The 144,179-nt window shown below is 40.6% G+C and overlaps 6 protein-coding genes across 11 annotated transcripts in view; 2 read left to right on the forward strand and 4 right to left on the reverse strand.

Moving 5' to 3' along the window:
- The first annotated feature begins 30,551 nt into the window (after positions 1-30,551).
- On the forward strand, positions 30,552-33,449 carry LOC116322035 (transmembrane and death domain protein 1-like). Of its 2 annotated transcripts, XM_031742011.2 has the most exons (5): positions 30,554-30,699; positions 31,068-31,259; positions 31,565-31,684; positions 32,534-32,677; positions 33,141-33,449. In XM_031742011.2, the coding sequence occupies exons 1-5, from the start codon at positions 30,630-30,632 to the stop codon at positions 33,374-33,376; spliced, it is 762 nt and encodes a 253-aa protein (XP_031597871.2). In that variant the 5' UTR covers positions 30,554-30,629; the 3' UTR covers positions 33,377-33,449. The 2 variants fall into 2 exon arrangements, with proteins under 2 accessions (XP_039460818.1, XP_031597871.2); XM_039604884.1 differs by lacking the exon at positions 31,068-31,259 and having other exon boundaries at positions 30,552-30,699.
- A 1,354-nt stretch (positions 33,450-34,803) lies between these two features.
- Positions 34,804-47,708, reverse strand: LOC116321960 (solute carrier family 26 member 9). 3 transcript variants are annotated; one of them, XM_039604783.1, is made up of 20 exons: positions 47,584-47,708; positions 47,236-47,375; positions 47,000-47,110; positions 46,678-46,853; positions 46,411-46,575; positions 46,171-46,323; positions 45,959-46,041; positions 45,696-45,843; positions 45,497-45,610; positions 45,299-45,376; positions 45,098-45,193; positions 44,900-45,006; positions 44,743-44,812; positions 44,564-44,656; positions 44,336-44,473; positions 43,936-44,187; positions 43,350-43,404; positions 42,847-42,983; positions 42,055-42,114; positions 34,804-34,870 (listed from the first exon to the last, which is right to left on the reverse strand). In XM_039604783.1, exons 1-20 carry the CDS (start codon positions 47,706-47,708, stop codon positions 34,859-34,861), a joined length of 2,313 nt encoding a protein of 770 aa, XP_039460717.1. In that variant the 3' UTR covers positions 34,804-34,858. The 3 variants fall into 3 exon arrangements, with proteins under 3 accessions (XP_039460717.1, XP_039460718.1, XP_031597768.1); XM_039604784.1 differs by lacking the exon at positions 34,804-34,870 and adding an exon at positions 41,004-41,946 and having other exon boundaries at positions 42,847-42,879; XM_031741908.2 differs by lacking the exon at positions 34,804-34,870 and adding an exon at positions 41,004-41,946.
- Positions 47,709-50,093: 2,385 nt separating this feature from the next.
- slc48a1a (solute carrier family 48 member 1a) lies at positions 50,094-53,567 on the reverse strand. The gene is made up of 3 exons (XM_031741984.2): positions 52,842-53,567; positions 52,150-52,317; positions 50,094-51,990 (listed from the first exon to the last, which is right to left on the reverse strand). Exons 1-3 carry the CDS (start codon positions 52,969-52,971, stop codon positions 51,854-51,856), a joined length of 435 nt encoding a protein of 144 aa, XP_031597844.1. The 5' UTR covers positions 52,972-53,567; the 3' UTR covers positions 50,094-51,853.
- A 1,302-nt stretch (positions 53,568-54,869) lies between these two features.
- On the forward strand, positions 54,870-78,026 carry rapgef3 (Rap guanine nucleotide exchange factor (GEF) 3). 2 transcript variants are annotated; one of them, XM_031741975.2, is made up of 28 exons: positions 54,870-54,986; positions 57,185-57,270; positions 61,740-61,784; positions 65,488-65,594; positions 65,674-65,795; positions 66,356-66,533; positions 66,681-66,765; positions 67,035-67,095; positions 67,436-67,512; positions 67,607-67,753; positions 68,344-68,450; positions 69,557-69,645; positions 69,759-69,837; positions 70,064-70,214; positions 70,330-70,409; positions 70,513-70,543; positions 71,973-72,048; positions 72,623-72,760; positions 72,976-73,073; positions 73,815-73,940; positions 74,695-74,876; positions 75,795-75,885; positions 75,997-76,047; positions 76,160-76,247; positions 76,343-76,407; positions 76,514-76,568; positions 76,738-76,809; positions 76,947-78,026. In XM_031741975.2, the coding sequence occupies exons 2-28, from the start codon at positions 57,208-57,210 to the stop codon at positions 77,063-77,065; spliced, it is 2,583 nt and encodes an 860-aa protein (XP_031597835.1). In that variant the 5' UTR covers positions 54,870-54,986; positions 57,185-57,207; the 3' UTR covers positions 77,066-78,026. The 2 variants fall into 2 exon arrangements, with proteins under 2 accessions (XP_031597835.1, XP_031597834.1); XM_031741974.2 differs by lacking the exons at positions 54,870-54,986; positions 57,185-57,270 and adding an exon at positions 58,045-58,460.
- itga5 (integrin, alpha 5 (fibronectin receptor, alpha polypeptide)) lies at positions 78,008-110,665 on the reverse strand. Its single transcript, XM_031741973.2, has 30 exons — positions 110,231-110,665; positions 101,627-101,757; positions 97,571-97,671; positions 96,906-97,029; positions 96,682-96,743; positions 96,544-96,589; positions 96,240-96,365; positions 96,109-96,153; positions 95,827-95,870; positions 95,551-95,607; positions 94,882-94,934; positions 94,586-94,791; positions 93,529-93,720; positions 93,397-93,442; positions 93,013-93,126; positions 91,621-91,676; positions 91,065-91,216; positions 90,737-90,874; positions 88,314-88,381; positions 86,755-86,905; positions 86,551-86,643; positions 85,910-85,989; positions 85,689-85,769; positions 85,492-85,597; positions 85,031-85,189; positions 84,331-84,438; positions 81,498-81,611; positions 80,794-80,895; positions 80,542-80,664; positions 78,008-80,413 (listed from the first exon to the last, which is right to left on the reverse strand). The coding sequence occupies exons 1-30, from the start codon at positions 110,437-110,439 to the stop codon at positions 80,330-80,332; spliced, it is 3,171 nt and encodes a 1,056-aa protein (XP_031597833.1). The 5' UTR covers positions 110,440-110,665; the 3' UTR covers positions 78,008-80,329.
- Positions 110,666-137,202: 26,537 nt separating this feature from the next.
- Positions 137,203-144,179, reverse strand: part of csrnp2 (cysteine-serine-rich nuclear protein 2) — an 8,902-nt gene continuing 1,925 nt past the window's right edge. Inside the window, exons 1-5 of one of the 2 annotated variants that reach the window (XM_031741991.2) lie at positions 144,017-144,179; positions 143,754-143,927; positions 143,376-143,638; positions 142,188-142,484; positions 137,203-140,308 (exon numbers count right to left, since the gene is read on the reverse strand). The exon at positions 144,017-144,179 is cut by the window's right edge and continues 1,240 nt beyond it. In XM_031741991.2, coding sequence (XP_031597851.1) covers positions 139,367-140,308; positions 142,188-142,484; positions 143,376-143,638; positions 143,754-143,913 — 1,662 coding nt within the window. In that variant the 5' untranslated portion in view covers positions 143,914-143,927; positions 144,017-144,179 and the 3' untranslated portion in view covers positions 137,203-139,366. The remainder of the gene's footprint in view (positions 140,309-142,187; positions 142,485-143,375; positions 143,639-143,753; positions 143,928-144,016) is intronic. The other variant, XM_031741990.2, reaches the window with a different exon arrangement.

Here is a 144,179-nt window from a genome sequence, read left to right on the forward strand (position 1 = left end):
CTTAAATGTATGTAAGTACAACTCCTCAATTTTCATATGCCAAAAAAATATATATATATATTGCTGGTTGCAATTCTATTTAAAAATAGTTACACAAATGGGATCGTGGGTGCTCCTTTGGGCTTAGAAAGGTTGTATTTAAGTGTTTGGTTATTATTGAACATATTTGTTGCATGTGTAATTCTAATTGTTCTTTGTTTCTTTGTTGATTATTATCCACTAGAGTTTTAAACTGTTTCTGTTTTTCTTTTTTTGTTGTTGTTTTGTTTTCTGTGTCATTTAGACATTGTGTCAGTGACATTTTAACCTTGGTCCTGCTGTCCCTTGTAGAGTTTCCTGGTAGCAGCTGGTGTGTTCACTGGGAGTAGTCAGGTTTGTGGTGGCACCAGGTGAGGTACCTGAATTGTTTGCAGTGGATTTTGGAGTGTGATCACAGAATTAGTGAATAGTAACTGAATAGTGCACCACACTGTGCTGCGACCTATGTCTGTCTCACAATTTCTTAACTGAAAGATTTAGTTAAACAACATATCTATTTTTAATTAATTGATATTTTTTGCATAGTTAATAAAGCTGCTTGTAACAGTGCTTAAACTGGAGATTGCTGACTTTAGTGTTTGTCTTATTTTAAATAAGGGGTCATTTCTTGGCAGGCCCTAGTTGGTTAACTGATCAGCAGCAAACACGCATACCTGTTATAGTCCTTCAGTCCTCCTGGTACCCCTCCCAGCTCTTCTCGCTCTCCAACTTGGCTCTCTCTCTCCTCTGTGTGTGTGTGTGTGTGTGTGTGTGTGTGTGTGTGTGTGTGTGTGTGTGTGTGTGTGTGTGTGTGTGTGTGTGTGTGCCTCTTACCATTCTCTCTTCTGTCCAGGAGCCTGCCCTGTTTTCCTCGAGGGGGATTTGTGCGTGCAAGTTGGAGACAGAAGTCTATTTCGCTATCGAGTGGAATCTATCGGACCATCGGTTTGAATATTGTACATAGAGTCTGTGGATGTTTTCCCTTTTTTGAAAGACACTGCAAATAGTTTTTTTCCCATCACTGTTAATAAACTCACTGAACTGCATTCTAAGTCTCCATTTAAGTCCTGCCTGCCCTCAGGGTATGACAGAACCTCTGTTTTGGTAGATAGTTTTGGTAGTTTGCTGGTTTGAAGTAGTCAGGTGTGTGTAAACACAATTCCAAGCAGGATAGATGCCAGCAATAATCTTAAATATGCAATTGTTCCTCGCCATCAATCTGGTAAAGGTTAAAAGTCTAATTCCAAACAAGCTGACATCCATCATTCTACAGTGAGAAAGATTATTCACAAATGAAAACAATCAAGACAGTTACCAGTCTTTTCCAGGAGTAAATAGACTGTGTAATGTTCAGAGGAACTGCAAAAAACAAGTATGGCTTGTTTAGGACTGCCAGGAGAAAGTCTTTCTCTCAGGACATCTCAGTACGGCTTGGGTTTTCAATGTTACATGCAAACAAGCCACAAGACCTCTGGATCAATGTCCAGTGAACAGAAGAGATCAAAGTGGAGATGCTTGTGTCATGTGAAGCTGTGGCCAGCAGAGGTGGATCCAAATGCAGAACATAAACACAAAAGATGAACTTAAGGCTTTATTACTGGAAAAATTGTCCACAAACATAGGCTTAGAAAACAACCTACATTTAGAAAAAATGGAAACTAGAAACAAAACACTGGGAACTGAAAACTCAAACATCAGGAAACTAGAAACGCAGGGAGACTTACACACATAAGAAGGCACAACGCAACAAAGAGCAAAGGAAAACACAGGGTTTAAATATACAGAGGAGTAATGAGGGAATGGGAAACAGGGGGGAGACACAGCTGGGATTAATCAGACATAACGAGACAAGGAGAAGCAAAACTAGACACGCTGACGTAGGACATCGGACTGTCCAAATAAAACAGGAAATGAGACAAACACACAACACAACACAAGGAACACAAGATAGGCACAGAGACAAAACCTAAAGGCTAGAAAATCCCTGAGGTGCAAAAGAATAACTAAAAAATATGAAATACAAAAGCCAAAACCGTGACAAAGAATCAAAACAAAGAATAAACAAAACCTAACCACGGAGTCACCTGTCTCCGGACCTTGACAGTTTGTCTATAATTCACAGCACCAAATTTGATGAAAAACAATTACAGCATATCAGCAAACACCTCATACCAACTGTCAGTTGTGGTGGTGGGGATAATTTGTCAAATATGAGGCTCTGTCTGACAGCTCAAGATGGGCTAAAACTGAGTCATGAAAGAGGACAATGATCCCGAACACAGCAGCAAATGTAGAAGAGAATGGCTGAAAAAGAAAAGAAGCAATGTATTCCAATGGCCCAGTCAACGTCCCGAACTCAAGCTGATTGAAATCCTGTGGCAACACCTCAAGGAGGCTGTGCATGTGTCTGTCCACCAGCAGCATTTTGAACCAGTTGCAATCATTAAATTACTGTTGTGCTCAGTTCTATTGCAATAATCCACTAAGATTAAGAAAAACATTATATCAAAAACATGCTTGATCACTGAAATCACTATTCCCTATAAAGTTAAGATTTGTAACCTCCTATTTAAACTTAATTTTTAACACATTTTGTGAAGGGGTACTACTGTCCCTATGCAGAAACAACAGGGTTACTTGGCCACTTTTGACAATTACAAAGTGGATACAAATTGTTATATTACATGCACCTGCACATGCTGTTGAAGATGGTGGTAATCAGTCTTAGCCAAGGCGGTTGCGATAGGACACACAGCAGGCCTAACAAAGACAGATTAGAACCTGCAGGGCACATCGTTATAACCAGTGGATCTTTTCACACAGTCCTGCTTAAAGCTCTGAAATGTGAGTGCACATGGATCACTGCTGACAGTACAGAGATACCACACATATAGCACAGTGGACACACACGAGGTAATGTATATTTCTAAAAATCAAATGTGGAAGTGGATAAAGCCGACAACAGCGTGTGCATTATGTGAGCTCTTCTGGTATTCACACTATATGAAAACAAAATAATGGCCTACGGACACTTTATTAAATATGTTACACATCCACCTGATATATTTTTGACAACAGTCAAACAGTGAGACTGAATACATTACAGAATTGAATAAAGGCTTATTCACAAAACATTACGTCAATACCTCCTTCAATACCCTTCATCTGAGGTGAGCTCCAGTTTAAGATTCAGGTCATGAGCACTTGAACCAGCCTTTGGACAAGTCCACACATCCCTTGCATGAGCTTCTCTTTACCTTATTGACTGAGGATGAGTCTGTCACTGGATCCGGATTAAAGTCTTAAGACTATCTATAAAAGGGGGCCGGGCAATGAGGGGGACTTGTCAAAGATTTGTTTGCTGTCAGGGCCTTGTTAGAGCCAGGAAAAGGTACAGCTGCAGAATAGCAAAAGCTTCCATTTCTGTTTGTGCTCCAAAGTCACTTCAAGATCAAACCACTCTCTTGCCACAGTAATAATGAAAATCAGGCTCTTAATTAATCATTAGCATCCTGTCATCATAATAATAAGTCAAAAAGCTAGTGCCACCAGGGGCTTTCTATCAAATCTTTAAAACCAATAAGTTCCAATTTAGGCGCCCCATGCCAGATGTTCCATGTGCCAGTCTTACGCAATTCCCAATTCCCAACACTGAGGTCTGAGAACATTTGAAAATTAAAACCAAATAAGATGGCTATGTTGTCTGGTGAACAGAGTGTTACTGCATAAACTTCCTGTGTATATGCATCCTACTGATAAGACACACTCACTGTTTGTCTGCTATTTAAACTCAGATAGGCCTAAAACTTGTGTGGGTGCAATTCGCTAAGGGGTATGTGTGGTAGCTAGCATAAATGTCTAGTGAAAAATCAAGGATGCCCAGAAGTCATGAAATCTATTTGCTATCCATTTCCCTCTTTATATAACGCCTAATCTCTTTTAAAAGCAATTAGAAATTACATCTACTCTGTTTGCCTTGATAAGAGATCAAACGTTACCTGCATCTCTGTGCAAACAAAATGCTAATGAAAGGCCACCCAGCTGGTTGCATACTGGGCAAGTACACCTCTGGAACTCACATGCAGATTACCTGCCCGTCGACCTGTTCCTAATTATTATTCATGTTTACAAACTTTCATCTCTTGGGATGGGCTGCAGAATCAGCTGCATACGAGATGAGCAAACAGAGGCTGCAGCAGCACACGGGAGTGGACATGAATTTATTCATGGCGAAAAGAGTCCATCCGTGCAAGGGCCCCTGCATCTCCTCTCTACCTCCCCAGAGAGCAGACATTTATGAAGACATTCCCTCAAAATCATAATAACAGCATTACCATTCCAAGCAGCCACTACCTACGTCATGACTGCATTTGTTGCTCTGCCAAGCCTGCAACACAACAGCCCAAACTTACCAACCTACCACTACCCCCGTTTCCTGCATCGGTGAGGGAGAGTTCAGTGTCTCCATTTCCCTTGGGATGTGTGGTAAGACGCTTAGCAGCACATTTTACACCCACTCTTCACCCAGAGTGCCTCCATCCACCACCCGCGATGAGGGGAATAGCCACCTGACGTGCAGCTATGGCACAGCAATCTTGTGGGAGAAAAAGGTTGAATCGTTAAAACACACACACACACAATCCGCAGTCCCAGTGGACCTCTCACTCTCTCAGACACACATTGGGCACACATGGAAAGGTGTAAAAACAAATAATGGATGGATTTACACTAACAGGGAGAAATACGTGGAATTGGAACCAAGTTTTGTGGGGCTTTTTATGTTTTTTATATCAAAAGATAAATTTCATGTAATGCATAAAATTTCCACTTTTCACATACTAAACTATTTGTGTTTGTGGCTTCCAATCTGACTCACATGTCAGCAGTTAAAGATGCGTACGTGGGTTTTTTTGGTTTTGTTTTTTGCTACATTTCAGGTGTCTTTGAATTCAGCTCAGTTTAATAAGCACATAGACAATGTCAGTGGCTTCATAACTGATGGCAGCTGTATGTGCTGTCAGCGTTGTGTCAGTTAGTTCTATCAAAACATAAGCTCGGTCCACAATTACTGCCTGCTGTCAATGCTTGATGAAGCATTAAGACAAGAGAACAAGTTGTCAGCCTGAAGCTTACACAGCTCAGATATTGTCTACATGACATGAAATACATGACGCCTGCCTTTGCCTCCTCCATAAATTGCCATACAGACCACACATTCTGATATAAAAAAAAAACAATAAAAGAAAAGAACATTTTGTTTGACAAATTAATTAACAATTGTGTTGTTCTATGTTAAATATATGCTGCTTCTGTACTATGTGATCCAGTCAAACTCTGAGGGCTTGACTCATCGCTGTGTTATCCTACAAAGACTGAAAAAGTCTTACACACCAAGGGCAAATGATTTTTGTTTGTACCAGCTATTAGCTAAATGGGTGATTAATGTACTAATGAATCATTAGAAGAGATCATTCTGGGTTAGTGTATGCCATCTCATGAAGTAATTGAGCTAAATTAAGCCAATCACCGTAGGGCTTGCCTTTTCTTGTTCCCCGTGTCTGACCACTGTCTGTCTGACTTCCAGCCAGCAGCTGAAGCTGTCCAGTAAGGCACCACCACAGGGTCAGGAAGAGCGGATGAAAACCCCAAGAGATAAGTGGGAAATGAAGGGAGCAATGAGAGTCTCCAAAATAATCCTATGCTCCCAAAACAAATTGGCTTTCGTCTCCAGTCTAAGTGCTGCAAGAAAGTACCGCTGGGAAAAGAATCAATTCCACCTGACCTTCTAACTTAATCACCAATCTCTCCACTGGTACTCTGTTGAGACCTCCAGGACTGTGAGATGTTACTGAGGGCAAGGCCTCTGGTGGGCCAAATGTCACTGGAGAAAGCTCCAGTAAGCATTTTTGATTCATTTAAACGCATGATGTTTACTGTTTTCCAGTCAGAATTTTATCCACTACTCATATTAAGGTCTCGAATGTCATCCACATGTACACATGGACAGTGGAAAACTCTTAGGCTTGCTGTTGTTGCATTCCACATGGTTGACCACAATATATTGCTGGATGCACTGGAAACATGAGCGAGACTTTCTGGAACCCAGCTGGACTATGCTGAACTCTAAGTGATCGATAAGAAAATTATGTGGATTTACATTGTCTTTGAATTAAGCTCTTTGTCAAGGATATGTTGCTATTAAGATATTTTAATTTGTTGAAAGGTGTTATTGAACAAAACATATCTTGATTATTTCCCAAAGAAAATCATAATAACCTTAAAGGCAGTATATTTACCATTAATATCTCTTCATGTTAATAAACTGTGAAGGTGTAAAAGCATAAATTTTAATGGCAATTATTCATATAAACATATAGTGCTTACCTGGCAAAAAGTGCTGACTATTTACATTTAAATTTTTAATTATGAGAAGATTTACTAATAAATGCTAATGAAATGAAATGAAGTGATTTATAAGATACGACATTAAATGTTCTTTTAAAATTTACACATAAGCCTATTTTATATTTCTATATCTTACTATGATACACAAAATATCTGTTTGTTTTCAAACAGCCCCTCTGTGATCAGGAGCTGAATAACCAAACTGATACACTGTTACATCTTAACTCCTGAAGTGCTTACCCACCACCTACCAACCAAATAAAGTGACCCATTTGTCATATTTATACACCTATAACACTAAATATAAACACTGTATCATTTCAATTTAATTATAACAACATCTAATTTTTATCCTCAAAACTTCTATTTTATATGATATCTTACAACATATCATATATGTGTTGCCTAGCAACCATGTTACAATAGACTAAAATTACAGACCAAGCAATATTTCAGCATAAGCATGTACTGGTTAAATTAAGCTTCTGCAGATTCTTCAACAAAATATATTCTTTGATGCCAATGCAGATGAAACATCGTCTTGGCTAAATTTCAGTGTTCTGTTAATCGTTTTAAAAACAATTCCGTAAAAAATTATATGTTATGCCTCAAGGAAATGTTACGCTTGAGAGCAATATTGCCTGGATTGACATGTCTGATCTGGAGACTGACAGGGACAACACAAGCTATGAGAGTCACTAATGGGTGAATATGTGTCACACACAGTTTGTTTTCATTCACTTTCGATAAAATAACTTGTTTTAATTTTAATCAGGAGTTTTCAGTGGAGAAGGCAATTCATACACCTCAGACAGTGTTGCTGTCCATTAACTTTTTTAATCCGTTTTGAATCCACTGTAATTGCTTTTCTTTCTCATAATTGTACTAAGAAACCTTACAGGTATTCAAATATACATTAAGAGAGCAAATGTGTTTATTACTTAGTTTTTTTTGTTGTAAAGCAATATGTATGTAATTTTCCTAAATGTATTACTTTTGAAATTCCCAAAAGCTAACATGGGCTGTAAGCTTATGTATCAACTTTATGCCTAAAACCCCTTTGCTAACTACTAGACTACTACTGTATATAAGTTCATTTATATAAGTTATTAAAATCATCTACTCTAACTTTTATCTAGTATATATAGTGTGATCTATAGCAGAGAATAGTCCGTCTGCTCCACTCAACTTTTCATAGCTGTAAGGCCGTGGTTCTAGGCTAAGTGGGAAAGACCCTAACACAGTTCTCTAGGCTTTAGTTAACCTCTAATGCAAATACACAGTCTGTGATCTCTGCAGTCTGTGATCTCTTCCTTCATATCTTCCTGGATACATTCCCAGCCTCTCTGCCAGTTTCATTTTCCCACACTGCTCCCTTCACATCACCATATTTGAACTGAAAATGCAGTTTTAATTGTAATTACATTCATAAATGCTTTAACCCCTCTTGGACTGGGCTAGCCGCTAATCTTCTATACTTACATCTCCAATCAAACAGTTATATATTTGTTTTATCAAAAACATTTTTGTACCCATTTTTGTACCCTGTTTAAATTTTTAGTTTGCATATCTGCATGTTTACTGTACAATTACTGTTTACTATTCAAATGTCTAATACAGTTGTTAATTTAGATGGCATAAGGGCATAGTGTGGAGGTAAACACAGACGACACGAGAGCTCTCGATTGTCACTCATCGTTTATTCTCATCACCACAGAACTGAACTCTTTTCCCTCCAAAACATAACAACAACACTTCCTGAGGACTGGGTGTGAGTGGAGCCCTCCAGTGGTCCACCACACATGCCCCCCCAGAACACCCAGTAGGGTCATCCCCTAGTCCAGAACCCTTGCCTTAATCAAACGTCCAGAACGGCTGAACCGGGGAGGTGGAGAGCTGGCTGAGGGGAAACGTGCCTGAGGACCAGGCTGGCATGGGCGGCCAGGAGAAGCTGAAGATAGCTCGGGCCCTGCCAGGTGGGGGGTGCTCCCAGAGGAAGAAGCAGGGTTGTCCAGTCCAGTGGAAGGCGGGCGGCCACAGCGGGGGGCCTGAGCCGGCACCAACTGATCATCCTGCAGCACATGTGCCGGCTTAAGTCTGTCAATAGAAACAGTCTCCTGACGACCCCAAAGTCCAAAAGGAAATGCTTCCGGCCCGGTTGAATAACCCTTTTTTTTTTTTTTTTTTTTTTTTTTTTTTTAATTTCTTTTAAACCTGTCCCGTTTGGTTCTTTTGCCATCAGAATTATTGTCTAAAGGCGAAGAAAGATGCCCAACGGATTTATTTTACTAAATGGACCATCCCAGCCTTGCCGTAATGGTCCATTTGATTCACCTTTTATTGTTTATTTTATTTTGACTTGCTGAATACGGGACAGACTTGACTGGTGGAAAGAAAGGGAGAAAGAAAGAGGGAAAGAAAAACAGCTGAGAAGAGGGACGGGGAGAAGGGCAAAACCAAAACCAACAGAATAAGCAGACAAAAATACATATATCGATCACCTGGATCACCTGTTGAGAAAGAAAAAAGAAAGCAAGCAGAAGAAAACGAGAGTAATAAACAACATCACAATGATATATGGGAATATGACAGTAAATACTAAATATTAAACATTATTGTGCAGCACGTAGGATCGACAGCGCACAGTGTGCTTTGAGGTAGGAGCCAAAAAGGGTGTAGTTTGTGTGTGTGATCACCCGTGTGTGCACCTGTGAGCATGAACGCGCTTGTTTTTAAAAAGGTTCCTTCATGTAATGATCTGCTAGAGGGTGTGGGGGCCACTGCCCCGTCCTCCAGGGCATGAAGCAGGTATGGAGGAGATCAAAACTCCAGACATCCAGAGGCCCCCAGAACACAAGAGACCAAGGAAGACCAACAGAGGGCAGCCGCCCACTATCCCAGAAAGAGCTGAGGAGAGTCCCAGATGAGGGGTCACTCAGCAGCCGCGGAGCAGAAGCCGGGGGTTGCAGTGACGTGCCCGTGAGCTCCGCCGGCAGCCAGCTGTGCCTGAGTGACCGAGCCCGGGCTGAGAGGCCGAGGCACCCCATCCCAGTGGCCCGAGCGAGCCCCAGGCTCCAGGCCCCGATAAGCAGCCGCCAAGGAGTGAGCGGTGGGTACCTGGGCGCCCACCCCGGACACAAAGAACCACCAACGCACCGATGTCTGAGGGCGTCTGCCACCGGCAGGGGAAGTGGTGGGGAGATGGGCCTCAAACCTTGGAGGGCCTGAGATGTCCCCAGAGAGGTGGCGTCTGATACCCAACCTGACATAAAGACACAGACAAACAGGCAAACACAGATACAAACATCTATTCCCACCCTCATGCTCTCATATACAATTACTCAACACTCACCCAACGTGGAGACGGACATAAAGAGACGCTGTACACACAATCACACTCCCCAGCGTACTCTAAGCCCCGGGTCTAGGTACCCTTGCCCCTGGAGGGGAAACTGCGCCCAGACCCAGGTGATGTTACCCTTTCCCTGCGGTGGGGAGAAGCAGACTGCCCCGACTCCGCAGCAGCAGGAGGCCCCACATTCCAGACCCCAGTCGGACGGCCAACTCCTCCTCCTAGCCCCCTGCTCCAGCAGGCCGCAGAGAGAACGGGGTGTAGGAAGACTCCAAACCTCCCTCCACCCGCTCTTATGTAGTGTTGATGTATGTGTGTTCTAAGGTGCATTTAAAACCCAGGAGGGTTGAATAACCCTAAAGGGGCCGTCATACAGTGGACGCAGCGGAGGCCTATGAGCGTCATGCCTGACGAAAACAAACTGCGAAGAGTCCAACGACCTCGGAACAAAGGTGTCAGGCAGACAATGGTGCACTGGGCCAGGAAGAGAAAACGAGTCTCTTGGGGGACGGAGAGACAGCACAGAGGGAGCGAAGCACGGGGGTGGGCTCTCGCGCAAGAATTCCCCGGGGACCCGGAGGGGCTGACCGAGGACAAGTTCAGCCGGGGAAACCCCGAGGTCTTCTTTAACCGCGCAGCGCAACCCCAGTAAAACCCATGGGAGGCGGTCAACCCAGTTGCCATCCGTGAGAGAAGCACGGAACGCGGCCTTAAGCGACCGGTGGAAACGCTCGCACATCCCGTTGGCCTGCGGGTGGTACGCAGTGGTTCGGTGGACCTTGACACCCAGGCCGTCAGCCATGGCAGACCAAAGCTCGGAAACAAACTGGGGGCCCCTGTCTGAGGTGATGTCGGCGGGGGGACCGAAACGCGAAACCCACGTTGACAAAAATGCCCTGGCCACTGCTGCAGCTGTAGTGGACGCCAGAGGCACTGCCTCAGGCCAACGGGTTGTGCGGTCCACCACAGTCAAAAGGTGCGTGAAACCTTGTGACTGCGGCAGGGGACCAACCAGATCCACATGTACATGATCAAAACGCCTCCCTGGAACGCGGAAGGATTCGAGGGGCGCCTGTGTGTGCCTATGGATCTTAGCGTTGGCATGAGATGCACGCTGCTGCCCATTCTTTCACCGACGACGAAGGCCCGGCCAAACGAACCTAGAGCTGACCAGCTTGACCGAGGCCGGACGCCTGGATGAGAGAGGGCGTGTACGGAGTCGAAAACGCGACAACGCCACGAAAGTGGAACTACAGGGCGTGGTCGGCCGGTGGAAACGTCACAAAGCAGGCTAGGCCCGCCGTTCCACACGGGTCTGTCCTCCAGCACAAGGCCCGTTTGCTCAGACCGAAGGGCAAGGACGTCCGGGTCCACCCGTTGATCAGCGGCCATAGCGTCAAAGTCTATGCCAACATAAACGGGAGAAACCAGCGCGGGATAGACAGTCGGCCACGCAGTTGGACTTACCAGCCACGTGCTGAATGTCAGTTGTGAACTCGGAAATGGCTGCCAGCTGGCGCTGCTGGCGCCTGCTCCACGGGTCAGAGACCCTTGGACATCGCGAATGTCAAGGGTTTATGATCAACGTACGCGGTGAAACTCCGACCCTCGAGAAAAAAACGAAAATGCCGGGTCGCAAGGTGCAGGGCCAGCAACTCCCTGTCAAAAACGCTATATTTGCGCTCACTGTCCCTAAGCGTGCGACTGAAAAAGGCAGCGGTTGCCAGACACCGGAGACCCGCTGCTCCAAAACTGCGCCCACCGCCACGTCCGACGATCGGTGGTCAACGCGATCTCCGCCGATGGAAACGGGTGGGCAAGCAGGGCGGCGTTGCCAGCGCGCCTTGGCATCAGAAAACGCCTGGATGCGTTCAGGGAGCCAATCAATCGGGTCCTTAGCAGTTTTACCCTTCAAGGCAGCATAGAGAGGCTGCAGCAGGTGCGCGGCTCTGGGAGAAAGCGGTTGTAGAAATTGATCATCCCCAAGAACTCCTGCAGTGCTTTAACGGACGCTGGACGCGGAAAGCCGAACGGCCCGGACCTTGTCCGCAACGGAACCACACCGTCAGCGGAAATGCGGTGGCCCAAGAAATCCAGAACCGGCAAGCCGAACTGGCACTTGGAGGGTTGACGATCAGGCCGTGTGCCGCCAAGCGCTGGAAAACCTGACGCAAATGTGACGCGCGTGCTGACTCTCAGAACAGCTGGCCACCAATATATCGTCAAGGTACACGAAGACGAAAGGCAGCCCGCGCAAGACAGAGTCCATCAACCGCTGAAAAGTCTGGGCGGCGCCTTTCAGGCCGAACGGCATGCGCAAAAATTCAAACGGGCCGAAAGGGGTAATAACGGCAGTCTTCGGGACGTCTTCAGCGCGCACGGGAACCTGGTGATACCCTCGCACTAAGTCAATTTTAGAAAAAATCAAGGTGCCGGCGAGGTGGGCGGAAAAATCCTGTATGTGGGGAATGGGGTAACGGTCATTCTCCGTGACATTATTCAAACGGCGAAAATCCCCACACGGCCGCCACCGACCGTCGGACTTGGGCACCATGTGTAGCGGAGAGGCCCAGGCACTATTCGAACGCTGCACAATGCCGAGGCGCTCCATGGCGGCAAACTCTTCCCGAGCGACGGAGAGTTTCGCGGGGTCGAGGCGCGCGTGCGGCGAACACCGGGGGACCGACCGTCAGAATATAATGTTCAACCCCGTGCTTCGTTGCCGTGTTTGAGAAATTAGGAACAGTCAGTGAAGGGAACTCAGAGAGCAAACGCTGAAAAACATTCCCAGAAGTCACCAAATTAGCCCGATTCAGGGGCTCGATGGCGCGAGTGAAACAGGGTACTGAAGAAAAGACTGGGCGTCGATTAAGCGTCTGTTAGCGACATCGACCAGCAGTCCGTGAGCACAAAGAAAATCAGCGCCCAAAATAGGAACAGAGCTAGCGGCAACAACAAAGGTCCATTGGAAATCCCGACCATGAAAACAAACAGTCACGAACCTTTCCCCGAACGTTGCGATGGGAGAGCCATTAGCCGCAATGAGCTGCGGTCCGCAGCCCGCTGCTAAACTGTCGGCGCCGGACGGGGGAAGGAGGCTCTTCTGTGAGCCGGAGTCGACCAGGAAACGTCTCCCGGAGCGCGAGTCTTCTATGAAGAGCAGCTTTTCCTTGTCGCCAGCGGTCGCGGCCGCTACAGCATGCTGTCGGGTCCCGTGTCCCAGGGTAGGAAAAACACAAGGCAGCAAACAGCGGCGCGCTCTGGGGCCAAAACGCTGATGGTAGAAACAGAGGTCCCGTCCGCGGTGTGGCTGCGCCGCGACCTTTGCCGCCAGCGAAGGAGCGGACACGTCGGGGCAGGTCAGCGGGGAAGTAGGAGGCGAGGCTGGAACTAGGTCGTGATCGTGGAAAGCACGGGTAGCCAAGAGAATACGATCCGCGTCCTCCGCCAGGGAGCGATAATCCTTCGTGCCCAGAAGTGGAGAGTTGGCGAGGCCGGCTCTCACGGCCGCCGGCAGCTGTCGGAGGAAGATGTGGGCGAACAGGAATCCCCCGTCGTCCGGACCGAGAAAGGACAGCATGCGCTCCATCAGTTCGAGAGCCGTACCGCCACCCAGGCCTGAGAGGGAGAGGAGCTTCTCGGCTCGCTCTGCGTCGGAGAGGGCATAGCGCTGAAGAAGCAGCTCCTTAAGGGCGGCGTACTTCCCTCGGGCAGGTGGGTCCCGGAGGAGAGGCAACACACGACGGGTGGCTAGCGGGTCGAGAGAGGCCACCACCTGGTGATATTTCGTGTCGTCAGCCGAGATGCCACGAAGGGCGAACTGAGCATCCACGTGCACGAACCACGACGGGGGATCGTGAAGCCAAAAGTCCGGCAGCTCGAGCGGCACAGCAAACGCAGCCGCAGCCGGAGGCAGAGGGCTGGCGGCTGCTGATGCATCCAGAGCGGAGTCGGTGCCACCATCGGACTGCAGCATGTTCGAGTCAGGGGTCACCAATGTGGAGGTAAACACAGACGACACGAGAGCTCTCGATTATCACTCGTCGTTTATTCTCATCACCACAGAACTGAACTCTTTTCCCTCCAAAACATAACAACAACACTTCCTGAGGAGTGGGTGTGAGTGGAGCCCTCCAGTGGTCCACCACAATAGGATGTTTAACTTGTTTCTATTATTGTGAAGCACTTTGGTGTACCTTTGGTTCTTAAATGTGCTATACAAGTAAAACTGTATTGCATTGTATTGTATTGTATTTTTGTAAATCACCTTCAATCAAGACTTTCTTTTACATGTGTTTAGGGATGGGTATCAAAAACCGGTTCTTGTTGAGAACCGGTTCCCACTGTTTCAATTCCTTGGAATCGTTTGCCATTTTTGCAAACGATTCCCTTATCGATTCTAGTCGCCCCTAATCACGTCACCACGTTGCGGAGCGTACCTGGCAGGAAACACGGCGCCTAAGCGGCTCAAACGCTCAAAAATTTGGTTATACTTTACCAGAACGGATGACAACAGGACAACTTGCAATACTTGCAAAGTAGATATTTCATTTAAAGGAGGAAACACTACGAATATGCAAAAGCATTTGCTCACAAAACACGCGATAACCTTAAATGAATGTCGTGTTTTTAATTCCGCTCCGGACTCGTGAATCTCAACCCAGCAGCAGCGGTTTGCACGTCCTCTCCCGTTAATGCGGCAGGTCAACTAACAGTGCATATTATGTTAGCGCGATCTGCTTTATTACAAAACCTGCCATTACTGCGCATTTAGGTGACCATGATGAGACAGACAGTCTGGCTGGCTGGTGCTCGCTGGCAGTTGTCGCTGCAGTCCACCGGTAGCGTCTCTTTTCAGGCCCGAATGTCACCGAGCAGTGACTAAGTTTGTGGTCAAAACCTTGCAGCCATTTGCCACAGCAGATGGTAAGTGAATGTGTTTAATTGTAGGCAGGGACATTACTGGATATTCTTGTGTAATTGCTACAGAATAATTTATGTTATACTTTGTTATTGCTACAGAAGAATATTTATTTTATTATTTTACATTTACAATTTTCCCCGGGGACCCTGTGACACCCCATTGAAGAGCCATAGGCTGGATCTCTTAAGATCTCACTGTTGGGTTTATAAGGCCATGTTACTCCTAAATTTCTATCTTGTTCAAAGAGAAGATATAAAACAAAATTCTAAGCTAATCGACCTTAGTGTTCTCCTTTTTAAAAACAAGAATCGATAAGAGAATCGATAAAGAATCGAATCGTTAAACAGAATCGAAAATGGAATCGGAATCATTAAAATCTTATCAATGTTCTGCTCAGCAAAACCCAGTCATGCCAGAGAATTATGCACCAGTAAACGGCATCTGCTCATGTACAATCAGTCAAAGCTACATAAAGGTCAATGCAGGAAGCAAAGTAGGCACTGATTTGACAGCATAACTGTAATGTGCGTCACAATTTTTCATGCATTTTACACTAACCTCCAGTTAAAGCCCTTTTATACCCCCAGTATATAGCTAAGTGTAGGATGGTCTGGCTTTCTAACTGGGATGTCAAGCTAACAATTAAAACCAAGAAATCATTGATTTTGTGTCATTTTGGGGCTTGTTGGTTATACTACTAATTTCATTATTCAGCATGTAAAAATATGATAAATTATTCTGTCTCTTGATCATTTCTGCATATTAAGACATTTTAATGCATTTTAATATATTCCTTCTCTGTTCTGTCTGGTAATCCAATATACTTCATAGTTAGCCCTACCTACTTGTGCAGAAGCTTCTCCAGGTGCCCTTCATTGAAGGATATGGGAAAATAGCCTGTCTTCTGCTTGCTGATAAGCACACCCAGGCACAGGTTGGCCTCTTGAGACCATACTGCCTTTCTCCACAACACACGAGCAATAGTTTGCCCTGCAGAAGGTCAGTGAGAGAGAAAGCTGTTTCTGCCTGCCTGGGGATCTAGATGTAGGAGACTCAATGACCTGACACCACAGACCACTGGGCTGCAGAAGTTAAAGAAGTAAATGATGTATGATCTAGTTTGCAGACAGCAAATTTATCCTTGATACACTTGAGAACATGGGATGTATAATGAAAGGACGCCGGACTTTTTAAGTCAAACATATGGTCAAAGAAGTGAAGGAATGCTGTCGATGGCTTCCCACTACATTTCACAAGTCAATATTTGCTGGATGTATTGGTTTCAGTAAATACCGCAGTCCACACATGGTGCTCATTCCAGCAGAGACTGGGAATAGAGTTCTCAACCAGCTGCACAGTATGAAATTTGTTGTGTCCCAGTAATGACACAACACAAAGCTAGGCGGGTGGTAATAAAGATTCTCTTTCTGCAGAGATGCCTCATATCCTCACTCTCCCTCACCCTTAATTTATTCCCCGTGGTGCTATGAGTGATTTTGTCTGCTCTTTCTCTTATATTAAACATCACACACTATTAGCTCTCAATAATCATTTGCTGCCACCCAGGACACAATGATTTCCCATGACACATAAAACTGCAATAACGTCAACTCGGTTTCAGAAATAATATTGCCAACATTCTTTTTTATGTGTCTCCCCCGGCTGGAGAAAATACCTCCGTACGACTCGCCCACTCTCATACAGAGAAAAGACAAACCATTTGTAACTTTCAAAAGTTACAAAAATCTAGTTTCTGCACATTTCTCAAAAAATCCATATCTCAGTTCCAAAAGAAAAAGAAATATTTCAAGAGTGAAAATAGGCTACATGCTGAGAGAGACAGATGGCGTATATGCTGTGTGCAGCATTCGGCGTGCCCTCACCATAAATAACCACAAGAAAAGCCAAAATTGCATTACAAAATAAAATTTCTGAAAATCTATTGTGCAGCATTGCAGTGTCTATGCTTTAAAGTTTACAAATATACATCCTCTGAACGGAGAGACTCTGGAGCTGTAAAATCCTCTTTTTGGTGGCAATAATGAGTAACCTTTGTCAGACTTTGGTATGAAATCACAGGGGTGGCTCACTGTGTTCACATTCTGTGTCAAGTGCATGTTGGGTGAGTTAAAGAGCAAAATTAAATTAGATGTCAAAATAGGAAGAAATAGTTGGAACCTATTAAACAGGGGCTGGTCAGGGTGCTCATTTCACATTTCTCCAGGCTCACACTGTGGATCCACCATGAATCGTAATGAACTCAAAGTTCTCAGTCAGTCTGGGTAAGAAAGGTCCATAAGAGCTACTGACTGAGCAGAATGACAAATTCCATCAAATGTTAGGTTTCAGATAAGCTGTTAGTACAGTGACCTAGCAAACTGTGGAAAGTAAGAAACTTGATTACTTCCATTGTCTTTGAATGACTTTCAAAGGAAAGATTTTCAGAGAAATAATATGTTATAAAACTTTGTATATAATGCTTTGCCAAAAAAAATTTTCCTTCTTTACCCCTTGCCAAATAACAACACTCATCTGCCTATAAACTTCATCTGAGATTATTTTTATTTATTTATGGAAAAAGTATCCAACATGTCCCAACAAACAAAATAAATCTAAAAAAAAATGATGTTTTAGCTAATGAACCATCCGAGGGGACTTCCTAAATGTAAATTCCTGCTTCCAGTTTTACTTACTCAAAGCACATCTTGATGATAATATTGGCATCATGCTAAAAGATTTAAGCATTCACTTTTTCTTTAAAACAAACAAAAAACAACCCGTACGTGTACTGAGATTCTGTAATTTGCTTCAAAGCATAGTGGTCTCTGTAGTAATTAAACTTTTGCTCACTCAGACTTTTGTCTATGCTTCAGTAGATGGCGCACAAGGTCACTTTCAGTCTCATGGTTGGCCAGGCAAAGCACATACTTGATGATCTTCCTGCAGGTCGTCAGCTCTGCTCCCGAGGTTGTTATTGTTCTTTGGCAACTTACTTTGTTTCATTACCCAGTGGAATAAATTGGGTAACTCCGTGATGACTCTTCGCTCAAGTATTTTTCTTATTAAAGAACATTGTGCTTAAGTTTGCCTAATTTGAAAATCATTCGAATTGTCAACAGCATCAAGGCAGATAATGGTCAAGCATTTCTGGTGCTAATGCTTAACCATTCCACCAAAATGAGATTTCAAATTGTACACCATTATCAAGGAGTCAGATCCCATTACCTCCACAGAGATGTGTTGCACTCATGCATTTTGATGGTACTCCCACATAATGGAGAGAGTCAAGAAGCACTAAATTGTTATCTACACTTTCGGTAGGCAAACTGTATTACCTTTCCATTTCAAAGAAAATTTCACTACTGGATCAGGTTTCACTGGCAAGCGGGTCCAGTGACTTAACCAGACTTGATCACAGAGGACAAGAAGCTTTACAAAGCCGCAGCTCATGTTGCTCTGTGTCAGCATCGTTCAGTAAAAAATAAAGGCATCTTCCACTCTGTCAAATTCCTGCAGTAACTTAGTAGGAGACTTCAGCTTGTGAGGAATGAAAGTTGAGGAGGAGGTGAAAGCAAAACATTCATTTGTGAGTCAGCCTAAAGCACATGTAGAGCTGGGTCTGAGTCCTCGGTAAAACCTCACTCCAAACTTTTTTCCCTCCGGTATACCAGTACCATTGCATGAAGCATGTCTGTCACTTCCCTTAATAATTCTGATGTAAAAGACTGGAGAACACCAATTCACAAAGCAGCAAAAGACGTCATTGTGTTCTTTTAGTAGAAGAAATTGTATTTTTTTACTTCCCTTACACAATATTTTTGCACATGTATTACAGGTAATAAAGTTATAAAACCTAGTATCCAAATACTATAATTGACATTCAGTTCTTGACACTTTGATGGCCTGATACAGCTTCCTTTGTTTTTCTTAAAGTGGGCTAGTTTGCACAGACACCACATACTCTGACATATTCTTCAGTTAGTGCAAGAACTAGAAACATGCTCCATCCTGTCAGCATTCCACAGTTCTGCTGAAACTCTTCTGGAAAATTCCTGCCTGAAAAGAAAGCAGAAGAAAAACGCGGGAGGAGAATCGGAGTAGACAGCAAGAGAAACTATGGGCATTTTTAAAATCCTTGACTAACTGTAAAATAAATCTTTCATTGTTGGATAAATCCACATCAGCTTTATTCTGAGAAAATCTGTGTAGACTTGCTTCAGGTCATAACAGAATACAAAACCCTTCCCGAGGAAGTAGGGTTATCCCAGAAGAGACATCCAAGAGACATCCAAATGTCATGAATCTACACAGCATATAGGAGATTACCAGATAAATTCCCATTAATTTTGAGCTTCACAACAACTGAATAAAAAATGCCAAGAATGAATATTTATTGCAAAAAAAAATTGCTTTCAATCTGATCCCAAATCCAGAATACTTTTTTTTATCTACATGTAAAATAGGACATATTCTGGCTATGCATACTTTCAGTGGAATAAACAGGTCCGTGTAGAGTTATACATCTGACATCGCTGTTGCCCTCGTCTAAAGAGCTTGGCCTATGAAGAGAAATCAGCATTAGATGTTGATACATAATTTAGCTTCTCAGCTGTGTTATTCAACCTTTGCCACCAAATAAATATGTAAAGGCAGTGGCTGTGGATCTTATTTTCAAAAGTCAGAAATTCATTCTTCTCCTCATGTTCTATTCAGATAAGCAGTGGGTAAAAAATGAACAATAACCAGATTACAAACCCTCAGCTTACTTCCATCTGACTTCTGCAAACACAATAGTGGAATAATAGTCTGAAGGGTGAAATTAACCAACCTCTGTCTGTGTTTAGGGCAATGCTGATGTTAGAAAAATTAACTTGATGATATTTTGAGTATGTGTTCTTTTCAAGGTAGAACAATATTTACACCCATCATAATGACTTTGGTCAAAAAGCTGGTCATTTATTGAAATTTAGTATTCTAAATTATAAGTGTGAGCACTGTAAATAGACATATAAAAGGTGAAATCAACATATGCACACACTTAGATAGTACACAAAGATACACAACACACCTGCAATGTGCATCTCGCATATGCACTTGGCACATTTTGTTCAGCCTTGCAGCCTACATGGACTGTAATTTCCCAGAAAAACATTCAGAATGAAAACCTTGTGTCACACATTCACAACAATTCACGCCTCTTCTCGTGGGAACCAAATATTATACCTGTTCGTCATGCAACAAACACATTATTTTTGCCTGATCAGTTTTCATTGCTTTGATTTTTAAATACTGTACAGGTTTTTTCAAGTCATGTGTCATTCTGTGATGAAACAATAGACAACTGAAAAACAAATAATTTGGTAGCCCTGGAGAAATAGGAGTCAAGTTTCTTCCTTAGTAATAACAGCACCTTCAAACACAAACAAACCCTCTTCCAGCAACATCATCCACCACATACCATAAGAGGTTCTTAGGAGCAAGTTAAGAATAAAACATGTCGATACATGTAGCCATATGGTATAATAAAAACAGTCATACTCATAATTCTATTGGGTTGTTTTATAATTATATCAAAGTGCTAACTGAGCCTATAAATAGCCTATCATGACTTTTAAATTACCAGTAAATTGTAATCAATTAAAACAGATCCAAGAAGTATAAGTGAGTTTTTGTTCACCTTTCTGACAGTTATTATTGGTCCACAGTATCACTTTTTTATTTTCTGACTGTTACCAGTGATGTGCTCCTACTGGCTTGCCTTGGATTATCTGGTAACTCCTTGACTTTGAGGAAAACAAGTCTATGAAAGGTGATTTAAGCTTTGACAGCCTAAAAGCTGCCCAGGTCCACCAATCCTTTGAGAGATTAGGTGCTTCAGAAAAGCAGCGGGAGTGTTGTTGTTTTGTGAGGATTATAACTGCTCCTGAGCTTTACGAAAACATCTTACTCAGTTGTCAGCTTTGGTTAGATTTTTTTTCTAATACTCCTTTAAATTAATTTTACAGTAACTGATTGTTCTCAATACAGCTGTCATTGAACAGTCAGAGTTTAAAGACCAGATCTACACACTGTAACAGTGTCAAGTTCAAAAGATAGTAAAGACAGTATGTTTGACTAACCACCTCGTTTCCTAAAGTAGTCTAGTAACCAATCATTGTGATAGTCCAATGCTAAGTCTGTTAATTCTCAAAGCTATCACATATGTCCCTTTGCACATGCATAGTTCACAACAAGACATATAAGAAAATCAACCTAAAAGTAAAACAGGAAGTAACCAAAATACAGAGAAGACTGAATCATAAAGCCATACTATAACACTTCACATGAAGACAGAGCCAAGACACACAGAAGGCAGGAGGGAGGGAGAAACTAGAAAAATAAAGGACCATAATAAAACCAATAAATGTACAAGGCCATGGCTGGCAGTCGGTGGGGATAATGCATCTTGAGATTCTATGTAAAAGACTACAGAAGTTACTGTAATTTTGCCATTTTCCCATATGTGTCTTTATAATAATTCACAGGAACATTTTCTCACATATTATCCCGCTGTTTATGGGGAAGCTATAAATACCCTCAGCTGACAATACACAGTGAGTTTTGGGAACTGCCTGGCATCACTTGCTGTCTCACATTTTATTCAGGTCAGTTCTGCTGGAATTTTTTTGTATTGCTTTACAATCACACCTCCTCCAAATTTCACAGAAAGAGTGTGAAATATGCCATTGAGAAATTAGTAGCTACAATAGCATCACTTATGCTTTTTTTTTTTATCACAAACGAGTGTTGAAGTCTATACTAGCACTGTGCCAGTCAAAACCTGCCAACATAATCAAATGTTTGAAATTTTCATAATACTGTGCAAGTAGTTTTGATCACAGCAGGGTGACTAGTAGCTATTGTTGCAGAAAAAAAAATTCAGCATCTAAAATATATCAAATCCCACAGATCAGTCTGCACATTATACTTTTGGGAAATCTGAGCAATACGAGCAATACGACTTTTTTTAACTACTGAAATAAAAATCTTGTTATGTTTTTGTTAAGTTTTGGACCCTTTTGGGATCTTTGTTTTCCACTGTTTTTAGTCCCTCTGCTAATATTCATTTTGTTCTGTGGAATTGTTTTGTTTTTGTTTTTTTGTATATATGACATTACATTCTCCTTTTTTTCCACATGTCAAAGTGAAAAACTTGTTTACTGTTCTTTTGAGAAAATCACAAATATGTTGAAATCGGTGCACTGTACAGTCAGTCACACCTTTCTCACTTTTTCTACGGATTCTTTTGTCTCTGGATTAACTTCTGACTTTAGAGAATGAGAAATCTAAATTGGCTCTCAGTGACCTCTTTGAGTCCCCTTAGACAGTGTATTGACTTTTTACGCCAAGGTAACCAAACCCAGTGCTCTAAGGTTAGCAGGAAAAGACAAAATCAATTTAAGGGTGAATCTGTGCATCTGAAAACAAGGATTCAAGGAAATCCTTGTTTTCAAGGAAATACACCTTGAATAACCTTTACTTTATTTATCTGAGTTGGGAATTTAGGTCTCAAGTTACATTTAAAATGAAGAATGAAGCTTCACATGAATGTTATCTCCACATTAGTCAGACAGCAAAGTTAAGCTGTGGATACAGAGCACAATTATATACATGATACACAGACAGACTCACAAACAAACAATCACAGAGTCCCCCTTTTGGAAGACAAAGTTCTGGCAGTGCTATTTGACCCAAAAGCTCCATGTCTGTTGTGTGACCAGTTTAACTAATGGACTAGATAATCAAAGGGTGTTGGTCATGTCAGTCTCACCTTTTGTCAATAAATGAGTGTTGACCTCTCAACTATGCCTGTCCCCAATCTCCTCCCACAACACACGGAAGCTCTATACGCTCTCATTCAAAACAAAGCAGGAGTAATCGGCACCTTCAGCCTACTGGAATGTTCCCAATTTCTATAGAGAGGCTTAGTGAAAAAACAGACAGGTACGCTGACAAGAAAACAAGCCCAGACTCATTCGCTGGTGAGGCTGCAGTGCAGTGTAAAAACTGGGAGTGTTTGAGAAGCTTTTTTATTTGTGGCCTGAATGAAAGTAAGCACATTTGACAGAAAAATGCACTCATAGAAATAATGAAATAATGCCTTTATTACAAGAAGAGTTGAAACGATTTTCCACACTTAGGAATTGCTTAGCGTCTGTGGTGTCTTGGACTATACTGCGGTTATGGCAACGACTGGCCATTTATGCTCCAGTAATATTTGGATAAGTCACAATGTTGCAGCAAAAGAGAAGCATTTTAACGATTCCCGCTGCGATGCCATCCCTCCACAGTTATTAGAGCGCGTTCCATGTCAGTGAGAGAAGTGCATAAACACGGGGTGCTGACAGACCCCCTGTCTCACACATGAATGGAAGAATTATCCAGCTTCCACCTACCCCAAGAGAATCATTTTGGGACACAAGTTTTTGCATGTAGCACACAGTGCTCCAATTAAGAATTATTTTGAACCATTTACAAGCATATGCAGTCAGCTGGAAGGAGACACTCAGTGGCACTTTGCACTCCCCTAATAATATTATGAGTGTTGTAAAAACTACAATACCAGATATCCTTCTAAAATGTAGTGGAAGTGGAAGTAAAAGCGTATCAGTAACATAAAATTAAAAAAAACTCCGGGGGAGCACAAGTACTTGTTTCTTGCCTTTTACTTGTCTTCGGTAACACAGGTTTCATCGCTTAGCAAAAGCTTTGCTCAGCTGCTTGCTAATATTGTTCGCTCATTCACGTTATGTACTTGTTATAAAATGCCATGACCTGGGAAGCTACAGAACTACACATATCTAGATATAAAAAAGACTCACTAAGTAGAAATCTCACCTCTTGTAGGCAGCTGGCATCAGAGAGTACTGAATTTGCCTGAAACTGCTTCCATTTGGCCTCTCATCAATGTTATTTTTCAGCAATTTTTAAAAACTTAAAGTGTTGGACATTCAAGGTAATTGCATGTCTTGGCTGCCGGGGATAGCTTAAATTACAAATTTGATTATTATTCAGACTTTATTTATTTATTTAGTTTACAGTGACAGTGATTCTCAATAAGACCTAATCACATTGCACCATATTTGTCTAGCGCTCACACAAATCATATTCACTGAGAGCCTTTGTTATTTTCAGCCCATTCACACAGCCCATTTGTATTCTGGGTGTGACATTTCGAATCTGCATCCAAACGGGGAATGAAATATTTATGCTGCAAATGATGGCACTCTTCATTGTCAATTTGCTTGAACATAAAAGTGCATTAGAAGGTGGGTGCATTCTTGCCCAGGCAAATCAGAACAGAATCAGCCAATGAGGCATCGAAGAGAGAAAGACGGAGGGGAGAATCAAGGTAGAAGGAGACAACCTCTGGGCAGCCTCAGGCTATAGAGCCTGCAGACACAGCCAACACCCACGAATCTCACGCAAATACATTCAAACTGCAACATGTGCTAAAGGCCTCTAACGCGAGCATCAATACTTAAAAATTAATAGCGCTTTTATTTTATTATGCAAATATTATTTAGGTTTAAATTGGTGGGAGTAACAATTGTGGTACATGCAATAAAGCAGATTCATAATGCAATGTTTTTGATATTACATTCATTAATAAATATTAAACATCTGCACCAGATGTGATATGTCTACAATATGTAACATTTCCATATGTCATCAGTCACCACATTTCTAGATTATTATACATGTCATACATTGTTTCATTGCATTTTACTGTACATACAAATTAGATAGATAGATAGATAGATAGATAGATAGATAGATAGATAGATAGATAGATAGATAGATAGATAGATAGATAGATAGATAGATAGATAGATAGATAGATAGATAGATAGATAGATAGATAGATAGATAGATAGATAGATAGATGCCCATGTGGCATGCAGAGACTTTCTAAATACTGTGCTGATGCTCTCACATTCCTCACAGTGACGTGTTACAATGGAGCCATCGCTCTTTGTTGTGCCTCCAGGGACTGCAGTGCACTGAAATACAGCACCTTTTCATTCAACAAATCTCTGTCATAAGGGTCAATGCTCACCCAACAACATCTCTGAATGACTGTGTTTTGTTGCCAGTAACCTTGCTTGTTCGGTGGAGGTGCAACGTTTTTGAATCCTCTGGAGTGAATGCACCGTTGACCAACTTGTTAAGTTTGAAGTATGCCACACACTGGGACATAAAATACTAGTTTAAGGTTAAAAGAACAGCATTTCAATCATGTTCTTTGCAATGAAAAGAATTGGGATATTTTGGGATATCATAGCATCAATATGCTTAACAAACCATGAGACAATAAAACTTGGTAAACTAAAATTATGTAAGAGCAGATGTGATATGAAGCGCCACATTACTTAGGAGCAGTCAAATCAACTCAGCAGGCGGTACACGTCTTAGAATACTTCATAGGACAAATATGTGTTGTGAAAGTGGATTTTCGTGGAAAGGAGGTGTTGTTTAACATCAGGGCTTTTGATTTCTTCTGAGGCAGCTTGCCCAAAAACAGCACCCTCTTTTATCAGAGACTTCAAGGAGACATCAGTTGATGTGTTTGATGCATGCTGATACATGCTGCCAGTCTGGTAAAGTCTGACTGTGAAAACGGAAGAAAATTGTGTTTTTGTTTCTTTGTCTTTTTCTCTCTTTTGTTTATGCGCATCAACATTTTTAACTAAACAGCATTATCCCTTCTAACAATTGACCGTTTGCTCTGATATAACCAACAGAGCTAAGAAATCCTCCTGCAAAGTCTTTCTCTGTGTGTTTAGTAAGCCAGCCACAGGGCCTCTTTCAAACGGTATGTTTTTAGAGGCTCGTTTTTCAGCTGTCACCTTCCAGTGGTCCAAAAGATTACCCTGAACGAGTCACTCTGTCCAGAGCTATCTGGCCCACACCGAACACAAAGGTAAAGCACGGCCTGTCTCTGGAGAACAACAGCTCATAACTCAAAGATATTGGTGTCCTTGTCAATAAAATCACACATAAAGAAGATTGGGCTCAAATGAATGTACTCTCCAGAGGAATATCTTGTCAGGTGAAGCATGGTGCAGCTCTCTACCTCAGGAATGTCTCAGTGCTGTTCTTCCTCACCCATCCCCCACAACTCTGCCATTGTGAGTTGAGGGAAGGAATGCTTTTCAAAAAGTTCACAGTGACGGATGGCTGGTGTCGCCCCGTTTTCATCTAAGGCTAAACATAGGATACGTACACCAAGCTAGGAATCTCTTGCTAAGAAATACATGCATGCTATTCAAAAATTATTCTGTATCAAAACAAAGTACCACTGACTAAAGCATGCATAGCATACAGTTGTTTTATCATCTACTATTTGTGGTTCACAATGATCTTAGAAGGGACTGATCATCAGGAACGTGACTGTAAAGATATACACATTTAACTAATTCCAAAGGCTGTTTTTTCTTCTTGCCATAGTTGCATATTATAATTCAAATACTTTACTATAATGGCTCAGAGATGCTCTGGTTTAATGAAGAATTCAGTTTACTCTAGAGGGTGAGATGAAAATGAGCAAATTACAGCAGAGACTCATCAAATAATGAACACAAAGCCCTTAATATTACATGAAATCCAGTCTTTCATTTGTAAGTTTTTTGCCTCCTTTGGGGGGTTCCTTTAAAGCCTTTGAAGTGAATAAGATGTTATGTCTATTATGTTAATAAGAGATCTAAAATATGATGATTTTACTAATACTGTTGTAATGGTGTTCACATTTTGGATTTGGGAGCTTTACTTTTACTTCTGTGTTATTATTTTTATTTGGTTTCTTTTTTCAGTTCTGCTTCTTAACTCTTGGTAATAAAATTGTAGCACATGGCAGGGTGTGGCAGATTTTTTATGACTGAGGAATAGGTGGTCCTACTCAGGTGCTTGAATGTTATTGGTTGAGACAGTCCTCTAAAACACCAATACCTGGATCAGGTAGAGAAAAAAGTCAGAGGGAAGCCTAGTAGCTCTTTGTCAGCTGCACCTTCACTCCCTCCTGAAGACTTTGAGCATTTTTGTTTCATTTGCTTTCCATTCACTGAGTCACTAAGGAAATGAAGGAGCAAAAGGGTGAGTGATGCGTTTAACCCAAGGTACAGTATTATTTTATTCAATGAAAAAGCATTAGATATGAATTTAGCTTCCACTACTGCATATCATAGCTAGTCGCTTTTAAGTGTTTGTGGAATTAACCTGGAGACATCATTTGTGTTAAGGTGCAGCATAATCAGCAGAGATTTTTGAATATAAGAAGTAGTAATAAAAGTGTGCAAGGCTAAGTGCATAAAAGAGAAAAAAAGTACTATAGGAAAGCTTCAGGTGTGGAGAGTGAACACTCTGTTTCCCCAAGACCGGGACTCTGAGGTATACAGATAGCACGGCTGGCCACGGTGGGCTCGAGGAGACCTGTGCTGCAGTTGCATCACTGATGACTAAACCGTCATTCAGCTCAGGCCTGTGATAACGTGCCAGAGCTAAGGATTTTAACAGCAGCCTGAAACCCTCGAGCCACAAAGAAGGGCAGGCCTGGTCTCGCTCAGGCTCAGGCTCAAACTTAAACTAAGGGAGAGGCCAACATCCAATTCCTGCCGCACTCATTGCCACCCCCTCAACCTCGGAGGCTTCCTCATAAATCTCACAGTCCCAATTGCATGCTCTGCACCAACTTCCAGGTTCTGCCTCTATCTTGAAGCTTAACAGTGAAAGTAAAGCTCAAGGCATTCCTTAATGTAACTTAGGAATCAATGTTCCTGCAAAAACACACTGATTTTGGTATATTACTTTGGGGAAACGGATGAATCGGAGCCAGAAAGAAATTCAGAGAAGAAGGTTGAAGAAAACTGCGCCGTGTTTTGGCAATGTACATGTTTATCTTTAATTTCAGAAGCTGCCAGAATATTCCATGTGTTCTATCCTTCATTCCACCGGAGTCTGTATCTGTATTTGACCAGATTTCAGTGGTGTGAAGTGTAAGAGACATGGAAATACGACTTCAGTCACAACAGCAGAAGGCAACTGAGTCATAGGTTATAAACGTAGCAGTTTGAAGTTTCTCAGTTTGTACCTGCTGTTTTATGGTTTGCATTTTCAATGTTGGAAACTTCATTTCTTCACAAGGTGCTTCTGTTTATTCACTGTTGTGTAGTATAGTTTATGTACTTTTTGTGTGAAATATGCTATGCATACTTTTCCATCAATATATACTGCATTGAAAAACTGGTTAATATGAATAAATTTTCCTAACCTTGTGCCCAGTGTTTCTTTTTTTTCTAAAAGTGCAACATCTCAAATCATTACAGAGCTATTATACCACCCACACCCGAGTTTCCGTGGTTCTCAGCCCCAGAGCATGATTTTTTTTCATTAGCCAACATGGAGAATTTAAGACTCAGCCCACACAAACAACCTTTACTGTTTGGCAAATGAAGCTTATTAACAATTTAAAACATGCCCTCACTGTAGCCCACACAATAACGCCATTAAACATGTTTCTTGGTGCTAGAGAGATGCCTCTCCACTACTCCCATCACACTTCTCTCCAGTAGCGCACATTAAAGGAAAAAGCAAAGATAATAGTCTTTGCTGTTTTACTTTTCCATTCCTGAGTGTTACTCTGTGCAAGATTTCAGCATTTTGTGATGCAGATTCCATGTGTGGGCTATGCTTTGCAGCTTTTATAAAGTCTATAACTACAGGGTTTTCTTCTCTTTTTTTTAAGCCAGACTTGGAGATTTTAAGAACCGTGTCATTTAAAATAAAGCATTGCATCTCAAGGTTTGTGCTCATCTGTCTTTATGGCAGGGGTCTGTCTGAAACAATAATAGCAAAACAGAGCAAAGCAGCATGTTCTTGGCTCGTGGTTATGCATGTGGGTACATTCATGTCAATATAAACTCAACCTCTTTTTCACAGTGGCTTGAAAAATATTTCGATTTTTTCCAAGTGGCCTCTAAAAGGTTTTAGATATTTGCACTACCAGGCTTTTAAGTGCATTGCTACAAGCAATGTGGGGTTTTTTTTCAGACAGCAAACAAACACAATTGGGACAATAAAAAATGTGCAAGGCCTGACGAAATGCCCCCAGACACAGACGAATAACAAATCAAAGGAAAATCATGAACTCTTGACCTCTACAGTGAGGGGATCCGGTTCCCTGTGTTTTGGTTTGGGGGCGCATCTCACTGGGATTTTTTTTTGGTTTCAGCATTTTGCTTTAGAAGAAGCATTCACACCTAAATCAATACAAATTAGCTTTGAGTCAAATCCTATTATCCTTTGAATAATTATTTTCATACTAATGGAAGTGGTCTACTCCAGGATTACAATGTCCTTATAAACAGGACACAAGCAGTCTCTAAAATGTTTGATGAGTATGAAAATGCCAGTAATGCAGTGGCTGAATCGTTTGCCTATGCACGAAGGCACGAACAACATGTTACACCATGCTCTCCATACTGATGTTGCCCGAGTGAACAGGTAAGTAATGTGAAAACACACCCCTTGTGTGAAGCATGCAGAATTCATCTCACTATGGTAACAAACACAGCTCAAAACAATAAACCAAAGAACAAACTAACAATACTCACATGGCTCCTACATCAGACTTAAATCTTGTGAAATCTTGTGAGTCAATCCATCCACTATGTTGCTACAGGGAAGTGGCATCTCCTTATGCACGCTTATAAAAGAGAGTGGCCAACTGAAAGTTAAAATCATCATAATGTGCTAAATGTTTCAAATACATTTCAAGCAATTTGGGTTGTGACAAATGCAGGACATTTACTTATGAGATAGGATTGTTAAGTTAATTAAAAAATGTGTGATTACCAAGAACATATTTGGGGTTGGGGGAGGGGGCAGGCTTCATAGCCAGCTTGATAGGAGGTGTTAAAGTTGGAGCTATAATCAGTGACAACATCCATAGATACAGCTGTTACAGGACAATGTGAAGGGCCGGTGAAATGTCATCCTCTGTTGACCTTTTTTTACCAGTAAGCAAACAAGTATTGATGTAGAGAGGCAGGACACCTTTTCTGTTCAGTGCGAGAACCAACTCCTCAAATCACTTCATAACAACTGAGGTCAGAGCCGCTGGGTGGTAGTCATTTAGTCATTGTATCTTTTTTCAGCGCAGTGCTTGTGATAGGGCTGTCCACAGGCTTGGTTTAATAAATTGATGGCTGCTTGTGAGTGATTGCCTGTTGGAGTCAGACTGTGGCTGTTTGCAGAGAGGTTGCTTCCAACAAGCCAACTTGTGCGACTGTCTTCCAAACAAAAGTTGCAGCCCAGAGTTTGACGGTCTTGCATGATTAAGGTTGTCAGGTTGTCATTCTTTTGTAGCCATTGTAATAAGTTTTAAGGTTTTTTTTTTTATTCCTGTTGAAGTTTTGAAATAAACTAAGATGGTTTCTAAGAAGGTTTTTTTTTTTATGTTTATTGTCTGTCCTAAATGGGAAATAAAATAAATGACCTGTAGCTGCAAAACACCTGAAAATCATGCTTAATAAATCTTTTAATAAGTATTTTTTTAATACTCTTTTTTTTCTTGTTAGAATTTTCCATTTCCCAAAATGAAGTTAACTATTGTTATAGTTGCCAGGACATCCTTGTAAAAGAGATTTTCTAATCTCAATGGATATTTTTTTCTGTTTAAATAAAGATTTTTTTTTAAAAAGTTGTTAACTATAATCCTTGACATACAATAGATATATTACTAATTAAAAAATATTTATGAATGATTAACAAAAAATAGATTCCAGTCATGTTCAAAACAGTTACGTTGTTTACATTTGAATTCTAGATCACTTAGACATTTGGAAATAAACGTCCTTGATTGTTAGCAGCATTAAATCAGTCTACACAGCTGACATGGACATTTTGAAATTTTGTTTCTCTTTCTTCTTTCTGCTACACAGTTCAACAATCGGAGAGGACACAGGTGAGAGAAAATGTTCTTACGCTGGGTTCGTATCCATTAGCAGACAGCAATACTGGAGCTGACACAGGAAGTATGAAATTTGTGATTTTCCTGTTCTCTGTTATAAAGTATGAATTATTGAGTTTCTATGCACTGCACATGAGAAGGGTAAAATGACAGTTTCACGCCATAAAAGCGGCACTTGTTAATTGAAAGCACAGCCGTGCTGCAGAAATGTTCTGTTGTGTCTGCACCATGCTTCATTAAGCATGACATTTAATGTGACAGCTGATTTCAGTGTAGGGTCACGTTGCCATGTTGTTGGTTAGACTGGTGGTCTTCCTTGAGTTTATGCACCACTTTTAGTAGTTTGTGTCATGGCTGTTTAGTGGCGGAAGACATTGATGTCCAACAACTGGAACGTTTAGTGGAGATGCTGACACATAGGGAGTGTGAGGACCTCCTGTCTGCCCTCTCTCACCCAGAGGAAAACATATTTGAGCACCTTCAGCGCCTCTCACCAGAAAACAATCTGCTAGGTCTCCAGCCTCGAGCCAAGAGAGAGGCTCCTTCTGCTCCAGGTTAGCTAAACTTCTACATCTGAGGATGAGAGCAACACATAAGTCACAAGCTTCTTATTTATCCATTAAACATTAAGTGTCACTCTTCATTTCAATGCAAAAATAAGTTATAGAACAAATAATGCAAAGTTAACTTTTTAGAGAGAGATGAAAAGACACTATGAGCTGTAATAAGGTACAAAGACAAAGCGCACCTTGAGACCTGTCTGTTTCTCACACAGCCAGCTCAGCTTAGAGAGTTTCTGGCAGCAAACTGACAGTCAAAGAAAAGTCTTTCTGAGGGCCATATGTTTTGTGTTTACTAGATAGTGAAGCCCAGTGCCAAACGGCCCTGACAGACTGGCTGCTGAGGTACGGCGAGAAGACCTACTATGACAGGCTTTCACGTGCCTTGCATCACATCGGCAGAACAGACATCGCCACTGGTGAGAATAATGGTGACTCCTGCCTCCTGTAGCATGGAATCATTTATTTTTAAACAGAACAACTGTGTTGTGCTACTAATGTAATGGTTTTCAAATTAAAATGGCTGACTTTTTATACACAGTACAGTGTTGTTGATAGGAACAAATCCCTATGAGCAGACATCACAGCATGTCCCTTGACAAAAGGAAATTAGAACAAAGCCTCATTTGGGTACATGGCAGTGTATTTTCAAAATTGGTTTATTTCGGTCAAGAAGGCCTCCTCAAGATTTTAACAACAGTGTATAATTGCTTCATTACTCTGAGATTTATTTTAATTGGAACTTCAAAAGTGGCATATTTTGCGGAATGCCAGTCTTTGGCATGTGCTGCAGTCCAGTGTGCACACAACTCCACAGCCGAGTGGCGTTGGGTAGAGGGAGGTGTAAATGATCTGACAGAGGACTCAGTGGAGCTGACACCAGCCACAGAACAAACCATCTGCTCCTTTCATCAGCAGCTTTGGAGTGAAAAAAAAAGACAAGGAAAGGATAGGAAGAGATGAGCTGGAGTTTGGGGTGGGTTGGGGTGGGGTGGGGGCCTTGATGGAAAAGCCTGGATGCAAAATGTAGCAATTATCTTACACTTGATTGCATTTCTGAAGAGATCTACTCATACATCGAAACCTGAGAGATTCATTTTGTTTTATTCTGAAGGACATCAGGAGCTCTCCTGCTAGAAGTAATTATGGTTATTGCAAAAAAAACAACAATCAAATCCAATTTTACAATCTTTTATAGGATACGTAAACACATTCATACCTTGAGATGCAGAGAAATAATGATCGATTGTGTTATTTTGTCTTCACAGAAGTGGGGAAGAACATCAACCAGGACAAAGCCTTGAGCCTGAAGCGCTATGTTGAAGATTATCACAAATATGTCAACTCGTTAAACTTTGTTTCAGACACAAAACAGCAAAAGCGCGGACACCAGAGGGTCAGAAAAACAAAGGGTACTTATCTCAAAGCTTGAATTTTTCACTTTTGAGTTTGGTAGATCATAAAACAGGAAAACATGATAGACAACTAAGTCTTAGCATCTGTGTCCATGCTAAGCCCAGATACTGTGACTACAGATGTCCAAAGGAGATTTCTGGGTTATTCCTCTGGAGACTCCATGAATGACAAATGGTATAATGTTTCACTGAACCCTGAATCTATTAAGTGTTTAGATGAGATGACAGATTAGATTTGGTGGTCGTGGGCATGCTTCCAGCTCATTACTTCTTAGTATCAACACTCTCGCTATACAAGTCATATTTCCCAGGACAGTTAGGAAACCCAAAATGTAATTATCACCTGTCCATTTTGTCAGTCTCCTGGGTGCTTCATTCAAGTTAAAACTTGACAGAAATGCTCCCATAATCCTTTGAGATGGTAAGTGTGTCTGTCCTGTTTGTGCTGTGTGTGTGTTAGTTAGCGATCTGACATGGCGTGACCTGGATCTGATTGTGGAGCAGGTTCGCGTCCCTCCATACCAGAAGGGGCCTTTGGATGTGGCTCTGCCAGTATTGTACGGTCTTCTGTTGGGCTTCGGGGGCACCTTGCTCATAGGCACAGCTTTACTCCTCATCATTGTCCACATTTCTCATGGAAGGCCTCAGAACTGTCACTCCAGAGCCACCAGCAGTTCCAGCAGTAAAGTCATGTGATTTGGGGAGCTTCTGGGATGTCAGATGTAAACATTTCAAATATCAAAAATGAAATAAGTGCACAAAAATAAAAGCTGAACATATTTTGTCTTCTTTGGTTTTGCTGTTCTGGTAAGTCCTGCAGAGAAACATGCCCTAAACATTTAATCATCACCAGAACCAATGCAGGACCTAAATATCGATTTAAAATCACTACTGCTAATTATGATAAATGTGACAAGCATAATGTAGTTTGAGATAAAATAATTATCCTTGTGTGTATTGCTAGACTGGTAAGTGTTATTGTCTTGCCAGTGGGTAGATGACTGGTACTGTGACAGATGCGCTGGAACCCAGCCCTTACACCAAAGGTTGTTCCGGTGTTACTGTGATAGTGATGCCACTTTCCATTTCCCCTCCAAGTGACGGCAACATGCCCGTCTGGCATCGAAGAACAACTAATTATCCAGCCTGGCGCCTGCTTCCCCGGAGCCTGCCGATACCTCCACAGGCAATCCAAAAGACTAATAACAATGACAATGCTAGCAGACAATGGAGCACTCTTGGTTGTGATGGCAGCTTCTAGCGGGTGACAAAGCCAAACAGAAAACACAGGGCTATATTTTTTTGAAAGTGTAAAGTGGGAAGGACTCTTAGCAAGCTGAAATAACTTGATATTTGAGATGGAGTAAGTCAGTCCAGAATTGGTATCGGAAGACTAACAAAATAAAAGTGTCTAATTTCAAATTTACTTTGTTGACATGTGCAAGTTTTAATTAAGAAAAGCATTTTCTCCGAATATTTTTTTTTACTTACTCTGCTGAGACAAACAGTTTCATAATTGCAAGATAGAAAACAAGCTCACGGCGCTGGAGTACTTTCGAGCTTCTTGTTTCTTACTCTAACACTACTTTCTTCGTCATAATTGAACTAATTACTTCATTATACAAATCTGGCCTAATGTGCTTCAGGAGTCAGACAGCTTGGATTAACAGTGGCACTAAGCAGCAATTACCGACTATTAGTTCATAAATCAACATTTAAACAAATTATAGTGCCAAGCAAAGCTGTATGAGCAAAGCTCTAAGACCAAAAGTGTGTGCAGAGTTTTGTCTTATTACCAAAGCACTGGCATAAAATCCTAGAACATTCTAAGGGTTCCCTTTACAGTGATGCCATTTGAATTTGAATCTTCTTGTTTTGCCTTAATATTCAAATGCATAAGGCAATTCACACTTCTTTGACTTTGATTTTGAAAATAAAGATGCATTACATTGCCGGAATGTAGCCTTAAACCTGCAGCATGCAGTAATGACATTTTGTAACAGTTTGTCTTTCTCGCCATGTATCTTTAAACAACATTGTGTTTCACCTTCATCGCTTAGCTTCCCAGGTGGCACAGTAAAACTCTTCATGACAAAACTTCCTCTGTCCTTCAGTTTTCCCCTGCTGGCTGTTAGGATCTTGCAGGTGCTGACTATGACAGGTTCACCTGCTGTGGGCTCACCCGTATTTCTGTAACCAGTGGAGAGGAAAGCCAGAGTTCTGTATGCCTGAATGACTCACAGAAACAACATGCCACATGGGGCCTGCATCATAGCTGTGACACTCTTTAGCATAGAGAAGGTCCCACCAGAAAGCTTAGTTTCTAGTTACTTTGTCAACTAAGGTTGACAAAGAAAGCTATGAGCACACCATGATCTTGTTGAGGCATACTTCATAGCTATAAAAGTATACAATGTGGTGCACCATTTTATATTCTATAAAGTAAAGCCTGATCAGGTGATTGGATTCAACCCCATCCTTTAAGATTCATGTCCTTTCCAGAGATCTGAAGAATAGGCCAGCGTTCATTTCAAGCCATTCTCATGCAAAGGATGTAGCAATCACAGATAGCATGGATGAATAGAGAGAGAATGTGACATGAAATTGACATTTGCAGCCAAGACGATGCCAGCGTCTGAAGGTACAGTTTCCAGGCATATCCATTCTCATGTTAAACAGAAGCTTTATTTTTCTGTGGTTTCTTTTGGTTATTTAATAGTTTGTGGAGCAGCTTATCAAACTGGATTCTCTGAGGAGGACACATCTGTCTCTTGTCATTGGCTCAGCTTGGCATAAGGAGTCAAGTGTTTGTCTGGATGAAAATGTAGACGGACTGGATGTAATGCGTGCCAAGGGGACGCTCAGACAGAGGGCTGCGTCCTTGATGTGCTGAGGCTGAGCGTTCTGCACCAGGGCCTCTGGGGTGTGCTTAGTGTCACTAAAGGCTTTAACTTCCCCCTCCCTCCATTTGCATCTTCATTCATCTGCAGGGCCACTGAGGTGCTGCAGTCCCCACTCAACCATCACTCTGCCTTTGCTCAATATATATGGATCACAGGAAACAAGATCACAACACCAGCTCTTTTAAAGTCATACTTTTTTTAATCGCCTCGACTTCAGCTTTCACAACTTTGTCTTTCATGGTTTCCTTGGGGGGCAGGGGATCTGAGACTTCTTCAAAGTTTTTAGTGCTGATCAGACAGGAGGATTTTCTGGGTTAACAGATATAGCCACAGTGCCATCCTGTGGTTATGGCACGTCAATACAGCAATCAACATGATCATTTGATTGCGTTTGTGAATGGGGTTGAACCCTACTTATGAGCAATTTTTAATGGCTATAATAAATGTCCATGTTATAAAAGCAGAAAATAATGCATATTGTCCTTTATCGTTTTAAAGTGAGTTTGTATATTGCGTTTATTGCTTTAACTCCAAGAGCAGCCATAGAAAAGCAGTTTCACCTGCAGTTGTCATCTAATAAAATGCAAGAGAAAGGTGAACAGATGGTCATAATGTGATGCAGTTAGAGTTTTAGTGAGTCAGGCGCACTGAATCACTAAGCAGTACTGTGTACTGTTGTCACAATAAAATGCCTCATATGCCTAAACATAGTAAATGGCCAATGCTGGAACTTCAACTTCCACCATAAATCTCCCTTTAGTTTTATTTTTTTGGGGGGAGGGGGGTTGGGTGGGTTTTTTTTTTTTAAATAATATCTGTTTGCACTATTCTACTGTATAGAATAGTGCATTGTGTGCAGCAGTTTACATGTTTAGATAAGCATGATGCTTTCAAATCAGGGAATGTTATTACATTTTACAACAGATTAAGTTATTTTAGCTCTAATTTAAGACTTTAGAAAAAGCCATCCCAAAGGTAGGTTGAATTCCCCCAAAGAAAGGTTATGAATAATCAAGAGGTGAGCAACAGCAAAGTCATGGTAACATCTGGTAAAGGGTTTTCAGTAATGGCTGCTTGGCTTGTCAACTTATGGAGATAAAAGCAGAAGATTTCTCCTGTGTGTTTCTGACAGGTGTGTTTCCTCTGAGCCAGAGAAAGGCAGATTTACCCATGAGACATCAGGCATAAAGAGAGCAAGCCAAACTGGTCTCAACTGGTCTGGTATTGAAGCCCATTCCTTTTTTCTGTTTTCCACCTTTTTTTCAGCTTTCAGACTTGCATTTATGGAAAATTTTATGGATCGCTTTCATGTAGAACTCACTGGGATGCTAATATGTTTGTGTTAATGATTCTGCTATATTATGCAGCTGAAGCAAGTGGCAATTTCACTAATGCTTATGCGGTTAATGGTCTCAGCATACTCCATGTGACAGGCATTTGTAGGCACCCATTTATGCCTAGTGATGGTCTCTAAAGTCAAGTGTCTGTTGTGCTGAACAGTTCAGTTCTAAAAGTCTGAACATACAAACACTCCATCAGTGTTGATGGAGATCTTCTAAATTGGGCTGTGAGCTTATCATTCAATTCTCAAACTAAATGAAATAATTGTACAGCAGCTATTAAATTATCATTGTGTAATAACACTCATAACACCCCTGATGACATGCTGCAAAGCCTCATGTGGCTCTGTTCTACACTCTGTGTAGTGTTCTAATGAGTTTTCCCAGCACTGCACCACACTGCGTTGTTTTGCATTGTCTTGTCTAATTTCCCCACTAATACTGAAGGGCTCAGTAAGGAGCCAGTATCTATAGTCATCACTCGGTTTTTGGGGGGGTTGTTTTTTGTTGTTGTTGTTGTTGTTTTTAATCTAGTAAGAGACAGGAACGCAAACAGCACCCCCCGCTCTGTTTAATGACTTGATAGGATGATAAAACACCTCACTTGCATACCTGTCCAACACAATAGCTGCAAATCTGTCTTGATTAGCAAGGTCAAATTTGTGTATTTCTCTAAAGATTCATCTTCTTGTTTCATGTTTGTTTATGATACTGTTTATGAAATTGAAACCACACAATTAAGTTGTTAAAAACAAAAAAATAAAGACAACTCTGAGTTTTCAACAGAAAAACTCTGCTGTTTGTAGTTTCAGTCATTTCATAAAGGTCAGTGGCTTTTGAAATAATTAATTAGCATTGCTATTGCTTTTAATGCAATAATGGTAGCGTGTAATGAAAGAATTCAGTGCATCTACAAGTTGATATAGGAGGAAAACAAAAATGGCAAGCAGGTTGAACAGCATCTTCAATCAGACGTGGGGTTGTGGCTTAATTCAACTGTAAATAATTAACCATCTTCCAGTTAGACACGCTGACTTAATGATTTTATGCCTTAATTAATCACAAGAGAACGTTCCATTGTTGGTGCATTTAGTTGCTGCTGAACTACTGGAATGAGACAATAGGCAGCATTAATTAATACCAGATATCACTGGTCACATTTGCTCTTTGCAACTCTGGAAACAAACCCTGTCCAAAGACAATTTGCTGACATTACACAATCAAGATTTATGATGCCCGAGTTTAAAACTAGTTTGTTAATGATGCAGAACAGATCCCCAAACACAGGCCTGTAAAATGCATATGCAAAGCACCAACTGCTGTCAATTGATCAATGTCAGACAACAATTATTTAAATTTACAGAAGTGATATGCTTTTTTCCATCATCCTCATTTCCTCAGATGAGGCTCGCAAGCCCACATCCAATTTGCACAACAGTCTGTGGCTTCCTGGGTCTTTATCCAAGCGCTCCAATTTTAAATCTGATTTTGAAAGGTCAGAGCTAAATATTTTCTCAGGGAAGGCGCTTCATAAAAGCATGCGAGCGCTAAATGACAAGGTCCCATAACTCAATGAGAAGATACCCTCTGACACCATGCAATTAGTCTCAATAGTATGAAACCACTGGGCGTGTAAACAAATTTAATACATAAATCTCTTGGTCTCAGATTTCTAAAAGGAACCTTGTTAATTAAACCATCATGGTCAATGAATGTGCAAGGGGTGTAAAATTAATTTTTATGTGAACTTGCTATTACAGGATTAAGAAGCTAGTGCATTATAACAGCATCTCATTTGAAAAGGGATTTAGCTGGAGGTATTTCATCGTTCAATGTAATCATCGTTTGACCTCCAGAAAGGTTGGGCTTTTTCTACCTATTGCTTCATTGATAAAGAGTAATTATGGAGTAATGTCACAGTATCAAGGGGGTCAGATTGAAAACATAAGGAGTCCAAAGTCTGTTGTTCAATTTGAATACGTTAGAAAGGAATAAAATATGATCCTAACTGTAAACACTGAGAGGGCAGCGAGTTGTAACAACACCAAATAAGAATAAACAGTTGCCCAGAATTCATGGGTGGGTGCATAGACAATGTGAAGCAGTGGCTTGGGGGTGTTACAGTATTTTAACCCCTCTTACTCTGAACAATGCACAAAAAGCTGCAACCACACAATTTCAAAAGCACTTTGCTATGACTGAGATGTTTCTGTGATCCATATATTTATTGCATACATTATTTACTATATTTTGTTACTTTTGTTTTTTACAGTATGGAAGCATATCTACATTAATATTGCAATTAATGTTGAGCAAACTGCAATATTATACAAATCAAAAGATTCTCCTAAAGTGCAAGAAACTACTGTGTATTAAGTCACCTGGTGTTTTTAAGCTAGGCCTGCTTTACACACAAACATGTACATAGGCCTACAGTATTGTTACTGTACAGTAATTTAATGCTCAGTAATGACCACTGAAATTTGACAATGTTACTGCAAATAACTCATTTCATTTCATTTCATTTCATCGTTCAATCATTTATTTTTGAGATAAAAATAAAAACAACACAAATGAACTAACATATTTAACTAAAAATACAAAGTAAATTGATTTAGGCCAACAATCAATATTATCAACATTTCTTAGCACAGGCAAGAGTAAGTAATGTAGATCCTTTCTAAGTTTGGGATTTCTACATGAATGTGAGGGACTTGTCTTAACAGAGTGTTGTTTTTGTATTGCAATGAAAGACATCTTGATACTATAACTGAAACTCAAAAACATAACATTTATAAAAATAAAAAAAAATTTAAAAAAAAACATTAAAAACTGGAAATTAATTGAAAGTGATTGAAATTAAAAACTACAGTCATTTGAAAAAGAACATTTTCAAAGGACTTCATGAAGTCCTCACCAATACTGGAGCTATAGGGATTAAGAAGATAGGTAGCAACCAGGTACTGCTAATCAAATGCATTTGATTAGCTGATGGTCAGTAAGTGTGACTGCCTCTATAAAAGAATACATTTTGACTGCTTATTGGTTTATTCAGGCGTGTGTTAACACAATGCCACAGTCTGCCCTGAAGTGGATGTCCCAGCAAATTCAAAGTCAAACCATTCAGTGTTCAAAGAAAATGGAAAAAAAAAAAAATACCAAGACCTTAGTGAGCATGTTAAATGTTGAACTTAATGAGAGCACCATTAGAAAAAAAACTGAGCATGTATGTATGTTTTGGAAAGGTTGACAGATAAGACTTGAGTAGATGTGTTAGACCACAATGCAGAGAGAACCAGAGAACCACGTCTGGTAAACCAAACATAGTATATCAGCACAAATGGTAAATGGACTGGTTCTTATATACGGCTTTTCTACTCTATCTGAGCACTTATAGCACTTTATACAACTAATTAATTCGCCCAATCACACAAGCACTTTTTTATAAGCTGTTAAGTGCTCACTATAATATTCACACACATTCACACTCTGATGGATGCATCAGAGAGCAACATGGGTTAGTATCTTGCCCAAGGATATTTGGCATGCAGACTGGAGGAGCCTGGGATCAAACCACCAACCTCCCGGTTAGTAGCTGACCTGCTCTACCACCCCAAACAACCCACAGCCAAACAACCCACAGCCAAACAACCCATACCAACTATCAAGGGGGGTGGAGGGGTGACGATTTGGGCGCCTTGCTGTCACCGAGCTGAACTCCTCTGCATTTCAAAGGACTACACAGACTCCTTTGAAAACTTTTTTTCTAATGAGTTATCACATGTACATAATAAAAAGTGCTATATTGGCCAAAGTTAGTACAACAAATGGATATAGTGGTCTATTAGCTTTTGGTAGTGTTGTGTGTGGAAAATGAAAAATGACAGAGAGATTGCCTTTTCTTATACAGTACATTAAAAACATTTATAGTCAAGAAAAGTAGGACAATAATAGCTCATAACCATATGTCAAACAATAGTCAAACTAATTCTTTCAATCAAAATATCCCTCGAATTTAAATCAAATCAAGTCCACACAGGCAGCCTGAAAACAATGAGGCAGAGAAGAAAGAGAAGTGTAACCTGCAGGTGATGAATTAAACACAAACACACACAGACACTTACATGCATTAAGCGATGAAAGACTTTCCCAAGGCTCCAAATTAAAGCTGATGGCCATAGAAACCTTGTAATCACTTGTGGTGCCAATTTGCTGCAGAGACGAAGGGGAGCAGAGGAGCAGATGTGTGCCAGAATACCTTAGGATGATTTCCTAATAGCTTTATAAATCCATTCATGCATCACAGGCATACCAACACCACTGACAGCCTGCTGCTAGACTTGACACCACAGGCCTTTAAGCACCTGCTACACAAACACAAGTTATCTGGCCCACACATTTCTCTTTCTTACAGCTTATACTGGCGCAAGAGGCAACAATTAAGAGTGTTATTTGGTTGTTGTAGCTCAATTCTGCCTTATGGACAATTATGAAGACTCTGGTGCTTAACAGAGTTTGCAATAACAAAGCCATGAAACTGCTGATACTATGTAATCTTCCTTTCACTTATGTTTAGCCTTTTGCAGTTCCTTACCTCCACAGGGGCTTAGCCAGACTGCGCAGCTAGTTGTAGCTCACAGCTGTGGCCATGCACACTCTCATTTAATTACAGGAGCACTTCTGTATGACTGCACAGTCAGCAGTTCACTCCTCAGTTATTGTAAAAGGTAGGCAAACTGAGCCCCAGAGTTCCCTTCATTATCTCCTCAGCACTTGCTTGTTGCTGGTGTCTCTTGCGCTAGTACGTGCCACCCCCTGCCAGTGACGTGAAGTACTGGTTACTGCCCCGATTACTGATCAAGGTAGAGCATTTGATAATTTTAGATAGTCGGATAAAAGATGAAAGCTTAAGCAGAGGACAGATTTTGGCAAGAACGCATTTCATAAATTGCAGAATAATGTCAAGATTATTGACAATATCTTCAGTATGTTTCTTCTGCTCTTGTTCACTTCAAAACATTTCCTGCAAAAATAAAGTGACTCTTAGACACAGAATGTTCGCTTCAGGATTAATAATAAGTAGGTGAACCTGTCATTTTGTATCAGGTTGTGCAAACAAATGTTAGTGTACCTGTTCCAGATCCTTCTCCTCATTAATGTTAAAATCAAGTCCCTGTTTTGCTCCCTGGGCCTGCAGCCAACAACATTTCACATATTTTAGTTAAACAGGCTTGTACACAATGTGATTCTATTAATACTGACACAACATGCAGTAAGACAGTTGGCATACAATGCAATCTCCTTTAACTGTGTGAAAGCAGTTACTCCAAAGTGCTCTTCAAAGACCTAGACTTTTGCATTACAGAACTACAGTATACTTTAAAATCATTTGTTATCAATGCTAAGTAATATTTTTTTTTATCAGTAACCACTTTCTAGGGAGCTATTTTACTTTCTATTTAGAAATGTACAACATAATCTGTTTTATTAATCTTCTGAATTAAAAAACAAATTATCACCTATAATAATTTGCTATTGTCTTCCATGGTGTGTATGTCATGTTAGATTAATAAAAAGGCTGCTCTAGCTCATGTGACAATGAGAAACAATATGAGAGACTAAATCAGATACAGAGCATACAACATGTGCCATGACCTTGGTGTAACGTACAGCTTTGTTTGTTGTGGCGCTTACTCTGTCACAAAACCCTATGATATTTCTGTTTACCTTTGCTGAACCAGATAAGGTGACAAAAGCTGTACTAAGAAGAGGAATTTTTCACTTAAGAAAAAAAAAGTATTTTTCTCCTCTGTTTAATCTGTCCCCATATCCCTAACCTTAGAGGGTTTAAACAGCATGTGTTTGTATGTGATGTTTTGAAAAGGATTTGTCTGATAAGGTTATTTTATGCGGTGAGGCCTACCTTTGAGTAGACTTCCCTCTCTCCAGAGGTCTGCTGAGCAAACAGAATGGCATCATGAACAGAAAGAAAGAGATTACTGCGGGCAATATTGCCATCTTCAAAAGCTCCCCCGGCCTCCAGTTCTTCATACACCTGGGCTGCAAGTAAGGCAACTAATATTACACAGGGACAAAGACACTGTTAAACGTAGTGATTTTGCCTAACGCGCCTGTAGTATTGTAATTACAATTCTCCAAGGCAGGAGAGAAACAAGAGAAGATTTGTGGCTTTAAAGTAATCAAGCATGATAAACTACAGTCACTGTGGATCTTCCCTTTATCTCGCTGGGAAATTGAGGTTACCTGCACAAAATGATAAGCGATGTCTAACTTGTTTTCCTCTGACAGAGCTCTTCACAGAGCTAATGGACTCAGTGCTGTATGAATGATTAGGTCTTTGTTGCCATGCCAACTGCACAGATGAGCCAACAGGTGTGAACAAATGCAGGTAATTTAAGATTTTACCTTGAACGTTAGCCAGGTACAGTTTAATGCCCAGCATCGTGTAGCCCGAGTTCATCTGTGTGGAAAATGAAAGAAAGAAAACCTGTCATAGACATGCATATACATGAACTTACAACGAAACCTAATTATTAATGCTCTCATAAAAAGGCTCGGCTGAACAGCATCTGGCTAACCGAAAATGAAATATTTTAGAAAAAATAAGGCATCCTTTTATGATTCAAAAATGTGTTCAACGCAGGTTAGAAGCTTTTTCTATTTGGACATGTCTCTTACACTTTAACTGCCTCAGTCTCTTTGACATGGGAACATCAAAATTAGAAATTCTCTGAAATTATAATTTGTTTTAATTAACTTAGCTGTTAGACATCAGTTTTATATTATTAAACATAATCAAACCCCTTTCAAGAAACATTTGCTGCCAATTTAAACTATTTTCCAATCTAAAATAACTGCATCTTTAATCTTTTATGGTTACTTTCTGCACCATAAAACAGAATTTAAAACATTTAGTGTACTTATGTTACATTATATTAATCCTATATTATATTAATCCTGATTCTATTAGCACAGGAGAGAACTTTATAACCTTTATCAGTGCTTTTATGCCCATCAGGTCTATGAAGCAGACCCCCGCCAGGTCGAGGATTAGGGTGTGGAAGGGCACTGGCTGAGGCTCCAGGGTGAGAACAGGGGGACTGGATGGCTCTTGGTCAGGCAACTGCTCGCCCAGTTCAATGTCATTACAGTGGAAGTTGACATAGCTTGTAGGAAGTTCAACATTGTTGGCACTGCCATCCTTCATATCAAAGTCATTTTGCAGTTCAAGCTGAGATATGGTCTAGATTTACAGGAAATAAATACAGAAAGGTACAGAAAGGTCACAAGTTGTATTTTCAGTGAATCACCTTTAACTCAGTGGGATATATATCGACAGTTGGATGGCCCATAAATTGCACGTGTCAGATGTCATATGTACTTGATCCTACCTGAGCTTTCATGTTAACCAAAGAGCTGGGTTTCCGCCTTCTTGACGTTTTGTCCTTATCTTGTTTCACTTTTTCCTTCTGTTCTTTGTCCAAGAACTTCTGCCTGGCCAGGATAAGTTTGCCAGGGTCCAGCCCAGTCTAGGTATAAAAATACTATATAAACATCTACATGTCACATGAACACATGGCTAACCTTGCCTGACAGGAAAAGTGGCCATTTTGTCTTACCTTTTTGATGACTCTGTGGCGAAATATTTCTGCATTTGCAAAGTAGATTGGTGAGCAATAGTTAACTATTTTCACACCTGTTACTGACATGACCTGTGGGGTTATTACGAAAAAAAAATGAGTTGCAATTCATCCTAAGTCATTTCTAATGGTTAAAGAAATATATATACTTAATATACCTTGCTGTACATCTTTGGATTTCTGTAGATATCTGTATCCTTAATTTGAACAATTGTTGAACCATTGCGACTGTAAGGATAACATAGTTACAAAAAACTAAAACGGTAGAGCTAAATTTTGGTTCAAATGTACTACGTGTTCATACAGTTTACTCACAACTGTGTCTTGAATACAACTACCAGGATGGAAAAACTCACTCCGATAGCAACACCATAAGGCAAGCTTAGAAAGAATGTGGCCAAGAATGACACAACCCACACACACTAAAAGAGAAGAGACAATAAGACATGAAAAAATATAGGAAAAAACCCCACTGCATTATGCTTCAATAACATATCAAATTATTTAAATTACACAGTCCAGTTTGCTCTTCTTCCATAAGTAAAAGGGATCAGAGAGCTGTAGGAGCGTGTTCTTCAGGTTTACTGCAATCAACGCTCCAAGCACTGACTTGGGAAACAAAGATAACTGAAGTTACTTAATATGTCTCAGTTGTTCTCTTACGTCTGTATGTTTTGTATGATATTTCAGGTTCACACTGTTATGTCCACTTACTTTTGGGAGTGGCTTTAGATAGATTCCCAGGGCGAGCATGGTGACCATTACTACTAGCATTACACACAGACTGGCAAACTACAAGAGAGCAGTAGTGCAGTAGTTAGGAGCTTTGGTAAAAATTTACTGTATTTATAGTCCATACTAAATTTTCCTCAGTAGGTTCCTAGTTATAATTTGAGTATCATCTGCACTCACTTGTGAGGTTCCTCCAGCACTGTCAACAGCCAGCGTTACAGACAGAGCACAGCAGATCACATGGATCTTAAAGAAAGACCCAAGGAAATTGCTGCAGCCTAGAGCCAACATTTCCTATTCAAAAAGACCATTTCAGTGTTGACAAAAGTGAAGTAAAATACACTTCTTACATCTTTAAGAGAGATTCAGTTTTTCAAACCTGGTTGGGATTCACATCATAGCCATGCTTAGCTGCCAGTGTCCTGCCCATAGCTAAGTTGATGACGTATCCGACAATAGCCAGAGAGAAAGCTGTGCTCAACATGTCTTCCCACTGACTCACTGTTGGGAGGATTGGTGCAGGAAATCTAGAAAACAGAGACAAGAAACAAATCAGAGTTAAACATTCTTTAATGACTTTCATGAATAACAGTAGGGCAAAAAAGCAACCACTAATCCTGAGTATGCTGATGTCTGCTTTACCCCAGAGGAATATTGCCCACAATGTCCATGTGGTAGATCTCAGGAAGATGCAGCGGACCTGAGATGGCTGTGGCCACCACCACCTGTGTAAAACAGGAACAGAAATCACACTACATTCTATTATATACTGTTAACTCTCTTATGTGCACCCAGAAAAACATCTGTGCAACAGCTATCTCAAATATCTAAAAGAAAAAATCTTAACTACTTACGACGATGATCTCGATAGGAATAGGGAAAGGAAGTTTATGACGAAAGTGGAAACCTAGTTCTTTCACCACAATCAAAACTGCACTGCTGACCAAAGCAAAGACTAAGGAGGCTATATTGGTATCAGGAAGGCCCAATATTATATCCTTGAGAGTCTGTTTGGAAAGAAATTATTTTCAGCAAATCATAATTTTGCAAAGTATCCGATCATATTTTCCTGTAATAATGAATGGGTAACTTACATATATAACAGCCAGCGGACCACTGTAAGGAGGCACTGTGATGCCAAAGATGTACTTGAGCACTGAAATTAAGATTTGCAGTCCTGCAGCAGTCATGAAGCCTCTGACAAACGATTCTGACAGATAGATGGCTACAAACCCAAACTGCATGAAGCCAAGACCAATCTGTACAGACATAAATCATACTCAGTGTGCAACCTTTAAACTATATCCCATATTGCTTTCAGATTTTACCTTAAAGGACTGAGCTTTTAGTGGTATAAGTACCTGTATGATTGCAGTGAGACAGGCCAGTGTACCAGATATAGCCAGACGAACTTCATTCATCCTGTCAGTGTCCACTACTGTGGCATTAAGAGTGGCATTGAAATGACTGAAATCCGACTCAGGGGCTAGCCTAAGACACACGATTCCCACCATAATGCTGAGAACAGCAAAAGTACCTAGACATAGAAAGTAGGGTGTCACATCTATTTTCCTTGCCATATTGCAAAGCGGGCAAAGTCAGGCTCAGTGCAGCACCATGCAGCTCTGGTAACTTATCACTGTCATCATACAAAATTGCTGTAGATAAATCACTCTGATTTACCTGGGACCATCTGGTGAGCAGTGCCCATGAAGAAATATGGGATGAGGGGGAAGAAAGAGGAATAGAGACCATTGACAGGAGGAAGATTTGCAAGGAGGGCAAAAGCCATGCCTGGAAAGAAAAGAAGCTGTCAAATAAATAATAAAAAATAACACAAAAACTGTTATCCACTCCACCAGCTAGCATCAGTCAAAGGCTGTTATACAGAGTCATCTGAGAGTAGAAGATTGACTGACCTTGGGGAACCTGAATGGTGCCGGCGCTGACCCCACTGACGACATCATACAGCAGGTTTTCTTTTACTTTGTACTTGGGAAGCCAGCTTAGGACCGGCAGATGTTTAAGTAACAAGCCTTTGAGCCTGGGTACAGAACATCTAACACAAAAAAACAAAAAACTGTCTTAGAAGACCTCTGGTTTTCTGCTTGTTCCTTTATAAAAGTCTATAACACACATGTAAACTTGAGTTCTAGTTATGTATCCCCTCGCCATTTGAATATAATACAGAGGCTTATCAGAGGAGTTTGTGTGAGAGAAAAGCACGTTGTTCATGTTGACTGTGCAGTAAGATTGCAGTTCGGTACCTGAAGAGTTTCTTTACTTTTTCTCCAACAGGGAACTGTCGACTCTTTTTGTCAAATTCTCTGTCAAAGTCAGGGAGGTTATATGCCGGCCTGTCAATCACATAACGTGGGCTTTCCTGTTGCATGGCTACAACATAGTAAAATATATTAAGCAGGCAGAAATTTTATGCAATGTCTTCAAAGTGAAATTTAAGGAATTAAAATAGTCATGGTCATTTGGTGTCTGTCTTTTTGTAAAATTTGTCATTAATTCATGAAAGTATCCATATCATGAAAACCCAACAGCATACCTGAAACATCATGATATACTTTATACTTCACCTTTCCCGATACTAAACCTGGCCCATACTTTAAGTGTAAGGTCCTTATCTAACCTTGATGAATGCAAGATCAGCCAAAACTTCACGGGACTAATTAAATGTTTGATCAACACTGGGTAAATAAAAGAGCATGCACAAGTTTATTCAGTCCTCAGTAATACTTTTCTCCATGTAGCAGAAAAACTGATGTTACTTTGAAAAATTCACCAGAATGACAATACAATAAATTATGAATACACAGATATTTTTACTTTTTATAGTGAACAGATGATCCAACAGCTGTCAGTTGTAATTGTTGTAACATTGTTCTAAACTGTTAAACACTAAACAGGAAAAGAAGAGTTTAAAGAAATAAAGCTAAAAAGAGAAATAACTGCATTAAGAAAATGAAATTAGATTTAGCCTTTTTGTTTAATAAATAAAACTCCAATATGGTAATACTGTGTGTATTAATATATCTTATCAATATCACAACCTAGGGATATTACATTACATCTCTTACATATAACCTGTTAATGTAAATAAGCGATTCCTAACAACTGGTGTATGCCTGTATTGTGACTGATTGCAGCTGACTAAAATGCCGTGTGTAAAGGCAAACACAATTAGACAGATGTTAATGCTCTACATAAAAAAAGAAATTTTGTTTTAAAATGTTAAATAAAAACAGAAATTTTAAGACACTGTACTTACTTTTGCCTTGCTTACTCTTGAGGCACGTCTGCAGATGTTTGGCTCAAATGAGACTTGTTTGATTACTTTTGAAGTAATACTAAAGACCTTCTACACCTGCTGGGTGGAGCTTAAAAAGATAAAGCCTGGTGCATGCACGCTTACTGTGAAATACACTGCTCAAAAATTAAAGAAACACTTTCAAACACATAATGAAATCATCAGGATGCCACATCATTTAATGAAAATTATCATTATCAAACCATAGATGGCTGAATTCAAAGACAACCCAAAATCAAAGTGAAAAAATAATACAGCATGTTAGTCTATTATGCTGAATTTTCATTGTAGCAAATCAAAATTGTGTTCAGATGTATGTAAAGGCCCCAAATATGCATACGTGACAATGTCAGGGGATGCTCCTAGTGGTGTCTTTTGGGGATCTCCTCCCATATCTGGACCAGATGACTAAGCTACTGGGCAGTCTGAGGTAGCATCGAATGGACCAAAACATAATGTCCCAGAGCTGTTTTACTGGATTTCGGCCAGGCATGCGTGGGGGGCAGTTGGCTGTTTCAGTTCCTTTATCTTTCAGGAACTGCCTGCATACTCCTGCCACATGAGGCCAAGCACTGCCTAGCCAGTAGAGGTCTGTCTGTCCCTCCACCATCAAACCAGTCATGCTGAACAATGTTACAGGAAAAATAATGTTCTCCACGGCATCTCCTGACCTTTTAACATCTGGTCTCATCTATAAAAAGTACAGGAACCAGTGCTGGACCTCCCAATTCCGGTAATATTTGGCAATATACCAATGAGGCTCCACAGTGTCAGGCAGTGAGCACAGGGACCACTAGAGGGCGTTGGGCCTTCAAGCCACCCTCATGAAGCCTGTGCCTGATTGTTTGGTCTGAGACATTCACACCAGTGGCCTGCTGGAGGTCATTTCATAGGGCTGCAGCAGTGCTCATCCTGTTTCTCCTTGCACAAAGAATCTGATACCGGTCTTGCTAATGAGTTAAAGGCCTTCTACTGCCCAGTCCAGCTCTCCTACAGTAACTGCCTGTCTCTTGGATTCTCCTCCATGCTTTGGAGACTTCCCTGACAAAGCATTCTAGCAATGATGCACACTAATGTGCTGTCCCGGAGGAGTTGGACTACCTGTGCCAACTCATGATACCAGTAATGACACTGACCCTAGCAAAATGCAAAACCAGAGAAAAAAGTCATCAGAAAAGATGAGGAAGGAAAAAATGTCAGTGGCTTCCATCTGTAAAACCATTCCTGTTTTGAGGCTTGTCTCATTGTTGAATTTCACTGAAACAAATTAAATAAAACTGATTAACAACCCCTCTGCTATTTGACTGACCACAACAATATCCCAGAAATTTAACTGACTTGATGGTATACTCTGAAGTGTTTTTCATTTACTGAGCAGTGTAGTTAAATTGGTTAAACTGCTGATTGCCGAATGTGCCGTTTCATCAGTCCGCTACCGAGCAAGGACACAAGATGATGTAATTACCAATAAATGCATTTTAATAGGTTCAGTTTCTATATACATGTAGCATCCTGATATTCATACTTATCAACAGAAACACACAAACAAAAATACAACTTTACATGTTTTATGGGAAAAGGGTAGACATAAGATAAAGCTGGAACTAAACTAATTACAAACCAGTTTAATTTGGCATATACAAGTAATCCTGCTAACTGCAAAAAATGATACATATAAACACCTTTTCACAAAAAAAAAAAAAGGGTGAGACAGAGATGACGATGTGTAAAACATGATTTTGTCCCATTGTATTAGAATTTGTGTGCAAAACAATGGCATCAATATCATAGACTAAAGTGCAATTATATAGTAGTTCCATTTGTGTTTTCTCTAAAAGGAATGTAAGAATTCAGATAACCTCTCGACATAAAAAGAAAGTCTCCCTCTGGTGGAACAAAAAATGAAAAGCACAAACTTCACATGAAGCCATCGCCTTCAAGAATGACAGAACAATCGAGCACTTCTTCCTTTCTTACAGAAGCATGAATGCTCTTAACATTTCACATGAAAGAAAGCTTTCGATGAGAACACAAAACTTTATATCTGCAGCTAAATTTCCAAAAACATTGTTCAACGAATAAATTGACAATAACAGAAATGTTATGAGAACCAGTCATTTTCCAAACAAAAACTGTGAAAAGCTGAGAGTACTGTTTGTGAATGGTGCCAAAAGTAGCAAAATGCTGCAAGTACTGGTGATACATGGCTACATGTAGCAACATGTACATGGACTTGTAGGGGAAAAAATATAAAGAAGGGAGTGTATATATTTTTCATGAGTCGGTATAAAACCGGTGCCGCAGAGGATTTTCAACAAAAAGTAGGATGCACATAAAACATATTTAACTCATCTAAGACAGACATTTGTATCTGTACACAGAAGTGAAGGTGAACAAGTTTCAGTTAAGTTTATATAAACAAAAAGTTCTCGATAATGTTGCCATTTTTGTTAGTGCACTGCAACAGCTTGATCTTTGTAGTAATGCTTCACACATAATGTTTAGTCGTGATACTAAAATAACAAGCACTAATAGCAATAGCAGAGTAGTGCAGCAGAATAAAGAACTTGGTATTGAACAGTGGTATTGGTATTGTCTAGCAAATCCTGGACTATAATGACTATAAAACACTTCTCAAACATTAAGTCAGTGACTATCAGGAGATATGAGTATTCTGCAGTTGAGTGCTGACTGTTTGAGAGCTAATTTGGATGAAAACAATCACTCGCTGTCAAGCTAGTATAACTTTTAAGGTAAATGGTTTTAATTTTGGTTTCAATTTTATGGTTGAGTATTTTAACTTTCATTTGAAACACTAATCACTGGATTGAAAGCCTTTTATGGAGGGGATTTTCCTTTTACACTAACTGTTTAAAAATGAAACAATCCAAGGCTGTAGCTGTTTAAAACCACCTGCACGTCTCAAATGTCGTCCACAAATTCATTCAAAAGCAGCTGACGTTTTCAGAGGTTTAGAATTTCTACAGGACTGTAACAAGTAGGCCATTAAAAGTGGGAGAACAGGTTACAATGCAAATACAGAGCTTGTTAAGCAAGTGCAGCAAATGCAGCACCATGTGATAAAAGTCTGATGATTTTTTTTTTTTAATCTAGCCATGTCTGCTTTTCCTCTTCTTTATTATAAAAGCTCATTGTCCATCTCCTGCTGGCAGCCTAAAACCACTTAAGTCCACAAAAGTCTTTAAAATGAGTACTGACTAAAAATCACTGAGGATGCTGATGTCCGCAAACTCCTGGCGGTATCTGTATGAGTACAAGGCCAAGAGGAAAGACCATTTGAGGGTCAGAAAGCTCCACACACAGGAGAGGTAGAAGCTCTTCGGGTCAGTGAAAGCTGTGGGACAGAAAAAACAAGGCGGTTACTACCAGAGTTAGGAGAATCCTCACCTCTCTGAGTATTTGAATTGTCAGTCACTTATTTTAACATATATGAACAACAATACAAAATTCATTTTAAAAAAAAAAAAAACAGGAACAGAAAAAACAAGATTACATTGCTTCTGTGTGATGGCCAGAGTTAGGAAGATAATAAAGGCAGCCACAGCCAAAACTGAGAAGAACACTCCAACAGCGATGAAGAATCTAAGACCCTTGAGCCAGGTTCGCCAGTAGTCCTGACGGTACATGATGTGTGTGATCAGAGTCCAGAGCGCTAAAACTCCTGTCAAGACAGAAAAACACAGATTTCGATTGAGTATGATAACACTGCAGCCTGAAGACTACAGACAACCACCACGTGACAGTAATTTATGGAAATTACAGTGTTGTAATAGAATGTAATAGACTACTCCCATACAAAACAAGAAAACACTACTATTTTAGAAATGTTCTGCAAAAAACTTGTTTTAAAATAAAAATTACATGGTATTGATAAATCCAAGTAAATCACTTAAATTACTCAATTATTAAAGTTAATTTAAAAAATAACAATACTGTTTTTCTACTTGAAAGATAAATAATTATAATTTAGCAATAAAAATATCATTACAATTTTTTTTTTTAAAAATCATGATGTACCAATAATGCATTGTATTTTATAAAAACACTCGTTATATGATTATGGCGCTTAACTGTCCAGGCCTACATCGCGATTAGGATGCCTGACATGGCTAAATGCGCCGATATCCCGTGATAAAGTAACTGTTTGCAGTGTTTTTAGTTAATGCTATATCTGTTTCAACATACCTGACAGGCCTCCCATAGCCGCCGTCCATGGTTGTTTATATGCGATATTCCAGACCAAGAAAGCCGAAAGTCCAAACACAGTACCAACAGTAGCATATCCTATTTTAAGGTACATGTTGGTGACTACCATGTTGGAATATTGCTACTGTTAGCCAACGTTAGTACCGTCGTCTGAGATAAAGGCGTATTTTTTTCCCTCAAAACAAACTATTATTAGGTTAAACCACAGCTTACTGCCACATTATGCAATAACGCAAGCTACAGGAAAAAGACAAGATGAATTTCCCCTCCGCTAAAGAGGACCCAAGGAGAGATCGACGGCTATCCCTGCTAGCAAAACTCTATTTCGAAATAAAGATCAGCCACTTCATGTGCCTTGTACGTAATACAAAGACGCAAGCGGCGTTAAGATTTCCAGCTAGCAAGCAACAACAAAATAACAAGAGACGAGTTTATCCGATATACGCCGCAAAGATGTTAGGCTAACATCGAGACAACAAAACCACCCCGGAGCGCTGTCTCTTCAGCCGCAGAAGAAATATTTATTTCAGTAAAAAAAAAACTTTCGTTATTGGTCTTTACCTGCCACTCACTGTTACACAACACAAGACATGCAAATAGTGCGGGGTAAAAAACGAATTTCTATGCTGTGTTTACAAAAATTTACCATGCATTTAGCTATCACCTCCCCTTTAAATATCTTTGTACAGAGGAAACCCCCTTCTCATCGACACACCGCCCCTAGTGGAGCAAAGAGAAACAGCATTTTTCTTAGACTTGTTTTGAGTACCTTAAAGACCTTTGCACAACTATTCTGCAAATTTAAAGAGCTTTAATGTATTATAATTTAACAAATGTCAGGGGTGATTTATGAAAGAAGGACAAAACCAAGAGTGAAATGGAGGGTTTACAAGATGACAGTGAGACCTGCAATGATGTATTGTTTGGAGCCCTTGGCACTAACAAAAAGACAGGAGGCCAAGCTGGAGGGTGCAGAGCTCAGGTTCAACAGTTTGTGGACAAAGTTAGGGAAGTAAGGCTGAGATGGGTTGGACATGTGCAGAGGAGGAATAGGGATATTTGAATATGGAGCTGCTAAGTAGGAGGAAAAGAGGAAGACTGCAGAGAAGGTTAATGGGTGTACTGAAAAGGGGCATACAGGGGGCTGGGGTAACAGAAGAGAATGCTAGGGATAGGGGAAGATAATCGCTGTGGTGACCCCTGAAGGTAGCTCCTGAAAGAAGAAGGAGAAGAAGTATCATAACTTCAGACCTACTTGATCAGGTCTCTGAAGAAACTTTTATGTTGAAGGTTTTTGTCATGCTGCAGCATGATGATTGATCAGAGCTACTTTTGATAAATAAGAATGTAAGCATCTAAAATCCCTATAACTTATATAGTGTTGTAGTGCTGTTCATACATTTGCATTTTGGAAACACAAAAATCACTAACTGACCTGAGATGAATTTTTAGTTTGTCTCTTTTCTTCTGTTTAATGCATTAGAAGTTTATGAGCAAAAATGTCAAATGTTTATGTGGTCATAAGGTCAGACAAATATATCAAAGTATTTTCCTGCACAAATGGACACGTGTTAATGCAGCTGCACACAGAAAAGAATAAAGACACCAGAGACTACATTCAAAGTAAATCATGGCTCCTGGCTGACAGTGGCAGGCATGGAGCAGTTTTCCCATGGAAAAACATAATTTATTTAAAATCTGACTATGAATGGAACAGTGATAATGATGTATAGTAAAGAGCACTGAATTTTTTTCTCAGAAGCTGAGCCTCATATATTTCCTGTGGTTGACTGTAGCTCGTCTACAATTGAGACTGTCAAACAAGAAAACCACATAACCTAGTTCTGATGAACTGCAAGTCACATTGCTTAGATTCAAATTCTGTCTTCATATTCTCACATACATTGCCATGTATCAGTGCTGTACTAAGCCCATGCCCCCGGGCACTCTTTTCAGGACCAATCAGAAAGACACAGGAAGCTGTGTCCAGTAGCACTCCCCGTAACTCACATAAAGTACCCTGACTGAGAGACATATGATAGAAGCGAAGGCTAGAAAAGGAAAGCAGACGAATTAAAGCACTGAAGTAATCAAACTGAAGAATCTTATAAGACTGCGACACTGGTGAGTTACTGATTGCAGAGCAAAGGATTGTATAGAATTGTGGCCGATCATTTGGTTTGTAGTGCTAATTCATGAATATTATATGTCTATTTTAATCATAATATCTTGTGCTTTACAAATCCCCTGCTGATTTGTCTGACAAGGTTTTAAGAATAATTTCAATATATAAAGGCAATTTTCCATCACAGGTGTTCCACTTCTAGTTTTCTCCAAATAATATATTTAACTTGTTTGTTACTTTTTAGTATTTAAAACTAAATCGGTAATGTAAATGTCAACATGTGACTGCACAGCGGGGATTAGAAGTGAAAGAACGTGGTTGACAAATGTGAAAGTGTTGTTGTGGGTGCAGAAATATTGTCTCCAACTGCTTTAATATCTTTGCTCATGTGTGCTCTGCTTTCTGCTTCAGCCCTCAATAGACCATAAGGTCAAACAGATCAAATACGTATTTCCCTGTCACTGCTAACTGGCTTGGATAAAGGAAGGAAAATGTGTGTATGTGCACGCACATGTGTGTGTTTAGGTGTATATGTGTGTGTGTGTGTGTGTGTGTGTGTATGGAGAGACACTAGACAGTCACAACAAAGACTACTGGCAAAGTACATTCCATGGGTGTGTTGCAGGAAATCCCACTCCCATTCCCGAAGGATCTAAATAGAAACACACGCACACAAATAAATACAACTTTAGAGACAGAAACACAGAGAGAAGCACTGCACATAAAGCAATCCATTATAGTTTAATGGTGTAATAAAATTAAGTCTATAACATTCTATAACTAATGCTTGCGGGTTTTTTGTTTCATTTTGAGCATTCTTTATAAGAAACTGATCACCAAGTTGCTTAATTTCTAAATACCTTGTGAATTGCTTTGCAGGGCATGTGCATCCTCAATAGGGGGCAGCATTTATTTTCAAAGTGCCAGCCTGGAATGTGATATCAGTCGTTACGCAATGCAGACCTGGGTCCATAAGAGTTCAAGGTGTCAACAGTCTAAATTCAGTTTACCTTGAAACTTGGAGCTTTTTGCTGGTTATATTCTCTGAAGCTAAAACAAGGTCACCTAAATCTGCAAACGAGTTAATAAGATTTGATTTCAATCCCAGGGCCAGAAAGCAGTCACCACTGCTGAATTTTTAGGGTTTTCAGGGTGAAAGCTGATCATAATCTAAGTGTAGCTTAGGTCTTTTGATATTTGGTGCAAAACATCAATCCCCTGAAAGAATGTTTTTCCCAGTAATGTGCTGCTATTTACAGAAGACAATCAAGACAGTCACTTTTTCAGATGCTATCAACCAGACTGTAGCAATATGCTCTTCCTTATCAGCTAAACTATTGTGTTTAAAAATTCCCGCAGGAGGTCATAAGAAGGAAAACTGGATTCCTTGGTTGGGAACATTCTTTATGTGGCATCAGAGAGCCCCTGTGAGGCATTTTCAAGACACAGAGAAACACTCAGTTTAGTCAGAGAACACAAAATTTATCGACTAAACTTCAGCGGTACTTTCTGTTTGGTTGGGTTTGATTGCTTGGCTACTTTTAAGATTGGATTTTGAGACCGTTGTGACTGGAGTGTTGTCATGACTCGAAGGAGGTCTAAACGTGGTAAGAAATCATTCTTTTTTCTGAACATTCGCAACAAATGAATTCTGTTATACGCAGATTCAAAACAAAGAAAGTTCTGTAGGCTCCAAGAGCCACCGTTCACTCACCACACGATTATGTAACAAGGTTCCAAGATGGAAGCAGTAATGTCTACGGTAAAGGTCAGCAACAGGTGCTGGGCTTTTAATAAAAACATACAAAAGAGGCGGTTTGAACACACACGGCTCACATTGCAGCCAAGCATGGAAAACATGGATGTTCTGGTCAGTGTGTGTGTTGTGGAAAGGTTTGGCAAAGTGACTCAGACAATGAGGTCAGTACAGGAAGGGCTGCCCTGCACTAGAACAATAGCTGGGATTTAAACAATTCTTGCATAACCTTTCCAGCCTGCAGCACACAGACATGATCCTGTTATAACAGAACATGGGAAATTAAGTATTTAAAAGGGTCTCCTTGTCCTTATTTAAGACATCGCAAATCTTTATCTGTGTGTTTTGCTATTAACTGAAAAGGGGAAACACTACCTTCCCATTTTTCTTTCTCAACTGTTAAACAATCAAATTATCATGCTGTTTTTTTTCTTCACACAGATTCTGTTCGAGCTATTTTCTTGATGGAGAACTATGTCAGAAGCAACAGTTTTCCAACAAGGCGGCGTACACCAGAGTTGGGGGAAGTAAGTCACCTGCATCTATAAACGAACACAAAAAAAGGCAAAAGTGAGAACTACAGGTGTAAGGCTTGAATCACAGAAAGAAATATTGAAAAATCCATTCAAAACTGAACACCTGTTATGAATTTTATGATTTCATAAAGCTTTAATGGGTACATAACACTTTAACACCAAAGGACAAACACCTGTGAACTAGAAATGCTTAAACGCATTAAGTGTTGTCCTCAAACCTAAATTACTTTCTGCCCTTGAAGTACTTTATCTCCACATGCAGACCCAGTTGAGCCAGGCAGCTGGACGACCTGATAAGTGTGTGGTCTATACAACGTGCTGCAGCTTATGTGTTTTCCTGAACTACTGTACTAAACAATCTTGATTATATAGTACCTGCATAGAACATTATACCTCCTTTAATACCCCTGACCCCAATGTTTGTATGGATTCACCCATTTTTATTTTTTGCCATAGTTCAGCCAATAAATGATGCAAATTTGTAACAACTAAGCCAGTTATTTTACAGAAAGGGTGCACATTTTTTGCAAGTTACTTGTTTGACTAAGACTTGTTTGAGTAAGGTCTGACATCTTTGAAAATTTCATCTCTAGCCTTCAAGAGTGAGTTTGAGTTGAAATATACACATCATATTTGTCTACTCGCTGACGTCTTTTAACAGAAGGACAAAATGTTAAGGTTCCACATGCACACACACGAGGTCAAGCTAAGTAAGTCAAACACCGTTTATAATTAGGTGGTAAAACTGCCAGAAGAGGCAGTCTCTCTGATGCAGTTCCTTGTGAAAAGCCAAAGTGCGCACACACGCAACGCAGCAACAGTGCGCCTGTGTCGCGAGGGATGGCTGAACAGTACACGACTCGACCTCAATGAGGCAGCAAGATCTGAGTTTGATGCAGGACCTGCCTGGAATTACTAGGAGGACAAAATGCGGAGTTATGAGTTCACACTGTCGCCGTGTTGAGTCGCCGCTGTGCAGTAATGAGTGTGAGACAGGGCTATCCAGACTACTGTGCCGTGAATAATGTGTAGAGCTGCCGAGCTGCAGATCTTCTGACTGGGAAACTTGTTTGTCGGTTGTTTTGATCTGAAACAAGATGCATCTCTTTCGGACTCACAATTACCAAGTGTTCCCGGACCGCTGCTCGGTGGAAAAACAGACAATACGGGGCATCAGCTGGGTATGCCTCTTTAATATTTATATATTTACTTAAGCGAAACGACTGCGGAATATTTCATGGAACATAAGCAAGAATTGCTTTTACTGCATGGTGTCACAATATGCGGATAAGAAGAGATGAGAATGATGACTATAATGGCATCATAATCCACTGTCTTTTTGTATTGACCCGTTCATTTCCAAAGTAACACGACTTAAAGGCTTAACGTTCATTAAGAAAAACTAAATTAAAATGAAAAGCTTTTAAATTCGAGGTGTTGGCACCAAATAGGGCTTCCAAGATGTAATTTGCTTTCTTGCTTTAGTTCATATGAAATCACTGCTGGTACAGCTACTGCGCTTGTAAAAGACTGTAATCATAATTTGATATGCAAATTGGTATCTCCTAAATGACTGACACGTGTTGCCTAAAAGGCCCTAAAAGTATCCTTTACGTTACAAGTGAGCTTCGAGATTTTGTGCTGAAATAAGAACGTGACAGAACATTTCTGAAGATCTGGGAGCAAAATGTGTGGTTGTGTGAACAGCACATGTAACTGAGTACAGAACAGTTTTGTGGCATTTCTCTGTTTATTTGATGTCACTATGCTGCCTTTACTGCTCTATTTACTAGTTTTCCCAGCTGTACTTTCTCTGTGTACTAGCCTCATTATAGAAAACCACAGCAGAAACAATTGCAGCTAACAAGCATACAAATTAGTTAGTTAGAGCAAATTAATTGACATCAGCATTTTCACGAGTCTAACTTTTCAAAATTCCCTCTGAATTATTTTGATAGCTTGTTTTCATTGTTATTAATGTTGATGTTTGGGCTATTAAACAGACCAAGGAGTGTGAGCCCGTGTCTTTTGGTTGTGGCTGACTGTGGTGACATTTCTTGCCACTGTCTTAGTTTTTGAAAACCTATCATCAGTTGATTCCGGGAAAATAGATGGAATGTCATCCAATTTAAGCAGCTGTTTTAGTCATATACAGAATTAATAAAATTAGCTCAACCTCAACTATGTAAATCAGCTGGAGTCTCTGCATTTTGTAGATATTCAGGAACACTTCCAAGTAGACTGAAGCAGGTTCCTCTGTTGTTGTAGCAGTTGGCTGTGGTGACACAGGAAGGTAACAAAGCATATTTCATTATTATTATTTACCTCGGGTTAAAAATAGTGCATTGTTTATTGTTCACGTTCCCTGAAACACCCTTGCTCAGTTTACAGAAGAGTTTGTAGAAGAATGCAAAACGAGGGAGGTTTTAGTTTCCAGGTCACAGGAAGACACATAACAGTGCTGAAAGTCTTCTAAATTTACCTGATTTGTAAGTATCAGGAGGCCAAAGACAACGTGCAGAGACTGTGTCCCAAACTGCCTGCTTTTACCAGCCAAATATCAATGTCATACTTCCGTGAACTAGTTAAAAGTTCTGCATGAACAGCAACTGATTGCTTTGGATTTTTTTTACCTTAACACTATGATGCACGACACCCAAACTGCTTAATTAATGTAGAAGGATAAAAATATCAATCTTTTTTTGAATGTCAGAAGAATCACTGAACTGGATAAAACCCAAGGGATATCTTACAGCTGACAAATTACAGAACTTACAGAGCCAGTGACAAGTTACATGACCGTGTTGCAAACATGCTAAATTACCCTAAATGCAAAATTGACAAATGCATGATTTCACATTACGTGCATGATTGTCTTTTCAAATATTATTTGTGCCATACCAGCACATTAGTGGAATCTCACTCTGTAACAGGTAATAGCAAGCCTGTATGTTGTATTTGGTTTTACTCAAACCTGTTTAGTTGTTTGGCAGTAGAATGATATCCAATCTTTCTATTCATTGTCGTGTGTTGTTAGTAATAAGCCCTGAAGGTTAAGCTAATTCTTTCTCTGAGCACATGAGGCAGATAAGAGCTCATTTTGCTGTCATCATTTGCAGCATCCCTCCTGGACTTCTTGCTCCTGCATACCAGTGCTGACACATGAACACAATACAGAAAAAATACCTCACATACATAAGGGTTCCTAAGTGTGTCTGTCTAACAGATATTGAAATGTTCTCCACATGGTTTTAACTTACGAGGCACATTTGTTTTGATTGGCTCATAAATTAGCTATGCTATGCATACAGTTTTATGGAGTTACTGCCATTCAGTGGCAATTGGGTTAAAAGCTAAATTATGGTCCAGTTTTAATGTTTCTTTAAGATCTCCAGACTTGCTGTGTGACCTGATGAGTTTTTTATTATTCAGTTTTAAAGAATGGTAATCAGCCATTCCGGCTAATATCACATGATGTAGCTGCCTGTACAGCAGGCCAAGTAAAACATGCCACAAAGTCTGTCTGCAGTAGCAGCGGAGAAACAGATGTCTGTCAACGATGTGAAGGGTCACATCAGCTACTGTTTGTTTACATGTCTTCTATGTCACGTGATTACTCTGCATATATACCTTTTTTGTATTGTTACAACTCTTACAATCCATCAATTCAGTCGAAAGAGTGAGATTTGTATTAAAGTGACACTAGTATGTTATTAGAACTGTGAGGCAAGTTGAAACGTAGTGTGTCCTTTATATTTTCAATTAGTTACACTGAAACCAATTACCTTGGGAATACAGACAGACAACACCAGCTACAAGATGGTCATAAAAACATAAAAACTAAGCAACAAAGGGGAAGTCTGACTTGGGCCAAAGTACAAACGTGGGAATGTTGAATATTTTTACATGGTAGGATGTTAGCGATGGCAATGATTTGACTCTTTTAAGTGAGCATTTCAAGAGTGTAATGAAAAAACATTAATATTATCTACTTGTGGCTGCTGCTTGAGTATTAATCTTTAACTGTCCAGGTTTTTCAGTTACTTTTTATATGAAAGGATAGTCTGTAGTTTAAAGCAAATATTTGCTTTAATGAAATTCAAAGAATTAAACCATGTACCTTCTGTTGCCGAGGTCTAAATACTCTTTCCTCCCACTTCATTACACACACTTTACAACCACCCACACCATGTTGGAGACAATGGCACATCACAGGTTGAGATAATGCATCTGTAGTGACCTTCATACCAAAGAAAAGAAAACAATTTTTCGTTCTATGTCGACGGTCCAGCTTGGTTGTATTTTTTTCAGCCTAGCTACAACAAGATTGCCATCAACAACCAGTCCAGCTAGTTCCTGTGGAATGCTGTTCCCAAGCAATTTATTTTCTTTATTTTAGAGGTTTTAGATATGGAGAAATGGTTCACTGGGGATAAAGTATGTCTTTCTGTTTCTCCCAGACTCCACTGCCAGAGGCTCTGAATTCAAAGGACACTATGAAGCAGGTATGTATGCCAGCATTTAACAGCATTTCAGTGTTCTCAGTGGTGCTTTGAAACTCTACTCTGGCCATAAGCAGACCCACAATGTGAGAGCAGAAGTAAGATTTAAAGCAGAGTGTAAACACCTTCACCCCTTCCTGAAAGATAATTTAAGCACATGTGAGATCTATTGTCGGTTGTCACTAATTAGCTGATGAAACTCTAGTTACCCTTTGACAGGTTTCACTGCACTGGTGGCAGTTTTACTGACCTCCAGTATAATTCAGAGTTGCAGAGCTTGCATCCTCTCAAACTGCTGAACTTGTTCTTTTGTTGTTATAATATCCTGCATTACTACTCAACCGAGTTTTTAAAAAACACATTCCTTGCAGGGGCAAGCAGTCATAAGGAGTCTAAAGAGCACTCCAAGGCCCACAATAAATCGACCCTCCCCACTCTCCTGAGTCCTACCTAACTCAGTCCAGGCCCCTCATGCTGCTTTATCTCAGCTTCTTCAACAGTATGCCAAGTAGTGAACCTTTAAAACCCTGATAAGAAGAATTGACAGGGAAAGTGACTTCTGTTTAGGTTCAGTGGTGTCCCTGTAACAGAAAAGGTAGAAAGCAGTACAAAGAGTGCATCTTTCAACTCCTAAATAATCAACCCTGTGAATATTTTTGGGTTTGTAAAGACACAGAGGGAGGACAGAGCAACTGAGCCTGCAGGAGGCATGTGTTGCTAACCTCATTGGGGGTTTTTTGTTATTGTTGCTTAGCAAATGTTGGCTCCCAATTCTAAAAGTCAGTAGTTGATGATAGCACTCCACACATAAGTGTTTAAGGCCACTATTATTGTCTATAATCTATGAAAAGCTTTTTTTAGCTGTTTGTTTTTACCCATGTTTGTGGTGTATATGTTTGCTGAAGAAGTGTGGCGTTGTTGTTTTTTCTCACAGAGAAAGAGAGGGGTAAAAGTCAGCCTAAAGATGAAGCTGCTTGTCAACTCACTCTGTGTTCCTCTCTAGCTGCTTCTCACACAACACAGCCCACTGAGGTCAAAGAGAAAGTAGAGAAATGTCTCGCCTACAAAGGAGACGTGCAGTGATAGCTGCACTCATCAATATTCCACTGAATGAGACAAAGGAATGAAATTAAACATTTTAAAAGAGCATGGCTAATGGTTTTAGTCACAATCAGATTTAAGTAAAAAAGGATAAGACAGAGAAAAGATAATCCAATTGAGCTGTGATAAAGACTATTACAAGCTTCTCTCAAGCATCTGGCATGTTTGAGTAAACTGTACAAGCTGTAGAACAGCTGTTCTTTGCCTGGCCCTGCAAAAATTGGCTGTAGTAATTTAGGATCACAGATGAAAATCATTTCCTTGACAATTTGAGTATAATCCAGTATTGATCACGTGAGTGTTATACTTTACATATTCAGTCATAAATCACCTAATAATATAGGTTCCTGACTTTAAAATGACCTAAACAACAGAATAGGGCCCTGTCATGAATATATTATGGCCGCCTGTCCAACGGTTATAGATGGCATATACATCACTGCCAGTTGCTACGCACAGGCTGAGTGTGTGTTGTACTCTGTGTCATTGACTGGCACACCTGTGGGAAAAATGTTTGCTCTTTAATTTCACTCACGAGAAACAGTTACATGTGTGTTGTAGTTCTCAGATAATGGGATTAGACTGCCTAGTTTAGGAAGCAGACTCAACAACATATAGTCAGTAGCCGAGTGAATTACAGAAATAGAAAATATTTAATGAAACAAGTTACTCTATTTTCTGAATCTTCACATGGCTCTCAGGTTTAGCTGTGTGGGAGTGTGAGTGAGAGGGGCTCATAGTGATGTATGGCTTTTGATATTGTTTTTGTAAGGAATGAGTTAGGTAATGGAAAGTTGCCTCATCAAGAAAATAAGTTTGGGAGTTGACAGGCATGAGAATGTGACTGCAGGAGCCCCAGGGGAAAATGGGCCTCTGGGAATACAAGTGACCTCACGACACACTAACTTCAGCAGGGCACAGCAGAGGCCTCAGGACACATTTACTCTCCCGATGTCAGGTCTGGGAAGAGGCCAGTGTCAGGGCGATAGGTTAAAGTGTACACTGTGCTCGCAGCTGTTAATTGCATTTTTAAATTAGAATTAACAACTTTGTGTGAACTTGGATTTACCAAGGATGTGTTATGGCCCAGTTTAAATAGGGAAAACCAATGGCTGTGTTGGAGTCATCGAGGCATGATGTCAGCAGATAAGTCAAACAGCAGGTGGTTTTACATCCTGAATGAATTCCCTGCAGGAAACAGAAAGTAGTTTCTGTTCCTGGCCTCTTTGAATTGCTTAAGAAAAGAATATAGGAAGTATTCCATGTTGGATTTTGTGTGAATCTCCAGGTCACCACCTTAGACAAACAACAGTGTCTAGGGGAAAATCCGCAGCACAAATAGGCAACAGCCTGTGTCAAGCGTGTAATCACAAGACCTGTGGGAGGTATCTGGGTGGGAGTCAACCAGGGAGGCGCAAAATTAAAGTTTGTGCGACTGTCAGTCATTGAGACAGTAAATATTGTTGGGTTGCAGTTTAAATCAATTCTTTTATGTGCAAAATACAGAGCATAAAGCTTGAGAATGTCTAAAATTGGAGAGCTGAATTTCAGCCACAAACAAAGCACATTCTTGTTACGTAAGCTTTGCTTCTGCATGAGTGGCTGGCAGGTTGTGCACCCTTGTGTGCAGATCTTTGTGTGTTTAAACCTGACCTGAGTGTGTTATGTGCAGCTATGTGTATTTGTATTACCAATATTGTTGGGACTATAGGGACAAAAAGATAGCCCCCATAATCTCACTAAATTTGAAGATTTGAGTTTAGGTTAAAGTTATGGTCTAGGTTAATGCAACCCATTATGTTATGGTGTGTGTGTGTGTGTGTGTGTGTGTGTGTGTGTGTGTGTGTGTGTGTGTGTGTGTGTGTGTGTGTGTGTGTGTGTGTGTGTGTTTGTGTTTGTGTTTGTGTGTGCGTGTGTGGTCTGTTTGTCCCCATAACAGCCCTTATGGGGACAAAATGCCTGTCCCCATGAGTTTGAAGGCATTTTTGAGACTCAAAATGTGGTTTTAGTGTCAGAGTTACAATTAGGTTATGGTTAGGTTCAGCCATTCATTTTTGATGGTTAGAGTTAGGGTAAGCGGCTAAGGAAAGCATTATGTCAATGGGATGTCCCCACTAAGATATGAAAACAGGACTCGTGTGTGTGTGTGTGTGTGTGTGTGTGTGTGTGTGTGTGTGTGTGTGTGTGTGTGTGTGTGTGTGTGTGTGTGTGTGTGTGTGTGTGTGTGTGTGTGCTGTTGAGAATGAGTGGTGGGAACATCAAAGCAGGTTAAAAGGAAACTAGTTGAGAGTTGTCAGACAGTTTGTTGTTGCTCTGTGCTAGCCGGAGTCAGAAGCTGGAAAGTCAGTGAAGTTTCAGAGCCTTTAAGTTTGCATCTTTAACACCTATGCACCTATGCAACCCCCACAAACACTCCATTACACTTCAACACCTACAGAAGTCTCCACACACAACTTTGTTCAGCACTGAGGGGAAAATTGTCTTTCTCACTTTCACAAACACTTGTTTCTTTTGCTGACTTCGGCCTTTCGCCATCCCAAAAACTGGCCGAAATTGTGTTTATAAAAAACACAACACCCTTATCTATCTTTTCATGTTTATCAAGTTTCTCTCAGATCGCGTGGTGAAGGCAGCCAGATCAGTATATAGTGTCATGATTGAGAAGAACCCTGGTCTGATCCGAGATAGAAAGCATCACCTCAAAACATACAGGTACCTATTCTGGCGATGTGATTTAGTTCATGATTAAAAGTACCAGTGTCTCTAAATTACATGCAAATTTCTCTCATAGGCAATGTTGCTCCGGTAAGGACCTTGTTGATTGGCTGATGACCCAAAATGAAGGCCTCCAATCAAGAAGTCAGGCAGTGGGAATATGGCAGGTCTTAGTGGATGAGGGAATACTTCTCCATGGTAAGAGCTGAAGAGCTAAGTTTTGAAGAATTTTGTCTTTTGATGAAAAATGAAGGAAGGATACTTGTCATGTGTTGGGTGAATTTAGGGCTTCTTGTAAACTGTAGATGAATGTGGAATAATGTCCAAACAAATTACTTTTCATGTATTCTGATGATAATGCTTTTGGCAGCACTTAAAAATGTCCCAGACATGGTCGAGTATCTTGAAATCTGGTGACCGAGTCTACCATGGCATTTGTTTTGCATTGTTATTTCACTCAGTCAAGTGTTCACTAACCACTTAAGCTCTTTGGATGAGACACTGTCTTCCTGGAAGAGACCACTCCAATCAGGACAGAAATGCTTCATCGTCAAATGAAGGAACTCACTCAGAAAGCATTTGCATTTATTTCCATTTATCTAAAGTTTTATAAATGACCGGCATAAAACTTATCTAAAAACTTACTCATCGGCCTTGTTGTTGTTTCTAAAGCAACGTGTGTTGTAGTTGTCTCACCGCATTCTTGCAATTTATTCAAAGGGTTTTATTTTCTCTTCTGTGTTTTGTCTCAATCAAAGTGAAACATGAGTTGAATTTCCTCGACAAGGACACACAGTTCTACCGCTTCCAAGACTCCCAGTTTGGACTTAACCACATATCGAATGAGAAGGATTCAGAGGATGAACTACAGGAAGCTCTGTCTCTGCTGTCTCAGCTTGGTCCTGATGCTCTGCTCACTATGATTCTACGTAAATGGTCAGTTTATTTAGTTGTTACATAAGCATTATCTCAAGATAACCTGTATTGCCGGAAAGCTTCCTACAACAAATTCAAGGTGCTAGCAAAGTTAGAGTGTTTTGTTTGTTTGGCTTATTATGTTCTTCTTCTTTCCTTTTTTTACAGCCCCAGTCAGAGGAGTCCCGAGGACTTGGAGGTTATCTACGAGGAGCTGCTCCATGTCAAGGCTGCCGCACATCTCTCCTCTTCAGTCAGTCTCTATAAATTCCCCTAACATTTTTAAAGGCTCTACATATTGATTTTTTTATGTGAACTGTTATCAAGTTTTTGTGATAGTTAACCATGGATTTTATCTGATATATTTTATCCATTTTTAAGAGAGTATTTTATGCTACATGAAAGAAATGTTAAAAATAAACTGGAAATATGAAAGTGAAAATCAAGAAAAACCCATTTACAACAATGATAGCAGAAGGTATCAGTGCGCTTGTGCCTGTTCTTGTCCTGCTGTGCCTGTAGGTGCGTAAGGAGCTGGCAGCAGTGCTGGTCTTTGAATCACATGCCAAAGCTGGAACAGTCTGTGAGTTTACACAGCTTCATTGTGTTGCTGAATCACACTATAATACTGTTCTTATGCACAGAAAATACCATCTTTTTCTGTGAAACATTCATTGTTTCCAGAAAGTAAGATTAAGACTATTCAGACCGTCTAATGTTATAATTAATTTCTTTGTTTACTGTGGGTAAGAAGGTCATCAGGTCTTTTTTGTCTTCAATCCTACCCATTTCTTTAATGTTAAATCCATATTTAGTCATTTTTAAGGAAGATTCTCTCAAGGTGCAATCTTCTAGGAGTTGTAATGGTTAGAAAGATATATGACTGACTGATGTGGTTTCTTTCTGCCTGTTTTTTAATATAGTGTTCAGTCAAGGGGATAAAGGAACCTCTTGGTACATCATCTGGAAAGGCTCTGTAAATGTGATCACGCATGGGAAGGTAAAGCCAGTGGTTCCAAATTAATAAAACTCACTAACTGTCTCTAATAAAACACTTTGCAACTGCAATAGCTCAGAGTATTGTGTGCATATAGGGTCTGGTGACTACTCTACATGAAGGTGAGGATTTTGGGCAACTAGCTTTGCTAAATGAGCAACCTCGAGCCGCCACCATCATCTTGCGAGAGGACAATTGCCATTTCCTTCGTGTTGATAAACAGGACTTCATAAGGATCCTCAAGGTTCGTTGGATTTCCTCTTACTGCATTACTACAGTACCACTACTGTATAGTTCTGTGTAGATAATCATTCTGTACATACGATAATTTTTAATCCCACAACTGTTTATAACTTACATAGTTCACATTCTGTATAACTGTATATCTCAGATTTCTGTATAGTTTTTATTTCATATTTATATCCTGTTCATAGCTTGTACTCACTACAGCCTGTACATACTTATAGTTATAGAATATTCATAACATACTTCACACTGTGTACATTATAACATACCATAATAGACCCCATTCTGTAATATACTTACACATCTCTATTATTGCTAATATATATTGTAATATATCTATATCACGACTAAAGCACTTTCTGGATGGATGCAAACTGCATTTCGTTGCCCTGTACCTGTGACATGTGCAATGACAATAAAGTTGAATTCTATTCTATTCTATTCTATGTTTATCACCACAAGTTGTCTGTCAGACATCGGGTGTTTACTGAACACATGTAGCCCCGTGTGACAATTTAAGAGATGTGAGAGTCACACAGATTTTCAAATATCTTTTCAAACTGATTGTCATCCTTCTCTGTCCTTCAGGACGTGGAGGCTAATACAGTGCGACTGGAAGAGCACGGGAAGACTGTGCTGGTGTTGGAAAAGAGTGCAGACTCGACCGAACAAGGAGGAGCAGGGAACAGCAGCAAGTAAGCGACTCTGACCTACTAACTTCTATAAAATACTGCAATTAATTTACAAGTAGGTTTATGATCAGTGTGGGCTGATAATGCATGACTCTAATACAAACACTGCCACTGACAATAAGTGATGATTACATACATCTTTTTTTAAGATGTGGCTAACCGTTTATTAATGGAGCATTACCTAACACTCATATAATAGGTGGACTTTAACCCTGCCTTTCTGAGTGACTTGTTATCAGTCTTGAACCACTTTATCAAACATGAAGGTCAATTAAGTTGATGCAGGACTCTTATATAGATTACGTTTAAACCACTTTCCAAGTTTCTTCTTGCTACTTGTAAATCTACACAATTGAAAAGAATATTTATTCTCTGAACATTGAGTCCTTTTTTATGCCCTCAAATTCAGTTTTGAATTGAATTTTATTATTAAAGCAATCATTTCAAAACAGTTCAAGGCACTTTATATTGCATTGTAGAGATCCTTTGATGTTGGAGAGAAAACCCAGCAATCAGACGATCCCCTATGAGCAAGCACTTGGTGATTATGGAGAGGAATAGCTCAGTTTTAACAGAAACAGACCTCCAGCAGAACTATGCTCAGGGAGGGGGAGCCATCAGCTGGTTGTGGAGGGGTGAGGGAAAGAATAGAGAAAAAAGGAGAGCATAAATACCAAGAGCATAACAAAGTATGGGAGAGAGTACACAAAAGTTAATAACATGAGGTAGTGTCATGTAAAAGCATCATGAGTGAAAGAGGGGTGTGGAACTTAGAGATGTGCTGGAAGGTGAAGTGTTTTAAGCAAACACAGTAAAGCTATGATCTGAAACAGACAGAGCGCTATTGTCTACGCGGCTGTGATATACAGCTAAGAACTTCAAAGTGTTGTAAACACAGTCTGCTAGACAAACTATGCAATGATTATGTCAAGAGACTTTTTGTGCTTCTTCTTTTTGAGGAGATAACCAGTCAACATTTACACAACAAATACTTTATAATTAATTTATTGCTTTATTTTACAGAAATAGTTGTGCAAGTATGTGGACCAATGTAAGGCAAACACAAGGTTTTGAAAGGTATTCTTTCTTTTCTGTCTTGCTTTTTGCAGGTACACAGTTATGTCAGGAACACCTGAGAAAATCTTGGAACACCTACTGGAAACAATAAAGTTGGAGTCTAATGGAAATGATGCTCTAGGTGACACTGTTGAGATTACAGATACCTGTTTTCTGTTGTTGAAAAATAAAATGTTCAGACCAAGTCAGTCCTGTTGTAATCACTGTATTGTGGTGATGATTGTGTCCCTGCAGATTGTTGTGTGAGTGACTTCCTGCTCACCCACAAAGTCTTCATGCCCTCCAGCCAGCTCTGTCATGCACTACAACACCAATATCCTGCAGTGTCAGTTATACTGACAACAGTGATGAGCACTGACAGTATAAGCTAGTGTTGTTTATGAGAATTATCATAGTCAGACGAAGCTGTATTATACTGTATGTTTGTAATATAATGGAATTATCAGTGCATTTTATTACAAGAATAAATTGTGATAGTTAATATTGTTTTTATTTTGTAATTAAGGTCTTATGTGTTATACCCTTAACCAACATTGCACTTACCAGGCACAGCTTGCTGAGGGCTCAGAGCAGGAGAAGACTGCCTATGTTCTCAACATTAAGCAGAAAGTAGTAAAGTTAGTTGGCCAGTGGGTGGCACTGTTTGGCCTTCACCTGAAAGAAGACCCCATTGCCTTGGACTTTCTGGAGGTGAGATTTTAGGCTCAAAGTCATAAATTAAATTTTTAGACATATCACTGTGTGATTTCTGTGTCAGTATGTTTTTGTCATCAATCTTTTTATTTTAATGTTGGGGTTGAAACAGAGATTAAAGAAAGACATGGCAGCGAATTCACAACTGTTCAATGTGCTGAAGGACTTCAGAGAAAGGAGGAGGACAAAAGTGTACGTACTATCTGATATCGTTTCATATTTCTTAACAATTCACAAGTCATAGATATTCTTGGCATACTATTTAACACTTTTTAATTCTTCTACACTTTTTCAGGTCGGAGAATGGCTATCAGTCACTGAGCAGGGTAAGTTATTGACTTTGCTCAAAAGTGTGTGGAAACAATGTGCAGGTTTCTGGCACAACTTCACCTACTTCAAAGGTGCATGGAGAAGAGCAGATGTCTTAAGAGGCTGAAGCTCCAGCAACACTTGTAGTATGAGGAACAACCCATTTTTCAGAGATATCATGCCCAAGAAAATTCTCTTACAGTAGCATTTGTAACTCCTTAAGGTATTCCTTAACTGGATCATATTAGAGCACTTTTTTAATAGTATGTTTTCTGTGGTTTTAAACCAGTTCTCAATCCTTTACCATATTTTGTCACGGTCCTGGGTCAGTGAGTGACCAAGTGTTTTGGATTTTGTATTGTTATTTTTTATTAGTCTTTGGTTTCATCTTGGTTCCTATATATTAGGGTGTGATTTCGGTTTTGTATTTCTAGTTCTTAGGTTTTGGTTCCTGTGCTCCTCATGTCTCTGGTCCCTGTACTCAGTGCTCCCTCTGTTTAGTGTCTGGTCGGTGTCTCTGTACCTGCCATGGTCCCGCCTTTCCTGTCTAGTCATCCCTGTCCTTATGTTCCTGATGTACCATATCAGTATCGTGTGTCAGAGTCTGTGTCTGTAAGTTCTGTGTGTTTCCTGATTTACTTTGAAGGTCCGTGTCTCAGGTTAGTGTATTCTGTCTTGCTTCCCTTGTCTCGTCTTGGGCTATTAGACTCAGGTGTGTCTCCCTCCTGTGCACCACTTCCTTGTTACCGAGTGTGTGTATTTAGTGTCCGTGTCTGCGACTACTCATCGTCACATCGTACCCTCACCAAGCTGTGTGTTCTGTCTCCCTTACCGGTTTAGCTTATGTTTGTATCTCTCGGTTTAGTTCAGTTTGTGTCCAGCAGTAAAGCTGTTAAAGCTCACATCTGCCCTTTTCGAGTCTGCATTTGGGTCCTTCATCCCTGCCTGCCTGCACACAGCCATGACATATTTAATTTGTTTTGAGGGGGGGCTCATGAGCATATGACCAGTCAATCCTTGGTGGGATCTGACATACGTATCCATTGGTGAATATATATGCTGAATAATTTTCTATTAAAAATAAAATTTCCTCCCCAAAAATACACATTTGAGTGGATTGGTGCATATGTATACCAGGCATATATCACAACTTGTCTTTTCTACTTAAACTCTCTACTTAAAATGCGTTCTATTTAAACTTGTGTCTGCAGTATACTTTTGGTAACCCTGACAGACGCTAAAGGCCAAAATGCCTAAAGTTTTTCTTTATACTACAAGTCCTACTGGAGCTTAAACCCCTTGGGATGTTTGCGGAAAAGTGTGACAGAGTGTTATATCAGAAATCAATTTTAAGGAGAAAACTGTTTGATGAAATGTCTTTCTACTGCCATTAGAAAGTTTAATGTCTCTTATGTGTCACTGAGTCGCTTTTTATATTATCGGCAGAACCACCAGTTTGACTGGTTTTCAAACTTTGAGGAGTCAGTGGGGAGGGTACAACCAATCAGAGCACATGATAAAGGTGAGTAAAGCTCAAACACTACAGCTGGCAATAATCAAGAAAATCAAATTCCCAAAATAAGGATAGAAGTCTAGTGGGGGATATTTAAAGAAATGAAGAAAGGAAACGACTGAAATTGATGGCAAATCATACACAATAAACTTTTACACCTATCTTTACCAACAACTTCAAAATCAAACCTGGTTAAATTTGTGTCTAAAATATAGCTAAACAGTATAAACAGTTTTGCTAGATTTTCATGTTTAATGTTCACTAAACATAATGAGTATAAACTTGGTCACTATATGCATTAAATAGCAGTATGGAATAGTAAAACTAGTCAAAAATGTTTTAAATGCTAAGCTGAAGTCCATATCCAGGTTAGAGTTAGTTTAAATGAACACGTGAATGGCCATGATGACAGATGTTGGGAAAAGGGTTTAGAATCAGTGCTTGTGACGTGTGTATCACACAATATGTCAATAAAGGACAACGATCTCAGTATCCAGTAACTTTAACGGGCGCCATTAGTCTTTAAATTAATCACCAAATTAGAATCATGTGACATTTTATTTTCTGTCCTCTTCTGATTTAGTGTTGTATGAGATCTACAGGCCAGACAACAAACCTCTCACTCTGATGCTGCCGGTGAATACATCTGTACAGGAGATAATGTCAGCATTAGGAAAAACTGGAGAAGATCATGTCCTCATCAAAATGAACTCCACAGGAGGTGGGAGGCATTAGTCATATGTTTTTGTTTTGTTTTCTAGAATCAACACTTATTTTTCATTAAAATAATCAGTTTTTCGTAGATTGCTAGACTAATGTACCAACAGATGAGTAATTCTGTTTGTCATCAAACCTATGCTGTGTTCTCAGAATTTCAAATGCTCTCCTTTTTTTTATTACGGTGAAAATTACTCTGTTTCCTATGACTGCGCACAGAAAGAGCTCAGCTAAAGCTGGATGCTACTGCAGTCTACACCGCCCTGGGACTCAACGAGAGACTGTTCATCTGCACAATCAGCGAAATGGAACAACTGGTGAGGATTTGTTTTCTTCCATAACTTCTTTACCGTTTTTTGGTGTATTTAGTTTATTAAAACACACTTATTAAAATACATGAACTCGTTGTCTGTCTGTCCACCAACTCCTCCTACACAATCAGGAGTTGAGCAACCAGACTTGGAAGACAGGTACATCCTATGTCCTTTATCTACATCAGACATTGCTGCCGGTTGTTATCTATATCAGATATTATGATGTTGCCTAGCAACCAACTATCGACATGCTAAAAGGATCTGTTTTCTGCATTTATGCACGTACAGCACCTATGAAAACATCCTATCATTTTAATTTGTAACAGTAACATCTCATTTATAGCCACAAAAGCTGAATCATACACAATATCATTATGTTTCATAGCAACTACCTAGCAGCCAAACCTAAAACAACCTATATTATGCATTTATGTACCTGCAACACCTAATAAAAGCATCATGTCATTTTCATCTCACAGCTGAGTTTCATCATAAAGTACTGTAGCATGGGCATGAACTAGTAACGATTAATATTATCCTGTTATATTTCATAGAAAATGAGGAGGGGATTTAACTCGCCGGATATATTCTAAATATGTTTGTTGTTTATTATGGTTTTTCATATTATGGTTTTGTTCAAAGCAGCATCCCCAACCATAAGGCGAGTCATTCAATGTTCACCTCAACAACATTGTTCCTGATGATTTTCATTCTCTCTCACTGCGCCGTCTCTCTCTCTGTCAGACACCTCTAAAGGAGCAGCAGGGTCCAGAGCAAGGAACCACTGACGTCCTTGAACAGATGTCTTCTAAAGACATTGCCAGTGAGCTCACCAATTATGACTGGGAGTTGTTCACTGCCATGCACGAGGTAACTCGGCGGCTATGATTGATGTTTCATTTGATTTTACCAATCGACTGCTTCAAAACTGCTTCAGAACACTAGAGTATTAACTAGTAATTAACTTTTAATTGCGATGAATTTGATTTATATAGCATATTTTACAAAATTGTTATTTCTATGTACTTTATATTGTAAGATAAAAGCCCTACAACATTAGAGAGAGATACACAATGATCTGGTAACCCCCTTTGAGCAAACACAGCCTGACGGGAGTGAGAAAGAAGAAAGAACAATGCAGGAAGGAGAAGACTGTTTTAGTGGCGAGGGAACCTATAACAGCATTTCCTTTTTCTTTTTGAAGCCTTTTTGTTTCTCAACAGTGTCTTTGCCTGTTGTACATTCTTTATACATGTTCTAAAACGTTCTGCATTTGTTTATTTTTTTCTCTGAATTGTTGTTTTTGTTGCATTTAATGTTGTGTATTTCTCTTTGTATTTGTGTTTTGTATCTCATGGCCTCTACAGTTGTTAATTTGCTCACTGACATACATAACCAAAGCTCAAAGTAGCATTCATGCAACAAAGAACTTTGCATGACTCTCAGACTTTACCACCTTTTATCTACCAGTATCATCTTTGCCATCAGATTATTTGTGTCATTTCCTGCATGCCTCACATTTCTAAAGAAACAAAAGATACCTGTAAAAGACTTCCTGTCTGCTTATTTCACGGTGTGTTTAAATTATGTCAGTGGTTGTGACTCATTGTCTGTGTCTCGGCAGGTGGAGCTTGTCTACTACATCTTTGGGCGCCACAAATTCCCTGGAGCCATCACTGCTAACCTGGAGCGGTTTGTGCGTCGCTTTAATGAGGTGCAGCACTGGGTACTGACTGAGCTGTGCCTATGCGAAGACCTTGTGAAACGTGCTATGCTGCTCAAGAAGTTTATCAAGATTGCTTCAGTGTAAGAATTAATTGCATAAACTGTACATTAAGCCAAAGCAGGTTGGCTAGTCCATCAGTTTGGCCATTGAACAAATAAGGGTCTCAACAGTGAAACCTACTGACCTCATGCATGTCGTGACTTTTTACCCGGCCCTAAAAGGCTGATGGGGTGTTGTCGTCACTCCACTGGGTGGGTGGCGTGGACAGTCAAGTTTGTGGATGTGATAACTCAAGAATGAGGCAACGTAGGATTTTGAAATTCATGCCATAGGTGCACCTACTATAAATCTCGAAGAAGTTCAAATCTCAGTGACCTCAGCCTCAAAGTCAATGTCAGAGTGAGTAATGACACAACAAGGAAATCACCTACGACTTTCAGATTCATATCATAGGTGCATCTACTTTACCAGTCAGCAGCTCATAGTTTAGACTTATTGATTGAAATCTCAGATGGTTTGGTGCAAATGTTTGGCATTTATGGTTCACAGAGAAACGTGTTACACATTGCTTTCTGCAGTGGAGCACAGTCATGTAGGAACAGAAACAGGTTTTCACCAGACTGTTCCCACAACATTTGAACCACTGAATTGTGCAAAATGTCTTAGTTAGCAGAAGCATTAAGATTTTCGTTCTTTGAAACTAAAAGATCCAGACCAACTCATTTTTTTAATTTCACTGAGGTGCGGCCCAATTCCTTTTTTTTGTATATAGTATACGTTTAGAAGAGTTAGCATGGTCTTATACCAAAAAAAGAAATTGATAAAGTAAACATTAATATCCTGCTTAATACATATATTGTAATCATACAGGTATTATCACTGTGAGTATCCGGGCAGGACCTTTGTACTTACTTTTATCCCCCCATCTTAAACTTTGACATCCAGCATCACTTCAAGGACTGCACTTTATTTACAGTCATGTGTCCTCTCCATCACAGATTAAAGGAGCAGAAGAATCTAAATTCATTCTTTGCTGTGATGTTTGGCTTAAGCAACAGTGCAATTCAGAGGCTTTACAAGACCTGGGAGGTGAGAGCCCCCTTGAGGCAACAGTGATGATGATAATAATAAATGTTCTGCCACACTCACTAAACAAATACTTTAAAATTGACTTTGCAATGTTTGGCTTGTCTGTTACAGAGAATACCCAGCAAGACAAAAAGGATTTACTGTTCTCTCGAGAGACTCATGGTAAATTATACTATGTGCTCAGCTTTGAATAAGTTTTATAAATGTCCTAAACAATATATTTTCTTTAAGGTTTCTAATGGTCTGATTGTGCTATGCTCGCTCATTCTGTTAGGACCCTTCACGCAACCACAGGGCGTACAGACTGGCTATAGCTAAACTCAGTCCTCCTTACATTCCCTTCATGCCTCTGCTGCTGAAAGGTAACAGACACCAGCAGTCAATAAATCGCAAATCCACTGAAAAGTTTGGTTATATTATTAGGATACTAATTGCTTCTGTCCCTTCCTACATCTAGACATGACATTTATCCATGAGGGAAACGCAAACTACGTAGACAAACTGGTCAATTTTGAGAAAATGGTATGGAAATGTTATTCTCAAATGTTGTTATGTAATTATTTCCTTACAAATCATATCCTAAGTAAGAGACTGACTTGAAGAGTTCCCTTTTCTCACCTTGTCGTAGCGAATGCTTGCCAAAACAGTGAAAATCGTTCGAGGATGCAGAAGCCAACCTTATGGTAAGTGATAGTTTGGCAGCAAAATGATCGGCCCCACTGACTTCATATCTTTGAGACTGTATGCATTCAGGAAAAGTTGGAAGTAATTCACATGCATGTTGGAGTAAACACATATGATGCAGGTTTGTGCATACATCAGGTAAGATAATGTTTTATTTCCCCTCTGCAGTGGCTTCATCTCCACAGAGAGGCCTGGCAGATCGTATGTTTCTGGAAGGCGCTGCTACTCGCTTGTCTACATGTAAGCCACATCTCTAATGCCATTTGGCAGGTTTTAGTATTTTCTTCCTAAGATCTATAGAAGGTTCAGTTTAACCTTGATTTTTGTACAAGAACGTAAACATGTGCAGACTCCGGCATAATTTTAATCTTTTCCAGATTCAGATCATGCCCTTCCTCTGCGGACTTCCACAAACATCCGGCACTATATCCAAAACCTGAAGGTGATTGACAACCAGCGCAAGCTGACGCAGCTATCGAGAACAATCGATTGCTAGAACATATGCCTGAAAATGTGCAAGGACTGTGAAACTGAAGCAAAATCACAGCCAAAAAATGAACTCTGTATAACGGAATAAAACCTCCAAACTCATCTCAATTAGAGGTGGGAACTGGACCTTTGGAGATGTAGCACCCCATGGAAATTGATTGTTACTTAAGGAGGTTGGACATTACTGGAGAAGCATTCTGCACAGCAAAACATTGACAATGAAAATGGGCTCTGTGCACAGAAATGAGCTCCAGTGGCCCTGACTCTGTGTTGACAGGACTTGTGGTTATTCAGAAAGCCTTATGTCACACTGGTGTCTAAGCATTTCAAGTGATCCCTTCAAAAGGCAATGTTACAACATGATGTACAGTGAAGTATTCTTGTCTTTGGTGTCAAAATTCATTTTGTGAAGTTTTTTTTATACTGCTGTCTGTGGAAGAATCACATTGTTGGTTCCACAAAACTGCCATAAGAACACATTCTCCAGGTCTGTGCCACAATTAACCACTTTAGGTCAGTGCACAAGTGTTTTCGCATTAAAAATATTGTATCAGATCATGTTTGGCACTAACTGACATGCATAATTTCGTATATTATTTTCTAAATAAATTATTTTCCCACTAATGTGTATTTAATGACAGTACAAAAATGTTTAAAAAGGAATCATTTTATTTAAAGTACAAACCGTAACAGGTAAAAATTGACCTTCAAAGAGCCCCCATTCCACCTGACATAAAAGGGTCTCCCCAATATGGGGTGAGGATATTCACAATTCTCCATCTTATTAATATTTACAACACCTTTTTGAAAGTCCTGGAGAGTGGAAATTGGCTAAGACATGTAAATAACAGAATGAAGAAACCAGTGCTTTCTCCTGATGTAACTGAGGAGGAAGAAGTAAAATGATCCCATCATTATAAATAATGATTTTCTGTGTTTCATTTAAAAAAAAAAAAAAAAAAAAAAAGTCTACTGACTACATTTTAGGATAAAAGTAATTTTTCAAACGCAGATTTTGAGGAATATCTGGAAAATTGTAACTATCAACTACGAGGGGATTTATGAAGAGAATTTAATGAAGCAAACAAATGCATTGCAGACGGTTAGGATGATGCTGTTTGGACAGGTGCAACACCAGAGCACATACATCACCAAACTATTTCAGCATACCAGAAATGTGCTTGTATTTTTATGAAAATCTATGCTACAAAAAGTGAGATCAGAAAGGTCCTGCAGTGGTGAGTACATCTGAAGTGGGAAAAATCCTTGAAAAACAAAAACTTTCACACCTGAAATAATGCTTAGTGAGAGAAAGCAAGTGAACCACCAACAAAGGATTTGGCTACATGTTCATCACATACCTTCGCGCGTAAAGGTCCGATTTATCACAAATCAATCACAAACAAAACATAAATCAAAAGAAAGCACTGTAATATTAAAACGAGTGAATATAAATATTGCACTTCCAAACAACATGTAGTTCCCAGTGCCTAGCTGTCATCCCTTTGTTAGAGGTATTTATGCTATCAATTTTAAAAGTAATGCAGAACTGATTAAGCTCAATTATCTCAAGCTACTGATGTGATTGGCATAAAAAGGACTAGGCAGTGGGAAAGGTAATAAGACAAAAACAAACATTCATAAATATACCATCCACACAAATGCATGTATTCATGAAATCTCGCATGTATACATGTAAACACACACACAACTGGAACGGTAACCAACAGGCACTAAGTATTTACATTAAGGACACATTAAACTTATGCACATGTCAAAAGAAACCAACACGAGGCATTTTAACGTTGCGTCCCTGCAGCCTTTGGGTGTGGGATGGCTTCAGCTACTTCTCATTTTAAGCATGGGCAGCGTTTACACAAAAAAGAGAAAAAAAGAATAGAAAAATACAGTATCTCACAGCAACACACATTTTATGCTGAAAAAGAATCATTCTGCCTTCAGCCTACTGTCAAGGCTACAGGATTGCTGATTGTCATGTCTTCAGTTTAAAAAAAATATATCATTATATGCTTATTTCCTCCACCGTAAGCACAATTTGCTTCATTTAGGCTTCCATCTTGAATGAACCCAATCCAAACAAAGCAGGAGTAATGACATTAAAAATAAAACTAAATCTTGAGAACACTGCATTTTGACAGAAGCACCACACTGCTTCAAGCCTTACATGAGGTTTCACAGGTCTGTGGTGGTTCCAGTCCCATCCCAGTCGACTACACAACAATGACATTGCCAGCATTGGTAACTCTCGACTCAAACATACAGGACTTAAACAAAGTGATCAGTAGGAGTCAAATTCAGAACTCAAAGGAAGGTCAGTCAGTCTTTGGCGTCTTTGGAATAATATCAGTAGATTTCCTTTGAGTGCAAAAACAACTTAACCCGGCACTGTCCACCGACCTGAGGCAGAGAGAGATCAGTTCCATGGACGGGTGAGAAATGTCCATCTATGCATGTTTTTAAAAATTTCCGGAGTTGTGGAGTGGTGGAGCATATCCCAGCATGCACTGGGCAAGAATCAGCACCTCTGACTAGTTGGGATTTAAAATTACTTAAATTTTAGCAAAGGAATTGAATTACAATTAGCTATGAAATCTGAGCTTTAAAACAGGTTTTGTTGTTAAATATTTGTCGATGTAATGTTGCCTTTACTAAAGGCAGATAAACAGTTTTCTAAATTTTTGTCAATTAAATGTGTTTAGGAGATATCAGAAGAATACTTTCAGGCCTCAGCAGGCAGCATAATTCACAGCTCCTAGATGCCACAAGCAACATGTGGCCATATCCTGTCAGAGGCAGCAATCATATCGTATCATTAGCACCAATATAAGGCAGTTACAGGGAAATAACAAAATGATCCATACCAAGAATCCATAAAATTAAACCCATCTTCCTGCATCTGCAGGTTGACGGTAGCCTGCATTTCTTCTGCAGTCATTTTTTTGTTGTACAGTCCAATGTTAGCCTTATGCATTGACACAAGTTCCATTTGATAACAGTCCAACCCTGCCAGCAAAAAAGACATAAATTAAAAATAGAAAAAGAAAACATTCATTTGGCTTGGAGATCTTTGGAGTTTTGTCTTCCTCTAGTGCAGCACAGTGGAGTTCCAGTAGTCTTTCTTTCTTGTAACTCTTCAACTGCTTTTTTTTTTTTCTTTTCTTTTTTTTAAATCCACTCTACAAATTCCACCACAATTCTCCGTTGCAATCATATGGCCAGGTACTGTGGTTTTGGTAGCTTTGGTGGTCTTTTAGGCCTCAGAGGCAGCCTGCGGTTTGAGTTCCGCTTTCTCCATGGCAGTGCCGTAAGGGTCAGATCGTTTGAAGAAGCCCAACTGCAAGAAAAAAAACAAAAACATTTCAGAAATGCAGGAAACATAAATGAGAACAGACATAATCACCTTCATTGATCTTTCAGATTAACAGAATGCTATGATTCGTTTATAATCACAGCAGTACTCACTCTGTACAAGATGTATATGAGAAGAGCCAGAAGCAGTAAACCAGCCAGAATAGCCAAGATGATGATCCACAGTGGAACTGCGTTCTCGATATCCGGCTTGTTCCAAACCACTGGAGTCACCACCTGAGGATGACAAGACAAGCTGATCTTCATCCAAACTAAAACAATATAAAAATATGTACTACACATACAGATTTGTGTGAAATGAACAAGTTATAATAAATTGAATTACTTAATAAACACATTAAATACCTTTTTGTTTCCACTGGGAAAAAGTTTAGGCTGGATTGCATATGGCATCTTCTTCACACGGTATTCTGCCAGGCACTCCAGCACATATTGCTTATAAGCTCTCTGAAGAAGAAAATATTACAAATTACATTCAAAATGCATACAATATACTAGTTATACACTAGGTGGCGACATTGACCATGTGCATCTCCTTACGAAAACCCCTTTAGCATTCCTACCCTATGAGAAGCTGTGATAACCAAATATTAAATTTTCAGTACATACCACATAGATGGGAAATAATCTGTGTACTTTAGACATTACAAACACTGGTAGAAGCTGCAGTATGAACACCAGTGTGGAGCAAAGAAAGCAACTGTTGTCTCATTTGTTTAGGCAAATATGCGTAACTGGCAATACTGTTAACTGATTTAGAATTGTTGCTGAGTACAAATTGATCACAACCAAACATGTCTGCCTGACAACTGTAACTATTTGCCTTTCCTAGCAGCACATTTGAGGTCGAGTCTCAGTGTTGTTTTAATAACACTTCAATAAAAATGGCTTCTCACTTCCTGCCAGAGCCTGACATGAGAAAATACACAGCCACTGGTTGGAGAAGATCAATTTATCATGCGTTGTATTTTGTCTTATGTTTGGAAGATGTGTAAAATGTACAGTATGTGTGTGGGGAGTTTGTATGGCAAGGTTCTTCACCCACAAACCTCAGTGAAGGTCTCAGCCCAGACACGGGATCGCATTTTAAGGATAGCTGTAGTCCCCTTCTGCAGAAGACCCACATTGCATTCAACTTTCCAGCAGTCCACAGTGGAGCAGTTCTGTGCAAACAGAGAGAATGCCATCATTATGATGCGGTTTGCGATGTTAAATACATTTTAAGCCATTTTGTGCGAGAATAGCATCTAAAAAAAATGTTATTCCCACTAAACTTAAATAATATGACAGAGCCTAAATTCAAGTGGAAGTCATTAAAACAAATCTAAAAACTAGTAGAACAGATAAAGAAAAGCCGGTGGAACAAATATAACAAAGAACCCAATGTTATAATCCCTATTGCACGCCTGCTTCGAATTAGATTGAAGGAATGTCATGAGACTGTAAAAATGCAGCATGCACCACTCGCCACATTATTGCCCAACCACTAAAACCAGCCCATTTTTCTCAAGACTGTAGAGTACACAATCTTAATTAGATCCCCATAGTGCAGCTTGATACATTTAACATTTTAAAACATGCACACACTCTGTTTTAAAGCTGGTACTGTAGCCAGACCACCCCTAGACTGAGAGGTTTCAGCGGGTTTCCTGCGGGAACACATTAGTTTACTTATTACACAGAGAAGGGCAAAAGTAGGAGAAGAGGATACCCGCCTAGTTCCTTTAGGCTCAGTCTTAGACAGACTTAATAATTATTCAGACAGACAGACAGAGAGCATATCAGTCCACTTCCGTTCAGTAGTCATGCCCAAGGGCAGCAGGGCCTCAAAGGTTTGTGAAAATGACATGCACATGGTCGAATGCCAAAGATGCCTCAGACCCAGTTCCCACATATATCCTCATTGGCAGGATTATGTGGTCAAGAGCTGGATCGTGGAGGCATGGATCCTTAATAAAACGACAGTCGAGCTTGAAAACACAGCTACTGTACGTAAGCGTCTGTAAAGTTTTACAATTACACTTGAATGGTGCTATAATAAATTAGGTGGTTTTGAATCAGAGTGTTGATCAGATAAAACTACTGTTAACTGCAGCCATATTTCAAGTAAGATAATGAGAGCATTTGGCAAGGTAAAACATAACAGAACCATTAAATACATGGAAGCCCTTTTTCATATATGACATGCTTGATGTTAGATTTATAATTAGTTAAACTTGAAGCTGACAGTTACCGTTGCTGGTTAATAAATATGACAGTCATTCATCATTACTAAGGACAGAATTAAGACTAATACGCACACAAGTCTACAGTCAGTATGTTAATAGATTGTTAATAAAGAGGACTTTGGTCCAGACCCTGATAAAGATAAACATCTGCCAGGTATCCCAACTTGGTAAACCCATGAGGTTTTAAAGGCCTTAAACATACGTGTAAAGCACTCGCCCATTATTAGCCTACAAATTTTTTCCATCCTTCCATTTTCTTAGCAGCTTGTCCAAATCAGGGTAGCGAGGCGGCTGGAGCCTATCCCAGCTGTCATGAGACAAGAGGCGGGGTACACCCTGGACAGGCTTGCAGTCCTTCGAAAGGCTAACACAGAGAAACAGGCAATCATTCATGCTCACATTCACATCTACGGACAATTTAGAGTCACCAATTAACCTGACATGCAGGTCTTTGGACTGTGGGAGAAGGCTGGAGTACCCAGAGAGAGCCCACACAAGCACAAAGAGGACATGCAGTCTCTACACAGAAAAGCCCCAGTCGTCTGGTATCTTTGAACCAAGCAGTCCTGCTTTTAGCAAGCAAAAAAGTCTGTAAAGTGGTTTCAAATGTATTACATGTGCTAGAACAATAAGATCTACCACTATTATCTTCAAAGAGCGCCCCATTCAGTGCCACTGAATGTTGCATGTCCCACAACACAATGAAAGTGAGGCCATTTTAAACAAATCAAAGTAATTTGGAAGTCTTTTGAGTTTTGGTGCAGTTAATGTCAGCCCTTCAAAAACTAAACAGCTCATCTATAATTCTCACCATCTCACCTTCTCTGACCACAAAACAGTAATGCACTCTGATCAAGACTCACGCTGAATGGAGATGTCTATTCTCTCAGGCATAAGGAAAAAGTGCAGACACAAGAGGAACAGGAGAAAGGGCTGCTTCATACTAGAGTGTCATTGGACATGCTTGATAAACGACCACAGTTAGGAGAGACGGGCACAGAGACAAAGACTTCTTTGGTAGAGGCAGGTATCCACAGACAGAGGGAGATAGAGCAGCTACCTACAGCTGGGTGGATCAATAGGACCAGTGTGTGGGGGCTCAGCAGGCTTATAACACCCAGAGCCAAAAATTAGAGACAAGTCTGTGAACTAAGCAGTGCATCACAGTCAAAAAGCCTCCCATGCCTTTTTCCCCACCACTACTAAAGGCTCTTTAATGTTAATCACCACAATGGGACAAGCCTGTGGCCTCTGACCCCTCCCTTTTAACGACATCATAGCCTAATTTCCTGTCCCCAGAGCCTCATGTAGGAGCAGGGCCAGTGTCACCAAAACAGGGTCGCATTTATACACAGAAAAGCATCAAATCTATTTATTTATTTATTTTTGACAACTTTATTTATGATTTTCCAATAGGAAAAGCATCAAATCTATAGTTTCAAATATAAGTTTTTGTGTGGTGCAAAAATGGATTTACTTTCATGATCATATTTACTCCAAACTACAAACTAAAGCTTGCCATTCCTTTGCTTTAAAGACACTATCACAATCAGTCACCGATTGCTAGACTCCCCCCTTTTGTCCGACAGGGTTCATTCATGCATAAAACATGTTGCTCTTACAGAATGTGACAATTTCCCTCTAAGTGCCTTACCAGGTTAGTCAAATGAGCAAGCTGATTCTTGTGGACGTCCCTCCTCTCGAGGCGATGCTCATGGCCCTTTAGCGCCAGAATAGGTGACTCCGTGGATGAGCGCTGGAGCTAAAGGAAAACAGAAACACACCAGCCACCCATTAGAACAACACAGATACTGACCTCACTAGGCAGAAAAGTGCACCACCCTTTCTGTCAATATAAGACCTAATGTTAGCATGACCCTGAGGCTTTTTGTCATTAATCAGAAGCATGTGAGCTCTACTCCTTATGGATTCCCATGGAAATACACCATACTTAGCAATTCACTAGGGGGGGAAAAAACATTAGATCACAGCTAAGACAGATGACCACTCACAGCTCTGCTCAACATCTGTCAAACGTCACATGTAAACACAAACAACCACACTGAAATGTTTTGCCCACAAAATCCCCAAGCTACAACTTAGTATAAGGGGGTGTTGTAGATGAATGAGTGTGTTGCTGGGTGAGGTGGTTCATCAAGCTGTGCTGAGCATAGGGAAGAGTTTGAACTTCAAAGCAGTGGTGGGGAAAGTGTCCTGGGTGGAGTCGAGATTCAGGGTGGAGAAGGTGGGTGTGGGCCAAACGTTGGGAATCACACTGGGAAATGATGGGAGATCTTCACTCTCTGACTTTGCCTCATTTGACCCTGAGAGGTGTTCATCTGAATGTCACTCACTTTGAGGTTTCGGTGGTTCATGTTTTTGTCAGCTGTGCAGTTAATGGGGCCTTCAGTGGAGAACTCCAGAGGGTAAAGGAGAGTTTGACCTTGGACACGGAAAGGGCAGCGCAGCTCAAGTAGGGTGTGGCTGATCCTACTAGGGCCATTGTTCACAAGCTGGAAAAAGGAGAGAAAAAGAAAAGTTTTACTATGTCAAACATTAAAAAAAACTATAAGAGTCCCCTTAAGTTTTTCATTTCTTTCTCCAAGCAGTTTCTTTCCCATGCTGAAATATTAATATCTGGTGTACTTTTTTTAATCTACAAATCCATGGATCTGCACTGGCGTAAATCCCACCGTGTGATCTGGTTTTCCTCCTCTGCTGCTCTAAAGAGACTTCTTTCTTTTTGAACTATAATATCTGCTTTCCAACCCAATCTGCTCAACCCCACTGAGCTTGCACAGCTAACATTGATTACCTCATAGATGTGTTCCACGGCAGGCCCAACGTCTACCTCCACGTTGTAATTTTTGGTCAGTTTCCAGTTGGCCGGCGGAAAGAAGACCTTATCTGGTCGAGACACACTTAAAATGGGAAGGAGGGGTATGAGAGTATGTGTAGGGATTTAATGAATTCACAAAAGTACGAATGGGGGAATTCTAACACTCAGCTCACCCCTGTAGAATGACATCAGCCTTAACAATCACCTCCAGCTTGCAGGCTACAACCTCGCTATGGGAATTATTCTCATTTTTACTGTGGAAACAGAGAATGGAAAAAAAAAAAGATCTGATTAGCTGATGTCATTTAAGAGTTGTGCAAATCAGTACTATTAAATCAGAAGTAGTTGATATTGTGTACACTTTTTCTGTGTTGGTGATCACATGAAATTGTACCTGCGGATTTGTGCCTCGAACTGAATCGTTTTGTGTGTGTCCTTCAGCCGCGGCACTTTGAAGCGTAGGCCTGCCCAGAGCTAAGGAAAGGAAGTTCAGACATATTAACATCCTCTGAATTTTTTCTCATTACAAGTAACAGAGAAAAGGAAAGAAATAGACCCTATCTAAAATTACTGACTGACTGCTCGAGCATGTAGCAGCACAAAAATGTGACTTCTTGTTCCTGTGTTGCACATTATTAAGGGGTCATTTCAGATCCATTTACAATAAAGAAGTCTTTTTGTCACTTTGAGTTAACATGTAGCCAACTGTCTTGCACTGCAAACCTATTAAAAACATGCTGACTTGTGACTCAATCAATAAAAAAGGGAACCTATAGAACAAATGTGGCCTGTACTTCCTGCCACACCATTTCTTGACACACGTTGACTTTTCCTGTGCTGTCCACACCCAAAGTTAAGATTGCATCACTTCCTTTTTTAGTTTCTATGAACTATTACATTAAACTTCAGATGCTATTTATATGTCCTAAGTAAACAAAACAAGCAAACAAACAACCTTGTTTGTGCCACAACACTTAAACTTGTTAAGCACTGAGCTAAAAGAGAAAGACAGCCAAAAGACAGCATTGCTCCTACATTGGTGCCCGACTTCATTGGGTTCCCCAAATCACAGCTGAGGTATCGGGTCTGGTTCTCTGTCTCATAGCTGCAAGTCAGCTGGGTCAAGGTCTGGAAAAGAGGACAGACTGGTCAAACCACATCGAAAGAAAATCATCAAGAAAAAGATTAAAGTCACAATAGTCCCAAAATCATAGTGTCAGTTTGATTGTTTCTATTCACCTCATTATTGCGGGCAATGCCAATGTAGTCAGCTTCAGGGGGCAGCACCACATACAGGTCTGCTTCATACGCCCCTCCTTCACCCTCATTCCTGGCATTGAATGTCAAGGTCAGCGAGTTGTCATCACCAAGGTAGACTTCCTTCCTGTCACTGAGGACCCAAGAAAAAAAAAGAAAAAAACAATACAAAACAGAAAACCCCCAAATGATTAGTTGGGTCACTAGATAAATACTTCCATAAATAAACATGGATTAAGTTGTTTTCGAAGTAAACAAGAGCATTCTTTGTTCCCATTTGCTGGCAGTGGAGCAGGCAATAAATCGCAAATTGCTCTAATAAAAATAATATAACTGCATGCACTGTGCTTATAAGATCTATTTTATTTAGGCTGCAAAAATGCAACAATTAGATTAATCTCAAAATAGCCCACTTTACATAATTTTTTTCCCATGTGATATTAAAGACATATAAAAGGCGCAGCATTATAAAACATCTCCCATTTATTGTTTTTTCTCACTCCCTACACCTTCCTCCAAAGCTAGGGACAAAGAAATTCCACAAGAAGGGCCACAAGGGCACTTTTAATTAAAGTCCGTTCTCGTAAAAGCAAGAGACAGCAAAAGGGAGACGAGTTCTGAAGCCAATCCTCTGCTGGCCAAAGATTCAGCTGGGGCCTGATTTTAGCTGACATGGCACTTTTTAAAGCAAACAAAGCCTCAAAATTAGAAAACACCACAAAACCCCAAGACTTCCCTGAGGGACCCTTGGTCTAACAGGTTATGTGATTTGGCAGCGGAATAGAAAAAAAAAAAACATCGTACAAATGTTGGATACTTTTTTCTCTGAAATTCCACTAAATCATGACCATCTCATCAACTCCTCCAACAACTATTAGGCTGCCATAATTTACTGCAGAGCAGACGAAAATCAACAAAGTATTATTTTAATTGCGCTAATCACACTTTCTACGTCTGGGTTTCTATCGGATGGGGCGCAGCGCAATCCCAGCAGGTTGTTCCATATGTAACAGATAAGTTATACATTGGGAAAAATGGGGTCAGATGGTAGATAAATATAGGAATGTGAAATCAAAATGACAGAGCAGAGAAGGGAGTATCAGGGAGGCAGTTATTTTTGAGAAAACTGCTAACAGATTTCTCGAATCAAAGTGTAGCGGGGATGGTGAAGAAGACAGGGTTGGGCCTCGTGCAAACAGATTCCTTTCATCTTTTCTGTCTTTCCCCCTTTAGTGTTTGTCACAGCACCTGTGGAGCTGAGCTATTTCCTGCTTTGTTTTGTTTTTAACCAATGGTGCCCCTACTGTACTGCAAAATTGTAGCTATTAACGCTCACACTGTGGTTAAACTAAACAGAAGAAGAGAACAAGAATAACAGCTGTTTTTATGCTTTAGGGTCTCTTTTTGCATAGCGGAGGTGAAAATTTCAGTGTCTGTAATCCTGTTCAGGGTTCACTGTGTAATATCCATTGAATTTTAATCTAGTTTCTAAAACCCATATGCGCTGGGATTTTTAGAAACAGCTAAGGAAAAAGACTCACCCGCTGACAGCCAGCTTCAAGTCAGGAACACAGATGTTGTCCTCTCCACAGTCCAACAGAATCTGTGCCTAGAAGATACAAATTGAAGATGATAAAAGTTTGAATGTAGGGGTGCAGGCCAACATCACACAGTAGGTTGTGACACTTATTCTACACGTGAAGAGAATTAGGCACACAAGATAAATCACAAGATCTGTTTAAGGAAGAGAACAAGATGAGTGTAGCAAGATGCAACACGCAGTATGACTAATATATTCCACCACCTGTCTCTGGACCACCACCCAAGATGCACACACACCTGGACTGCAACCCCTCTTATTTACAAGACATCATCACTACACATCAGACAGCTAAAAACACAGAGACAATAACTGCCTCAGTGAGGTCATGACAGGAACAGACAGCCTGATGAGCCAGCTGTCCAGGCACGCACGTGCTTTCTGTTTGCAATGCAAAACGGGGGGAGATTATAAACAGGGTGCAGATCAGAGCCTGTACAAAAGAAGATACTCCTATGGAGCTGAGCACAAAGCAGCCAGCTCCCAACTCTAACCAGTGTCCCACATCACAGCGATTTGTGGTAAACCGCGCCTTCACCACACACTACACCACTGTGGAGCATGATCAAATGTACAGGGAGAAACCTACAGCCTAAAGGAACTTGCTGAGACATAAGATATCTCTGTTGACCTGACAGCTGGAGGGAGGGTTCAGAGATTACAGTGGAGGGAAAGACAAGAAAGAAGCAGAAACACTGCCGGATAAGTGGATGACCACTGAACGTGTGGCAGGGAAAGCCCTGTGGATTGCTAAATTGCATCTCGCCGCGACTATGACAGTGTGATGATGTTCATGACGATAAAGACAATAAATAGAAATAGAGGAGAAGATTAGAGAGAGCCAAGAAACCCCCCTTGTCATTACACCCTCTAGGAGCTCTAATTATGCACACCATGGTAACCACCATGCTAACTTGGCCGCATGTGCACCCCAGCTCATATGTCTGTTTGGGGCAGGAAAACAACATTCGTATGACCATCACTGTACTTAAACAACATCAACACTGACATCAGCATCTGACATAATGAGGCCAAGTATCATTTAGTAAAAACAAAACACAACCTTGGCAATATGACTGGAGCACATTCATCAAAATCATATTCAATTGGTCAGATGATTTTGTTTTAAGAACAAGGAGGGCATTGATTCACAATTTCAGCCGGTTCCAAGTTCTACAAAGGTGGCTGCAACTTGAATCTTTACTGGCATGCATACAAATGCATGCTATGTGCAAGACGAGCGATGCAATAGCAATTAATAGATCCATCATAATGCCACAAATCTTCACAGATACATGTGGAAAATGTTAGGATGAGAGAGTGAGACTACGCTCGGCGCATCAGCTGCCTTTCATTCACACTCCAGCTTTGAGAGAGTACGAACTTGGCAGAGTCTATGAACTGTTATATCGCCTGCCACACATTCTCAAAGCATGTGTGGAAATCAAGAGGGCATCATGTATCTATTCTAGGCCAAGGCTGTGGTATAATAGTCACCATACTCTGTTTGTATACCGTTATATTCACACAGAGTAAAGCAAAATTAATTAAATCTGTCTGACACCACTCCCACTCTGCTTTTACACATTCAAAGAACGGATTCAGGTTTATGGCTGATACTTTCTCGCAGGCTTGTCTCAAGGTCTTGGTTCAGCAGTAGACCACATCTGTTGGAGGCCCTAAAGCTTTGATATTTAGGAAAGAAAAACAGCAGTGACAAGGTCCAAAGGGAAAAAAGATAGAAACACACAAGGGTAGAGAATGAAAAAGAAAGAGATGGAGATCAAACTAGACTGATTGCTATTCCCCTAATGCTCCAATCTGGTGGCTGTTGCTGAATTAAACATATGGTGCATGCTGTGCCACAGCTGAAAAGATGCCTTCATGTAGAAATGCTGAGACACTTTAACCAGAGGGGCTAACATTCTGACCGTGCCCCTCCCTGAAATATTGACCATCCTTATGTGCCTGCAGCTCTGAAAACACTCACCTCAGTAGCTAAGCAGGCCAAGAGCTACTCCTGCTGGGACAAGGAAACACGCCACTGTACATGTGTCTCACATTTTCATTCTGAAAACAACTTTCCAGACACCCTGGATCTCTTTCCAGCCGAGTAATTTTGAATTTAAAGAACAAAGAAAAGATTCACGCTTTCATCATGAACAGAAGAGTCAGTAAGGAGTTGGCCAAGGATTACTGAATGATGGCGGAAAGTGCTATCGAGAGATCAGAGAGAATGAGTCGAAGGAATCTCAGTCGCACATGCAGATTATTAGTGAACTTACTATATAATAATTTAAACAGCTCTGTAGATACCCGGGTTAATTAACTTAGCTGATAGAAGTGTAGTTCGCATCAAAGTACCTTTTGCTCAATTACGTGTGTGGTCTGATAGTTGAGGATGGGCCGCAGGCCGTGGGAGTCAGCTGCAGCTTTTGGGTCCAAGCTGAAGTTCAAGGCCACATAAATAGAGGAGAGTTTATCTCTGAACTCCTTCTCATCCTACAGTGAGAAAAACACATTTTGTGTCATACCACTGTGCAATTTGGCTGTTCAAAAGTGACACAGAAACACAACTATAAAATGACTACAGCTATTAGTTACACTTCACTTACATGCAGTTTTTCAATAATTATTCTAACCATCCCACAGGCTTCAATGTCATTTTTTGTTAGAGAAAGAGAGGACGTACTCTTAGGTAGATCCTTTTATGCTGGCACTCTCCGTGGCTCGACCTCACAGTCATCGAGAGCAAAGGCTGCTGGGAATCCAAGAACAGAGCCCTCTTCACTGCACCTTTCTGCTTGTGCTTATGACTATCAAGCTGCACCTCCACCTGGAAATCTGGAACGCATAACACACACAAATGACCATTCATGGTGTGATGAATGTTCTAGAGTCACAAAGTGACAGGTTCGAAAAAGACCTCCATAAATACTCTGAAATACACACAACACAGTCAATGGCACATAGAGCAATTGTGTACTAAGGGGGACTAATAAGAGATGATAACTAAGAGGTAACAAGGAAAAAGATTGAGGACAGAAGAGGTTTGATCACTCAAGGTGGATCACAAAGGACATTTGGCATGCTGCACTCCCTTTTTGTCATAACAAAGTCTGAAAATCTGCATTAGCTGCCAAAACACTTTAACCTACAGACTGTTATGGATTTAAAACATTACCACTGGTGGCTATTTGACAGTTTCCTTGCTTGTAATAAAATGCAGATGTGGAAAATTGGCTCACCTAAGTTCTTTGGAAGGTGCTTCCCATCAGCAGATATGCAGAAACTCAGGTTGACACTGTTTTTGGAAGAAAGGACAAGGACATGATGAGAGAAGCATTTCCATTAATGGCAGAGACTCAGTGTAAACACTGTACACATAAGACACCTCACATGCCCTCCCTTGTTCTCTCGCCTTCTCTCATGGGTGACTTTTTTTGTGTGTGTCAGCTCATTACATGGTTCACATTACAAGGCATGAAGCACACTGAGATTTCAGTGAATATTATGACAAAAACCACACATGTTTGGAGATAGGCTGGCATAAAACCACTTTTGCCGGCCAGGCTGATAAATCAGTGTGTCTCCGCTTTCCACCCGCAGCCCTCCCCAAACACAAAGAAATAGCAGAGTTAAGAAGGGTGAAATTGAGCAACGACTTAGGTTTCAGCGCTGACCAGTGAGTGGCTGTCTATATAAGCCTGTAGCTCTCTCCCATGACATCAGCCACACAACATGCCGCCGCTGTCCAAGTCTGCAACCCCAAAACCCCCAACCCCTTCACTAGTAACCCCTTGAAAGAGTCACAGAAAAAAAATAATGCAAAAGAGAAAAGAAAGACGGATGGGCTTTACCGAAAAAAAGCAAAGTAACAGGAAGAGAGGTGAAAAATGAGAGCAAAAGACAGAGAAAGTGCAAAGCCTCCTTTTGAAGAGTAGCAATAACTTCATATGAATGCTCCTGTGTCTGCCCTTTTCAGCACAACTGTGTGCGCACGCTCACGGGAGTCTACGTGTCCTGATGTTTCCCAGCTGTGTTCCACCACCAAACAATATCTCATTCAAAGCAACTGCAAAAACCTTCCAGCCCCTCCCCTCCCATTATTTCCTCCGCTCTCCTCCCCCCGATCACCAAAATCTCCCCATCTCCAGGCAACGTAGCACAATCAAGACATATGTGTATACAACAGTTTCCTTTATGGATCAGCGTGTAGAGAAGGGGGGGGAAAGCCGACACAGGAGCACAGTGTCAACCGTGTCGAGCAGCAAGCTACCGTGGTCTGCTTCCTCTAGGGTTTTTCTTTCTTTTTTTTGGGAGCTGGATACTTTGCACAGTTAGATCAGGCTGAAAACTGCAAACAATGCCGCTATTCAACTTTTTTCTCTCTCTCCACTCCACAAAATAAAGCGTGTGATATGAAGACACTCTGAAAATAGGTCAGATAAGAGCAGTCCTCAGAATACCATCACTGTGTAAAGGACATTCTTTATCAAAACTTCCTATCATGATAGAAATGTTTATGCATGGGGGAAATGGGGAAGCCCATGTCTCTGCAGTTGGGTCAAATAAATACCAAAAGTGAAGAGCTGCAGGAAACAGGGTGTTCTGTAATTCTGGACCGTCTGAATACTCACCAGGAAACGGGAATGCTAGAGTTTCCACTGGTGAGAATGCAGTTCTTCTCCTCAGGATTAATCATGGTGGGGGAAACTGTCAGAGAGGCACTGGCGTTGACTATCGGGCGGGATCTGTAGGTAACAACAAGAATGCTGATTGAAGACACAGCCATCAGATATTACAGTTTCCACTTTAAGTGCTTTAAAGATTAGCTTCAGATTTTGGAAACTGTATTTCTCGGTCTTTCCTTTTGTTTTGTTTTTACACTATATCTGTAGAGTGACCAAACATTTATCTTGGCACACCAGACGGACGAACACAGCCATGCTTTTTTTCCCCAGACTTAATTTTGGAATTTGACTTTTCAATCAAGCAAAAACATACATAAAAATAAAACATACCTATATAGGATAGCCTTATTAATACCAAAAGCTCCAACAATGAGATCTGAGGAAATAAAGAAAGAGAAATTAAACACATAGTAAAAATATAAAAAGTTAATGATGCTCATTACAAATTTCATCCTCGCTTACCTGGGTATCCGTTCATGTCCAGGTCCTTAGCACCTCTGAGGGCAAATCCAAAGCTAGCAGGAATAGTCCCTGCAGCCCACTGTCCCCTAATCACCTGAGATGGCTTTTGTCTGAGTCCTTCTGAGTATCCGTTATAAATATAGACCAGTCCCTGCTGATCCTCTCCTCCAAATGGACAGCTGATAGCCACATCTTGCAGGGGAAAAAAATTAACTTATATTACCATTTAAATTTAGAGAAAGAAACTAAAATCACAGAGCACTTTATTTACAGTTTCAGCTGTTTTTCACTACAAAATTAATGCACATGCTTTACTTAAATAGCCTGTGTAGATTGCCTTGCTCTACAAAGTGTTGCTAATGTTTTGAAATTGCACAAAGAAGCCACTTAAGATGCAAAACTTTTTTTCTTTGACATAAGGACACTGGGGCATTTAGCAGTCAACCTATGTGATGATGCTCTGTGTGATCGAAATAATCTCCAGTTATGCAGGAATCAAATTTCCACTCCATTTCTGTGATTAAAGCTAAAAGTGAATCCTAGCCCATCAGCTGTCCTGTTCATCCTCCTATCCCAAGATCACTTGATATACTCATCATTGTATATACTGTATCATTTATTTACTATATGCCTTTTATTGTGACATAAGCAGCAAGACTTAGAGTTCATAAACAGTCACTGTGTTTTGTCATTTAAGCTAAACACTTAGTTACCATCCATAGTCTTTAGGTTTAGCATTATTAGTATTCTAGTTTGGTTCATTCATAAAGTGAAATGTATTGTAGGCTATAAATATTGTTGAAGTCACCAAAGCTATTCAGCTTCATTCTTCAGAGACCATAAGTGGTTCAAACAGGCACATTTCTACACAGCGCCATCATAGCGTAATCTTTGATATTATAACAAAGCACACAAGCATTCTCTGAAAGTGTAATGAGAATAAAGTAGCATCATAATAGATTGTTACTAAATTTCCTTCTTTTAAATTGTTGCCTTATATATCATTTCCCCACATTACCAATTTTTGTCCTACCATATTATAATTCCATATTCTTACCATTGAAACCATCCAAGTTCAGATCTCCCAATGGTGCAATGGTGCTGCCAAATCTCCCAAACACCTGAGTGCCTGTTAGAGGTAGGCGGGGCTCTAGATTCAAGGGGCTACGCTGGAGATAAACGTAGACTTGGCCCATCTCTTCCGGGCGTCCATGAGAGCTTCGGACCATGAGCATGGGAGCTCCCACCAGCAGGTCAACCATCCTGCAGACAAAACGGGAAGATCACAATAAAGAATTTAAAGTCAGATACACTGAAAAATAAAAGAAAGAAAGACAGACAGCTACTACTCACCCATCACTGTTAATATCAGTTGTGGCCACTGCATACCCAAAATATGAGCCCATCTATTAAAAAAGAAAAAAGAAAAGGTGTTTCCATGACTTTAACCATCACATCAACAGAAGGCATGATTACAGTTTAAGCAGTCCAAAATCCAAAACCCTCACACTGTTAAACTAAACTTCAGGCGTGTTTTCTCTGTTACTAGAACAAAAAAGAAATCATAAAGTCTCAAGAAAACACAAAGGCTTGATGGGTTTTACAGGTTGGGTCCAGTGAAGGCCTGTCGGTTCCATTCCTCTTTCAGTTTCTGTCATGATTTTCAGTCTACAAAGCACTGCAAAAGCAGTCTCAATTGCCGGAGTGTATGCAAATTCGCTTGTGATTATGTTTGTTCAGCTGAGTCAATCACCAGTGTTGAAATAATTTGATTGCTTTTCTATTCCCAGAACCATTTGCACAAATTGCAACTGCACTTTCCCCCCAAGAACTGAGCTTTGCAGTATTGTGTTTGCTAGATTTTTGTCTCTATTGTGGTTTGCAGTAGAGGAAATTATTTATGCTTACTATGAATCAACAAATTAAGAGCTCTCATGGGGAGCTGAGCAATAAAAACACAGAGGAAGTGGAGCATTACAGAACTTTCTGTAGTTGGCTAAGGTGGGAGGTTTTTGGACTCACCTGCTCTCCAGTGTACTCAGTCATGTTTGTCAGATCTGTACCGTTCAGAATAGACACCTGCAACACAGCAAGCACATATGGTGAACTTTCTTTTTATAGGGTCTAATATAAGCACGATCCATGGAAAGGAATTCACTGCAAAAATAATCCCCACTGAGACAATATCGCTAAAGTTGTTTTCTTTCTTGTATCATTCCCAAGTATAAATCCCAGGCTTCCCATTCTAGAAGCGCTTAAATAAAAGCCAAAATGAGAGTGATGATTAAGCGATCTTACCGAACCATAAAGCATGTGTCCTTTTGGAACCCCAGCAACAAAATCTGTGAGACAAAGCAAAGATTTAAAGAAGGAAAAATACGGTTAAAGCCCAGTCAGAGGATAACAGAATTTACTGAAGACATTTCCAGCTCAATAATTATGTAAAATATTTTAAGTGATTTCTGTTTATCTTACTTCAACTATAACATTCATGTTGCTCTGTAAATGTCTTTAAATGTTTCACTATCTGTCAACCTCACCTAATGCTGGCTGTGTCTGCTACCTGATTTGTTGACTTACCTTCTACCCCATCACCACTAAATTCCCCAGCTGCAACAGAGTAGCCTGTAGGAAACACAAAAATTAGCTTTCATGGCAGGCACATGGCAATATGTGATTTAGCAAAATTTACAAAGTTTTAATTAGCTTACCTTGATAGCTGTCATCTTTCAAAGAATGGGCCTGTTTGGTCTGGATCTGGCCCCTCACCGCCTGAATAAAATAGCCTGGATAGTACGCTCTGATAATGTCCTCCTTAGCTGCAGAAATCACTTGACCTAAAATAAGATAAGATAATGATAAGAAAGAAACTTGGAAGGACATACTGAGATTTCTGTGTGTGTGTGTGTGTGTGTGTGTGTGTGTGTGTGTGTGTGTGTGTGTGTGTGTGTGTGTGTGTGTGTGTGTGTGTGTGTGTTTTGTTTTTGACTTTTGATTGATGCAGGTCCTACATACCTTGCCAGAAATAACTGCCTGGTCCTCCCAGCACCACTTTGCCATCCTAAAAACAGAACACCTGTGAATTACCTCAATGGGAAAAAGATACTATCCAATGAACCCGTGTTGGTTCACTGACAGAAAATGTACTTTTACCATTGTAAAGTCGGCACTGAATCCTCCCTGGCAGTAACCTTGTCCTGATTGAGCACTGATTTCTAAAGGACAAAAGGAGTGGTGTGTCATGAAGGACTTACTGTCAGAATAAGTCAAGCCATCAACAAATGATATTCAGAAACCGTCCAGGAAACAACCATTGGTGTTATCCTGATATATTAAAGCACCCATGCCAATAAGATTTGAAGAGAGGTGATGATTACCTGTACGACAAGGCGCATACTCCACAAAGCTGGTGAAGTTTTCAACAGAGAGGTAGCAGCTTCCTGTAGCATCAGAATGGGGGATATCCTGCTTAGTTCTCCATGAGTAAAGTGGGGCACAAGCCTGCAGTTCACAGGAGTGGGATTGACAAGTAAGAAAAGTGGAGGATTAACAGTGTGTTGATGAACAGGGTGAGCCATTAGGTGGGAGATGTTTTTCCAGTTGTGAAAACCCCCCTGTTGAACTCAGAATGGGTCTCAAGCTGAGGTCAGTGGAGTGTCTCGTGTGGGGGTAACCATGTAACTCAACCCAGGTCACAAGCCGTACAATTAGACCAAACAACAGGCAGCTAAACTTTGATGTCACATGGTGTATGTGTGTGGCTGTGAGTACAGTGAGTTGAGACTAGGGGTGAAAATTGGACCTGAATGACAACAACTTAATCTAGCAACTTCTCCTAACTTCTAACTAACACAGGATATGTGCAATCACCCAGCCATGAGAGTGAGTCATCACTCAAGTAAAAAGTTTCTCACAGTCGTATATCAGGCCATCAGGCTAGTCTGAAATTCCTGATCTTAACAGCAGAAAGCAACAGCTGAGGTTTTCATCCCTTAAGGAAGATTCTATCATTTTAAATGCATCTCTTTGAAGGCTACCTTACCAGAATTGTGTCACCATGAGACCGGACAGTGGCGCCAAACCATTGGTGGGATTTGAAATCAGCTTGGTAATTTGTGTCATTGATCAAGACATTGCGATCCCCTGGGGAAATAAAGGAAGAGAGAGAGAAAAGACTTTGAGTTATAGCAGCATGATAACACATGCATTCCTTCAGCTGGACCTCAAGCATCATAATTCTCCCTGCCCCTCCCTTCCAGATTCTTGGAAACATCTGTAAAAACTGGCAGACAACATGCATTATGTTACACTTTCTTCATACAGAGATGATTAGACTTGAAAAGAATGTTATTTCCTACTAGGCCACCGTTCTACAGATAGTAGTTGTGTTAGCTTTTTTCCAGGTTTGGACTGGACTGGTGTGGCTTAACCCTGCTGACCCTTTGCCCTGTTTGACCACCTGGACAGTATCACTGATCTCCCACTTTAGTGCTCTGACAGCAGCAGGTGATGCGACAGATGGTCTGGGGAGTCAGGTTTAAACACAACTTTATTGGAAAACAGATGCTACATCTGTGCTGCAATAAAGAATGAAATCCCAACTAATTGATTATGCAAGGAAGACACATATCGCTCATATGAGTGTAGGAGCTGACATCTGTAAGAGGAAGTGCAAATGTGCGTATAAGATCGGCCATTCCACGAGTCCTTCACTCATAATCCCCATTCACTCAGACTTCAGCAACCGCAGGTGTCTTTCTAAAGAACAGAGCTAGTGCCTGTCAAACAGAACTGGGAGATACTGGGAAAGATCAAGACCCATGTGGATGTGAGGAAGGAATTGTGTATTATATTCACTCTGTCCGTGCCTGTCTTCCTCTAGTCTTTCTTTCCAGCCAACTAGGCAGCCTGGAGCTGAGGATGAAGGCCTGCGCCATGTCTTTGTGGAAACAGCAAGGGGGCTGGGGTCCAAGGAAAACACACACACTCCGGCCTTGCTTCCTCACAGCAACTTCTCACTCATCTCTATTTAGGCACCCACTTCACTCTCCCCTTCTCTGTTGTCAGTTTCAACATTATCTCTATTTTCCTATTCATTTTTCTTTCACTATCTCACCACAAGGCTTCTTGACTGCACAGCCCCTTCTCCAGCTGTTTCCAGGGAGTGATGCCTCCCATCACCCAAGCAGTAAGCAGAGAGAATATAGTTTTTTAATAACCCAAATGTATTTCTGCTTAATCTCCATCTCTGGGGCTTTCCTGCTAACAGTATTCATCATGGGCGAGCAGCAGGCTGCTATGATTCAAGTGTTCAAAAGAGTGATAAGAAGTGCTTTTGCTGCATGGGCAAAAACCCAACCAGTACTTCAAACAGCTCCTTGTTGCTTTAACTAATCTGCCTTAGCTGCATGGTATGTTTTTTTAACATTTTCTTAACAGAAGGGTTTGTTTGGTCAAGGCAAATGCTAATCGGCCAGGTGAAGTTTAAGACTGACCAACATCTGCGTTGGTTTGCGTTAACTTCCCAAGATAACCAAGAGTAGCATTCAAAAAGGTGGTCTTGTAATTCATAATGTCTAACTATGCTCAGGTTATCTTGCAGGGTGACAGAAAGGAAGCACCTCATAGTAAGGACCCAAACTAGGTTAGCAAAGTCTTTATGTGGTAGCCATGGCTCTGTGTCACTATAATGAGTGATGAAAAGCTCTTTTTGTTGTCTGTGAGGCGACGGAAAGCAGCCAGCTGTAATCATGTGGAATTCCTTTAAGATGAAAATAGAGGAGATTCACAGGGGAGATAAAGGGAAACCCAGAGAAGGACCCACAACAAGATGTGATCCGACCAAAGTCCCCCTGGGAGGCTGGATAGCACGGTGTGCTGATGTGATGTGGTGCCAGTCTCTCCAGGGAGCAGAGGGGCAGTGAAGGTCTGGAGTGCATCCATAGACTCACTGTCTACTTTGAACTGTGGGCGAGTGGAGAGCCATTAGTGCGGTCAGACCCTCTCGTTTTAAGTGTGTATGTGTTTTGGTGTGTGTCAGTGAGGTAGAAGACAAATGGCCAAATTCACTCATCACATCAGCTGCCCCTGTGGGAGTACTGACAGCAGGAGACGAGAGGGGGACAGAAGAGAGCTGGTCTCTGGTTTCTTGGCCTTTCCTCTTTTCTCTCGTTCCCTGCCTCCCATCCTGTATGCGTCCTCTCAAATAGACAGGCTCTTATCTCAGTGGCAGAGGAAGTGGATGGGAGGGAGTCTCTGGCCACTTTGACCCAATTAGTTAGGCTAATTAAGAGGTTCTGTGGCCTCTGGGTCAGAGCTCAAAAACACCAAGAAACAGGTGACCTCTGACACCACTTTGTGTCAAGAATATACAAGACACTCTAGAGCCATTTTTCTTTATTATTCATACTGAATAAATTGGGGGGAAAGAAAAAAAAAAATCACTAAATATCTTTTTTATTGCACGAGTCTTTACTATCATGATTGGCAAATAAAATACAGGCAAAGCTGCAGTAAATGAATTGCAGCAGTAAATGTCATTCATGTAACAGCTGCTTGTCATAGCCATATTTGCATGCAGATGTTCATGGACTAAGCGTTCCTCCACAGCACAGCAGTTTTACTCTGATCCAGATGTGAGAACTGGCACTGGCACTCTAATCTGCTCTTTCAAAGCACTTTCAAAATATGAAGGACTCTGACAGCCCATGAGACTAACCTTGACCGTGAGGGCTCATTGAATGTGCATGATATCACTCCGTGTGGCCTTTAGCCAGCATCCATGGCTGCACGACACATTTTATGTTGCAAGAAAAGCAGTGCTAAAATAGTGGAGCAAAGGGTACCAAGCAGTGGCGTCCAATAAAGAAAAAAAAGGGCTTGTGAAACATGCAGTGGAATATTTCTCCACTTTGTCGATTAGGGAGAATAAATTTAAGTTGGCCAACAATTCTAAGTTTGATTTCCCAGGAAAGAAGCCAAAAGTGATGTAGTCCTCCTACATGTATGATTCATACTGTTTGTGTGTTTGTATAGGAGTATGCCTTTGCTACATCGTTTATAATTTGATCTGCTCTTTCTTCACTTCGCCTTGGATCCATTGTGCAAAACAGGGCTTGTGGGCACTCTGTCAACATACTGAAACATGAATCCACTCTTTAGACAACCTCACACGCTTCCTCATGTTCTTCTAAACCACTTCACTTGATTTTGACTCAGCTGGAGTCTCTTTGTTAAGACTGGTAGTGTCTACCTCACCTGTCTTACAAACAGGATATTTCTTTGTCCAACCTATTTGTTTATTGGTTGCTTATCTCCGTATACCTCCCGAGGCCAGGCAACACAAACATGATCTGGAGGAAGGAAGTAGTACCGTTCAAGAACTCTTTGACACCTCATTATCTTTTTATCCCTGAAGAGAAGACAAACAGGAAAAAAGGAACACCCAAAGTCCAGGAACTAATGTAGCCAACAACCACTCAATGGAGTAAAACAATGATTCCTTTTCCAGAAAGAAAATGCTCTGATTGCCTCAAAAAATGGGCAGAGAAACAACAATGCTGAATAGTTTAAGAGCAAACAATATATCCCAACAAACAGGTTAAAGGAAAAAGGGAGTATAGTTGCATTGCACAGATAACAGATAACTTTAAAGCAGGTCTATTGTGCGTGTCCTTATGTTCCTTATGTCATTCTGTCCTATCTAAAAAAATGGTAAATTCAGGATTGTGCAAATAACCTTCTATGAAGTAAAAACCTCCACAGCCTCCACTTTGGCTAATTTTTTTCTTTCATTTCTAACTCTGCATGATGTCAGTGAGAAATAGCTCCAGCTTTGAGCCTGAAAACACAGCACATCTTCTGATCAAGCCTCATGGTTGAACAGAAGAAATTTGACATAAAGGGAGGGAGAAGGCAGAAAAAAATTGTTTGTTTCAGAGAGTGGATGAACTGATTTGCAGCATCAAGGCCCCATGGAAAAGGATTTTTTTGAATTGCAAAGCTGGTCTAATCCAACAATAAAAGCTAGAAAAGAGCATAAAACTTCTTTGGCACTAATCATGAAGCCCAGAGTCTAAATATCAGTCATAAGACTTACCTTCAAGGTCAAATTCGATGGTGTGGCAGTCGGTTTGGCTGGAGCTCCATGGACAGTAGAATACAGACCCTCCCTCTGTAACGTTGAACTGCCTTGTGCTAGCCTTGGGGGCTCCAACCAGCACACTTGCACTGCAAAGAAAAGACAGACAGGGTGGGTGACTAACATATAACCAAGCATTTTTAAACCTACATTTTTTAATCAAACCACTAAGGGTTGTAGCTCAAAAGTCATTTCACACATATGCCACACCCTTTTTTAATCAATCAGAGGTGCATGTGAGAGTGCAAATGTGCGACACAGTTTGATACAAAGTTTCTGTTATTTGAAGTTGCACCGATATGAGAACAGCATGGGTACTTTACTTTAGGTTAAGGTGTCGAACCTAAAGTAAAGAGAATATTTCCAACACAGCTAAATGTGTGAGCTACATGCGAGAAAGGAAAACATTCGGACACTGTCCCAACCTAATTTTTTCCAACATTTTTGGGAGTTCATGTGCGAAAACATCTCCAGCCTGACTTCAATTAAAAACTGCATTCCAGACCTCCCACCTGAACAGCTTTAAGCATGATCCAGCACACGTTTTTTTAAACATCCTAACAGGTTGCAGCACTGTTTTACATAATCCCCTACAACCACTGCAAGCTGCAGCAATGTTGACAGACACATTCACTCCCTTTGTTTACAGTAAGACACATACAAGGGGAAACAATTGCATGGTCACACACGCTCCCCTGTGGGCCAGATTCACAAGAAAAACAAAAAAGCAGACAGGCTAAGTAGAGTCACTCTCTTGTTTCTACAGCTGTGATACTAAACATCAGTGTAGAGCTACATTGTACAACTACAGAAAGGAAAGTCACCCGTGAACGGGCGCAACCAGTAGGCACGGAAAGAATAGTGAGGTTATAGGTGAGTTCCAAACAGAAATAAAAGAATAAAAGCAGTCAGGGGGTGCTGTGTAAATTGAGACAATCAAGCCTTAGGCAAGATGGGGGGGGGGGACCTGTCCAGTAGATAATGTGCCTAAGGGTTTAGCCATTACCTCATTCCTGAGCCACTTGACTTGACAAGCATCACAGATGTAGTTGGGATTGATGTGGGTAGAGGAGGCATGGGACCAATGAGACCAGACAGTGTCTAGGGAGCTTAAAAACAGGAAGAATACACCCTTTCCTGCCCTAGATCTACCAATAGTGCATGAAGGTTTAGATTGGGGCTAAACTTAGTATCATGGGCCTAAGGGTAACTACTCAGACAAAGACAGGAGAGTCAGTATGAGTCAAACAGCAGTTAAACGGTGGAATATTCCAAGGCCGGTGTAATCCACTGTAATTAATCCTCCTGGAACATAACTGTAGATGCTAAGATGCAGAAAACCACAGAGAAAAAAAATCTAACAGCGGTGGGGCAGGGTCTACTGATGGTCAACACAAAGCTTTGAAATCCTTTCAGCATCTATGGTTATGAAGGCACATGTGTGGGAGAACAAAGAGAAGGTCACGGTCGCACTGTTACTGTAGTCTGTACCTCAAAAGAATGTGCAATGCTAGTTCCAAATCCAGAGCAGAAACTCCCGTTGGAAGAGGAACAAAGAACCAAACCAATTCAATTTGGAGAGGAAGAACCTGTGTCCCCCCCTTTTATTTTTGATTGCATATGCAGACTCAGGGATATCCCAGTAAAGCAGCAAAGACCTGCATGTTCAGTATTGTAAATCACAGCAAGATTTCCTAGTTATGAATTCTCACAATAAGACAGATGGAGAGCTTGCTTTTGCTATCTTTAAATTCAGACCTGAATTTAGAAGTAGCAGAAGTTTCTCACTTTTAGACCACACACTCCATGTGTGTCTCTTACAAGTCCTCCAAACCTATGTGAGAAAAGTTCATTGAGCACAGTTGCCTTTGTTTCAGCCAAATGCTCTCAGACAACCAGGATGGGCAAATGATTTTTTGGCAAAATCATTTAAGAATTAATCTGCAAGCACATGCATGCAATAAATGACACAGCTGGAGGAACATGTACACAATAACAAGGCCGAGGAAACAAAGCCACAGCATCTTTTGTTGAATCAGATCTGAACAGAGTCCAGCCACAGTTGGTCATGGCAGCTTTTCAAAGAGAGAAAAAAAAAAAAAAAAAATCAGGAAATAACCAAACAAGCACATCATGCTTTAATCAGCAAGCTGGCAGCTGAAGGTAGCTTTTTTTTTTTACTACTTTACACTGATACATGCAGATGTGCAAAAGACGCGCACACACAAAGTTCTGCACAGGAAGAATTAGCATTTAATGGGTCTTTATCTTTGGATGATCTATCAACTTCTTGTTGGTATTTCCCCACCCTTATCTTGTAGCTGCACGCTCAAAAGAGAGAGCTTTTGCATAATTAGCATTTAATGAGGCTCAAACGTCAGTCTGCTGAGTGCGACTCATCAAATTCCTTGGTAAAAGCAGGGACATGGAAAGATACGTAATAAAGGCAGGACCAAGGATTTCTCAGCTGTTCACCTGAAGAATAGAGATACTCCTGAGATGGGCTGCATTAATGCTGCAATGGCTAAAGTGGAGACTAGGCAAATAATTCCTGTAGTGCAGCGAAAACAGCAACAGTATCCATCTGAAAGGCAATAAGAAGGTCAAATGTGATCATCTCAAACTGATCAGTCAGCTCATTTGGTCATGCTGCTATGAACAAATGGCAAGCCAATTTCACAACACACAGAGAGATTTGAGCAATGTTTTAATGGGAAAGTCAGGGCAGATGAAAAGCATTAGCGGCTTCTTCATGTCCCACCAACTGCCTTACAGCAGCCACTAATGATGCACACCACCCAGCTGACAATTAAGCATTAATTAAACTAGTTTAAACGATTTAGGCTGCAAGTAAGGAATGTGTAAACAACAGCTTCACTGTAACCAAGTACTGGGTTTGTCTCATTAGAAGGTCAGAAATCAGGGGACATTCGACAAAAAAACATTTCACCACGCCATAATTGCCAGACTGCAACCACTATTTTATGTGGGGTTGAGAAATTAAGGGTGATACAGAGTGCTGGAACTTGCTGATGTGACACAACTGTGCGTAGCCGTAACTAATACGCTTTATGATGAGGTTACAGAGGGAGGTTGTCAGCAATCAAATTCCTCTGTTACCCCCCCTCCTGTTCAGCACAGCATTTTTTCCCCCCATTCCACATTTAATTGTCTTCCACCCAGCTGCAAGGCTGATGTCACTTGAACACTATTGAAAAAAAAAGATTTAAGCTCGAAAAGGGAAAAATTACAATCACATTTTAAGCCTCCAGTGCCGGCTGCAGTCACCATCTGCAGTCATAAACGCGGCTCAACAAATGCTACGGTTCTTGTGCACGAAGAGGGCCAGAGAAAAGAACCAGTGGCCCTTGAACCTTAGTAACACCTAAGTAAAACACGTGTGCCCCCAGAGTTTGCACTAACCTATCAGCATATGGTTAAACACTGGAGTGGTTCCATATCAGAAAAAGAAACTCACATGCATGATCTGAGCTAAACCAGAGACAGCTCATGACCTTCACTGCTCTCATTCCTTCAGTGAAAAAAAAGAGATTTAAACGTCCCTCTCATGAACAGTTTGAATGAAACCTGGATCAGCGGGACCAGAGGCAAAATTCGAAAGCAAGTTAAAATGTGGAACACGTATAAGAAAAGTTGAATGCTTTCCAACTGTAGCGTGACTGACACTTGAGAAGTGAGATCAGCTGAATGACAGAAACGAGAGGCAGTAGTGTCTGATGATTTATTGCAGATCACATGGACCCATACAAATAGGATAGTACTCTCAAAGTCAAGGCCAGACAGAAGCTGTTTGAATCCTTACAGCTGCCATATGGATGCTCGTCTAGTCACACACACACCACATACACACATGTTGTAAGTGCTGCTGTCCAGGAGCCTGAATATGATGAGAGTAGCAGTGTTTGGTTGGCGCGTGCTGACTACAGTGAGTCTACTACGCTGAGCAGAGGCCACCGTTTTCTTAACAGTCAGATGTTACTGTAAGTTGCAGAACGGGGGAAAGATCTATATGTAGCTCTAAAAGCCTAGAGCAAGTTATGTCCTTTTTTTAAACAATTTACAGACATTTCCAGATCCCAGCACTGACTTGAAAAGAAGTCATTAAGATCTGAAAATGCACCCACCAGTGATGATAAGATAAACAGCCCAGTCTGTCAAGGATCTGATCCCATATCACAGCAAAACCATTTCCTCTGTATCCTCAGAAGGATAATATGGCTGGGCAACAGGTGGCCTGGAAATACAAGCGCTGCTAGCTAAGGTAGCCAAATAATGTTGTTTATTGTCACACAGGCAAAATGTGTGCGCATCCAAGCAGATGTCACAAACAGAAATAACAGCTTAGGCTTCAGTACTTTATGCTATTCAGCAGCTGACTCTCTTCACAGCTCTCAACCAGGAGCTGTTACGCAGATCAGCAATTTGACAACAAGTTCGTTCAGCGATCATTGCCTTTTCTTCCAACTTTTCAACAAGCAGCAATCAATTTGAACTCACTAGAGTGAATGTGGGGAAAGCAGCAGCTGTTTTGTTAAAACCATCGATGTGTCAAGTTGTTTCACAAGTGGCAAGCAAGAAATTTAAAACACCCTGCTACTAAGAAAAACATCCAAAATGACTCAGATTTTCATCTTTGCATTTTCTCATACCAAACTTGCCCATCCCCAACCACGATCACAGTCCCTTCCTCTTTCACAGTCCTATGGCCCTGTAATCTTCCTGCGGGGATTTTACTGCTGCTGGTTCACACCTCTCCACAATGGCCACATCAGGGGGTCTAATGCTCTCACCTCAGAATAGAGAAGCTGTTGTATTAAACATGGGGGATTGCAGCTGTTGGAGCACTTTGCCTCTCCACCCCTCTGACCCCTGCTGCACCCACACATGCAAATACAGAAGCTCACATTCATAGGCAAGAAAGGCTAAATGTTACCTAAATATTCCTAAATAATAAAACTGATTCTAATTTGAATTTCACAAGAGGACAATGACGTCATGTGCTTATTGCCATATAAAGGACGGCCCTTATCAGATTACTATAGAAGTGAGTCATTTCATGATTCAAGGTAAAACAAACCAGGCTTGCTGGCAGTGAGACATTAAATCTGAAGTATGAGTCAGGGCAGCCCTGACCAGTGGCTAGCTCCATTTCAAAACCAAAGTAAAAGTGACATCCTCGGGACATTGGAAATAGAGTAGACATTACAGCGGGGTCCATTGGCCCTTTAAAGCCATCGTCACCATCCACGTTGACATCTTTTTCCACTGCAACACACAGAGACTCATTATAAAAAGTACCTTTTACTAAAAAAAGCAAAACCCAGAAAGAGACTACAGTGTAACCACGCTAACTATTCCCGCCTGACTTTACAAAAACCTGCATGAATATTTCCCACCTACTGGCCAGTAGGTGAAAACAACATTTGACAACAGAAAATTAAAGCTGCTTTTTAAGGCAGGTCTTTAAAAGGCTAATAAATTAAAAAAGAAATGAGTCACAGTGAAAGCTCCTCCAGTGGAAAATGGTAAACAATTTCTGCCATTAGACAAAGAGCCTCTTTGTCTGCACGTAACAACGAGAACCTGGATGAAGAAAAGCTTGGCAACCCAAATATACAAGCTGTGCTGCTGCAGCTCAAACACTTACTGGTTTGATTTAGAACCAGGTCTATAGAACAGGACACCAATGAAAACAATAACAGAAATAACACTGATCATATATGGAGAGCGACCCCTGCATAGGCACAGAAAAAACACTGCTGCATTAGCAGCCAGTCCAGTGTCAATATTAGTTTAACTCTAACACTGTTTGAGAGATTAAACTGTAGGAGAGTTACCAACATGGACTGGCTGACCTTGCCATGTGTTTGTCACGGCCAAACCAGGACAGGCACAGGGCTTGCTAAGTTAATCCATATCACCAAACACATCACTGAAACACATCAACCTGTCTCTTCTGTTCATACACTCCAGGCGAGGTCTGTTATTGTTTACACCTCCTGATCTTTAACCTTGTCTATCTCAGTATGATCCACTCCCTTATCCATGCCAGACACCAGAGAAAGTGAAAGAGCAGTCAGTTAGTGGTTGTGATTAAGTGGTTGAGGAAAGAGTAAGCTCTCCAAAGTCCATGTAGAGGAGGGTACACAAGGGGACTGATGTACACAGAAAACAGCAAGCCTGTGAAATGTCCATCTTCACTCAACATGGAGAAACATGCTCACACAACAGGGAACCATATATCCTCTTGCTCTTCCTGCCCTGTTCTGACAAGAGCTGTCACACATAGTTCTATCCTCAGGCGTCCTTCCATGGTGGGCCATCCACAAATGTCTAAGTTTAACTTTATTATGTCATGCCAAAGGGCATGGCAGACCCACATATATAAACTAGCTGTCAAGGATCATCATCAAAGTGGGTGAAAGCAGCCCACTTTTTTGTTGACTTGACAGCAGCTTTATTGATAGGAGAAAGGCTCAGTCTCTGAATCCACATCTGCAATCTGCATGGATGAAAAGCAGCAATAATTTTACCTAAAGGTTGGAGCCAGGCTCACTGCAGTTCATCCTGACAAGAAGAATCTCTTTGTGCAACCCTCAACTGACCTCACAGTGGTTCCAGATACTCCCCCACATCTTATGGCTCCAAAAATTGTGGACGATGATGATGTGATGGCAAAACAAGAGATAATAGGAACTCATTTCATGTCACTGCTGATAATGTTTGATGTGTACACTTCTAAGACAGTGTGGATGAAATGTGGCAGATGAATGTGGTTTGCAGATAAAGCGATGAGTAATGGTTTTAAATGTGCTCTCTCAGACTTTCGTTTTATTTGATGTCTGCCTTTTGAACACAGATCATCAGGAGGAAAATTACAGGGCAGTGTGTTTTAGGAAACTACATTTAAGCAATATCCTTGTCCTGGACATATAAACCATTGTCTCACGTCCGCCTCCATGAGCAGAGCGACTCAACTGTAAAAAAGTTCAGATTAAGTCATCGGTAAGATGACGTCTACAGTGTCTGATACTTAATGAGACTAGGAGTTATGATGGGGAGAGAGGCTAGACAGTGGGGGAAGGTTTAGGCGATGGGTGAATTAAAAAGCCTGCAGAATGACATCAGCATAGGAGGAAATAAGGAGGGGAAAGCCGGAGAGGGGGAGAGGGATCTGTGCATGCAAGTTTCACATTCTAAATCATACAGCTCTCCTAAAACCCCTGCTTCCCGGGCAGGGAAATAAAAACCAATAGCAGAAGGAGTTTAAAGAGACAGTCAGGGCCATAGAAGAGGAGGAAATCTGTTCATGTCTGAGAGTCTGCCGTCCAGGGAAGTGGGGAGGAGAAACAGGGAAACTAAAGCTGATACTCGCGGCCCACTCGGCACAAAGCCCGTTCTCAAATCGCTGCATGCTGGCTGCTTGAACAGTGGTCTGAGACACTGTTCAGCAGACACATCGTCAGCCAGAGAGTGTGATTACATTGGAGTGAAGTCCTGACTCTGGCTGTATAACCTTTTGTTAATGATTACTCCAATTACAGGTTTGGGTGGAATTCTCACCAAAATATAGTGAATGGTCAGCAACACAAAACACAAACACAAATGCAGAACTGTCAGGAACTAATGTAATCTATGTCTTATCTTTTCCTGCATTCCAGCTGAGAGAAAGACTATATGATCCTGGGACAGAGCATCCCCCACCCCACCCCTTATTTATATTCCCAACAGAATATTGGAGTATAAGTCCTGGCCACAGGCATGCCTGCCAAAGTTTTACTTCCAAAAGTGACTGATGCCAAAAACCCCTCGGGAGGAATACTGAGACGGTCACTGCATGCTAAGAGTCACTGAGCTCACATCCCAGATGAACCAGGAAGCATCACAATCAGCCACAGCATTTAATACCGAGATGTGATCGCTAAGGTTGCAGTGAGGTGGCTTGTTCTGGGGTTTCGAGGCAAGGGCGGATTAAAAGGTCATCTTAATTTTGTAATTTGGTGGGACAATGAGATTAAACTTTGAGGGAGATTTACGAATGTTCCGATCTTTGTTTCGGTTCATCCTTTTTGTGATGAAGCTTTCAATCTTTTATATTGGAGTTATGTGGGCTTTATTTCAGAGAACACTTACAACAAAAAATCAAATTTTCTGCATAAATTCAATTGCAGTAAGTTGTAGGCAGGCTGACCGTGTGCGCGCTGTGCGCAAAGCATGCGTCCAGGAAGCAAAGTATACACACAAAACCCCGATTTTCCGAGCCAAAACAACATCCCACAAATGAAATGTGTTTCCTATTGGAAACTTCTGACTTCAACGGGTGAGCTGTAGATGGCTGAAGTTTGGCCAGAAGTTCTGAAATAGTTCAGTGAACACTGCAATGTGTGCGCAATATTTGCGTATAACTGGGAAATTTGAATTGCCCAGATAAACCTCAAATGTTTCAGACCCTATGCGGAAACTATATTATATATTTATTTATTTTTTACTACATAACGCTCTGCAGTTACATTTTCTGTTTTCTATATTAAGCACACTTACCTGCCAGAATCAGACAAATAAAAGTCAACTGCATATCCGAAGTAGCTCCCATTGGGTCCGCTGTAAACAGCTGGGTTCTCCACATCCAAGTTGAAAGCCTCGCAGGCAGGCTTAGAAAAAGTCAGTAATAGCCCGATAATACAAAGGAATGAGCGTGCGAGAAAGGCTACTATCCCCGGCGTCTTTGTGAGAAATCTCACCAAGCCCATTTTTGACAATAAATTAATCCACTAAAGTTAGTTTTGAATGGCGAAATTGTCCAAATGTTTTGCTTTCTAGTCCGTAGATCAAGCCTGTAAACAGTGGGGAGTAAAACTAAAATTGCATCCCTGTAACTCTAAGCGGCCAATATCTCATTAATGCTCCGTCAGCTCCTCTCAGCGTCCCCGCTCTTCTTGCGGCTTCTTTCTCTCTGCCCCTCTTCAGGCCTACGCCTTCTCTGCTCACCTAATCAGGATACATACAGGGAGTTCCCAGACCCGTAACAGAGTTTAGAAGAGGAGGAGCTTGTGATTCCCTAAAAAAACGAAGAGAGAGAGGGGAGAAGAAAAAAAAACTTCGAAGAGAGATCTTTTTTTTTTTTTTTTTTAGAGAGATCTTCTAATGCACTAACCCATATGTTTACCAAAGTGATAGAAATGCGCTCGCTTTTATCACTCACACTAAGACTGTTAACAATGGACCTTAAAGCCGCTTTCTGATTTTATCTCACACTTATCGTGACCCTTTGAGACCGAATTTGTTGGCAGAGAAGGCTAGGTGCTAGGTGATTGAAAGGTCAGTGAAACGTCACTTCACGCTTCTTCTTTTTTTTAAAAAAACTATAAATATAACTGCTTTCCAAATGCAAGACTCTCATGTGCCTTTTCCCCTTCCCTTATGACCTATTTGTATAAATCTGTACTAATTATACGTCTATCTCTTGGATCTCAATGTGTGATCCATATGTATTTCTATCTAATTACAGTGTGGATCTGATTTGGGCATATGATGTCTTCTGGGGAGCTTAAGGGGGGTGTGTGGGAAGATTATGTATTTCTGTCTGAGTCACACGAGAGAGGAGCAAGGAAAGTGGTTAGGCTGTGAAAAGCATCTACTCACTGCAATGAGACCTTTAATAAACCAACCCAGGCCGACTGGAATTAGTGACTGTTGGTTTAGCTGATTCATCTGAGGCCTCGGGGATTGAACACAGGGGCCAAATTTGGCTGTGTGGCAGTAGCAACATGAACTCTCTGTCAAGTGTTGCTCATATTTATAACTCTTCTAAGTGCTCTGACACACAGAGCAGAAACTGATGGGAGTAATCCAGAGGGTCTGGAGGGGCCAGTTCACAGCTGTTGGGGGTGCTTGATGGTTCAAAGCCCTAATCCCAGAGAGGTCTCATTCTCTTACTCTGTTTTTAGGTCCCTAAGATGAGAGTGCTGGTTCATTTTGAGAGCCAAAGCACAAGGTGTGATTAATAGACAAACGAGCTGTACCCATAAAAACCATTTGTTGTTGAAAGTTTTCGGCTGAGGGCATTATCTGTTATTCAGAAACCCCAGAACACGATGACTCTCAAATAACAAGATATTTCTGCATCTTCCAAAGATGCACTGCTGTTTTATAATGATGCTTCTGGATGTTCTGAAATCTGGAGGTAGTCATGGTGGTGCAATCAGAGCCCTATGACCTCATGCATGAGGTTAGACACAGGGGCAAGCAAATACTTTGGAAATAGAGTATAATAGTATCAGCAGATGATAATCAGCTCTTAGTCATCACGGGCTTCTTTATTGTCTACTTACTGACAGCCGTAGGTTTTGTGCTATCTGTGCACACACATTTATCTGTGTGACCTGTTAAAGCATCAGAGTATTGGTTACATTTTTCTTTGAAGTAAGTCCTCCTCTACTTCTTTTCATGCATACCTGCATGTACACCATCAAGCAGGAACAAGCCAGTGTACATAAGCATGCTCCGTTATTAAGTATATTCTGTGCCTAAAACCAGAGTCTCTTTTGCTTTCGGTGATGTGTAATTGGGTCTGGCTAACTGAACAGTATTTTCCATCTTGTCTTTTCGGTTGAAAAGGGGGTGTGGTTTTATTCCAATGCCTGGGCTTTGACATCATCACTCAGCCACTATGGCAACAGATTTGAAGTGCTGCAAAACACTTATAGAACACTTCACAGGACTCAACACAGCTGGTCAACTATTTTAAATATAGAACTGACATATTGGCACTGTAGTACAGCCTCTATGCAGTACGTACGTGTATGCGAACACATGCATACACACTTTTAGTGTATCTTGACTCTTTCTCTGTAATAACTGAGGATATGCTTTACCACAAACAAGCATCTATCACATGTTAGGACAGCTATATCAAGATGTGTGAAATCATGCTTTCACGTGGGTCATTTCTGTTTCTCGGTTGGTTTACACAGTGCAACGAGGTCGAGGTCTCCCTCCAAAGGCAAAGAAGAAACAGACATCATTTTCAATTAATGATTAATTTAAAATAAATCCAAAGACATTTCTGATGAAAGGCTAGCCTAATAGCATCAGAAAACTCCTTAAATAAATCACATTTGCTCTGCTTATTTTCACTCCTTGGTATTCAATAACCCCCTGCAAAGGCTATGTGCCCCTCCAGGCGGGCTCATCCCCCAGTTTGAAAACCACTGTCTTAAGCTAAGGGTGTGGTGGCCCCCAGCTTAGATATAAGACTGTTACTAATTTTCTCATGTTTTCTTTCTGAAAACGAGAAAAGAAATAAAGTTATTTCTTTTGTTCTCCCTTTTAAAGTGGATCTGCAATAGAGCAGCGCACTTCAACTGTAAAAAATACATTCGCAGTGAATGAAATCATTTAAGCTTTATTAAATAGAGGGAGCTGTGTGAAGAGTGCTTTGGGATGCAAAGACTAAACTTTACATTTAAAGATGAAAAATGTTGGAGTGTGAAGTGAGAACGAATCAGGCTTCCCAGACCTCCTAAGCAGTTTGTGTCTACCAGCTTAACTCTATATTAGTTTCTAATACCACAAACAGTCAAATCCCCAACTGAAATTAGGTTGTACTATAGGTTTGGCAAAGAAGACAGTTTTGTAAAATACACTAGATTTCAAAATAAAGGTGATCTCCAGCTCTAATTCAGCAAACAGTCATTACCAGCTATTAATATTTGTTCCAGAAGACACCAACCTCCATCCCACCTCCTGATCTCATTTCTCTTTGTGTCACCAACTGTGAGATGATACTGATAGGCTCCACGGGGGTGGAGAGACACCCTGACGGTAACTGTTTTGCTTTTAAGTCACAGAGTAAACACCATTTTACCACCGGGAAACAGACAGTAAATAAAGGCCACAACAGATAACTCAGGTCACGAGTGACAATGATTAAGAAATTTGCCTTCTGTTTGTTTCTTGAGCAGATTACCTGATCTTTTAACATTTAGTGGAGTTTTGGTCTAAATAAAAAGTTTTTCTAATCAAGAAAACTGATGGCAATGCTAGAGAATGTGGTTTTTGAATAGAGGGCTTTATTATTGTGTAAAACCTAACAAAGCCTTTGAGAAGAATAGGACACTGTGGCTGAAATTAGAAGCTTCAGCTAATGTAAATGGTAAGCCTAAAAGCTGTCTGTCTGTTTCTCCTAAGCAGGAGAAACACAATGACACATATCATACAGGCAGGAAATTCCTCTAGTGTAAAAGCCTGCCTGGTTTTCCTGTTTCACTGGGTTCATACTGTTCACTCTGTTTCACTTCACTCGCAAACACACCTTGAATATATGCGCAGTCAGTTCCTATCAGCTTTGCTTTCCCATCTGCACTCTGTAACATTCCCCATGTTTATAATAGAAGGGCGGTGAGTGTTGCTGATATCTCCCGCTAGTATGAGACACTTCATACTGGATGACAGATTTGTCATGATGGGGTGGAAGTCCTGAGCCGGCCCGTGTTGCTGAGTAGCCCGTCTATTGTTTTCAACACAAGCTCTTAGCAACACAGTGGCTGAATCATATGATTGTTTCAGATGTAGAAATCTTTCCGGAGGCTCCTTACAAGGGAAAGTTTACCCACCCTTGTGCATTATGGTTTCCTCTCGTGAGCTTTTACTGTCAGTACAAACAAATTGAGACAACTTGTGTGGCTAGTAAGATAATTCAAACAGTATCCATTGTTTTGTTGCCTTTTTTAAAAGAGTCATAAAATGGCTGAAAATGAGCAATTTTGTTTTTTATGTGCATCTGCAAATCAGTTTAAGGAAGTAGGGTACTAAAGCAGCAGTTTGCAAACTGCTGGGGGGAAACGACCCCACTATCAACTCCACCAGCCTTGTCCTACAATCCATAACACACACACACACACGCACACACACACACACGCACACACATGAAGCCTCTCTAACCTGCCTGCATTTACAGCTCACTGTGCTTCATGGAGTGTTTAGTCTCTGTGGTCCCTCAATTGACATGTTTGCCTAAATACACAACTTTTTAAGAGGCAGCATAAAATACTTGACATCCTTTAGAGAAAGGTCACTGATTCAGAGTGTCCAGGCTGATAAAGTCAGACAAAATGCCAGCACCTGGTTACAGAGCATGGAACAAGACGGGCAAGAGAGTGAAAACACACTTTAATACTGGTGAAGCTTAATAGTGCTTAAATACTTCAAGCTGGACCTCAGCAAGCAACATTTATATGTTATTGCAATAAAAAAACAAGACAGGTCTCAAAACTGTAGAATTTGAATTAAAACATAATACTGAACAAAAAAAAATGTGTGAACTGCCCTTTGGACAATTTTGCATTCACATTCAGGGTGTCATGTTTTATTTGGATGGTCTATTTGTCTCACAGAGTAATGATATGCCAACTGACCCCCTTCTGTGTTTTGCTATTGGGGCAGGCGCGCTACAGGGCTGCCGCCAGGCCCCTGAGTGAAGGAATGCGACTGTTAAAACGTGTGGATCTGGGGGTACAGCAGGAGAGGGCACTGAATCAGTGTGAGCACTGAGAGAGCCTCAGGGTATTGTTTCTCACACACACACACACATAACCATTCACACATTCCCTGCGATTTGCTTCTGTTGCTTTCCCACACCCACTCCCTCGGCTAAATATGTTTGATAGAGCTCATATGGAAACAGACGCACCCGGCTTTGCGGGACCAAAACAAACTGCACTAGAGTAAAAATCGATATATATAGCTACGGTTTCTTCTTTTACTCACAGACAAAGAAAAAATATGCTCTTTTTTAATAGCCTCATGTTACTGTTGCAAAATCAGGAAAATTTAAGAGCAACCACTCCCAATTTAAGCGCATGCATAATCATGCTTTCAGATACTCCATTAATAGAGACATCAGAACTCTTATGAGTAACTGACACTACTTCAATGCAGTGGCATTCAGCACTTCTTCAACTTAATGAATACGTGTATTTTATTTCACTGATGGAAAAATTCTAAATACGACTGATGAAAATAATGAAGTTCACATTGTTTTGCTTTTAATTTGACAGATGAAGAATACACCAAGGGTGATCTTTACATTTACTATCATCATCTACACCAATATAAGGGGCAAGATATGTTCATAGTTTCCTGAATGTTTATGGTTAATGCTTTCAAGTTGGTGCTTCCTTCCTGAAGTGTAAGCTCACATTTATCACTCTCTTTACACAGAACCATGCAGTGCAGAATCATTAAAACAACCTCCTCTGTGCTTATAGCAGTTTAACTGTTGTCTTTTTGATTCATAGCAACTAATTTACAGCTCAGCAGCTCTGTGAGGCATCACATAGACACAGCAGTGCTTGTTTAAAATTTTGGCTCAGCAGATATAAGGCTGATTAATGATTTTTTTTCAAAGGCTACTGTGTATATACCCAAGTGCAATGCTCACTTGATTTCTTCACGAATAAAATGCCCCACTAAATATGTTTCAAAATACTAAAATGGAAGCATATAAGATAAGTTTACGTTTTTTATTGATATGTGGTCATAAATCAAATTATCGGACAAGTAAAAACGGGTCTTAAATCATGTGTGAAAAGAAAGTTTTCACAGGATTCTCCGCAATCCTGTGAAAAACACACCTCTATAATAACCACCTCTATAAAAGCTGAAGTTTTGGCAGTTTGCTGGTCTGGAGCATTCAGGTTTGTGTTAACAAAAAGCCACAGTCTTCCCAACAAATTCACCCCGACGTCAGACTGCAACTCTTGGGAAACTGCAAAAAAGAGCTCCACTCAGACTAAACAGGCTTCAGTTTGCATGATAAATGTTCAAGTTCATTACAGTACAATTAGAATAGGATTGAACAAGTATGGGATTTTTAAAGAGGTTACCAGGAGAAAGCCTCTTCACTCTAAAACGAACATGGCAGTACACCTGAGGCTCGCAAAGCTGCATCTGAACAAGCCACAAGAATTCTAAGAATTCTGGAACAATCCTTTTGGACAGACAAGAGCAGAGTGCAGATTGTGGCCATAAAGCAGCACCACATTTGACAAAGCAAACGCCACAAACACCTCATTCCAACTGTCAAGCATGGTGGTGAAGGGGTGATGATTTGGGCTTGTTTTGAAGCCACAAGATTGAATAAGTTGAATAAGTCTTACAAAAAATAATTACCATTATTATTGTTGTTAAAGGTTCTTCTGAAACGTAAGTAATCACCAAACTAGTAAGAAATACTTATTTGACGGTGACACAGGAGGAAAACCTAGGGAATGATTCACATTCATCATGTGGATACCATGAATTTCTGCATGAAGTTTTGAGATACTTTAGAATAGATTAGCTTTTACTCCAATATGGCCAACATTACAGTTTTGCCACTTGCAAGGGTAAAATTCCATTAATTCTACCCTATCTGTCATCTCTGACAACTTCCTGATGTATTGTGTGTTATTTCCTGTCCAGACTTTGCTTACTGGGGCTGATGAACAACACAGTAGGTCGTAAACTATGTGGCGGTCTCAAAAGAATGTACCATATTTCAGCCATGTCACCCTTTGGAAACCTTAAAAAGACACTGCTCGGTATGGTGACTCACAAATGCCCATTAAAAAATGTAGTATCCCTTGACTCCCCTTAATCTGTGCGGCTCCTCCTTATAAGTCAATGTTGATGTCAATGCTGTGCAGACCACCGAGGTGTCATGAATGCTTGTGCAGCCTTATATAGAAGCCCTCTGAGGTTTATGATCAGTGCATTATTAGTATCAGCTGGTCTGAACCAACATGAAGAGGGTATGCTGTCAGCTTGCTAATGTACAAGTCACAGCAAGGTTATGTGCAGTGTGTCTGAAGCTCTTTAGTAATAGCTCATACCCTTATAGGAGTAAAGGGGACACAGGACGAGCAGTAATGGGAAACTCCTCGCATGTTCAAATCAGCTTTTGGTGGGCTTCTATTGATGAGGAATTCAATGAAATATTTGGTGGAGGGGATACAAACAAAACAAACTGTGCACACAAGCAAACAGAGTAGAGTAGAGTGGAAATGAAGTGTCCTCTCTAATGAAAGGATGCAGGGTTTGTAGTAATATTATGGTTCAACTGCAGGTTTTTCCTCCACTTGAAATCTGACTCGTCGCCAAAGTTTATGTGTTATCATTTAAACATCTCCACCTGTTCTCTGAGTTTATTTGTTCAGTGATATGATAAGCCTTTAAATAAATAAGCAGGTGTTGTAAGCAGCAGATCACCGCATTATGAGTCAATTCAAATTCAAACAATAGCACTTATCAAAGAGCAGGAAAAACCACACAGCCAGGTATTTTATTGCTGCTGCATCCCACTCTGGTACATTTCCATGGAAAATCTTTTTTTTCACAAAGGCCTGCTTTTAAGACCATCACTGAGACTTGATACTGAATCTGCCACCACTTGTATGATGGCTCTTCTGACTTTAAAGAATCCATCATTCAAACAGCGTGCTCTGGAGTGAAAAAAAGGAAAAATAACTTTTTCATCTTGCCTTTTGTTTTGCTTAGAAAATACAGGTTTATCCGTTGCATGAAGCCTGGTCCTGTGTATTAGCATTATTTGTGTAAATCTCGATGATTGTTACATCCTGGCACATTTTATCAGGGAGTTAGTGTTGCATTATTAGGAGAGTGCCAGGTCGCCAGCACAGTCAAGCATTGAAGTCAAACAATTCCCAGTCTTCCTGCATTTGTCTTAAGGAATGTTGTTTGTTCGTGCCGCTAATGAATCTCCTTCACCTCAAGGGAAAGGAGACTCACTTCACAGCTTACTTAACGTCACATGTTGTTTATGCAATTGTGTTGATGTCTTCATTCCTGTTACTGAATCTGAGACCGCAATGAATTCTGTCACTATAAAAGCACCCGTTTTACTTTCATTTGGAATTTATGTAAAACCCTTGTTATTACATTAATTGCTTTATGGCTAAAATGCATTTTCCTGGCCACACATAACTGTGGCCTGACCAGTAATGGAATATAACGCAGCTCTGGGCTTTTAGAGAAAGACCACCTACACTCTGCAGCAGCTGTAGCTTCTGCCCTGTGGGGAAAATGACAAAATATACATTTTTAACAACAGAGCTTCAACTCTTATTTCACTTTAAATAAATTCTTTATAGTGGAACACCCAGGTAGAAAACAATTGGAAAACATTATCTCGCTATTTGCCAACTTCTCGTAAAAGTTCTCATAAAACAGGAGACGGAAGGCTTGCATCAGACAGCTGAACAAACCATTTTGTTTTATTAATTTTTTAACACTTTAACAGAATTTTTTAACACAGCAAAACTGCGAAACTTTTTTTTTTCATGACATCTAACAGGGATAAGCTGTACACCTATTGATAGCTGTTAATGTTATTTTTGGAAATACTTGGACATCCTTGTTAAGGAATATGAGCTTTAAGGTCTTCTCTAAATGAAACAAACAATATTCTGTAAATAGTCTTTCTCTAGTTGTTGTGGTTATGGGTTCTCCAACATTTTTCCAGGGAAACGTGACAAAGTAAGTACAGCTGTTTTTAATGAAGCCTGATTTGAAGAGTCACGCTCATTTTTGATGAGGTAACTAGAATAAAAAGCTAATGTCTAAATATCTGTCATGATGCTCATTTATAAAATAAAACAATAATGAAAACACAAGTTGAGGTTATGTCTCCTCTTCAGTTTCATTTCAGTTCATATCATTGTCCAATGAAAAATTAACTGGAAGATGACTTTTCCATTTCCAGCATCCTTCAGGAAGTCACGGCATTGTTCTAAATGCTGATTCATGTTGAACAACCTGGAGACAAAATGTCTCACTCTAAGGAGGGACTGACCATTCATGGTAATATCGAACTCACGCAAATCCTACTGAGCATAAACACCAACACCTTGTGTTTGTGTAAAATGCTGATTCATTCTCTGTAATGAATTCCCTTGGGAGAGACTGTGCCGTCAATGTCTTGTGACTCAAACTCTCTTCCAAGTACAATTCTAAATAAGGCAGCAGACTTCTGTGTACCATTCATCACACAGTACTAGTACTCAGTGTTTAAGCTTATGACCTGATGTGAGTACAAGCAGGCTGAGCTAAACTAAAGTGGAGCCTCTGTTCTTAGTTGCCCGATGTCTCACACATGACCAGCAGAGGAGGGTAAAAAGTCTGGTGGTCTTGATAAAACTTCTGATTCACAAAACTATGATGATGAATCACCTAATCTGAGGTCTCAGTGTCCTAAATTACCCAACTATCCCACTGTTTTCCCCTCTTTTTCCATTTCAGACAAAGTGATTCAAAAAAAAATAGTATTACACCATTCCTAGTTTTTAACATTTTCTCAGCACTTGCTTATCTTCTAAAATATTTCTGGCAGCGTTTCAGTAAACTGTCAGTGAGTTCAAAGTTGGTGCTGGGTGGTTATCTGTGTGTGCGCGCATGTGGTTGCAGTTAGGTGCTTTATCCATTAAGCCAAATCAATAAGATGTCAAGCAGGAGATAATTTTCTCAAAAGTGCAGCTGGCTCTGTTTTAAAGAATTATCTCAGTAAAGTGTTTTGCTGACTTTCCTCTTATCAGCCAGTAGTACTCATCTTGCGAAAGAATGGAGAAATCCCAGAAACAAATAAGGATTTAATGCTTGCATAGCTCAGCCTGACTACACGGGGCGTATAATGGTTAAAAGTTTGTTATCTCTCCAGATCTTGGGAAGTTTTGCCTACATCCCACCTTCTCCTCCTTTTTCTTCGTCACTCTTGCTGCGCTTCCCTCTGGAGTTTTGCGGTGAAAGCCTCACTCGTCATGCACCATGTGCCTGGCTTTTATTAGGGATTTGGCACAGATCACTGTGTACATTTTGCCTAGGTAAAGGAGCTGTTATAAGGACAAAAAACTCTCTTTAACAAGAAATCCTCCACCCCTCAGTCTGCCTCTGTCATTTTGACTGATGCAAAGAATGTATCAAAGCACAGCTACCCCCCACTGTCCCACCCTTGTAAGAAGGGGGGACAACCCGGAACATTTGAGTCTTGCAGCAAAGTTGTGTGTATTAACATGCTGGTTTCCATGAGTAACAACAAGAGCTGGATTCTCTGAGGAGCTGCTGTCATGGGCGCGTCCAGCTTTTCTGGACAGATCCACCTCCGTTCATCAGGACCTGGCAGAACCACAGTCACTAAGGACTTGGTTTACTTTTGGAAGAAATAACTTGTTGACTATGTAATACCTCATATGAATGATAATGACCTCCGGCTGGGTGGAAGGACGGAGTAACAAGAAAGACAAGCACTGGTACGATGGGAGGATCACAGGAAATGTTGCATGGAGTGGTGAAAATAAATATCATCAGGATTCAGAATTAATTAGACGGATAAAGACCACTATAAACTGCATATATTTCACACTAGTGCTGACTATTTATAAAGTATTCCATAAGTTAGTTTTCCGTTTGCACTATGAACAACCTTTAACCAAGGCAACACACTGTTACCCAGTCTGGTCATGCAAATATTACAATTGACTGGTTTGGAAAAATGCATTTTAGTTACATCCAAACTGCTCTGACATCTGAGAATTAACTCCTGGAACTAAATTCAAAACCCCAGTAACAAAAACGAAGTTGTAAAATCTGTAATCAGGTGATTTCTTCCATGAAAATGTTTTCACAAAGAACCTAGGGTTTTGAACCATTACGTGCAGAATGGGTCTCACGCTGGTTTTAAGACACACTTTGAAAATGAGAAAGCAATTATTTAAAAGGCTAAAAAAAATACAAGAACATCATATATACTGTTGGTAGTGGATCAAATAAACAGTCCATGTCCATAATGTTAGGAGGCATCAAAGACAACAGTTTACATTCAACAGATTTTGAAATATTCTGACATTTAGTCAGCTAATTCAAAAATGCAAAGTCCTGATTCGTTTAATCTGATTGCAGCTTTCATTAAACGTCTCTTTACTAGTCCGTCTTTTTTCCCAAAATCCATGCCCTGGCTCATTAGTTGTTTTTTCCGTTAACAGTCTTAAACCTAACCCATAATGAGACTACTTTCTATTACTTGTGAAACTAATATGGTTCAGAGTGTTATTTAGCCAGGAATGTAGCCCAAAAGCATCTTTTTCAGCCAAAATAATTCTAAGAATTAAATATGAATCAAGTCAGCTTGTCAACAAGTTTTTTTCTGTCTTTTCCATGTGGGAATTTCCACTCATTTTTGGAATAAGACATCCATAAAGAGTTTCCGTTTTCCTTACACCACTCCTGACAGCTTTATGAATCAGTGATCAGTTCGCTTGCAAGCTAAAACAGAACCAATGCTTTTCTTAGGAAGCTCAGATTGGACTTTACCCTGCCTATACAATATGTTTCTGTGCTTGCTGCTAATTGCTTCCATGTCTCTCAGTTGTGGTGCAGGCCATGTAGATGATGTTAGTATGAGGTGCAGAGGGGAGTTTTTGGATAAAGACAACAGAGACCAGCTGGGTGGAGTCATTTACTGGCTGTGGGGAGCTCATTCTCTCAGCTGAGTTCCCTGCTCACTGATGACACAGTTACTGAGACTTCTATGTGTGCGCTGTATGAGTAAGGCTTTCCTTTGCTCGTAATGTGCTATTTCCACAGCAGTCATGTCAGGCGAACCTCCTGCAGCCAATTAAAACCACCACACGCCTAGCAAAAGAGAAATGAGATAAATTCAGAGCATGTAACCTATTGGAGCCTTTTAACTGTAAAAGATGAGATATTTTCATACAAAACACATTGGAAGCTATTCATAAATCATTATGTTCTGAGTTAAAGAAATCTCTTTCATCCATGGCTCTGATGGAAAACTACAGAAGCTTCTAAAGATGTGATTTTTTTTTCACTTCTCAACACATGTCAGTCTAATGAAACTTCAGACAAACAGTCAATGCCAGATATTTTCTGGCAAACACTGCAATTCTATGCCCACACTATTTCCAGGTGTTTGGAGGGTCCACAACCAGTGGAAGAGGCTGCACTCCACAAGTACCATCTGGTTCCTCTGGTCTCAGTCTTCCAGGTGCTCGCATCCCTCTGAAGATCTCAGTGAGCAGAAAACTGAGGTGATATCAGGACAAACATCTGTATATTTATATAGCAGCAAAAAGGAATATGAAATGATTCACAGGCAGCAACCTCTTTCTCACCCCACATCACAGAGGAACTGAAGGCAAGTCAAGCTGTACTCGTGAGAACAGCAGCTGATTGTTCTCCAGCCCTGGGATCCGGATCTTTATTCATCACAGTGGAATTATCTGAGGGTGGCCCACTCTTTTTCTTTTTCTTCATCTTTACCGCAAAAGTTTCACATTTACATCATCTTTTAATGAAACAATTGCATGTATTGTAAAGGGCGTTCAGGCAAAAAGAGTCCTCACAAATGAAGAAGTATTGCTGTAAAAAAATGAAGAATTGAATCTGTATCTTTAGTCGGTGACTCAACCGTGCAACGATCAAGTTCAAGAGACATCTGTTCAGTGGGGAGACTGCTGAGTCGGACATCGGTGATGCAACATAAACAAGCTGTGGTTTTACAGGGAGTTACATGCTGTAACTATTTCCTGAAAAGAGATTGTAATTTCGAGGGGTTTGGTTATGACTGCTAGACTGCAGATTTTCTTCCATTCCAGTTGTCTTTAAAACATACTTGGCAAAGTCTTTAGTCATGGAAAATGTTAGAGAAAAGATCAAGTGATCTGACAGAAAGGCATTCCTACATAAGATACACATTGGTGCCAAAAAGCATCTACAATGCCCCAATGGGAAAACAGCAACTTATCACCAGTATGTGTGCACAGGTTACTTAAAAGAATAGTCACATTTTAAGAGAAACACAGATGTTTGCTTTCTTGCCTTGAATTGATAAGATAGATGCACTTTAATGTTTAGATGTGCTGGTAGGCAGCCTGTGTCAACTTTATTCAGGGCCAAGCTCGAGGTTTCCAAACGTTATTCTAAACTTGTTGGCTGGAGATTTATATTTATCCTACAGGCATGAAAGTCATACTGGTCATTTTATTTGACTCTCAGTAAGAAAGGGGATTGAATATGTATTTTTGAAAGTGCTGTTGCTTTGTATGTGGTTATAAGCACATGTAAAAACTGAAAAGCAATGTGTTGTCATTGTGGTTTATAGATAAACAACAAAACCTGTCTGTGTGTGGAACAGCTGTGGAAAATGTCAGTTTGAGGTTTTCACATATCTTGTTAAGGAAACATTTTGAAGAAGTTGTAAATATAGCAGTTTCTAATGACATGTTGCTACAGTGAACAAAGGATTAAGACCTACTCGTGTCCAGTTAATTATTTTTGCTTAAAGCTATTTAAAACATTTCTCATGAACTGAAGACATCAAGAGAAAATGCTGCAGTAAAAAAGGAGCTCTTTCTTTAGAATTACAGATACTTAAATGTAACTCACTACACTGAAATTTACAGAAAGTGAGATGAAAAACGCAGTGAAGCTTATCTCCTGCTGCGAAGTCACAGATTGAATGATGGGACTTTTATACAGGTTCCTTTATATACATATACAGTAGCTAAGGAAGTGAAGGATCAAGAAATACCCAAATAACATTTATTTAAAGTACAAATGCAACAATCTGGTGAAAGCATTAGCTTTCACAAGAAGAGTTAGACAATGGAAAACAGCTAGCCCAGCTTTGCCCATATAAAGAGAATAAAATCTAGGCCATTACCAGCGGCTCTAAAGCTCTAGATTAGCTCAGCATGATAACTTGTGTTAATTATTTACCTTTAAGAGTGCTTTCCCCCTTTATTTGTGCAAATCTGAACTAACCAATAGTCTCAGCTTCCTTAATAGCTGAAAATAAGAATTCTTATTCTTTGACTCAAGTCTTTGACCATAAAGTTTGTGCATGATTTCTTTCATCAGATGTGGAACCTTTCTTCTTAGTGTGACTTTTTCCACCCATATCCCGTAGACTCTCTGACTCTGCAGCTCTATTTTCCTGCAACCTCCTCCACATGCATATGCATGCATGCTGGGATAAAGCAACAGGTACCCTTATTAGCACAGCTTGGGGCTATAACATGCCTCCTTCATTAATATGGACACACCCTGCTCTAACAGTGATTTAAAGCCAAGCGTTAACTCCAAGGGCTCCCAAACCTTCCACATTATCATATCACTTTTATCACACTTCTCCACCCATCTCCTTCCCCCACCTGCCCCACCCCGTGCAGCCCCCACAATTCTTCCTTTATCATTCTCTTAAATGTAGTCCTATTCATACAATTTATTTAGGAGCTACTTGTTCTAAACCAACAGAAGAAGAAAAGAGAAGAAAAAAGAAGAAGAAAAAGAAACAGGCCTTCAGGTGATTTGACAAAGAGTGTGTTGATTCACCTGCCAACTGCTGGTGAGGGGGTCTCCCTGCTCAGAAAGGGAGATAGTGATTAGTAAAAAGCTGAGAGACGACCTCCTCTCCCTGGGTGAGTGCTCACACTCTGCAGGAGCCTAATGAAGGGGCCTGAAGGCAAAGAAAGCCCCGCAGGGTCAGAGGCTGATGTCAATGGGAAACTACAGAACCCTCTAATTCGCTGACACCCAACACAGAGTGCAGGAGCCCAGAAATTTTTGTGTGTGTCCATGGGGGTGTCTAGGTGGGTGTGTGGGTTTGTATGGATTTGATTTAGCTGAAGTGCCTCTTAAAAGGTTCACCATAAATACACAATGCTGTGTTTGTTTGGAGTCAGAAATGTCAGAAATGGAAATCTGGACTGGAGTCACCTTTGGATCCTCTTCATCAGTTCATTCCTTTCTTTTTACCATGCCAGTGCCAACACGAGCAGCAGGTCAAGTGAGACTTTGGGTTTCCCACTTTAAAAGGGTACTTTGAAGCCTTTAAAGAGGGAAGCACTTCAGTAGTGGAAAAACAGGGGGGAAATTTTGTTGGCTTGGGATATAAAATATTGGGTTTACCCATCACTCACTGGGATGGAAGCCATGGCGTCTCCTCAGAAAAGAGCCAGCATACAGTACAATGAGTGTATCCGCTCACATACAGTAGCCAAAACATCCAAGAGAGGTCGGTGCCCACAATGCATATTTCACTTTGTTTCATTGTGCCAGGAAGACGTACATTGATTGCATCTATTTATATGTCTTTGTTCTGTCAGCAGTTACTCTCAGTGCCTTAGTTTTGACCAGAAGGAAAAGTGGTGGCCTGTGGGAAAAGGCACTAGAGAGTGAAGTGAAGCGGATCAGGACATATTCATTAACCATGTCGCTGCTCTCCAGTTCATTTTACTATGCCTAGGATTTATAGCAGCAAGAGCTCCTTGTGTCTTTCCATACATCTTGTTCTCTCCTCCCTGGAGTTTAATCTCAGGGAAAGGCGTTTTGAGTTTCTACTGAAATATTTTATCAGCTCCCAGGATGCTGTCTGACATGGGAGTGGAGTAAATCTGTACCAAGATCACAGAAGCGTCCTCTGATGTTTTTCAGGAACGCCTCATCAGTCTCTGTTAACTCTTACAAACCCAGACAGATGAAGATCCCAGCTAATCTGATTCCTTTGTGATTCCCTTCAGGGGGACTGGTGGGAAAGCCATCACATCTCATGGAAGTGCTGAACCATAACATTTTCTCCGGGAGCAGCTGGGAGTGTGTGGTCATTAAAGAGAGAAGCAGGAGATCAAATTGACATTTGTCACTATTGTGACCTTCTTAGTCTACCCTCTTGATGGTGCATCGTCTTCTATCTTTGCACAGCTTTGCACAGCTTACACAGCTCAGGTGACGCAGCATGCTTGCACTGAGGTCTTTTGAATCTGAATCCTAGGTTAAATGCATTTATTCTGCCCGTCTTGCTTCTCAGTGATTTATATGGATCATGAACTTGAATGAACATGAACTAAAAATAATCCAAAAGGAAGGTAGGACAGAGTAAACAAAACCCACTCCACATTCCAGAGCATTAGCCAGCTTAACCTCGTGTTCATTTGGTTGAACTGATCTGTTATCTCTTACTGATTGCCAACATTTAAAATCTGACAGCAGTTCACAGATGCAGAGCAGGTCTTTAAAGAGTCAAACTTTGAATGACCTCGCATTACTTTGTTTAGCCCACAAGTCAAAGAGATGTCACTCAGTGTCCAGTGGAGCAGTTCTCTGATACTTCCATTCTTTCTGAGCAGCTCCCCTTTCCACTAAACCCCCCAAGATGGGCTATAAATAATCGTCTGAAGTCACCCCTGATGTGTAATTAATTTCCAGGAGAAGGCCTGCAGTGGTGGAGCACTGCAGTGTTATGACAAGCCTCTCCATCAAGCCCATCACCTGTTGGACTCATACTACACTTGTTTTCCCAGCAGTAACTTGAGACCAAGTCTCTATTCCCAGCACACTCTGGGGCACCAGTAAGACAGGAGGTTTTAAAAAAAGTACATATTTTTATATTTAGGAAAGGAAGTGTTTTTTTTTTCTTTGTCCCAATTTTTTTAAAGCAGTAACAATGCAACAAAAAAGCAAGTGGTGTTCACAATTAATATCATACTAATAATCTAAAAGCTCTCTCAGTCCTGTGACTGTCTTGACAAGCCTGTGCAGGTGTATTGCTAAGGACCTGAATAATTTTGGATTTATACTTCTGTATTAAATCTACACCATAGGTGTGTTGTAATTCCAAACCTTTCTGTAGCTCTACGCCGTAACTAATGCTGTAACCTAGACCACCCTGGCAATATAACTCCACATTGCATCGATGTAGCCAGTAATAACTTTAATCAGCATATCAATTTCTTTTTACTCCTATGGGCAACCTCCAGAGCTTAAAAATGAACCAATGGATCACAAAATGATTTGATCTCCTGTGGACTGTTTCCACTGCGAACATCTTTGAGTTGGGTTTTTTTTTTTATAACTTATTCAACTGGATAACCGAGTTGCGGGCGTGGTCGCACTGACTGACATGAATCCTGATAGACAGCTGAAGTTACTCTGCTATTCACTATTTTGAGTCATTAAACTGGACCTTCTACTGTGTCTAGACTGTTGGTGCCTTTGGGAGAATTTTAATGGATTAGCTTACTAATATATGGCTTGTTGTGTGACACAGAAAATCAAAGAAATTTGTGTTTCAGTTTTGGTATTTTAAAAGTCCTTTACTTATTACTTATTACTTATGTGTGTCTTTGATGTATAGAATTAGAATAGAATAGAAAGTCCTTTATTGTCATTGTACAGGGTACAACGAAATTGGAGTGCCACTCCTTGGTGCAAAATGCAATAATAAATATAATAAATAAAAAATAGTAAGATATAAAAGGTACAATAAAACAAACATAAGTACTCAAACAAAAGTTATGATATTTACAGGATGCAGCATTAATATAATGACAGTATGACAGTATGAATAGCAGCATAATATAATTATGGTATGGCTAAATTCAAGCTTCCTAACAAAGCTAAAAGTGTTAGCTGAAAAATCAGTTTTCCACCCTTTCATGCATAAAGGTAACTACTGGTTCCAAAAAGCAAAATGATGTCTGCAAAAATGCTAAGTTTGAAGCATTAAATGCAGACCAAAACCTTTTCTTTCTTTTTTTGTCAGCTAGAAAGCATAAAATGCATTGCTGATTTTTAAATTAGATGAGCAGTGTTTCCCCCAGAATGACTGCTCCCTGCTCCACTCTGTGTCCATCCATCCAACCATCCATCTTCTCCTACTTATCCAGGTGTGGGTCGTGGGGGCAGCAGTCCCCAGCAGCAGTAAAGACACCCAGACCTGCTGATCCTCAGCTGCTTCCTCCAGCTCTTCACCATGACAGACAACCTGACAGAGTCCAACACCAACCAAGAACAAATCTGACTTGTTGCACTGCAGACCAAGCTCTGACAAGATCTGTACATGGACTAGACAGTTCACAAAAACAGGCCAAAGCTCCTTTTTGAGGAATGTTGTTCAAGCTATGCTGCAAACACTGTATGTTTGAGTACACCGGGCCTGTCCAGCACTCTCTGCCCACCACCTAATCCAACTCACCTCCAGGTGGTGATTAGTTTGCAGTTCTGCTCTTCTCATCATTTGACTGTCCAGAATGTACAACCACTGTCGCATACAGTCTGGCCCTTCGCCTAGAACTTGCCTTGAAAGAAGGGGTAAATTGCCCTCAGCAGCATAGATCCTAGAATCACTGAGGTACAAAAATGCCTCCACTGTGATAGGTGTTGAGTCATGGATAGGATTTTCTGTGTGATGGGGCATAAATATACACAGGCATGTTTATTTGGCTGTCTCTATAAGGACATTCATTGACATTACTACAAGCTCCCCAAGCCTTTAAAGCCTTTTAAGTTTAACCAACAGAACTAAGGACCAAATCGTTATCCTAACCAAAGACTTAAAAAAACAGTTAAATACATGCATTCAGTGAGTGAATCCCTAGATCTATCCTTTTGTAATATAGGAACTTAATGAATGCCTCCAGTGATGCATTTAGGAAACACTTGTAAATTGTAGCATGTGTTGCACGCTACTCAAACAGGCACTGCATTGGTTGAATATAGGCCCTAACAGAATCCCTCCAATAAGTGTGTTGAGAAAAAAAACCCAATCATATAAAACATAATATTTCTTATCAGTTTCTAACTCAACTGCACCTGCAACTCCCTTAATACAATATGTTTCCTGCAACCTTGCAGATTATTCCACATTGGAAATCACCCTCATTCCTACCAACATCACTGCCCTAAACACACACACACTCCACACTGCACATACATAGCTCCGCACACACAGTATGGAAAGTCTTACCCGCGGAGGCAGCAGGGCAGCACATTGTTTTTACAGGTAGGCCAATGAACCCCTTTGTTACAGGAAATGAGGTCATTCGATTAAAGCATCAATGTACAATACCACTACTGAAAACTGAGCTGCTATAAAAGTCAGCACAGCCTGGCCCCTGCTGAGGATGACTATCATTGCTAGTTTTTTATGAGAATGGGAGAAACACAAAAAATATGAAGTTGGGGCATGGTTTTAATTAAGCTAAGTGACTTGGCCGCTGTAATGGGGGTTAGACATTTGCCACAAGTGGGGACTTTTACATGATTCACTTAATTGTCCATTAGGGAATAGGGCACATGGACAGGAAGTGACTCTGTATCCTTTCCCAGATTTCTGAACGCACAGTTATCTCCTGTTCCCACCACCTCTGTGAAACAAGGACCACCACAGCAGATTGTGTCAAGTCCAGTCAGTTTTATTTGTTAAGCCAGTAGCAAATGTAAAGGTTCAAAGGGCTTCATGCACATAAAATAACATACTAAAAACAGGGAAAGTCATGTATTAAAAGAGACAAAAAAGTAAAACAACAAATCTAAAATCAGACAAAACAGAGAGAAAGAGAAGAAGAAGTTATGAAGAACACTGAAATAACAGGAAGACGTAAAGAAGACATGTATCTACCTAGATTACTAAAGGTGGCTGAACCTACCAGTTAGTACAGCTGTACAGTGCAACTAAAATCAGTTGTCATTATTAAGTAAGCACTTTAAGATTAAAGAAGCAGTATGTTAAAAAGCTGTTTGAGTTTACTTCCCTAATCATTGGCAATGTTTCAAAGTTTGGACGTATATCAGCAGCAATCAACAGATGAACAGAGCCACAACAGTACTGATAGAAAATGCATGCTTAGAAAAGGTTACCTTTTTTTTTCATGCACAACATGGCATAATTTTGGGCCTCTCGTTTGTTACATTACATTTAACTCTCAGAGCGAAGCTGTAATTTTCTTTTTTAAAAAAAGATTTTTCCAACATGACAAACTATTTAAAACAAAAAGGACGCCTGGCTTTGTGACACATTCATATTTGCGATGTTTCATGCAATCCATCAAATTAGCGATGATATATTTCAACGTGGAACAACGTTATGGGCCGACTAACACTCCCATCCCCAGAGCCTCGGTGGAGATGTGGCTAAAATGTGGTTTGACGGGTCAGAACCTTATTTTAATGACATATTATCACACACAAAGACGATGTCATCATTCACCAGACATTCCCTGAAACTTGCGTTTCTCTCATTAACATCAACCACTGCGACCATTCAGCTGCCTCTCGAGACTTGAAATAAACATGAAGAGAAGTCTAAGCAAGCAAAGACACTAAGCACCAAAATTGAGCACCACTTTTACCGACCAATTAACAACAGGCAATTTAAAGGCCCCTTTTTGTTTACACAAATTGAACGCATCCTGACAGCTGCAAAGGTCAAGCCAAGAGATTCCTCTTCCTCCAAATGCCTCTGATATGAAGTCACCTCTTATTCTCATTGGGTAAAATTGAAAACATTCAAATGAGGTTATCCATACTGGCTTTTGTTAAGAGTCTTTGTAAGCATATAGATATTTATTCCACCTCGAGGGAAGCTGGGCACGCCGCCAGGTGCTTAGCTAATGGGATGGTTTTTATTATAAGACTGAAAGGAAGGAAGAACATGGAACATTTAAGAAAAAACAAAGAGAAACATGCACAAGACTGAAACTACACGCTGCTATTTTTTTAAGTTACTTCCACAATGTGTGGTGTTTTAGGGCTGTTGTTAGGGAAGTTGGATAGCTATGACGAACATGTCCTTGGGGACCAGCAGGCAGTGCAAGACACACCATATTTCACACAGCTGTGTGTCCACAGCTGTTTTTCTGGTTCTGGTGAGAGTCATTTGGCTTTCGTCGGCTTGCGAGCTACATGACATAATAGAAATCTTCTGCTTTGGGCTGCTGTGTGTTCTTGCACATTTTCAATACTACAAAGTCAGTTACCAGAAATGGTAACACAATCTTAAATCATAATCTTTTCACAAAAAGAACAACAGAATTGTAAAGTAATGTATACATTTTTATTTGTATTATTTCTAACTACATGTCAACTGCCTTGCTAAATTTAAAAGGTGACAATACAAATTTATCATTTATTATCTTTCATTTATGTTGCGTTGGCATCGTATCAGAAACACAGGATTACACTCTGGTTCCTGCAAAAGTAATATATCAGCTATCGGTAACTTTAAGTTTAAAAAAATAAGGTGTTTAAAAATTGAAGTTGTTGCTATATGTCCCAGTAGTTTTCAGATTCCTTGCTTTTGGGGTGATTTTGTTACCTTTAGGCAAACTTACGTTTAATAAGAGCTTAACAGAATATATAAATATATGTATAATGGTAAGTATAGAGACTGGAGTTTCTAACACATGGGCATAAAATGTGCGACAAGTTCAGGAAGATATATTGTATTTTCACCGGTGGGCAAAGAGGGAAAGTTTGAGCAGCCACAGTATTGTTTTTACCTTCACTGCCCCCATTGTTTCCTTCTTCCTGCCTTCAGAAGGTTATTGCGATCTTCTCTCCCGAGTACACAGAATGAACTTTGCACAAGAGGGTCTGGATTTCCCTCTTCAGTTCAGCCAGCATGTGACGAGCAGGGCAGACTAGTGAAAATAACATGAGCCAGTTTTATGAATAGTTCCATTTAAAATGGACCGGTTTCGGTGAAGGACTAATGATGCCATAGCGCTGGCGTCACAGACAGAGGTGGGGGGGGGGCAGAGAGCATTCTTTCCAGGCGCTGGAGCAGCACTTTCAGACTGGGAGGCTGGTGTGGCAATTTTCCATGTCACATACGTCACTCATAACACCCAGCTGCTCTTCATGGATCTGTCCAGTCACAACAGTAAAATTAAAGCCTAGATAAAGCTGGCGATTTAGCACATATGTCAACACGCTCTGAGATGACTGTGGGAGTGATTCTCTCTGATTACAATGTTTTTTTAACTGTTCTCTTTAAGTCTTCCCACAGGCTCATGATGGACTCCGTCATCATCCTGAAAGCTATCAGTTCTTCCAGCCACTGGAGAAGTTCAACAATGCAAAGCCAGAGGCCGGAAAGGCTAAACAGATGATGTATAGCTCTCAGAGCCATGGACCACTGCCACAATTGTTCTCAATGTAATATGCTTGTTGTTTTAGTCTCAATCCTGGATTCTACACATAAATACACAAACACACAGTGACAGGCACAAAAAAAGAGGGGAATTTATTTCAGATAAATTGAGCATACCACTGATTCTAGCTGACCTCAGCAAATCACCTCATATCAGTTCCAGCCCACATTAAATAAAGGCTCAACAGGTTCTCTTTTATGCATCCAGCTATTCAAGTTGCTTTAGCCTGCTCACAGTTGTGGCATCTGCAACCCTCTCTGCAACCCAACCCAAAGTTTTTATGATTGGGTGTTGCAAAATAATGAAAAAGAAATAACTTTATTAACAGTAACTTTGTAAATCTGTCCATTTCTCTTTTTTTTTTTTTTTTTTTTTTTTTTTTTTTTTTTGCCTGTCCCATTTGGTTCTTTAGCCGTCAGAATTGTTGTCTGAAGACCAACAAGGATACCAAATGGATTTATTTTGCCAAATGGATCATCATGGCATTGCCGTATTGGTCCATTTGATCAAACTTTGTTGTTATTATTTATTTTATTTTCAGTTGTTACAGATGTTACAGACATGACTGGGGGATAGGAAAGGGAGAAAGAAAGAGAGGAAGGAAAAGAAAAACAGAAGGGAAAAGGGACAGTGAGAAAGGGCACTTACAAAGACAAAGAGAAAAAAAAATCTCCTGGATCACCTGTTGAGAGAAAAAGAAGAGAAAACAAGCAAAAAAAACAAAAAAAACAAAGCAACATACTAAACACAACACCATCACGTTAATCTAGCTAAGTGTGAACAGCAGTAAATACTAAATATTGAATGTTGTTGTGCAGCACGCAGGACAGACAGCGCACAATATGCTTTGAAGTAGCAGCTAAGAAAGGTGTAGTTTATGTCTACGAACAGTGAACACCCGTGTGCACACCTGTGTGGATCAGCGCTTGTATACAAAAAGGTTTCCCCATGTAACGGTCTGCTAGAGGGTGTGGAGGGCCATAGCCCCGTCCCCCAGGGCATGAAGCAGGCATGGAGGAGATCCAGGCTCCAGACATCCAGAGGCCCCAGAGTGTGAGAGCCCAAGGAGTACCACCGGAGGGGCATCCGTGCCACCCTCCTGGGAAGGGCTGAGGAGATCCCCAGACAAGGGGTCACCCAGTAGCCACGGAGCAGAAGCCAGAGGGGGCTGCACCGGCGTGCCCGCCGGCTCTGCCGGCAGCCAGCTGTGCCAGAGTGAACCGAGTTGCAGGCCCCGAGGCCGGAGGCCCAAGGGCCCCCTTTGCCCCGGAAGAGGCCTGACCGAGTGACAGGCACCAGGCCCCGCCAAGTAGCCACCGGGAGTGAGGGTTCCCAGGGAGGTGGAGTCTAAGACCCGACCTGACATATAGACACAGACAAACAGGCACACACAGACACAAACATGCTTTCCCACCCTCATGCACACATATACAAACACTCAGCACTCACCCAAATCACCTAAATCTGTCCATTTTCTGAACTGATTATTCATTTCAGGGTCATGGGGCACACAGACAGACAAGCATTCTCGCTCACATTCACACCAATAGCCAATTTAGAATCACCATTTAATCTAGCACTACTTATAATTACTTATAAAGTAATTATAAGTAATACCTTGCTGTAGACATACACATTTAATTGCAGGCTACGTTTTAAAGTTTTATCACTATGGTCACATAATGTTAGTCTTGGAAGTTAGGGTTATTTTCATAGACTGGACACACCTCTCGTAGACCTGCTGTTTTCACAAGCTGAGGAGTAAACTCAACTTGAAAATGAAGTTCATGTCTAAAAATGGAGCTGTTTAATATATAATTACATAATAGCAATCTTTGAGAGACTCACATAGTCACTGTATGATTTCTGTCTGCACCAGAGTTACCAGTGACTGGCTTGCAGAGCTGTTTGCCAGAAAGCGAATGTCAGTGCAGTGGCATCCTGGATCCCAGAGCAAAGACCTCAGAGCTGTACACTTATACTTGTATCCCTTAGAAGAGCTTATTATATTAGCAGCCAATGGAAAACAGAGGCGATAGCTTATCTAGCTCACAGTTTCCTGCAACTAAAGATAGGAAAGGGCAAATATTTTTTGTTCCACAATTGGCTGGTACATCCACTGAACTGTAAATGTAAGAAAACGTCAAGAGGCATAGGCAGGGCAATGATGAAATGGTCAGTTTGAATACTTAAACCCATATCAATGACATTTAAAATAAAAAAATAAAAATAATAATGATTGTAAAAGAGGAAACCCGTTAACCTAGCTGGCATACTTATTATACATATTAATTTTTAAATATCTGTTAAGTCGTTTAAAACTACAATTCGGAGCCATAGTTAACATGTGGCGCCTTTATGGGCTCAAAATGTGGTCATAAATATTTTGTACTTGTAAATCAGTTTTGTACTTGTAAATCAGGATTTGTATGTGTAAAAAGAATTTGTGCGTGCGTAAAAAGATTTGTATTTGTAAAAGAATTTGTGCGTGCGTAAAAAGATTTGTATGTGTGTAAAAAGATTTGTGTGTGTGTAAAAAGATTTGTATTTGTAAAAAGAATTTGTGCGTGCGTAAAAAGATTTGTATGTGTAAAAAGAATTTGTGCGTGCGTAAAAAAGATTTGTATGTGTAAAAAGAATTTGTGCGTGCGTAAAAAAAGATTTGTGTGTAAAAAGATTTGTGTGTGGACTTAGCCAAAACCCCCTGCAAGTTACAAGTAACAGAATTTTGACCCTATTTTTTCTTCCTGTCATCTGATTGGTCAATGTCATGTCAATCACAAATGTAACAATCAATCAGAGAACAGATGGGGTTGGCTGTCGGAGGGCACTTTTTGAACTGCAGGTCCTTGAAGGGTAATACAGTTTGAAGCTGGAGGATCTCTATATAAATATCCGATAGCAGCTAGGTCCCCTTACTTTCAGCAGCTGTTGAAAGGATAAAGTTGTGGTATGTCAGTGGTTAGAAATACCATTATTACTTTAGGATTAGTTTAACACAAAGTCAGGGCTGACCCGGGACCATTGCTGTGAGTCACAGTGCGCAGCATAAAGGTCCTTTCACATCAGACGCAGGATGTGCTGCTAATGCTAACTGCTAACTAAAAAGCAAAGGATCCAGAATTTGTTGCGCTGGCTGCTGAGCTCTGTGGGTTTTGCAGCAGCTCTACCTGTACTAGATGCACCTGCTCCTTGTCGTTTCTATCTCTGACTTTATGTCCTCTACAACAGTTTCTGTTTTTTGCTAGTTCTTCAAATGTTCAATAAAAACATGTATGCTAATTCATAACGAAGAAAGCTTTGTAATGAAGACTGTCATTTCCAAAACACTGCCCCCCCGCGGTCCGCAGCGCTGTTGAAAAGCCTGTGGAAGTCCCTGTATAAAGCACGTAGACCTGTGACACAAAAATCACCAAACTCGGACGACCACAGACTGTTTTCCTTTGTGGTGAGGAAGGAAAACGCTGGGTTGGCATGTAAAAGGGCATTTATTCCTTCAAGGACCTGCAGTTCAAAAAGTGCCCTCCGACAGCCAAACCCATCTGTCCTCTGATTGGATTGTTACAATTTGTGATTGTTATGACATTGACCAATCAGGATGACAGGAAGAAAAATAGGGTCAAAATTCGTACTTGTAACTTGCAGGGGGTTTTGGCTAAGTCCACACACAAATCTTTTTACACATACAAATCTTTTTACGCATGCACAAATTCTTTTACACATACAAATCTTTTTACGCACGCACAAATTCTTTTTACAAATACAAATCTTTTACACACACACAAATCTTTTTACACATACAAATCTTTTTTACGCACGCACAAATTCTTTTTACACATACAAAACTGATTTACAAGTACAAAATATTTATGACCACATTTTGAGCCCATACGCCTTAGATTTAACGGTAACTGCAGAGAATGGAGGCCGTATCACAGATACTGTACTGATTTTATGCCGCCATCTAGCGGCCACACATCATATTGCACAGTGGACACCCATAAGTCGTGACACTTAACTAAATGTGAAGAAAAGCTTTTCGTTTTCAGCTTCTACTTCTTTTTCAATAATACATATTACGACATATTACGTGCAATTTTCACGCATTCTTCAGTAATTTAAAAAAATATATATATAACAATGTAAAATAGGCATTATTTTACATTTTTTGCATTGGAAAACAATGAGTGAACTGTGTTTCATTGCACTGTAGATTGTTTCAGTTCAAACTGTTAAGAAAAATATGTTGAATTCAGTTGTGCACTTCTGTTTTTACAGTCATGTCTGTATTCTGTTTTACATGCATGCAAAAATTAAGTATTTAAAAAAAATCTGTATTTTTGTGAACTAAATCGATACATAATTGCGTGCTGATAATATCAAACCTTTCATTGTGTAATATTTTTATACTAATCGATTCTACATAATCTGTCTAAATGACTGAGATTACAAATACTCAGGAATGATAGGAGACTTATTATTCTTTATTAAAAAACCACACAGAAACACTGATCCTTTTTGCAATGAGTAATTTATTGTTTTTATTTTTGTATAAAATCTTTTGTGTCCACTTTAGGCAACAGTTAGCATGAGAGTAGTTCTCACAGCTGTTAGATGAAGTCTAAACTTATCAGTCTTCTCAACAATCACACACCCCATTCACGCAGAGAAAACACACAATCACATAGTGTACTGGAGTTAATTCAGTGCAGTGGTCCCAAACCTAAGTCTATTAGTAGAAAGCCGAGGACAAAAGCTCAACAATAGGCAGCTTGTAATCATCATCACTTCAAAGATGGTACTATATCAAGGCAAGTCACGCAAACACAAAGAGCCACAATAAATCTGCAGCCTCACAATAACTAGAGGAGACTGCTTTGTTAGAATCTGATGGATGAAAGCATCATTTAATTAGGTTTGAAACCACTGCTTTGGTGCAACTTGTAAGCAGATTTAGATTAAGACAATTTCAAAACAAAAAAGGCAAAGAAACACATCAGACATCTCATACACAGCAGCATATCCTGTGTTAGGCGAGCAGTTACACAAAGCAACAGCTGTAATTATAGGCAACAAAACAAAGGACTGATTTTGTGTAAGAAGAGTCGGCACGCTTACGGAGATCAGTATTAATCAGACCAAGATTAAAAAAAAGACACTGAAAGAGCAGAAATGCGATACGATTGCATTTACATAATCATGAGACACCTCATTCCATAATCACCACATTAATGATTTTTGCAGTGCAGTAGCTATTGCGTTCCTACGAGAGGCTCTCTGGTGCTTCTTACATCAATCAAGTGGAGAAACATTGTTTCTCGTGGTGATAGGGAGGAGATCCTGTAAACTGTAAATCTGTAACATCAGCACCTGTCATGAATGAAATGCGTGTCCTCGCCAGCACCTCCCAATCTCTAATACAGTACATACCTTCCTCCCTCACTTAGACGTACAAATGTAAAGTAGGTGTACACACACTCGCACACATACAGACGGAACATAAAACACGCAAATTCAGGTCGATGTCAATCTGATCCATAAATTACTAGCATCACATTGTTTCATATAACTACTTCCAACAGCACAAGCCTCAGTTTGACTTTGACTCTTACTGCTGCTTTCTTCTTGGGAAATTTGACTCGATTCAAAATCTTCGCTTTCTTATAGAACATCAATTAAAAAAGACTAGGAAGAGCTATTCTGGCAACTCATCATAACATGACATTATAATGTAGCAGGATGAAAAAAAATTACATTTCCTTTCATTCCCAAAGAAAACGAACTGCAACGACTTCAACTTGAAAACCAATAGTATAGTATCCACAAATGACACATTACTCGGAGAAATAATGTCATAGGCATTGCAACTACAAGTAAACTTTTTTTTTTGACAAATCGACTGCATTTGTACGAGCAGTCCAAAGTGAGTAACAACTACAGCCAGTGCTAATTTCTGCTCTTTTTTTAAATTATTTTTCCTCCTCCTCTCAATGAGACAGAGCCACGACGTTTGCTGCCCTCATTTCGCAATGTGCATACAGATCAAAGAAACTTCATCTCTGTCCTGCACATTGCAAATGCATATACAGTACACAAAAACAAGTATTTCCAGGATTATTAGGTCTATTTTCAGGGGAAGGTTGGATCGCAGGCCTTCATTTGGCTTGACTACAGCGTGAGTTTGCTGTAATGGAAAGTGAGCCAGTAAAGTATTGAAATACACCAGCTTCTTGCGCGCTGAAAAAACAATTTGTGTTTAGTGTTGACACCTTTACACATCACAAAACAAAAGGCTTATGTCAGCATTCACACACTGTATTTTCTGTTTGCTGCGCTGGAAATTAACAAAACACTACTCGCTGTACTCCTAATCGACTCCTACGCACAAGTGTTTCCGTGTTTTTTTCCATTAAGGCCGCATTCATCACCCCCAACAGAATTACCTACAATGTTGTCTTTGAACTGCATCCATATTACTTCTGGGGAGTGATCTGTATGTGCTTTCAGCATCTCTCCTCCTCTGTGTAACACTCAAGCTCATTCTTCACATATTTTATTGACAGTCACTATAACAGACCTGTAGTTATTTATGATAATAGCAGTAATACATGTAAAATGTGTAATTTACTCATCTTAGATGAAGCTATTGTGCAAATTATCTGCAGAGACGCTAGTACTAAACTTCAGGAGGCAGTGGATCTACTTCTTTCTTCATGCACGACTGCTCTTGGCACTGTTCTTCCGGGATCTTCTGCTGAGGACTCGCAGGCCTCTCCTCCACTGCTGCCACGCATTCCTCTGAGCACAGAATAACATCGGTCAAAGGCTTGTCTTCATGCTTATCTTGCTTCAGCTCCTCTCCTCCTTCTTGTTTCCTTTCCGCAAACTCATCTTCTCTTGGATCTTGTTCTCTCACCAAAGGCTCCTCCTGTTCAGCTTCCTCTGTTCTGGGCAGCGTCTCAAAGGCTCCAGGCTCTATGGGACTGAGTTGATAGTAGAGCAGGGAAGAGGAGTCTTTGAGGAGGTCAGAAGGGCTCTCCTCCTGGTTGTCAGTGATGCACAAGACCGTAGCCCCTGTAGGGAAAGGCCCCTGCAGGAGGACCTGCTCAACACCTGGAACCTCTGCCTGCTCAGGCAGCTCCCCTCCCAAGGCACTGGGTAGGAGGCAGAGAGGCTGCTCTGTGAGCCCATCAGCACTCAGCTCTGGCTGCACTGTTTCCCCTTCAGCCTCCTCCCTCTCCCTCCTCTCCTGCTCTTCTGCGCTCTGCAGGTGCAGCACGGCTGTCTCGTTCTCCCTCTCCAGTATATCCTGCTCCGCCAGAAGATCCTGAACCTCCACGACTGACTGCACCTCGCTCTCCTCCAGCTCCGAGTCCAGGCCAGCGACTGAAGAAAGGTCCGGTGAAGTGGGACACGTGGAGGAGGGGGAAGACAGTGGGTCTGATTCAGCATACTGGTCTCCTGTTCCTTGTATGAGCATCCTCCTCTTCTCCACGTCCAGCTTCATGATGGTGTGCAGGTAGTGAGTTCTGACGCGTAGAGGGTTGAATTCGATACGACCTGCTACGTTGCCGCAGCCATCCCTAGAGCAGCCACACGGGAAAGACATTCGATCCACCTGAAGAATAAGGCAGACGTCATTTACTCTCATTTCATCTTGAAAGTAAAATGCTTAAATACTGATTAAATTTACATAAGTTATGAAAGTGTTTACGGTTGTTCAGGAGATCTAGGAAAATCTAGGAAATCATGGCAATCAAGAGATAATCTGGTTACTGTGCAACAAGTCAGGCTGAGACAGAGATGTACTTCCTCCTAACAGGTAAAAATATAAGCAAATGAGACAAAAGATTCAGGTTATTATTTATACACCAGGTGTATAAATAAATGATAACACAATGTCTGATTTACCGCTTCATTCCAATGTTTTAGGAATTCTGATTTCACTGCACTGATCAATAAAAGCATGCAGCCGGTTCTGGATCAGATAACAGCATTGTAATAGTGAGAAAAGAGATAACAGAGCAAGCAGAATAAAGCATCTGCCTCTATAAAACACATCAAGTGAGTAAATTCTCAAAACTTTAACAAAGTTACTCAACACAGCTTGCCTATGCATTCATGTTTTTGAGGTGATACTGTTTAACTTGCTGCTTAAAAATGACCAAAGAATAAAGATATTCTTATTAGAACCACTGAACTGCTTTATTTAGCTGTCATATATCTGCTCCACAGTTAAATGGGACCTTCCTTTCCCTGTGTTCCATCTACCCACCAGATTTCATGAAAAATGCTAGAAACTGGCTTTGTATTTAGTTTTTTGGTTGTTTTTTTTCATGATCGTGCTGAAAAGAAGAGAAAATGTAAGAAAAAAAACAGCTCTGATCAAATCTCTCCGCCTCAGCACTCGCCTTAGCCGAGAAGAGAGAGAGAAAAAAAACACATAAAATCAGATGAATAGGCTTTTTTCATAGCAGACATTTTAAGCTATCGTAGGGAGAGCACCAGTGTTATTAATAATATTAACAATGGCTCTGTTATACTCGAGAGCCCCAGAAAGCCATGACAATGTGACAGCGAGCCGGCATGTAGCCTTGCACAAAACCAGCACACTTAAATAGAAGCAACAAAACAGGAGTCAGTCATCATTTGTTTCTATAATTTATTTACTAATGCGCTTCCCTCCCCCTGTGAAATGTCAAAACACCTACAAGTGAGTGAAAAACAAATTGAAAGGAAACGAGGTTGAACGCTTCTGAAGCCCTGTCTTTTGCTTTTTTGTGGGGAAGTGTGCGCTGCAGGCTAACAAGTTGTCACAATCTTCTCTTCTGCTACTCTGCTGTTCTTCTCTGAGAGACATAGGCTGAAGTCTGCCGACAGAGAAACAGGATGACAGGAACTAGCGTGGCTGTAAATGAGGGAGACACTGTTACGGAACAATCAAATATTTTGGTTTCGTTATTTTCATGTATTTATTGTTATTTATTTTATCTTTGGGGAGAAACACTGAAAACCAGCATAAACTGTTTTAGTAAATTGCTGGGCAACTACATGCATCAGTGCAACTGAACTCTCCTGAGGGGATGAACACCATTCTTCAAAAAGATTTTCTCTCATTTGGTGTCATAATGATGATGATGGTGGCGAGGCTCTGCAACACATCTGACCAAAATGTCCCACAGGTGTTCAGCTGGGTTGAGATTTGTCGGCTGCAATGGGAACAGCGTGTAATTGAACTAAAAGGGGGCCATTATAATCATGGAGGAGACCACTTCTCTCAGGATAGAAATGTTTCAGGATCATTCAGAGCAACTTTGGCTTGATTTGCAGTGAAACTTCCCTCTTAGCGTACGAGCAGCAAAATGTCACTCACAGTTCAATTCAAATAAAAGACGATTCCAATACTGTAAACGTGTTTTTGAAGTTGTTAGTCTCAAACTGCAAAGAAGCTCTCCTCTTTCTGCAAATGCACCCAACTCGCTTTCAACAGCTCTTACCTGGCACTTAATACCAGCCTGGCTGCAGCCGCAATGGCGAGGGTCACAGTACAAACGGCAGTCGCAGCCGCATTCCTCCCGAGAGAGGCGGATAGCTCGGAGCTCAGCTTTCTCACGCGCATCGATGCGGGTGATGCCGGAGGCTCGCAGGAGGGCTCGACGCCGTTTGGTGGGCAGCGGCTGAAGGAAGAAACAGTCGTCCACTTCCACGCCGTCCACGTCGAGATCCTCATCCGACACATCGTCCAGAGTCAGCAGCTCCGCCTGAGCGCACTCCACTGTGCCGTTCCTTGTCAGCTGTGGACGACAGTGTGGAACTGTGAGCTGAGGTGAAAAAGGAACTGATTGCCTATTTTAAGCTCAAGTGGTAGATAAGTACCCTGAAGAGTGATACTTCAAAAACAATTATATTTGCAGCTGATTTAGCATTTTGAACAAAGAGTTTTCAAATGGAGAATGGTGAAGGAAGTACTGCGATCTTTATTTAAGAAAAGGCCTCAAAAAACTAAAACTCCTGCATAAATTAAAGGACACAAACCCAAATATGATTTAATGATCATAAGCTGTCATAAGAAAATTAGTAACTTTTTGCTGTATTACGTTGGTAAAGTGTTACTTACACATTAGCTTGTATGTAAGCGTCATTTTACAGCTGGTCCAAACTGAACTCCTTTTAAATACTTTCTATTTTGGTAGTTTGGTTCACTGGTTCCCAGCCTGGAGGCCGGAGCCCTCCAATGGGTCACAAGATAAATCTGAGGGGATTATGGCTTGATTTATGGGGGAGGAAAGAAGAAAAAACTAAACTTCACTAAATAAACGCATATGCATCTTTTGTACCGCTCTTTAATCTATGTGAATTTGTTTGAAACATCAGTGACTTTTACCTCTCCGGCCTCAAACAGTTATTGAAGTAAAATTGTTTCAGGAGTTTAATGGGGGTAATTATTCTTCAGCGGGACACCTAGCAACTCACAGGCATGGGAACTATGGAAAGGGGCCCCAGCTAGACTGTTTTTGTACGGGGTCACAAAGCAGAAAGTTTTGTAAAGTCTTGAAGGACAGAGCGGAAGTACATGTACTGAGTCACTACTGCAAGTGGAGACATGCAACGTGCCCACAGCTGCAAGATACTACTGTGCCTTGAATTTTGACCCTCTTGGGGTACAACTGATACATCTAATCTACCTTCATTTTGCGGGCATTCAGCTTCTCCTGGCGCAGGTGCTGTCGCAAAGTGTGCCGGTGACTGGTTTCCTGTTCGCGTGCAAACTCCCCCAGTGTGTAGTGTCTGATGGAGGAGTGGTGGCGGGCCATACCCAGGGAGCTGCCCCCTTGGCTGGGCACGCTGGTGAAGCCCTGCCGCCGAGGGAAGTAATACACCGTCACCAAATCAAAACGTACCCGTTTCCCCCCTGGTGACGGCTTGTGCTGCCTGAGGATAGAGGTGGCTAAAGCAGGGAAAAAGGGAGAAAGATTTTCAATACAGTCTTACACACCTAATACTAAATACTGGCGTTGATTAACTGTTTAGTTTCTTTTGACTTCCTTTAATGAGATTCTTACGGGTAAATGCAGTGCTGGAGGGAGGGTTGAGGCTGTCACAGCTGTCAGCACTGTCACTGCTGGAGATGTCATCGTCAGAGTCCTTAGGTGTAGAGAATGGAGAGCTGTTGTCCACCTCTTCATATCTTCGTTTGAGGCTGAGGGACGAACCTGCCTCCATGGAAACTTAAGTATCTGGGGGCACAGAGGAGCACAAAAAAATACCCGGCACCAGTAAATGTGTTTCAAAAGATGTGAAGACATGACACGTTGTGATTTACTACCTTAGAAACAAAATGCTCCTGTTATCACTTAGAGAATGAGCTAATTTTTTTTATCAAACTGTTCCTCTGTAAGGTCAGCCCTTGACAACAAAAACAGAACAAAAAGGTGACATCTGTTCGCTCCTGCCTCCTTTCATCTGTATTCCAGCTCCATCATTTCGTC

This window comes from Oreochromis aureus, linkage group 20, assembly GCF_013358895.1.
Source record: "Oreochromis aureus strain Israel breed Guangdong linkage group 20, ZZ_aureus, whole genome shotgun sequence".
Classification (NCBI taxonomy): Eukaryota; Metazoa; Chordata; class Actinopteri; order Cichliformes; family Cichlidae; genus Oreochromis; species Oreochromis aureus.

Coding starts and splice junctions, on each gene's coding strand:
- slc48a1a (XM_031741984.2), bottom strand. CDS start 52,971: ATGGTAGTCACCAACATGTACCTTAAAATAGGATATGCTACTGTTGGT. Junction 52,318..52,841: donor GGCTATGGGAGGCCTGTCAG/GTATGTTGAAAC, acceptor CTGTCTTGACAG/GAGTTTTAGCGCTCTGGACT. Junction 51,991..52,149: donor GGCCATCACACAGAAGCAAT/GTAATCTTGTTT, acceptor TCTGTCCCACAG/CTTTCACTGACCCGAAGAGC.
- LOC116321960 (XM_039604783.1), bottom strand. CDS start 47,708: ATGCAACAGGAAAGCCCACGTTATGTGATTGACAGGCCGGCATATAAC. Junction 45,844..45,958: donor GTGGGCAATATTCCTCTGGG/GTAAAGCAGACA, acceptor TCTGTTTTCTAG/ATTTCCTGCACCAATCCTCC. Junction 45,377..45,496: donor GTGCTGGAGGAACCTCACAA/GTGAGTGCAGAT, acceptor GCTCTCTTGTAG/TTTGCCAGTCTGTGTGTAAT.
- rapgef3 (XM_031741974.2), top strand. CDS start 58,377: ATGCATCTCTTTCGGACTCACAATTACCAAGTGTTCCCGGACCGCTGC. Junction 65,796..66,355: donor TGAGGGAATACTTCTCCATG/GTAAGAGCTGAA, acceptor TCTCAATCAAAG/TGAAACATGAGTTGAATTTC. Junction 73,941..74,694: donor TGTTCACTGCCATGCACGAG/GTAACTCGGCGG, acceptor GTGTCTCGGCAG/GTGGAGCTTGTCTACTACAT.
- itga5 (XM_031741973.2), bottom strand. CDS start 110,439: ATGGGCTTGGTGAGATTTCTCACAAAGACGCCGGGGATAGTAGCCTTT. Junction 96,366..96,543: donor AGGCAGTTATTTCTGGCAAG/GTATGTAGGACC, acceptor ATCTTATTTTAG/GTCAAGTGATTTCTGCAGCT. Junction 80,414..80,541: donor TCATATACATCTTGTACAGA/GTGAGTACTGCT, acceptor TTTTTCTTGCAG/TTGGGCTTCTTCAAACGATC.
- LOC116322035 (XM_031742011.2), top strand. CDS start 30,630: ATGGACATTTTGAAATTTTGTTTCTCTTTCTTCTTTCTGCTACACAGT. Junction 30,700..31,067: donor AACAATCGGAGAGGACACAG/GTGAGAGAAAAT, acceptor ATGGCTGTTTAG/TGGCGGAAGACATTGATGTC. Junction 31,685..32,533: donor CAGAACAGACATCGCCACTG/GTGAGAATAATG, acceptor TTGTCTTCACAG/AAGTGGGGAAGAACATCAAC.